This window comes from Cnephaeus nilssonii (genome assembly GCF_951640355.1).
Source record: "Cnephaeus nilssonii genome assembly, chromosome: 18".
Taxonomy (NCBI): domain Eukaryota; kingdom Metazoa; phylum Chordata; class Mammalia; order Chiroptera; family Vespertilionidae; genus Cnephaeus; species Cnephaeus nilssonii.
This window is the reverse complement of record NC_137089.1, coordinates 12,678,578-12,822,756: the sequence shown is the minus strand read 5'-3', so window position 1 is coordinate 12,822,756 and position 144,179 is coordinate 12,678,578. Positions and strand designations below refer to the sequence as shown.

Here is a 144,179-nt window from a genome sequence, read left to right as displayed (position 1 = left end):
CCCCATGCACAAGGTCACTGGTTTGATTCCCAGTCAGGGCACATGCCAGGGTTGTGGGTTTAGTCCCCAGTAGGGGGCTTGCAGGAGGCTGCTGATGTTTCACTCTCTCACCCTCTCCCTCACCCTTCCTTTCTCTCTAAAATCAATAAAAACATATTTTTTAAAAAATATTTCTGGAATCATGTTTTAGGTTGAATGGTAGCCCTCTGAAAGATATGTTCATATCCTAATCCCTGTGAATGATACCTTATCTGGAAAAATAGTCTTTGCAGGTGTAATTAAGTTAAGGATTTGAGATGAAAGGGTCATCCTGGATTATCTGAGTAGGTCCAAAATCCAGTGATAAATTGTTCTTATTAGGGAAGAGCAGAAGGAAATTATATACAGAAGAAGAGAAGACACAAAAGAGGAAGAGGCAATGTGACCATGGAAGCAGAGATTGGAATGATTTGTGCGTGAGCCAAGAAATGCGTACAGTCACCAGAAGCTGAAAGAGGCAAAGAACAGATTCTCCCTTGCAGCCCCAAACCAGGACTATGAGAAAATAAATTTCTCTTGTCTTAAGCCACACACTTTGTGGTAATTTGTTACAGCAGCCACAGGAAACTAATATACACTCAAAAGTTTTTAGTAAGCCAAAGGTCTATGATTACATCTGTTTTATATCCTGCATTGTAACTATCAGAGACTAGCCTGTTCTAAAACTTTTTCATGTCATCATACCCGACATTTTGCACTATGCTTTTTCTAGTATTTCCTTATTGTTGCATTGTTTGCCCTGCTGAACAAAGAAGGCTTGGAATGAACTAGCCAAAATCTATTTTTCATTGAAAAAAAATTGAATTGATAATGGTTTTTCTTTCTGTAGTAGCTTATTTTTTGTAATGGATTGAGTAATGAGTATTATTTGTAATGAGTATTAGTAAAATTACAAAGTACCTTTTTTTTTTTCTACCTCACAATCAAGAATAGGTAAACGTGGCAGGTGTGTGTTTGTAAAGCTGTTTAAGAACCATCTCTTTGGGGAGGCTTTGGAGCATGAGGGAATAATTTATTCTGAACTATTAGTTTCTGTTTGTGGGAGATCATACAATCTTTAGGATAGAGCTCAAGGCAGTATATTTGAGTCTTGGTAAGCATTCATTTTCCAAAAAACTTTCTGGAAACTGATACTTGCCTATGCTAATAATCTGTTGAATCAGTCCCTCTTCCCCTATTACTAAGTAGTTGGGTTGAAGTTATTTATCCCATTTTTAATATTAGAAAGACCACTCAAGGTAGATTTGTCGCTACATAAGCATAAGGCTGAAAACATTAGTTACATTTACTTTAGAGAAATTCATGTACTATAATGATATATTTCAAACTTCCAAATGACTGGCTATTCATAAAAAAGCCATTTCAGAGCCAACTTTTTTTTCATTTCTAACCTTAAGTGTGATAATCCTTTCAACACTTTTATGCAGTAAATGGTTTAGTTACATGAATGCCATACCTTATGCTGGATTCTTCATGTATGTTATTTTATTTAACCCTAATAATAATCCTACAGGCTGTAAACATTATTATTATTCCTCGTGTACAGTTGAAGAAACTATCTTAGTAATTTAACCTAGTGTCACACAGCTAACTAATAAGTGTCAGAGACTGAACTTAAACCCAAATATTGTGACCCTGAAGTCCATGCTTTACTCTCTGAATAAAATATATGCTATCATTACCCATATTTGTATAGTATTTAAAAAACATTTTTCTCTCCAAGCTACTCTAAATTTTTTCCTCCCACTAAGTAGGTAAGATAATTATGTCAGAAAAAGACAACCCCAAAATCTCATGGTGGAACACAATAAAAATCTATTTCTTACACAAAGAACTGTGTGGATGACTCTGGTGTCCAGATTCCTTCCATCTTGTGACTCAGCTGTCCCCTAAGGCCTGCTTAGAGTTAACCACTAGAATTACTACATTTAGCCAGCCAGAGGGAGAAGAGAGAGAACTTGAAGGATATTTAAAGGGATGCTTTGGGGACCAATTTTGGAAGGGCCATACATTAGTATACTCACATTGCATTGGCCAGGACTGGACACATGGCTGTATGTAGCTGCAAGTGGAATGGAAATTAGTTCTTCTATATGCTGGGGAGGAAGATGAAACAGGTGAGTCTATAACAACATCTCTGCCACAATTGTGTTTTCTCTGTTTTACAGATGATACAGAGAGGTTGGTACTGAACTAAAGCCACAAAACCACTTGGTGTAGCAATCCATAGAACCCAGATTTCCTTACATCTGCATATAATATGCTCATGTTTCTGAGGAGACATTCAAATAATTGAAAGACATTTAGATTTTTAGCACCATAAGCGGGGTCTCATTGGGCATCGACTATTTTACCTCTTTGTGTCATTATATTTTAAATATATTTTTATTGATTTCAGAGAGGAAAGGAGAAGGAGAGAGAGATAGAAACATCAATGATGAGAGAGAATATTGATTGGCTGCCTCCTGCATGCCCCCTACCTGGGATCGAGCCTGCAACCTGGGCATGTGCCCTGACTGGGAATCAAACCTTGACCTCCTGGTTCATAGGTAGATGCTCAACCACTGAGCCATACCGGTTGGGCTGTGTCATTATATTTTAAATAAAGATATTATAATTGAATTAGGAAGAATGAAAAACTTAAAAACAGTTTTCAATGGTAATTGCCATTTTAAGTGAAGATGAGATAGCACTCTAATATCTTTATGTACATATTTATAATCAACTGTCCTTTGAAAATATAATATTGATTCACCTTTTTGTATGATTTTGCTTTATTTAACATGTGATGCATTACTCTGGGCCATCTGCAACTTCATGTTTATTCTTACATATGGATCTGAGACATTTGTTTCCAAATGAAAGTTGTTTTTTAACCTTCCCCATAACTTAACTCTCTGGAAAAAGCTGCAACTTCAAATCTTAATATAATAGAAGTATGTTCTGAGCTAATAATTGGTACAGATATGAATATTGTATGAAGGTAAATTAGTGAGAGCAGAAAAGATTTACAGAAACTGATGTTAACTTTTCCTGGCAAATTAAAATCTAATATCTCAGCAGTCGCAGTTAACCTTTTGTTATACTTTAAACTCCTTGGAGAATCTTTTGAAAGCTAGAGATTCTATCCCTAGAGTATATATATATTCACAATTTAGTTACAGTTTTAGAGATTTCATGGATTTCTCTGAAGCTTACCCATATATTAGCTGTTATTTTTAAGCATTGTTATCCTTCTCCAAAAATTTATTAAGGTGCCTATTGTATTTTTACTTTAACAGGCTGTAAAAAAGAGATGTTTAATAAGTCAGTTTTATAAGAGAGTAATGAGTATCTGTCTCCTTAATATTATTTGGTCTGCAAGAATTATGCCCAGGGTCTACATTGCTGCTATAACTGAATATGGCAGCTATATTGTGGACTAGATTTATTAGAGGAAAATATGGCATTTCCAAATTTACGGTGGGTAAGATGAATGACATACTTACTTAAAATAATTTTAAACATTTAAATAACCTTTTTGAGCAATAGCAAGCTTCATTATAATGAGCTTAGTGATTTACTACTGTCCAGAGAAAGTCATATATGGAAATCCAAACAATTTAATGCCTCAAACTTCTGTTAATGAGATGGGTTCAGATTTACAAAAGCTCTATTTACTTTGTGCCAAAGTTAGCTTGTGTGCCAATACATCATCTCTAGTACATCACTTCTAGTTATGGTCTGATCAACGGATGGCTTAAGGCCATTAATTTTGTTGTTTGGTAGTCAACTGCAAAATTAAATTGTACGTAACCATATTTAAATTTGATAGGTGGTTCTTCGCAACTCTCTGTATAGGAGGTGCTATGGATAGATACTTCCTTTTCTCACTGCCCCAGGAACTTTTCTTTAACACTAAGAGCAGAACCAAAAAAGTAAGTCAAGTTTTGGGATTTCCCCCACTGTTTATTTACCAAGCAAAGGCAGCTGCTGCAGTCTCCGCCTGGTTGCAATAGGTTCCAAAGAGAAATCAGCGTCTCACCACCAGCTCCTCCCCACTTCCAAGGGAGACTCCGGTAACATATACCCTTGACCCGATGCAGTGCTATAAGAACAGAATGTCTCCCACTTTTCTGTAGCGCACAGTTCCTTCCAGTTATGAGACTTGAATTTGGAATCTTTTCCTACCTAGGGCCCATTCTTACTTCTCAGGTACCTTCCATTCATAATTGCTGCTTGCTTGCTCCTAGCATCACTAAGATGGGTTCCAGTATGGCTGAAAATGAGTGACTGGAAACCCCATAGGCTGCAAGGATGGTTTCACACGGGCAGGCACATTGCAGAAAGACTGCATCCTGCTATGAAGGGCAAAATCCTCCAATTCTGCCTATCTGACCCTGTCCTCTGAGTCCATGTGTGCCTGGGCAATGGCAGCCTGTAAACAGAACAGTGGAGGGGAGGGGGGGAGAAAATACACAATTTGGCGTCTATTTGTATTTTACTGCTTATTTCTGTTTTAAATGAGAATGTATAGCAAACTTTGTTTAATATTAGTGGTTCTTAACTAGAGTGTACACTTAAATTACTGATGAACATTTTCAAAGCATACAAGCTCTGGACCCCATTTTCACTTTGATTAGGTGGTTCTAGGGCAGAATATTTTTATTGCTTGTGAAGTTCAACTAGGGTTTTTTTAAACTATAAGTAATAGATGCTCATGATTCAGTTTTAAACTATGCAGAAGGCAGAAAGTGGATACTAAAGATTGTTCTTCCTAAGGCAACCATTATTAATGGTTTTGTAACATTTTTTCCAGAAATTGTGTACATATGTAAGCCTGTGTGGGGGTGTTTTTCCACAAATGGCTCATACTATTTTGCAATTGTTATTGTTTACTCAGCATTATATAGAGAGATCTTTCCATATCATTGCAGATAAATTATGATTGGTTCATTTCTTTTTACCAGTTCCCTATTGGATACAAGTTATTTCCAGGTTTCGTAATGGCTTTTTTTGTTGTTGTTGTTGTTTGTTTGTTTGCTTCTATCAACTAGGCTGGAGTGAATTTCTTTGCACAATATGTCTTTGAACACTTGTGTCATATTTTTTGAAGGATAAATTTTACATGTAGGATTGCTGGTCAAGAGTGTTTCCATTTTGAAGTTTAATAGATATTGTCAAATTGGTTTCCCTAAATTGTGCTGATTTGCACCTCTCCCAACAGTATGTGAAATGCTTCTTTCAGTTCACACTGACCAACCTTTACAGCCTTTGTCAATCTAATTAATGCAAAGATGGTATCTAATGTTTGGATTTTCATTTCTCTAGTAGCGATTGTTGTTGAATATTATTCCTACCTTCATAATTTTTGTAATTCTTTTTCTCCAAACTTCCTCTTTGAATCTTTGCTCATTTTGCTATTAGTTTGGACTTATTAATATGTAAAAGCTATTTGCATAATGAGGAAATATGTTTGTTGTTATACATGTTTTCCTAGTATATCGTCTTTCTACTTTACAGTATTTTCTACCATACAGAAATATTACAATTTTAGTATTCAAATTTGTTTTCTTTTGAGGCATATTTGTATATTTGTACATTTTAAAAAGACTTCCTAAGTAGAATAACCATATGCTTCAGTTTGCTCCTGTTATCCTAGTTTAAATTTCAGTAGCACTTTTCATTCACTCTTACAAGGTTCTCGTTTGGATAATAAATTATATGGCTATCACATTTCTAAAAGTGTTGGGGGGATGTTGCGGGAAGTAGGAGGGATTGAGCAAATAAGAGAAAGAACTTATGGCTACGGACCACAGTGTGGTGATTACAGGGGGGCTGGGGTGGGTGGAGGTGGAAAAGGCACCGAGGGATAAATGGTGACAGAAAAATCTACAAGAATAAAAGAGTAAGATGCAAATTGACCATACCTTTGCGACGCCCACCAGCCAATGAGGCGTGAGTACGTAAATTAACCCAGCAAAGATGGCAGGTTAATTTGCATATGCAGGCGCCGAGCAGCCGGGGGGCAGGGCGGGACGCAGGCGTTCCTCACCGCCCCGGCCTCTCCAGGCCTTTGGGTGGCATGGGAAGGCAAAAAGACGGCTCCGGGTTGGAGCAAAGGTGGTGCTGGCAGCCAGGGAAGGAAGGCCCATTCTTGCACGAATCTTCGTGCATCGGGCCTCTAGTAAATAAATAAAAGAAAGGGGAAAAAAGAAAAATACCTCAGGTGATACTGATTAAGTGCCACCAGTTTTATATTTTAAGTGATAAATTCTTAGGACAAGGTCCCCGAGAGATTCCCCCTACAATTCTGTTCTGTGTCATTCTAGGGGGGGATGTATCATAGAACAGAATTGTAGGGGGAGCCGAAACCGGTTTGGCTCAGTGGATAGAGCGTCGGCCTGCGGACTCAAGGGTCCCAGGTTCGATTCTGGTCAAGGGCATGTACCTTGGTTGCGGGCACATTCCCAAGAGGGGGTGTGCAAGAGGCAGCTGATCGATGTTTCTCTCTCATCGATGTTTCTAACTCTCTATCCCTCTCTCTTCCTCTCTGTAAAAAATCAATAAAATATATTTTTTTAAAAAAAAAGAAAAAAAAAAGAATTGTAGGGGGAGTCTATTTTGGGGACCTTGACCAATATAGATATAGATATGGTTATAGATATAGGTAAAACCCTGGAGTACAGAAAGCATTTTGAGATGCAAGAGAAAATAAAAAGACATATAAAGAAGAAAATTTGCAGAATTTTCTTCACAATTAATGGAGAATACTATAATTAATGGGAAAATATAAACTGATGGACTTGAATAAAGTTTTCCTGAGTAAATTTTTTCTAGATTTTGTATTGGGAAATCAATATGACTTTCCCAAGAATATGTGTGGATATCAGAAGTTGCTTTTTTTTTTACCTTTAACTGTGGTATAATGTTCATCCAGAAAAGTGCATTAATCTTGTTTGTACGTCAGTGTTTTATCACAAACTGAACATACGTTGGTAACCACTACACATGTAAAAGTTCCCTTTTTCCCTTCCTGCAAAAGGTGACTCAATCCTGACTTCTGGCATCATAGATTAGTTCTGCTTGCTTTGAACTTTATATAAATAGAGTTATATAACATTTTTTTGTGTGTGAGATTCATTCTTGTTTTATGTATAGCAGTATTTTGTTCATTTTCATTGCTTCTGGTATACTGGAGTGTGAATATATTTTATTGATGGAAATATGGGTTGTGTTCAACACTTTTGCTTATTATAATAACTAATGCCGCTATGAATATTGTTATGCATATCTTGGATGCATGTATGCATTATATCTCTTGTGCTCTCATTTCTAGAAGTATAAAGGGTCAATAAAGTATATATATGTTTAAATTTGGTAGACAGTTCTCCAAAGTACTTGTTCCGTTTTATACTCCCACCAGCATTCCACATCTCTACTAATAATTGGAAATGGCAGTCTGAATTTTAGCCATCCTGCTGGGTATAGTGGTCTCTCAATATGGCTTTAATGTGTATTTCCCTGATCACAAATGATGTTGAGCACTTTTCCATATCCTTTTGTGAAGCGTCTGTGTAGTCCCTTGCCCATTTTTCTGTTGGATTGTCTGCTTTGTCTTATTGATTTGTAAATGTTCTTTCCGTGTTCTGGATACTAGTCCTTCTTAGTTATGTGTGGCAAATGACTTCTCTCACTCCCTTAAAACTGTTTTTTGATTTTATTGTAATCAAATTTAGCAGGCCTTTTTTAATGGTAAGCACTTTCTTATGTTCTATTCAATAAATCTTTATATTGTAATAGTCTCTTCTATTGACTCCTAGGAGCTTTACAATTTTACTGATCACACTTAGAATTATGAACTATCTGGAATTGAATTTTATGTATGGGTGAGATATAGGTTAAGTTTCTTTTCTCAGATGGTAAACAGTAAAACAATACTTGTTGTTTTGTTTTGTTTTTGAAAAAGCTATTCTTAGTGCTCAGCATTGTCATCTTTGACATAATCAAGTGGGCTATACATGTTGGATTTTTTTTTATCGTAACTGTGTTATTTTCATTGGTCTTTGTGTTCATCCTTGTGATATACCACACTGTCTTTTTAATTACTGTAACTTTGTAATCATTATATTTGGCAGTATAAGAGCACTCGCCCTCTAACACACACTTTATTTTTCTTCAAGATTGTGTAAGTTGCACTTAGTCCTTGTATGTACATGTGCATTTTATTGTCCATTTTTAAAAAAATTCCTAAATCAGTGGGGAATTATTGATTTCTGATTGTTAATGGTAAAATAATTTAGTAAGTTCAGTTCAAATCTAAAGACTTTTAAGATTAAAGAATGTCCTTGTTATTTTAGCATTGGTTTTATATTCTCTTGTAGACTACTCAATAAATTGGCCTTACTTAAAAAAAAACAAAACAAAACTAATGGTTAAGAACATACTTGTTTGAAATTTCGTAGTGAATTTGTAAGCTTATTTTAAAAACCTGTAGACTAAGAATATACAATTAAATGATCTTGGTGTTTTGTTTTGTTTTCCAGAACATCTATGATAACAGTCTTCTGTATATCGAACTCTTTCAAGAATTCTCTGAAGGGACCAAGTAGGATTTTCCTACATCATGACTTAATCTGAATGCAAGACCAAGAAATAAGTTTTATCTCTAAATATAATGAAGGGCTGTGTGTAAACACAGACCCTGACTCACTTCTAATGAGCATTTTAGACATGAGTTTACATCGGCAAATGGGTTCAGATCGAGATCTTCAGTCTTCTGCTTCATCCGTGAGCTTGCCTTCAGTCAAAAAGGCACCCAAGAAAAGAAGAATTTCAATAGGCTCTTTGTTTCGGAGGAAAAAGGATAACAAACGTAAATCAAGGGAGCTAAATGGCGGGGTGGATGGAATTGCGAGTATTGAAAGTATACATTCTGAAATGTGTACTGATAAGAACTCCATTTTCTCTACAAATACCTCCTCTGACAATGGATTGACCTCCATCAACAAACAAATTGGAGACTTTATAGAGTGTCCTTTGTGCCTTTTGCGGCATTCTAAAGACAGATTTCCTGAGATAATGACTTGTCATCATAGATCTTGTGTGGATTGCTTACGACAGTATCTAAGGATAGAAATTTCTGAAAGTAGAGTTAACATCAGTTGCCCAGAATGTACTGAACGGTTTAATCCCCATGATATTCGCTTGATATTAAGTGATGATGTGTTGATGGAAAAATATGAAGAATTTATGCTTAGACGGTGGCTCGTTGGAGATCCTGATTGTAGGTGGTGTCCAGCTCCAGACTGTGGGTAAGAAGATTTTGTTAGATTTTTCTTGAATTATTTTTTTTCTTTGTGGATAAAATAAGAATTATGCTGACTTTTATTCAAAAGAAAAATCTTAACATGTCAGGTAATTCATTCAATAGACAAATATATATTAAGTGTATACCATGTGTCAAGCAGTGTTCACTGTTAAAGCAAGACACCAGAATCTACTCATTTTGATACTGTCTCTGCATCACATATTCACTTAACACATTTTTTCAGAAGAAAAGGTTAAGGTGGTAGAGTGCAAGATCTAGTTGTGGGCAAAATTGATTTTCCCCTTCCATTTGGAGAACTTTTATTTTGGAGTAATAGATGAAATGATCAGGGATTTTGTTTGTTTTGGTGGGGGCAGGTCATTTATATAAATTGAAATAACCCTTTTGAAAGGTACTTTAATATGTGTCACAGTGTGATGTGTTCATATTGGTGTGCATAAGTATTTGCTAGTCTCAAGATCAAGAGGTTATACATTCCATTTACCTCAAGTTTTTTAATTACAAATACCATTTTACCAACATTTAAAATAATTTTGCTTATATATTTTATTATGTCAATAGCAGCTTCTATTTATAGAGCATTTACTATGTACAGTTGTCAGAATAGGAAGAAATAGTCATATGTTCCTCAAGAATAATAAAAGCCATAAACACTGGTTATGGTTTAGCATACCATTAGCAAACCAGAGATTATCTATAAGTAAGAATTTGGGAAAACCCAGAATTTCCAAGATTATCTGTGTATAATCTTAGAGACAAGACTGAAATGTAAATTTATCAAATGACAATTTCAGGACTCATTGTCTGAATCATATCCTTTATTAAAAGCTTGTTGAGTAGCAAATTTTCAGATTGCATCTAGCCTATATTTTATAATTATATATGAGAAAAGTAATAATATGTTTTCAGCCTATGCAAATCCCAACTAATTTTCCCAGGTATCAGTAGCACTTAACTATCCACAAGGGATTTCTGTGTAATATAAAGCATTAGAAATATTATTTAATTATTTAACATTTTATGAATTTATTAATTATGTGTGAAGGACTCAGATACTACTCAGTATCAATTTTGAATTATTCTCTCCTTATAAACTGCAGGGAGCTTGTACTATAATATAATTAACAAAATAATATGTTAATGATACTGTCTAAACTGAGCCAAGGTTGGCTATGCTTTCAAGGTTGGCACAAGCAAACTGTGGGATCCATGAAGTAGAAAATTCTCAAGAAAAAGATGGGAAGAAACTAGGGATAATGAGCAATACTAAGTAACTTGAGCAGGACACAGAGGAATAGATTACATATGAGAGTATCACTCTTGATCCCATGGAACTCTGCACCATATTTTCACATTCATTAGAGTAGATTTCAACTTGCATAGTAAATTTTAGATTATAAAAAAAAAACTACTTGCAAATCATTCTAGGAAATACTCGTATAGTGGAATTCAAATAGTGAGGAACATATCTATATATTGTTTTTGATCTGGCTTTCTAACAATCTTTTATGGGACCCTAGGATAAGAAGTACTCAATAGGTTCCTTTAAGTGTTTAATATCTTTAAAAGAAAAAGTCTGAACGTGATGGAACAAATGAAAAGGAGACTTAAACATCAATACCTGTGTCTAGAAGAGGTTAAGACAATAAATCTAAGGGTACAAGCTCTCTGGTCACTGATTAGGTGTATTCTCTTGTGCTGGGTTGATTGATTATATCATAATAGATAGTATCAATACTATCAACTTAGCCGAAACAGGTTTGGCTCAGTGGATAGAGCGTCAGCCTGCAGACTGAAAGGTCCCAGGTTCGATTCTGGTCAAGGGCATGTACCTTGATTGCGGGCACATCCCCAGTAGGGGGTGTGCAGGAGGCAGTTGATCGATGTTTCTCTCTCATCGATGTTTCTAACTCTCTATCCCTCTCTCTTCCTCTCTGTAAAAAATCAATAAAATTATTTTTAAAAAAATACTATCAACCTAGTAGAACATAGTAGATAGGGCTGACACAGATTCTAGTTTATACAAGAACTTTAGGGGAAGCATGCTAAAACCAATTGGGAAAAGTTTCATTATTCAACATGTAGAAGATTGTGAAAATTATCTATTTGAAGGGAAAAAATTAGCTTGTCACCACACGTAATACATTGAGACAAAATCAAAATAGATTACAGAGGTAAGTTACAAATAAAAGGGGAAAATAACAGAAAATATAGATGAATATAGCTCACCTGCTGCCATGTTTATTAAAATTGAACATACATTTACCCTATAACTTAGAAGATCCATTCCTAGTTAAATACCTCAGAGAAACTCTTGTGTGCCAGGAAACATCTAGTTAGTAGACACGGTTAAGAATGTTCAGCCTGGCTGGTGTGGCTCAGTGGTTGAGCATTGACCTATGAACCAGGAGGTCCCTGTTTGATTCCCAGTCAGGGCACATGCCCGGGTTGCTGGCTCGGTACCCAGTAGGGGGTGCGCAGGAGGCAGCTAGTCAATATTCTCTCTCATCATGAATATTTCTCCCTCTCCCCTCCTTTTTGAAATCAATAAATTAAAAAAAAAAAAACAACTACAAGAAGCAAGGAAATGTTAATTTGTCAGTCATCTACTGTGTCTGGGTGTTAAAAGAAAAATCTGGCCATGGCTGAGGAGAAGAATTGGGATTAGAGACACGTAGAGGGAAAACGTAGAACCTGTCTTGGATAAAAATATTTGATTATCTTCTGCCTGGAAGACCTAATTTGTACATTGTCTAGGCAGATAGCAAATAGTTGGCATTTTAGTTTCTGTCATCACTTGTTTCAATGGACTAAGACCACCCTTCTACCAGTACATGTTATCTCTGTCATCTCATGTGAGTGCTTCTGCTTTGCTGGGAAACTTATAAGGAACATTTGTTATACTAGAATATAATTAATGATTTAATGTCATGGGGAAGAAAGTGTTTTAACCACACATTAACCCCATGCTCAATAAAGAATTGTTGAATGAACCAATCTAATATACCACTAACATAAATCATACATCCTAGGAACAGTTAATAAACCATTTTAAATCAATGTCATCAACTATAATCAGTTTTGTGTAGTTCCAAGCTGATTTGCTGACATATAATGTCCGTAAATAATAACTTATTCTGTGGAGGATACTGTTCATAATGGATTTTTAAAAAATGGGGCTATAGGTATAGGAACTAAAGAATATGTATTTTTAGAATTAATATCCATATGGCTCTCATTCCCATTCTACAAGGAAGGTTTTCGCCATAACTTGACCATCTTTTAACATGCTAGTAATGCTTTTATAGGCTGACCTTTTAGAAATTTTATACAGAAAACAGATCCAACTTTTTATTTTCTCTGGAGGAAACAAGTATGTGACTAGAAAAGAGCAGGTTTTGTTTACAGGGAGCCATAATGATTAAACTGTGTTTCAGGGGAAGTTGTAATTTATAACTAGTGATAAATTACATGTGTTAGAATAAATATTCATAAAAGTATTCTAAGAGTTAATAGTTTGAGCTGAGAGTTTGCTTTTATAATTTATTCTTCTTCCTAAACACAGTTAATCTAGATGTATTTTAACACCAAGTAATTCAGTATCTACTAGTGCTACACAAAACATTAATTTGATTATTAATTGATACTAAGGTATTTTGGTGGAATTTAGGGAATCAACAAAAATAACATTCTTCCCCTCATACCTTTGTTAAGAACAAGTTGATATATATAGGAGACATGTTAGCTTTCTCTTATTTAGTGAACTAAAGAATGTGGCTTTAGATACTATAGCCCAAAAGGCTTGCCAGCACTCTACCCCTATATTAGACAGACTTTCTAAATAGTCTGGGCAGTTGCCTTGACAATTGTAGGCCTCCCTTGCAGCATGTAGTGGAAAGCAGATCCTAAAGGGAACCAGGAGATGTGCCTCACTTTGTCTAGACCTTCTCCCAAATATATTAAGTCACTCCTTTTCCACTGAAATAATATTAACTTCTTTTTTAAAAAAATATTTTTATTGATTTTAGAGAGGAAGGGAGAGGGAGAGATAAAAACATCAGTGTTGAGAGAGAATCATTGATCAGCTGTCTCCTGTATGTCCCCTAATGGGGTTCAAGCCCACAACCTGGGCATGTGCCCTGACCAGGAATCGAGCCGTGACATCCTGGTTCATAGGTCGACGCTCAACCATGGAGCCACACTGGCCAAGCAATGTTTAGCTTCTTATTAGAAGTGACTTTTCTCCTTAACTGGATCAAGTAATTTCGGTATTTCTGATTATATTTTCTTTGTTGTTGTTTTTAAGGCTGTTAAAGCTTTGTGTTTTTGAAAAAAGGTTACTTGGACTCCTGGATAATCTTTCTTCATTCTTATTTCTCATTTTTTAAATTAAAATTTTTATTGGGACCATTATATCTCCCTTAAGATTACATTTCATGTTAGGTATAGTTTGTTCTTACTTGTTGCTTCACAAGACAGTTTCTCTAGGCAGGATATACTACTCTAACTGGTATCCCTACTTCCTCCCTATCAATAGTATAAGTTGTGGAATTCTAGTACTGTGAAACTCCCTGTAATTAGATATCGTGGTCAAGAAATAGTGCATACTTATACTGAACATTGGTATGTTAATTCTTTCAGCAAATATTATAGTAAAAAACAAAATAACAAAAAGCACTTTAGTTTTGCTTAGTATGAATTAACTGTTAACCCAGTGAACAGAAAATATTTCTGAAAACACTGCCCTATTTCAGTCCCTTCCTCACTTTCTTCTATCCCTCCACTCTCGCTAAGTAGGAAAATCTAATCATTTCAAGTAGCTAGAGACCTTCAGCTGAAGAATAGGAACAAAGTAAGACTTGATATTGGACCATAGTCTAGCCAGTGTTGCTCAGTGGTTGAGCGTCAAACCATGAACCAGGAGGTCAGGCTTCAATTCCGGGTCAGGGCACATGCTGGGTTTTGGGGTCAATTCCCAATATGGGCATGGCATGCAGGAGGCAGCCAATCAGTAATTCTCATTATTGATTTTTCTGTCCCTCCCTCCCTCTCCTTTCCCCTCTGAAATAAATAAAAATATTTTTAAAAATAATGGATCATAAAAGGAAATGGAGCTATATTCTACACCATGATTTGGATATTGTTTAAGCCAGAATGTTTAGTTAGTTAATTAGTATTATTTCGTTATCTCTGTGACCTTCTGCTGAGCCTGTTCTTTTCCCACATAATAATACTTAATGTACCACAGTAGAGAGACTTCAAAAATTTTTATTTAAAGCAAATATTTTGTACTTAGTTTGTTTTACCATTCACTTGTGTTATAATTTGAGAGCTGTTAACTAACGGAAAAATAAGTTTGGCTCCCCACACAGTGAAACTCATGTTCAAGAGGCCCAACATTCTGTTTTCAAAATATATGAATACTAGGTACATTTAATTCCCTAATATATTATAAAATTGCCTAACCAGTTATTATTGGAATTGAATGAGGTGAACACAGAATACTTACATAGTAAGCACACAATAATTCTTAGCATAAGAAAAACTCTCAAACCAAGCACTTAATAATTGTTAGCATCTGAAAAACTATTAGACAAACTATCCTTTTACAGTCCTCAAAATATACATCCACAGAAATATTTGGTTAGTATTATTAAAGATAATCCTAGATTGAAAGGGATGTGAATGTATAGTTCTGGGATAGGGCATCTTAGCTTTTCCATTAAAATAAAATACAAGGGAGGGGCGGGTAGGGGGTAGAAGGGGTCAATGGGAAAAAGTAACACAAACAAAGGGACATCTGTAATACTTCCAACAATAAAGATAAAGTTTAAAAAGTACAAGTAGCATAAAACAAGATTGAAATACTTTAGCTCTAACATTAGAGTACATATGAAGTGCCATGAACTAATTCTCTCCCTTTCTCCCACCTTTCCCCACCTCTCTTCATATCATTTTTATTTAAAAAATGAATATTCAGATATTAATATTCAATCTAAATGGCATACATTTTTGCCGTACGTAATAATGTAGAAATGATAGTAACTCATATGATCACATGGTCATAAATCAAGCACAAGTTCAGAGGTATTAGGAATGTCTGAAGCAGTCATTTGCTCATTTGTCCTTATGGTCAGGGCCAAAGGTGAAGCTGATTGGGGCTAAATACTGAGGATAAGTAAACTTCAGTGAATCCCTGTTTTATGCTTGGGAAAACTTAGTTGTAGGGAGATTATGTGAGTTACATAAAACTATACAGGAATGAGTGGTGGTACTTGAATTTGGACCAAGTGGCCTAAGCTTTTTCCCCACCTTAATAAATTGTGACTGACTTAAAAAAAAAAAGTTGGTTTTATCATTGTCCCCTGCACACACACAGATTTCCCCATTCTGTCTTTTTCTCTCCTTCCTTCAAGAAAAGGTGGGATAGAGAAGAGGTTTAAAGAGGATATCCTTTCCTTTTCAGTGATAATTATTTTGAAGACTGCCTTTGATTATAACTTGATAGAAAATAGTGTAGTCTTTGAAACAAATGTTTGTATATTTTTATTGATTTCAGAAAAGAAGGGAGAGGGAAAGAAAGATAGAAACATCAAGGATGAGAGGGAATCATTGATCAGCTGCCTCCTGCATGCTCCCTACTGGGGATGGAGCCCGCAACCCGGGCATGTCCCTGACAGGGGATCAAACCAAAACCTCCTGGTTCATAGGTCAATGCTCAACCACTGAAACACCCAGGCTGGGCAAAATTTTTTTTCTTTTTATTGAAACTGCAATGAATAAGCCTTTGGGGAAATCTTAAAGCTCAGGAAAATGAAACATTGCTAAATTACATCATGTTGATTTAAATTGCTCTTCATTCATGTTTGAACATATTTATGATAGTGGTAATTGTAAAAGTGATCTATCAGAAGTGAAGTGAAATTTAAGATGTAAAATTTAAGCTTAAATGGTGAGATAATCAACCAAGGACCTTGTATGCATATATGCATGGCCCAATGGGGTGGTGAGGGCCTGGGGCGGAGGGGGCCGGCAGTGGGCTGGAGCTACTCAATGGGGGGTGAAAGGGAACATATGAAATACTTTCAACAATAAAGAATTATTTTTTTAAAAAAAGGTGAGATAATAAGAGAGTAACAGGTCTGCCTGGCTGGTGTGGTTCAGAGGTTGAGCATGGACCCCATGAATCAGGAGGTGAGGGTTCGATTCCCCAGTAGGGGGTCTCTCTCTCCCTCTCTCTTCCTCTCTCTGAAATCAATAAAAATATATTTAAAAAAATTGTTTTAAAGAGAGCAACAGATCTAAAAATGGAGAAACTTTCTCTTTGCATAATTTTACAGGTTACATAATTTTAATAACTAATAAAAACCTCAGTTACAGTTATTAAATTTTATTGCTAATAACAAGAGGAGCCCTGAAAGTTCCCTTAAATTTGTGGCTTGCAGACCAAAGGGTCACAGGTTCAATTTCGGTCAAGGGCACGTACCCTGGTTGCAGGCTTCTCCCTGGCCCAGGCCCTGGTGGCGGGAAGGGGGGGGGGGGTGGTGAACGGGGACTGCGGGAGGCAACCAATCAACCAATCGATGTGTTTCTCTCACATTGACGTTTCTCTCTGTCTTTCTCTCTCTCATCCACTCTCCCTAAAAATCAATGGAAAAATATCTTCGGGTGAGGATTAACAAAATTAAGTAATTAATTAAAAGATACTCGTCGGTTCATGTGTAGTTGTAAGAAATATTACCAAGAAATCCTGTGTTTCCTTTACACAGTTTCCTTCACATTTTGTGAAGCTGTAAAACAATATCACAACCAGGATATTGGCATTGATAGAACTGCCAAATTTCCCCAGTTTTATTTGTACTTATTTGTTTGTGTGTATGTGTATGTGTATTTAGTTATATACCATTTTACCACCTGTACATTTGTGTATTCACCACCATAGTCAAGATACTGAGCAGTTCCATGACAACAAAGATCCTTCATGTTGCTCTTGGTATTTATAAATGTATCTACTTTCCCTTCCCCATGCATCCCTGGCAACCACTCATCTGTTTTTCATTTCTAAAATTTCATCACTTCAAAATGTTATATAAATAGAATTATACCGTATGTCACTTTTTCAGATTTATTTTTTTCACCCAGCATAATTCTCCAAAGATTCATGTGGGGTGTTAAATGTACAGTAGTTTCTTTTTGTTCTTTATAGTATTCCATGGTATATAAATGCACTATAATTTGTTAAACCATTTACTTGTTGAATAAGAATATCTGAGCTGTTTTCCGTTTGGAGCTATTACAAATAAAGCTGCTGTAAATATTTGTGTACAGGTTTTTGTGTGAATGTAAGTTTTCATTTCTCTAGGAGAAATGCCCAGTAGTGCCCAGAATTTATTTTAAAATGCCAAAAATATTAACTCAGATAATAGGTATTAGGGCTAGTCACAAATCTACTGTTCTCAGTCTTTTATCTGAAGCAAAAAACCCACCAAACTTTCTGATTGAGAAATTGAAGGGTGTATACTTTTGGTACCAAAGACCACTTTTACCATGCTTCTTAGAAGCAAAATATGAGAATTTATGTATAAATACAAGATAATCACCAAATGTATGAATTGGCACAGGTTGTCATTAGCTGACAGGTGTTGCTAGTTCATAGTTGTTATGTTTTTAAATAGCTAGAGCTAGTTTTTTTCTATCATTCTGATTTGAAAAGGAACAACTAATTGTAAAAATCAGAAATGAAGAAAATTAAAACCCTAATACTAGGAAAAACGCTTTAAGATTTTTGGTGTATTTCCTTCTGGTCTTTTCTCTGTGCACACAATAGAATTTAATAAAACTTTTATAAAATTTGTACTGTATATGCAGTTTAGATTATATATACAATTTGACATCTAGTTAAAATTGAAAGTTAGAAGTTAAAATTGAAATTTACAATGCTTTTTAGCCATTTATATGCCATTTGTGAACTGTCTATTTTCCCCCTCTTTTTATATTGATAAGATAATGTTAGGACTTATAACTATTTGCTCATGCATAAATAGAAAACTTCTTCAGGAATAGCATTTAAGTTGGATAATATTTTTACTTAATAACTCTTATATGTCACATTTTAAACTGTTTTTCTTGTTCTTTCAAGATATGCTGTGATAGCATTTGGATGTGCTAGCTGTCCAAAATTAACTTGTGGGCGAGAAGGCTGTGGAACAGAGTTTTGCTACCACTGTAAACAGATTTGGCACCCAAATCAGACCTGTGATGCTGCTCGGCAAGAGAGAGCCCAGAGTTTACGCCTGAGAACCATACGTTCTTCATCCATTAGTTACAGTCAGGAGTCTGGAGCAGCAGGTACGTATGTCTAACTTTTTCAATAAAATATTTGACACATACAGAATACTAGTTATTTTAAGTAAAAAAATACAATATTAAGTTCCTGTTCTCACCCGTTCTTTCATTTTTCAAAAATGTCTTCACGTGTTAACATTTCTGTTCCAGGAGCACTCATTCTTTCCTATGGAAAACAGCGGGATTGAGATTGGAAAGATTTTATTAACAGAACACAAAAAGAAAAAAGGAGGTGTCATAATGATTTATAGTAACTGATAGCAAAACATGGTCCAAAACTGTTGTTTATAAAGGTGTTTTATGCAAAGCTTAGCAAATATTTTTAATAAAATACTAATTTTGAATATGTTACCTTTAGATTGTTTCTAATTATGTAAATATCACAAAGTTACAGTTTAAAACCAGTATCATATTTTGTGAAATACATTTTTTATTTAAAGATGTCTCATTCAATTTCAGGACCAAGGATTCAAAATCATACCTTAAGTGGGGAGGACATTAGGAACTTGGGCCTTTGGCTAGCAGTTTAGAAATTACCCAAGGATCGATCTATATATGAGCAATGTATGCATCTCATAAATCTCAATATTTATAAGCAATTTTCTAGACATCTTAATGTTTTTTGAATAAAATTTCAAAAAATTATTTTACACATAATTTTCAGTGCTTATTGGAATTTCAATCATTATTAGAAAAATTCTCATTTTTTCCTCAATAGGAAAAAACTTGGAAAATATAGAAATTTATCAAGAAAATAATTTATATTCCTACCAGCAGTGTATTGAGATAGTTATGTACTTTATGCTACAAAAAAAGTCCTTTTCAACATTTAAAGTTGAATTTAAAATTAAACATTTAAATTAAATAAACTTTAAATTCAACATTTAATACTTTATATAATGTACATGGATTTTCATGCTTTTTTGCTGATTGTTTGTATTTCCTTTCCTCAAGATTTGGTGTGGAACTCAAACATTAGTAATAATTTGTAGTTATGGGTCCAAAAATATTTCAGAGAGGACCTGAATATACCTAAACTGTCCCCTGAGAGTCAGCTGTAGCCATTGAGTGGTCCACTTGGAAATGCTATCCCTCTTCTCTTATGAGTATTTATTGGTTACAGGACACACAGTTGCAGAGTATGAGAATAGACTTTAGAATCAGACTGTCTGGATTCGAATCCCAGCTTCTCCACTTAGTCTCTGTGTGGCCCTGAACAAGTCACTTATCTCATCTGCAAAATGAAGATATTAATAATACTTATGTCTATAAGTTTGAAACATGTCCTGGCTCATAGTAAATGCTTTGGCTATATGAGGTAGGGAAAGTTAGATAAACCACAGTCTCCTGCTAGAGATTTGCATATGTCTAGAGAGAGAAGAAAAAACTAAGAGATGACTTTTGTTATTAATTTTAAAATCAACTTTGTCATTCAGTCATCCAGATAAATGGTCTTTCTCACGGTAGTCACCAGGGGAGGTTTTATGTTCATTTCAGCAGTGTTTCCCTGGAATGCCTTATTGATCATAACCTTTGATCCTGATACATTCACTTAAATGATCCCCTTATTGTTAATGAGTTTTTTGGGTATGACCAAAAATTCCTTTGGAAGTAAGACTAACAACTAGGATACCATATCAAGTGAATCACTGGTTTGGAGTGGATTCAAAGTAAGATGTAACTATATGATCATGAGAGTGATTTTTTAAAATATATGTAAAGTAGCTTTGAAAGTAATTATGAAAGAAAAACTTTTCCAAATGATTTGAACCAAATAGTAGCATTGTTGGAATATAGTCTCTCAACGTGATCATTTAAAAAAACAACAACAACGAAAAACCTGACCTGGTTGTTGTTGCCAAGTGGTTAAAGCATAGAAAATATAGTATAGCTTAATGCTTATCCCTTAAGAAGTTGGAACCATATACTTGAATTTAGTGCCTAGCAGATGTGTGTTTAATTATGTGTAGTTAGAAAATATAGCTGGCTACTAGTAACAGTAGAATAATTACTGTTTGCTATTTAAATAGATGCTAAAGTTTAAAATCTATCTTACCTTATAATAGAGAAACATGCAAATAGACCGCACCTCCGCTATGCCCACGATTGGGCCGGCAGGAGGCTGGGGGCGGGACTCCGGGTGGCATATCCACCGTTGAGAAGTTCAAGATGGCGGTGCCAAGTGGCCGGGCCCATGCCACCGCTCCGGGGGGTGCCTGGGGCGATCGGCCACCTAGGGGGGCGTGTCCGGGCCCCTCCCGCCCCTCCCGGGGTTCCCGGGGTTGATCGTCCACCTGGGAGGGCGTGGTCCTGCCCCTCCCGCCCCTCCCGGGGGTCCGGGGGTCGATCGGCCACCTGGGGGGGCGTGGCCCGGCCCCTCCCGCCCCTCCCGGGGGTCCCAGGGGCCGAGGCTTTCTGGGCCTTGGGCACCAGCAGGGAGCCTGCACCGATCGCAGGAAACCACTGGGGGTCGGCTCCTGTGATCGGTAGCAGGGACGCTGGGTGCGGCGAGCCCAAGGCCAGGAAAACCTGGGGCGGAGGCTTTCCCGGCCTTGGGCACCAGCGGGGAGCCTGCACGGATCGCAGGAAACCACTGGGGGTCGGCTCCTGCGATCCTTAGCAAGGATGTTGGGTGCCGCCGAGCCCAAGGCCACCGCCCGGGGCCAAGCCCCGACCCTGAAAAAGGCAGAAGGTGGTGGCCACAGCCAAGGCCTGGGTCCCTGGTGCCGGCAGAAAACTGGTGCAGGCAGCCAGGTGAATGAAGGTCTATTGCACGAATCTTCGTGCAAACGGGCTACTAGTATATATATAAAAGGCTAAGCGACCACCGCATCTGAAACAACCGAACAGACAACCGAACACACTGTGTGAGGCGACCAGGTCGGCAGGGGTTTAGTGAGTGGCGACCAAACAACTGAGCAGCAGGCTGCATGGGGCTACCAGGCCCGCAGGAGGGGTAGTTGGGGGTGACCAGACTGGCAGGGGGGGCAGTGAGGGGTGACCAGGCCAGCAGAGGAGAGCAGTGAGGGGCAACCAGGTTGGTGGGGGGGGGGGCAGTTGGGGGCGATCACGCTGGCAGGGGGTACAGTAAGGGGCAACCAGGCCGGTGGGGCGGCACTAAAGGCGAACAGGGGCCGGGGGGGGGCGCAGTTGGGGGCAACTATGCCTGGAGGGGCAGCAATTGGGGGTGACCAGGCCAGCGGGGGGGGGGCGGGCAGTTAGGTGCGATCAGGCAGGCAGGTAGGTAAGCAGTTAGGAGCCAGGGAGCCAGTGGTCCTGGATTGGAGAGGGTGCAGGCTGGGCTGAGGAGACCCCCCCCCCTGCATGAATTTCGTGCACCGGGCCTCTAGTAGTTATATAATTTGAGATAACTCTTACTCTGTGTCAGTATCTCTAAAGTTATGGACCCACTTGATTTTAACTTGGCACCTTTGTGCAGCATAACCATGTTACTATCCATGAAGCATACAACAACAGCATTTAAATAAATGAATAAAAAGGGCAAAGATGATAAATGAAAAGCAGTCATGAGCATAACCAACAAATGGTTGCTATAATTCTGAAACTGTTTCCATTGTTTAAATGTTTATAAGTATGTAACTCTTCCTTAACCTCTTACCTCCTTCCTTTTATTCCGAGTACTGATTCTTTGCAAGGCCCATGTCTGTGAACTAAAATACAAGAAAAAGGCTTGCTTTTCTAAAGATGTTTGTATTATTTGTACAGTACTTATAGTTGATGTTACTTAGAAGAGAGAAGTAAACTCATAGTACTTTATTTTATATATATAAATCTACTTCAGATTAATTATCAAATTGTCTCTTTCTATTAGTACTCACCCACTAATAGGAATAGTATGAAGTGGAGATGGTTAGAGAAGTTGTAGGTGTGACGTGTCACCCAGAGGAGACTACGCTGTGGGGCAGGAGGAAGATAAACTTGATGTAGTTCACAGTTTATCTGGGGCTGTCCTTGGTTTTCCTCTCTGTATCATTTTGCTATTCTTTGTTCTTATTGTACTGCTGCTGTGTTTCAAAACGTTTACAGTTTGAAAATTAATGTAAAATATGTTCCTTTTCTCAGAACGGAAGAAAAAATGCTTTATATACTAAAAATAGTGGGCTGAAGCTATAGCTAACAAACTGTACATGATATTATTTTTTTTTTGGCAGTGCTACAATTGATTATCCAATAGAAATTGTTTTTTTAGACCAATTTTACATACTAAGCATGTCTATTTATTTTCCCAATAGCTGATGATATAAAGCCATGTCCACGATGTGCTGCTTATATAATAAAGATGAATGATGGGAGCTGTAATCACATGACATGTGCTGTCTGTGGTTGTGAGTTTTGTTGGTTGTGTATGAAAGAAATCTCAGATTTACATTATCTAAGGTAAGTATATTGAAGGAGCTATTTCTATCTAAATGTCATTTTACATTATAAGACAAAAGGACTTTTTAAAGTGTTATTCTAAGCATTTTTATACAGGATTTATGGGGTCTTGTTTATTCTAGTTACATAAATTTAAAAGAAACCATATTATTGTGTTATTCATTTGGGATTAATAACTAGTCAAAAATGGAAAACATTTTTTTCCTTTTTTTAAAACTAGAAAACTAGTATTTAATACTCCATGTAATTATGCTAGGTCATAAATCTTTCCATTTAATTTTCTCATATATAAATTTCCTCATTTAGGCTACAGTGTGAGTTTATGATATAATCAGATAACTATATATCTAAAACAGGGATAAAATAAGCATTTTTTTAATATTAATATACTCTTCAAAAACTAATCTAAAGTTTTGAGGCTAATGGAAGTCTAGAGATATTTAAACTAAATCCCATTTATCAGTATCTTTTAAATATAATTTATGGTGATACTTACCATGATATTTTGGCTTTTAATGAACTCAGTTTAAAGAAAAGGAAAATCTTATTTCTAAGTATGAGAAAGTCTTCTTTTATAGTTATTACGTTACTGTATTGTAATTTGTTGTGATGTTTTGCAGCTGTTACTTAGCATTATAATTTTTTCCATTAGTCCATCAGGATGTACTTTTTGGGGGAAGAAACCCTGGAGCCGAAAGAAGAAAATACTGTGGCAGCTGGGAACACTCGTTGGTGCTCCTGTAGGAATTGCTTTAATAGCTGGCATTGCTATCCCTGCAATGATTATTGGTATTCCTGTATACGTGGGCCGCAAGGTAAAATGCATAAGTCCTTGTTAGTTCATTATCTTTTCTAAATCTTTAGTTTTAGGGTTGATGATTTTTGCTTTGTTTTTTTTATTTTGTTTGTTTATTTGTTTACTTGTTAATTCTCAGCCTGAGGATATTTTTCCCATTGATTTTTAGAGAGAGTGGAAGGGAGGGGCAGAGACAGAGAGAGAGAAACATGATGTGAGAGAGAGACATCAATTGGTTGCCTCCCACACATGCCCAAACCAGGCCTGGGGTCAAGCCTGCAACAGAGGTACAAGCCCTTGACTGGAATTGAAACCGGGACCGGACCCTTCAGTCCGTGGGCTGATGTTCTATCCACTGAGCCAAACTGACTAGGACTGTTTTTGTTTTATTTTGTTTTGAAAGACTAAGGTCATTTTTAGTATCTTCATTATAGAACAATTACTATTTTTTTAATAAGGCAGTAAATTTTTAGTGTTTGGCAAGCTCATATGGATGCTTAAAAGTAGAATTGTTTTAATGTTATCTGAATTGGAAAACTTTAGTGCATTTTCATTGTAAATGAACTTTAAGTATAAAGTACTAACAAATACACACCTGCCCATTTTTCTCATGGGTATATCCTTATATAGTCAAGTCTATAAAAAGTTAATGGCTAAATAATATATGTCCTCAGGCAAAGAATAATTAGCCAGTTTTTTAATTATTTTCAACTTCAGTTCAAAGCTTTTTCTACCCCTTAGTTTGCTGCTATCCTCCTGTATAATAAAAGGCTAATATGCAAATAGACTGAACAGCGTAACGACCAATCGCTCTGATGCTCACTGACCACCAGGGGGCAGACATTCAACATGGGAGCTGTCCCCTGGTGGTCATTGCTCTCCCACAGGGGGAGCGCAGCTCAGCCAAAAGCTGGGTTCACAGCTGGCAAGCCCAGCGGTGGTGGCAGGAGCCTCTCCTGCCTCCGCTGCAGCACTAAGGATGTCGACTGACAACTTAGGCCCGCTCCCCTAAGCTGGCAGTCAGATATCCCCCAAGGGCTGCCAGGCTGAGGAACGCCACCCCCACCCCCACCAGTGCACAAATTTTGTGCACCGGGCCTCTAGTTAATAAATACACTTGTTATAGATTGTTAACAATTTTGTGAAAGTCCAAACACCAATACTTACCATTTGCCTATGAGTGGTAAGCAAATAATTTTTTGAAAGGTTAAAGGGATAATTTATGAAGTGACAAAGAAGTTTGCTGCTATCTAAATTAATAGAATCTCAGAATTGAGAAGTAACTTTAGAAATTATCTAACGCTAAGCAGAACAAAGTATAGGATTTTTTTAAAGGAGGATGGGAGTCCTACTGTGTGGTGGGTGTTTTATGTATTTCAACTCATTTTAACCTCACAGCAATTTATGTGTTAGAATATTGAGGTTTATGTAATTTATCTTAATTACACAGAAAGAAGCAGAGCTGGGATTTAAACCCAGATGCACAAATTCTGTAGGTAAGATCCCTGGTAAATTTCAGGCTAGCCATTTGGGTACTTCATTGATGGGAAACCACCAGCTCCTGACCTGAGGCTGCCCATTCTGTGGCCAGGTGGCTGTAATTGTTGGAAAATTCTTATGTTGAGTCTGGATTATTTTGTTTAATTATAGTTCTGACTGTCAGGACCAAACTCAAGGCAAGGCTGAGCCTCTTTCATAAAACAGCCAAATTTTTTAATATTCAACATATATTACTGTAATAACCAGAAAAATAACAATACATGCTATATTTAAATTAGCTTTGGTTCATAAGAGAAACATATTTATGAGCCAAATGTCTATTTTAGAAGATTGATGTAACTAAACTTAAATTGTCCCAAACATAATAGCTGATTGTCATAACTTTTTATGTATTATCCAAAGCAAGGCTTTGCTGAAAACAAAACTGTTTATTTGATACTTTGAAGCAGAAGGGAAAGAGAGACTCTTATACTGCACACATATACAAATAATTTATAGAGGAGAGATTATTTACCTCACTGTCACAAGTCTCCTTTTTTCAAACATGTACTCAAAGGGTTGCAAGGTGATGAATTAGTTTTCTACTGAAACAATGTTCTGTGGGGTTCAGGGACACAAACCAGCCCAGGAAGACCTATTAAGTTGATAAAGTACCTAAAAGCTGAGCCTTTATTTATAATAACAAATAGAAAATGTGGGACAAAATAGCAAATAAAAAAATAAAAGTTGAACCAGAACTAACGGGATGATACAATAACTGTAATTGAACATTGGTGCTTGAGGATGCAAACTTTTCTGAAAGACTCCTTTCCCCTGGCAGCCTGCCTTTCAGAGTCTACTCCATCAGTGTTTAGCTTTGGCTTTTCCCTGCTTCAGTGCTAAGTTTATTCCAGGAGTAGGAGTGAGGAGCAGCAGGAATTGGTTGCAGAATTGAAGAAGAATGAAAGGTACCTTGGGAAGGTCCGTAGTCTCTGTCTACATGGACCGTTTAGGACAATGTAGAGGCCCATTCCCTGGGGACATACAGTCAGTGCTGGGAAACAGGATTTGGTGGGGAAATATAAATATTCTTTGTCAATGCATGCTTTGCCCACTTTCCCACCCCAACTTTATCACTGTTTAATATAAATATGATACTCCTTGTACTTTTAGAGCCTTCCAAATAACCACATAGTAAGAATAGGTTTCTTAAAGCTTCATCTGAAATATTGTTTATAAGTCAGATATTTTATTTGAAAGACTACCTGTACACTTTTGAGGCTGTTTGAATCTGTCTTGAAACAAGGAAAAATTTACTTATTAGCTTTAGTCCTTGCAAACCATGAGAATAAAGATACTGAGCTATTTCCCAAAGTACATATTATATCTCACAAGCCACTTTCATAGTGATATTAAATTCTGTCTGGTAACACCTTTACAGTACAAAGAAGCTAAGTAGATCCAACACCTGTCTTCTGACGGTATAGTTTATTCTCTCTTTTTCTCTCTCTGTCCCCTTACTCTGAGCTATAAATGAAAACCTAGGATCCTGAGTCTTTGGTAATATTTTTCTTCATAAAAAGGGATCTGAGGAAAAAGTTGATTCTATTTAGTGATGTTTGCTTATTAGTACTGCTTTTAAAGGTCAGTTTTTAAAAAGGTTGTGGAAACCACTCTTATGAGCCAATTATTATTGTTTAGGGATGCTTATTTGGAAGGAAACCTGTGGAATGCTAAATTTCGTAAAAGTAATCCTATTAGTCAAATATCCAACTCATAGCTATGTTAGAAATAATACTTTTAATTCCTTCTTTGCTAAAAACATGATTATACTGTTTTTGTGTAAAATTACAAAGACTACTTGTAAACACAAAGTATAAAATCTATTAAATCACTCTATTATGTAAGCAAATTAGTAAGGAGCAAATTATGTAAGAATATGGTCTAAGAACAATAATGTTTACCTTGAATCTTAACCATGAAATTATAAGAAATATCACCTTAAACTTCTAGCAAATGTGGGTCTATTTCATTTAAATAAGTATGTAATATATTTTCTCTTTAATCTCCCACCCCTGTGTTTATTTTTAATTCAAGATTCACAATCGATATGAAGGCAAGGACATTTCCAAGCACAAACGGAATTTGGCTATAGCAGGTGGTGTAACATTGTCTGTAATCGTATCTCCAGTTGTAGCTGCAGTAACAGTAGGTAAGAAAATGCTTAAAAATACTAATGACCTCAGAATTTATAAAATTAAAGTTTTGTAGAAGGATGTTAAAAAATAAAACATTATATTATTGAATTTAAAAGAAGTTATTTTAAGATCATTTAAGCTGAACCTACTGAAAGCTTCTCATTTAGTAATTATGTTGGTTAAGGTATTATAGACTCAAGAGCCCAGCCTTGGGATAGTTGGTAACTACTAGTGGCAGATACCCTCTCCTCCCTCCCCCCAATACAGTTGAGAACTCTGGCACTTGAAAAGATTTATGTCACCTGAAAGGCTAGAACCTTTGAATTTGCTTGTGTCCTCAAACAGCTAGGTAAATCCACTTTTGGATTTACCTCCTATACACTGTCTCTCGAAAAGACTTTCTGCAACTCAGGTTTCTGTGATTTAGTTTTTGGTTTATAATAACTAATATAATTTCTCTTTAGGTATTGGTGTTCCTATTATGTTAGCTTATGTCTACGGCGTTGTTCCAATTTCTCTCTGTCGAAGTGGAGGCTGTGGAGTCTCAGCAGGCAATGGAAAAGGAGTCAGAATTGAATTTGATGATGAAAATGATATCAATGTTGGTGGAAATAACACAGCTGTAGGTAAGTCCTTTAAGGAAAGGAAGGGAAATTAATGTACTTACTAATAGTTTACGTAGGGGGAGGCTGTAGACAACATGCACGTCAGAATCTCCATTACCCTCCTTTCACTGGGCCCAGTAGTATTCATCTAGAAGTACATCGGGAAATGAACTGCCAAGGAGAGGTGAACGGATGAAAGAAGGTGCAATAGTTTCTAGTGGAAACATAATGTAATAGAAATTCTAGAATTTTAATATTAAGTTTGCCTGAAACATTGCAAATCAGTAAGAAAAAGGATATGAAGAGTAATACAGTTCATAAAAGAAGAAATACAGATGGCAAATCAGTATCAACCCAGTGTTATTCAAAGAAAAATGAGTTAGAACAGTAACTGGAGAATGAAAAGGCCTCATGCACTGCCAGTAGAAGTGTAAGTTAATAAACCTTAAAGCATGTACATGTTTTATAGTCCAGCAATTGTTATAGAAATTTGTCAGGCAAATATACAAAGATAACGTTCACTTTCTTACCTCCCATTCCCTCTTGAACTACTCACTCCAATCAGATTTTAGTCCCTATCACTCTAGAATTTGATTTCTACCACTCTAACAGAGCAGACCTCTGTGTTACCAAGTATATTGGTCAATTCTTGGTTTTCATCTTAATATAAGAGTACACCTGGCTTGGTAGACTGTGCCTTCATTTCTAAACCATTTTCTTTATCTCATCATATCTCCTGGCCACATCTTCCCAGTCTTCTTTGCTGGTTCAGTTTTCTCTCCCAACTTCTAGATTTTGGAGTTTCTCAGTTCTCAGACTTGTTTATCTACACTCACTCCCTAGGTATTCTCATCTATTAAATAATTTATAGACTCCTGCTCTTAAATTTGTATCTAGGCTAGAACTCTCCTCTGAACTTCACACTTGTACATCTCTTTTCTTTAATCTATACTTGAATGTCTAATGAGAATTTTAAGCTTAAATGATCTGTAACCAAACTTTTCTAAAATCTGTTGTTCTTTCCATTATCCTCCCCTCATTAAGTAGCTTCTCCATTCTTGCTGTTGCTTGGGCTAAAAACCTTCACTTATGATGACTCCCCCTCTTCCCTTCTTACGCTGCATCTGATCCATCAGTAAATTCTGCTACTTTCTTCAATATTTAGCCATAATCTAACCACTCTTACCCTCCCCACTGCTATTCTATTAATCTAAGCTACTACTATCCTATTTCCTGGACTATCGTAATAGCCTCTTAACTGATCTATCAGCTTCTCAGTTTCCACTTCCTATTCCACTATGCAGTCATAATGATACTTCTAAAACATAACTCAGCCCTGGTTGGTTTGGCTCAGTGGATAGAGCGGTGGCCCGCAGACTGAAGGGTCCCAGGTTGGTTCCAGTGAAGGGCACACGCCCAGGTTGTGGGCTTGATTCCCAGTAAGGGGCGTGCAGGAGGAAGCCTATCAATGATTCTCTCTCATCATTGATGTTTCTATCTCTCTCTTCCTTCCTCTCTGAAATCAATAACAACAACATAATAAATAAATAAATAAATAAATAAATAAATAAATAAATAAATAAATAAAATATAACTTAGATCATGTCTTTCCTATCCTGAATACAGTTATAGTAACTATACTGGGAGGAAAAAATCCGAAGTCCTTATAACCCCACGTGATCTGTCCCAGGTTGTATCTCAACTCATTTCTTATCATTCTCCTGTTTTATACCACCGTTCCTGATGTTTTTGAGGGTGCCCAGAACACTTCCACTTCTAGGCTTTTACACTTGAAGTTCCTATTGCCTGCTTTACTCTTCCCAAAGGTCATTTTGTGGCTCACTCCTTCACTTTCTTTGAGTCTCTACAAGTGTTACTTTATCAGAGAGGCCTTCTCTGATCACACTATGTAAAGTAGCCCACAAGTATGCACACACACTCCTCATCACTCTCGCTGCCTTTTTCTCACTCCCTTTTACTCTGCTTTATTTTTTCTCATAGCATTTATTATTATATAACTTTATTTATTGCTTTCCCCAACTAGAATATAAGATTCTTAAGGGCAGAGTGTTTGTCTCTTTGATCCACTATGTCCCTCGTGCTTAGAACAGTGCTGGGTAAGTGTAATAGGAACCCAGATTGGAGCAAATAAACAAATCCATCAATACAAAGCATGTGAAAGGTATTGTAAGATTGAAATATAGTGGAATCAGATTTTGTAGTACTTTGTAGACAATTGGAACCATGGAATATATCTAGATATCAACTTTGGCTCATTCTTACTGACCTAGCGAATAATAAACTCATTATATGACACCCTTATTAAAAACTGTCACATAATTTTCCTCCAAAGTTAGCTTAATTTTTCAACACTCGGGTTTTTTATAGAATTCCTAAATCTTCTGGATTAAAAAAGTCCTGGCCAGTCTGGCTCAGCAGTTAGAGCATCAGTCCATGAACCAAAGAGTCTCGGGTTTGATTCCTGGTCAGTGGCGCATACCTGGGATGCAGGTCTGACCCCCAGGGCAGGACTGGGAGGCAACCAATTAAAATGTCTCTCACTTCAATGTTTCTCTTCCTCTCTTTCACTCTCTCTCTCTCTCCCTCCCTTCCACTCTCTCTAAAAGGCAATGGAAAAATATCCTTGGGTGAGAATTTTTTTAAAAAGTGACTAAAACTGAGGGCCAGTTGTTAATCCAGCTGTATTCTCTCAGATATTTCCCTTTACTCTTAACCCATAGTTATGTGTCCCTACCTCAGACATTTTTTTCTATTCCTGTGTATATTTTATAATTTATATGATAAAATGCCCTATCTAAAATCATGGAGGAATTTAAGAAGAGGGATGTTAATAATTATGCTTACTTAATTTCTTTGAAATATTTGCATTTAGACACAACTTCAGTAGCAGAAGCAAGACACAACCCGAGTATAGGGGAGGGAAGTGTTGGGGGTCTGACTGGCAGCTTGAGTGCAAGTGGCAGCCACATGGATCGCATCGGAGCCATTCGCGACAATCTGAGTGAAACGGCCAGCACCATGGCGCTGGCTGGAGCCAGCATAACGGGGAGTCTGTCCGGAAGCGCCATGGTCAACTGCTTCAACAGGTAAGAAAATGTGCTTTGTTTTGTTACGTGTTTGCCTTCTGTTAAATCAGATTATTAATTTGATGAGGAGAATTTTGAACATGATTACATATTTCCCTACTGTGTCAGGGTCGAAAAAAATGCTAAGAAATGAAATTATTGGTAAACAGTGAATAAGGAGATTTTTACTTGTTTGGATTTTCTGTAAGAATATACCTATGATGTAAAAATTAAGACATCATTTTGCCATGTTTTTTGCTGCCTTTGTCAGTAGTTACGTTTGAATGCTGGAGCTGCTTCACTGAGCACAGTAAAGGCAGTGCGTGGCGTGGACCTTGTCTCTGGAGGGGACAGCTGGATCTTAGGAAATGAGACCTGGGCTTGGCTGAGTGCTGAGGGAGTGGGGAGTCAGGATACTTGGGAATGCTTGACTGAGACTGGGGGTGTCCGCTTGGGTCCTTTTATTTAACACTTATTTAATTCTCACCAAGTCTTTTACCAACAGCCATAGAAATAAATAGGAGAAATTAAAGCATTTTTATCTTCCCTTGTTTCCTCTTTATTTGCTATTCTTTACCTATATTTATTAGCTTCTTTTAAAAGGCAGACAGTACATGAATTAAAAGATAAATTGGTCATACTTATTTTATTTTTAGGTAGTTTGCTTTTAAACACAAACTCTTAAGTTATAGTGACCTATATTATGTCTTTTTTAAAGACTTGGGTGTTAAATTTATAGAGCCATTTTTAACATATAGATGCCCAGGACTTTTTGATTCACTGATCTTTCATGAAGAATGGTTTTTAATGTATTTGTGTTTTGCACTGAACATGCCAAGCAAAGTGCCACATCCTGAGTGAAAATAACATAGCTTATTTAACTTGAACCCCTTTATGTCTTTGTGCTATTCTGTTGCTACCTTACTTGGCAGACAACTAATTTTTCTCATTTCATTTGGACTGCTGGTACTATTCAGTGCACTGCAGTAGAATTTGAATAATCAAGTAAAAAGAAACTTTAAAAATAATGTGTATAGTAGCTTCTAAAATAGCTTATTATTACTAGGGCTCTTAACTGAATTACTTAAAGAAACATGTTATGCCCCAGCTGGTTTGTCTCAGTGGATGAAGTGTCATCCCACAGACTGAAAGGTCCCAGGTCAAGGGCATGTACCTCAGTTGCAGGCTCAATCCCCAGCCCTGGTCAGGCCCATGGGGGAGGCAACCAATGATGTCTCTCTATCACATCAATGTTTATCTCTCTGTCTCTCCTCCTCCCTTCCACTTTCTCTAACAATCAACAAAAAAATATCCTCAGGTGAGGATTAACAAACAAACAAAAAAAGATACATATTATAGCCCCGCTGGAGTGGCTCAGTGATTGAGTATCTACCCATGAACCAAGAGGAGGTCACTGGTTTGATTCCTGGTCAGGGCACATGCCTGGGTTGCAGGCTTGATCCCCAGTAGGGGGGGGCATGCAGGAGGCAGCCAATTGATGATGTTTCTCTCTCATCAATTTTTCTATCTATCCCTCTCCCTTCCTCTCTAAAAAAAATCAATAAAAACACATATTTTTAAAAGATACATGTTATAATAATGCTGATACTCTATGTATTTTCTGTTTTTATCTGGTATTTCCCTCCTAAGGTTGGAAGTACAAGCAGATGTACAGAAAGAACGGTGCAGTCTAAGTGGAGAATCGGGCACGGTCAGCTTGGGGACCGTTAGTGATAATGCCAGCACCAAAGCAATGGCGGGATCCATTCTGAATTCCTACATCCCGTTGGACAAGTAAGGAAAGAATTGTTATAAAGTCACAAGTATTTTAAAAATTAATTTTAAAAGAATTATCCCTGTCATTAGGCAAAATTATCATGAATAATGGTTATTAACTGTTAGGTTCTCTGGGGAAAGAAAATAGTGAGATGTCCAGAATAGGCCAATCCGTAGAGACAGAAAGTAGATCAGTGGTTGCCAGTGTTGGGAGAGGGAAGTATGGGTACTAACTGCTTAATGGATGTAAGGTTTTTGAGGGGAGGATGAAAATGTTCAGAAGTTAGGGCAGCGGTTATTGATGACAACTCTGAATATACTAAAAACCACTGAATTGTACACTTTAAACGGGTACATTTATGTAGCTGCTTCTGTTTTGCTTTTCTTTCAATTGAAACAGTATTATAGTCCTTTAATTTCACACAGGGCTTTTTTTTTTAGTAGAATGTATCTTGCATTAATTTATTCTGGCAGCTTTTATATATAGCCTTTGAATTTTTCACATAGACACTCATCCCCCTTTGATGTCATCTGAATAAAAATTAAAAGGAAGTTAAAAATTTATATTTGTTACTCTTATTTTTCAGAGAAGGTAACAGTATGGAGGTGCAAGTAGATATTGAATCAAAGCCATCCAAATTCAGGCACAACAGTGGAAGCAGCAGTGTGGAGGATGGCAGTGCCACCCGAAGTCATCCTGGTGGTTCATCCAATGGCTTGCCTGAAGGTAAATCCAGTGCCACCAAGTGGTCCAAAGAAGCAACAACAGGAAAGAAATCAAAAAGCGGTAAATTGAGGAAAAAGAGCAACATGAAGATAAATGAGACCAGAGAAGACATGGATGCACAGTTGTTGGAACAACAAAGCACGAACTCAAGTGAGTTTGAGGCTCCATCCCTCAGTGACAGTATGCCATCTGTAGCAGACTCCCACTCTAGTCATTTTTCTGAATTTAGTTGTTCTGACCTAGAAAGCATGAAAACTTCTTGTAGCCATGGTTCCAATGATTATCATGCCCGTTTTGCTACTGTTAACATTCTTCCTGAGGTAGAAAACGACCGTCTGGAAAATTCCCCACATCAGTGTAGTATTTCTGTGCTTTCCCAAACTGCTTCCTGTTCAGAAGTTCCACAGTTGAATCATATTGCTGGAGAACATGGTAACAATGGAATAAAACCCAATGTTGATTTATATTTTGGTGATGCACTAAAAGAAACAAATAACAACCACTCACATCAGACAATGGAATTAAAAGTTGCGATTCAGACTGAAATTTAGGCCTATAGATGCTGCAGAATAATTACCACTGAGCAACCTTGTTTGGAGCTGGTTGAACTACACGTGACTACTTTAAGTTTCAAGTTACCAGCAAAGGCCAGGTTACATAGTCATAATGCAGATACATTTTCTGTATTCAGCAAAGCATTGTGTTTCATGTGGATCTTAATTACCAAACTATGAAATGAAGGCTTTAATAGTGCTTTATTGTAAGGACAACGATCCTTTCAGAGAAGTATGTTTTGTGCATTTGCCACAAAATACTGCTTGAAGTACATACTTGTGTACTTATAAATTTGGCTTAATTTATAATCAATATAAAATACTAATGCAGTTCTATAGCATTCTTGTGAAGAAAACTTGAGGCTTAGGGTTAAGTGGTTAATGACATTTTCTTGAAACCACTAAGAGATACTGTTAAAAGAACCTTGCAGATTACTCTCAGTATATGATACTCTTTGTAACATTTCTATTCATAACTGGGCATAAATTTTTTTTCATATGCAATGTGAATATGTAAAGCTTAATGCAGCCCATTTGCTACCATTTGGATACTTAGACACTTTGACCAAGATTGTGGCAATTTTTTGCACAACTTTGAAATAGAAATACCTGGTATTCTATATATCTTGTATATTGTTGATGCCATCATAGAAATATAAAGGTAGGTAATTAAGTATAGTGACAGCACCAAATAAGATATATAAAACTGCAAAACAAAATTCCATTAGTTTATAAGTATTACAAATAAGTCACCTTTCACTAAGTGGAAGTTTGCACCCCATTGATTCTTGGTGCCTTTGGTATAGACTAGACTTTAATAGTCTAGTTATTTGAGGATTTTTCTGTATTATTTTCCATAATGTCCTCTCTAGCCGCCTTGGATTGTGTAGAAAAATACAGGCTAGATAATATTATTATGATTAATAACAATGCTGAAAAAGTATTAGCCTACCAAAGACACACTCAGGCTTTAGTGAATAACTTCACATAACCTCAGTTTTTAACACATGCGAATCTTCTCCATTCACAAAATCAAAGTACGGTGCAGAGTTTGTACCAAGTACTAAGGAGGGGTCCACGAACGGCTGGCTTTATTTTCTTTTGCTTTTGTTTATGGAAGATGTTCAGCTGACATAAACAGAAGTTGGCCAAAATACTGCCTGTACTGTTAAATTTCTGTATAATTCACTTAAATAAAACAGGTTAACCTCACGGATAGCAGTTAAAATGTTTCATCTTACATGTTTCTTTTAAGTATTACCATTATGGTGCTACTGAGCATTTTCTTTTGTTAAAAAGAAAAATGCCATGGGCTGCAGTCTTCTGACGTCACTTTTTCTCACAGGTCCATTCATTACTATGCTTATAACACTAGTGCCAGTTATTTTATTTGATAATGCTTATTATGGTGTTTGTATATTTGTTTGCATTCCAGTTTTGTTCAATAGTGAGTGTGTATACTGCATACATGAAATAAATGTAAATACTAATGTATTACTGCCTATGGTTTCTGCATAAGTGTTTTTATAAGAACGGGAATATTCATTTGCCATGTGATCATTATTCATAAATATTGAAAGCCATTGATATAATTCTGCATTCTGGTCTCAGCCCAAAGGGAAGCATTTACTGAACTTATCAGCAAATAGTTGTTAGAAACCTTTCTTCATGTCTAATACCTGCCTTTCCTTCAGAAAGGAGTTGCTTAATTCATCAAAATAATTTCATTTTTAAAAGGAAATTGGTTGGAAAGCAAATAGATTAGGTCTATTATTAAGTTATGAAGAGATAAGTACTATAATCCTTAACAGAAAAGTAAAAAGATCTTATAAGACTATTTTAAGAGATTCTGCCCTAACTGGTTTGGCTCAGTGGATATAGCATCGGCCTATGGACTGAAGGGTCCCAGGTTTGATTCTGGTCAAGGGCATGTGTCTTGGTTGCGGGCACATCCCCAGTATGTGCAGGAGGCAGCTGATCGATGTTTCTCTCTCATCGATGTTTCTAACTCTCTATCCCTCTCCCTTCCTCTCTGTAAAAAAAAATCAATAAAATATATATATAAAAAAAATAGAGATTCTACTCTAGCAACATTATATTATGAAATGAGAGCCAGTTAAATACAAGCTAATAATTGTAATCACTTTCTATTCTCGTAGCCTCTATAAAATGCACAGATGGTTTTTCTGTTTTCCTGTTTCAGAATTAATACTTCATGAAAATAATCTGTATGAATATGTTGACTGCCTTCTTGACATTTCTGTAAAAAACTAAAGATTAAATGGAAAGCTAAATGATTTTAGGAGGAATACAGCAAAGTGCCAGTGCAATTCAGTTCACCCATCCCTCTTCTGATTGTACCCCCAACCAGTACCACCTCAGTCTCAGTTTTAAAATGGACTAGAACTTTCAATTGGCCTCAGTAGTTCCTTCATCTCCCAGGGGTTCTTCAAACATGGATTAATTTAGGACTAAGTCAGATTCCCATGGAGTTCAACTCCAGGCTAGCCTAGAACAAGAGGACACTTAGGGTTCAAGACAGGTCTTAATTCACCAAATCTGGTAAAACCCTTTCTACTTTGCTTTCTTACGGCCTGTGGGGAAAATCACAAGATAGTGAGGAAGAAGAATGCAAAGATTATAATAGTAGAACCTGCTGTTCATTATGGAAAAACATCAGTTTAACTTGATTGTCTTAAAAGTATAAATGCTCCTTCAGAGCACTGACTTAGTTAGCTTTTTATGTTAAATTTACACAACCCATTGTTTTTATTTTCTTGGCTAATTGTGTTAATTAGTAAATATGTAAGACTTTCCATACCATATTGTCTAGCTAAATATAAACTTTGGTCACCAAAAGATAAAATATATGTTGAAAACCATCATGTCATGCTTTAATTCCTACATGACATGGGAGCAAAATGCCTAAATTCCTGCTCCTAAGATCATGTTGCTTTCTATTCAGAATCATCAAGATTCTCAGATCTACATTTTTTATTTCTTTTAAATTTATCTTTATTGTTGAAAGCATTACAGATGTCCCTTTTTTCTCCAGTGACCCCCTCTATCACCCCCTGCCCCCAGGCCTGCACGGCACTGTTGTCTGGGTCCCTGGGTTATGCATATATGCATGTTAGTTCTTTGGTTTTATATGGTTCCTTTTAATGGGTCTGTTGTTTCATTAATTTTCATTATTGAAGCGTGAAATATCATTGTTAAAAACCGGTATTTACATACTGGTTGGTTTTGAGTGTCTAAAATAGTATTCTAAACTTGGGGAGAGTTAGAGTGGGGAATAAAATGACTAGAGGTATTGGGTTTTATACAGGGAAAACCAGAAGGATTTCTTAGATGACATTTATGCAAAGATCTTAAGGAAGTGAGGGAGGAACTATGGAGACATATCTAATGAGTGAATATTCCAAAAAGGTATCTTCTTCCAGGTGAGTTAATGGACAATTTAGACATCAATCTTGGAATTTGTTGCATAGTTAGTAAGGTAAGTCTGCCACCTTGTTTTCCAGGAGAGTGTCTTGATTGTTCTTGGTACTTTACATTTCTATACACATTTTAGAATAAACTTGTTGAGTTCTATCAGTTGTAATTGGGATTGCATTGAATCGATAATTATCCCTTAGAGGTCTTTCATGTCTTTTGTTAAATTTTATTCCCAGGTATTTGATATTTTTTAGATGTCATTTTATGTTTGTTACTAATAGTATATAGAAATACTGATTTTACTTATTCATTTATTTATTTGTTTGTTTGTTTTTAGAGTATGTTTATTAAAGCTGGGGACAGTGAAACAAGGAAGGGCTGAGGACAGAAGAAGCAACAGGAGAGAGCCTAGGCGGGGATGCTGTGGCTCCCTAGAAATGATATAGGAAAGTGAGCCACATGGGGCTGTGTGGACTCACTGAGAAGTTCAAGTCACAGCGACAGAAGTGAGCCTAGGAGAGGCTGTTTAGCTTCACCTGAAAGTCAGAAAAAGGGCCTTGGGGACAGGTTCAGGTGGTAAGCCTGGGAAAGCTGTAGCTGCCCATTGCTCCCCGGAGTGCAAGTCTCATGGGGACCCTTAGATTTAGGAGATGCATGCCCGGGAGGGGAGAAAGGCCTGGGCATGCTGGGGTGGAGGTGGAGGGAGCTCTGATTTTTACTCTTAGTCCTAATGGTTTATCTCTGGATTCTTTAAGATTTCTATATATATAATCATCTGTGAATAATTTATTTTTACTTAACAAAACTTTTACCGTGCTTTGAAGTGTCAAACACTTTTTATGTACCTTTAAATATTAACTTATTTATTCTTCAGAACAGCCCTGAGAGGTGGCACTCATCTCCATTTTATAGTTGGGAAAACTGAGGCACAGAGATGTTAAGAACTTTGCCCAGATCTGCATAGCTGGCAAGTAGCAGAGCCAGGATTCAAACTGGTTTATTTCTTCTTCAATCGGTACATCGTATACAAATTTCTTTTTCTGGTCTATTTATATTGGCTAGGACTTCAAGTATATAGTGCTGAATAGCAGTGGTTATGGGCAAATTGCTGACTTGTTAATAATCTCAAAGGGAAGTCTCTGAATGTTTCAACCATTAATTATGGTATTTGCTGCAGATATATTTGTAGATACACTTTAATTAGTTTTATCAAATTTATTAAATTCTCTTAGTTTGCCAACAGTTTTTACCTTGGGAAATGTTGAATTTTATTGGCTATTTGGAGGGGGACATCTATTATATAATTGTGATTTATTCTTTTAATGTATTAATATGGTGAATTTGATTTTTTCAAATGTTAAGCTAACCTCCTGGGATAACGTTTAATATCAGTGTGTGTAAGACTGGAGCTATGACTTCCTCGAATGTGTAGAAGTTGTGTAGGTGGTCTGGGTCTCCTGAATTGTTTTTCAGTACCACAGAGAGCTAGACTTTCAGGGTTAGTGTTCATATGTATAAAACAAGCAGTAAGGAATGGCAAGCTTTTCCCTGTGTAAGATCACTAATCCTAGAATGTGTCAATTTTGTGGTGACAACATAGTCCTGTTTTGTTGTTTTTTTTCTTTCCAGCCTTTTGTCTAATAGTATTGGACCACCTATTTCTGCTATTTTTGTCCTGCACAAAGGAGGTAAAATTTAGATATTGCACAACTTACGTGCACCAGGTGTCTCCAAATTCTGAATTCAGGATACTGGGGGGAAAAGAAATGTTTTTAGAAATATTTTTATTGATTGCAGAGAGGGAGACAGAAACATCAGTGGTGAGAGAATCACCCATCAGTTGCCTCCTGCACGTCCCACACGAAGGATCGAGCCCGCAACCTGGGCATGTGCCCTGACCAGGAATCAAACCGGTAACCTCTTGGTACATGGGATGACACTCAACCACTGAGCCACACCAGCCAAGGCAGGAACCTTTTTTTTTTTTTTTTTTTTTTTTGGCCTTATTGTACTGTGGGTTCAACCTCCAGTACAGTGTTAAATAGGAATGGTAAGAGTAGACATCCTTACCTTGTTTCCATCGAAGCTTGGAAGTATTTAGTCTTTCATTCATCCTAGGCCAGTGATGGGCAACCTTTTGAGCTTGGGGTGTCAAACTTCGCCAAAAAACTGAGCATAACTCGGGTAGTGTGTCACTTTGAGGAAAAAACTAACTCCAAGACTCTAGACGCAAATATTTCATCCTCAGGAGCAGCAAATGTTTCATCCTCGGCATGCAGCCGCATGTCATCAGAAATGGCTACGCGTGTCAGTGCTGACACGCGTGTCATAGGTTCGCCATCACTGTCCTAGGCCTTTATTCCTTCTGGTAAATTCTTGACAGGCTTAAAGAGATGGCCTTTTTGAGCTGACTGGAGGATTCCGGAGTTTGCCTCTAAGATATTGTCTGCCTTGGGTGGTTTGCTTTTCCCTCAACTTTTAAAATTGAGATTTAGTTCATGTATCATAATATTCACCCTTTTTAACCCTTTGCACTCGCTTGCTTTTTTCTCGATTCCTTTATTCTACTCAGGATTTAATTTTTTAAATACCCCAGATGTTACAAAGCGCGGCAGTAAAATAAAAAACTGGAGTTTCTTTTCATACAAACTTACTTATTTGGATGTTTTATATTTCAAATTATTGATACATTCAAAGAGTAATTTTAATCTCGACATCCGAGTGCAAAATGTTAAAGTAGAAAATGTAGTAGTTTTTAGTATACAACCATCACTACTATCTAATTTCAGAACACTATTATCACCCCTAAAATAAACCCTGTGCCCTGGCCAGTGTGGCTCAGTTGGTTGGAGTGTCGTCCTGTACACCAAAAGGTGGTGGGTTTGATTCCTGGACAGGGCACATACCCAGGTTGCGGGTTCGATACCCGGTCGGGGCATGTGTGGGAGGCGACCATTTGATGTTTCTCACATCGATGTTTCTCTCTCTTCTTGTCTCTCTCTAAAAATCAATAAAATGAACCCTGTACCCATTAGCAGTCAGTTCCCATTCCCCTGTTCTTCAGCCCCTGGCAGCCACTAATCTACTTAGTCTGCATAGATTTGTCTATTCTGGACAATTCATATAAATGGAATCATAATATGTGGCCTTTGTGTCTGGCTTTTTTCTCTTAACAATGATTTCAAGGTTCCTCTAGGGAGTAGCATAAATCAATACTTAATTCCTTTTTATGGCTGAATAATATTCTGTTATCTGGAGGTACTACATTTTGTTCATTCATTTGTTGATGGACATTTCAGTTGTTTCTACATTTTTTGGCTATTATAAATGATGCTTCTATGAACATTTATGCACAAGTTTTGTGTACATATGTGTGCATATATTTTCCGTTTTCTTGTGTATAATGCTAGGAGCAGAATTGTTGGGTCACACGGTAACACTAACTTTTAGAAGAACTGCCAAACTGTTTTCCAAAGCAGCTGCACCATTTTACATTCCTATCAGTAATATATGTGGCTTGTAATTTCTCTACATCCTTGCCAACATTTGTTGTTATATCTATACTAGTGAAATATTTTCCCTTGTTTTAACACAAATCTGAATTAGAATTTAAAATTGTGTTTGTTAAAATAATCCTCCCAACCACGCCTTAATTATAGCAAATGTTTGGCAAAATTTTACAGTTGGGAAATTGGCATAAAAAAAGGTCAAGGGGTAGTTAGATGAAATTTTCAGCTATTTTTGGATTTGACTTGGGTCACTATTAAAACCCTAAGGAAAAGTAGAAACCCCAGTCTATTTGGTTTGCAAATGTCTTGTCTGGTCTCTGCCTGCTCCCCAGCAAGGCATCTGCAGTGGCCCATTTGGAGCCTAAGCGTTCAGTGCAGGGTGATACTGAATTCTGCAGGAGAGTAGTTCAGTCCTACTGAGCTCTGGCTTCTCATCCGCCCGTCTATTTTAAAACCCGGCTTAGAGTTGACCTCTTCCTGAAACTGTTCTTGATTAACTCTTGGACCTTTTAATGACTTTGACACTTGAACATTTCATTGATACTTTTTTCTAGAGTATCTTGAACTTGGATTTATTTTCCATTTTTTTTTCCAAATTAATCATATAAACTCATTAAAAGGAGGAGCTATCCTTTTTATTTATGCCCCACAATACTTTATTCTAGAGGCCATAAGTAGTTTTCATTTACAACGCTTATGGAAGTCAGATATTAATTATTGCCCCCTCCTCAGCTTCTAGGACAGTGGGTTGCATATTCCAACTTGCCTAAGAATCACAATAGATGCTTTAAAAGTTAGATCCCCTACCCCTTAGGCTCTATAAGATTTCCAAGTGATTCTGATGCAAATATTCTAAGAACTACTCGAGAAATATTTACAATGTCGCTGTAAACTTAGTCATAGGAACTTCTCTAATCTGAATTTTGGATACCAGAGCACATTTTAGGGCAGTGACCTCTGGACTCATACATACAGCACTTACTGAGCACCCACCAGCCTATGCCAGCCTCTGAATGTGCCACTCTTAGTGTTGGCTCACCCCCAAAACGGTGACAGGTTGGAAAAGACACGTGCCATTACAAAGAGATTCTCGGTGCAGCTCAACTTGTGGAGTAAGCTCTTGGGTGTTTTAACGTGACTAATGTCCAAGAGATGGCACCAGTCTTGCAGGGCCAGCCACTTCCCTGGCTATACTTCTTCTATTGGAGGGGTCTTAATGTGTGTTTCTTATCCAGTAAGTAAACATGAAAGTGCCCATAGTATTTCCAAAGAGCTTTTTAGTCTTTTCTCTAACAACATAGATGAGATCATTAGACTTAAGGGAAGAAAGCAATTACACACATGAAAGATAAGATGATTGAGCACCACCTGGCATTTTACACAAACTACGTAGCGTTACAGCCCTGAATTGGTATATCCCGCCTCATTTTTCAGATGAGGAACCTAGTCTTCGAGGTTAAATGGATTTGGGGTTTAATTCCAGGTTTTTCTGATGCCATAGTCTATGCTCGAAAGCAGTTTGCTAGAGAAAAAAAGAGGAGGCAGTTATGGGACTCTTCCTGTATTCTATCTCCTGCTTGTTTGTCATTGATCTTTCTACCATCTCCTTTAATTTTTGGCTAAAGGCATCAAAACCTTCAAATTTGACAAAATTCATTGTACTCCATAGGCAGAGATTTCTGTTAACAGACGTCCCTTATCTCAGGGGTGGGGAACGTCCAGAGGGCCGTATGAGGCCTGTGAAATCATTTGGTCTGGCCCTGCCAAGGCATTAGGGGGGAGTTAATTAAATGTCTGACCAAATATAGCAGGCTAATTTTTAAGTTGATAATTGTGTATGACACAAGAATTATGTTATAAACATCCAAATGGCTTTAGGCAGAAAAAAGGTTCCCCACCCCTGCCTTATGTAGAGAATGGAGGCAGGATTATAGACCTCCATCCACATCAGTCTTCTGGGTGGTCCTTTTGGCCTGAGTGGTGCCAGCTGGCTAATAAAGAATGGGTGATAAGTCAAAAGGAAGGGAAACTGATTGGAGAGGTTACTTCTGTTAGGGTCAGGCGGCTGAGGATGACCAGGATAGTGATCATGGGGTCATGTGGTAACAACTGCAGAGCCTGGACATGAACTGATGGTCCATAGTTAGATGTGGAACCCTAGATTCAGGTTCTGTTTTTTGATTTTTTCAAAAATATATTTTTATTGATTTCAGAGAGAAAGAGAGAGGAACATCAATGTAAGAATCATTGATGGGCTGCCTCCTGCATACCCCCTACTGGGGATCGAGCCCGAAACCTGGGTATGTGCCCTGACTGGGAATTGAACCGTGACCTCCTGGTTCATAGGTCGACGCTCAACCACTGAGCCACACTGGCCGGGCATAGATTCAGGTTGTATTTATAAGGAGTGTTCATATGGTCCATGAACCAGAAATGACAGTCTCTTATATACAGTTTAGAAGTAATTTCATGTGTTATTTGAAGCAAACATGTCAGCCTAGATGATACTTCTTAAATCATTTAAAAATATGTAAACTTGCCCTGGCCGGTGTGTTCAGTGGTTTGAGCACCAGCCCATGCACCGAAGGGTCATGGGTTCAATTCCCCATCAAGGGCATGTACCTGGGTTGCAGGTTCAGTTCCAGTCCCAGTTGGGGTGCATGCAGGAGGCAACCAATCCATGTGTCTCTATCATATTGACGTTTGTCTCTACTCCTCTCTCCCTCCCTCCCTTCCACTCTCTGAAAATCAATGGAAAAAATATCCTCAGGATTAACAGAAAAATAACAATGTGTAAACTTACGCCCAGTGATTGCGACTTGGGTGTTATATACCTCTGAGTACTGTCACTTACAGTTAAGAGCCTTTGGGTTTTCCCCCTTTTTCTGTTTTAGTATTATGTCTTACACTCTTGTCTAGAAACTTTGCTTATACGGTACTGAAGAATTTGCTGGGAAATCACCCGCATTCTGTATAGCATTACTTTCTTTGAGACTTCTTTTACAGCAACCCATTAAATCCAAGTGCTAACGTTCTGCTGAAATAAAAGTAATTAGCTTCTCACTCATCAAAGATGATTTATTGAATCTCGTGCCAGGCACGTTGCTGAGCAATATGGAGGACAGAACTAAGCCAGCCAGTCTCTCACAGATAAGTCAACCCAGCCCACCAAAACAATGGTTAGAGCTCATAGAGCCACACACATGGCTCTGTGAGAAAGCTCACAGGTCACTTCACTCAGCCAGGGCCGGTGAGGAAAAGCATCTGGGGGTGACACTGGCATTGGGTTTTAGAGGAGGGCCAAGAATGGAATTAGCCCTGTGTTTTGGGAGGAGGGAGGAGAGAAGAACATTGGGAGCAGGGAAAAATCTGTGAGAAGCAGTCAGTGCTGGGTAACGTTGCATATAACATGGTAGAAGTATCAGAGATCTTATCTAATAAAATGGTAATATGAAAATTAACCGTCACTCCATCACAAAAGCTGGCGATGCCCAGTCCTTTCAGCCCCACCAGAGTCCCCCAGTCCCGGGGGGGCGGGCGCTGAGAGCAGGCAGCATGAGTGGCCTGGCGAATGCTTGCTTCGTCGCCACGACGACGAGGCAAGCATTCCGCGCCCAGCCGCGGATGGGCCTCTGGGCAGTGGGCGCGGAGCAGCCAGGCCCCGCAGAGAGCTACTGGCGCACGGATTCGTGGGCAGGGCTTAGTTTTAATTAATACATGTAGCTCCTTTGGGAGGCATTACCCGTCTTAACCAATACCTGGTTTTCTTCCCCTCCCAGCAAACGCCAAGACTACTCTTCAGCCTCTGTGTGATCGGTCAGCGCCCTGTGGCAGGAGAGTAGAGGCAGAAGTGCTGTGTGACTTTTGGGGGTGACATTTTCTTGATTTGTCGTGTCCCTTGTGTTTTTGTGCTGCTGTTATCACATTGAGGTAGCAGTGACTGTTGGGATTCCTATCCGAAGGTTTCCTCAGTTTTTTAACGGGAAGACTTGTTCCACTCTCATCACTCCCTCTTGTGGCAGAATCCTTAATCTCTTACATCTTTTCTTATAACTCACCATGCTGACTACCGGAAACTTGGTTTGTTTTCCAGAAAGTGGTGCTATAGCTGTAGTTTTCGGTGTCTCCCTGGCCTGCACACCCTGGTCCGTTTTTCTGAGAACACTGATCACTGGATCTGCTTTTGCTACTGCACGCAGGGGCACGTACAAGGCTCCGGCCACAGAGTGGGAGCGGGTGCAGGTTCAGCACTTGGGGCGCTGGGGGTACCCACGCACCCGGTGGGGAGATCGAGTGGGATACTCCAGGGGCTTGTGGACAGATTTCCTGATGAAGTCCTGAAGAGGTCAGCAGGAACCGTGTTCCTTGAATGCGCACTGGTGGTCTCATCTGCTTCCTTTACTTTCTTTTTCCTCCCCTCAGTAATGAAGGGCGGCCTCAGTGCGCTGGGTGCTGCTGGAGAGGTGGATTTCTCTAGCTGCGACCCACACAACTGGGACAGACAGGCATCCCCTCACTGCTCTCCACCTCCTCTCGGGACAGGTTGCCACCAGCGGGCGGACAGCTCAGTCCCGTGCAGCTCGGTGCTGGTTATGTGACTGTCAACAAGACACGTGTCTCCTTGTTATGTCCCTGTTCTAAAGTAACTAACACACTCCATCACTTACTTTTACAAAAATTTAATAGTATTACAAAGGAGAAAACTGTTTTGCTTGTTGGCTTGAAGACTAGAACTAAATATTATTACAGATTTTCATTTATGAACAAAAAAGTTGAAAAGAAAAATGGCATGTTTTGAAAGATACCATTTACCCACAAGATATTTAAAATATTCTGTCATTAGCCCGGCTGGTGTGGCTCAGTGGTTGAACGTAGGCCTATGAACCAGGTGATCACAGTTCGATTCCTGGTCAGGCCACATGCTGGGTTGTGGGCTGGATCCGCATTGGGGATGGGGGGGACGGGGGGGGGGCATGCAGGAGGCAGTCGATCAATGATTCTCATTATTGATGTTTCTATCTTTCTCTCCCTCTCCCTTCCTCTCTGAAATCAATAAAACAATTTAAAAATATTCTATAATTATAAAAAAATTAGATAAAACAAAGTGATATTCTTCTTTTATCTTAACTTCTAAAGAATAAGAAAATGCTCCAGAAAAAGAGAACTGACTGAAGATTACAGGAATGTGTTTGATGGTATACTGATAGAAACTGGAATGTTTTATTTTAAGAAATACCTTTACCCTCAGTTAACAAAAGAGCTTCAAGAAGTCTTCACTTTTCTTTTGACATTAAGGGAATAAACATGGTCCTGCTTAAAAGAGGAGCAAGAAGACATTTAAATATTTGGGGAAATACGGGGTTGACAATGCAAACAGAAACGAAGGCTTAGTTTGCTCTTATATATTTGTTGTTTTGTTACTGCTTACCTATGCAATTTATAAGGGAAAGGAGCTTTTTAAAGTCTAGTAAAAAGTGGTAGAAATTTTTGGCAATTTTTATTCTTAATTATTAGGCAATGCTTCCATATTAGAAAAAATAAGTTCCTCTTATAGCTTTAAATTGATAATCACAATTTATTTAATAATCATTTCATATTATGGATTTAAGTATTGCATTTTATCTTAACAGACTATAATATACAAGTAGTATAAATGTATTAGCAGGAAATAAAGGTGAACTAATAATCAGTTAATGATTTTCACTTTTAAAAATGCATTTTAAAGAAATATATTTCTGTCAAACCTAAGTGGATGCCTTCATAGCCCAAACAAATGTAATTTAACTCAATTTTTTAACAAGTTATTAAAGGAAATGTATGATATAAATTAAAATGCATCTGAATAAGTTCCAAATATACTTATTATTAAATATAAAGATGTTAGCTCTGGTACATAAGAAAATATTTACAACTGATAAAAAGCAGATTGTAGAATATACATGTTCTATGTATAAAAATAAGTAAAATATTTTGTAGTCCAGACCCAGGGATCTTTTCTAAGCAAGGTTTTATCCATGCAACTGTATTACAATACCGTCTCACTAGTATTATTGGAACACAGGCATGCATGGAAGAGATCTAACAATAATCTTGATTTAAAGCTCATACTGCCTTTTCAGGGCCTGTACGTCTTCTAAAGTAAAATGTTTGTTTGGTGTGCCTGAGAGGTCATCAAAAAGCTGTTCAATTTGCTCCTTTTGGCCCTTGCTAATTAGGGCCAACATCATCTGAAAGAAGGAGAAAAATTTTATTAGCATAAAACATTAACATGTCAAAGTTATAGAAAGCCTGTAAAAATCAGTCTCTTCAATGAGGCACTCTGCCACTTACCTTAAACCTTTCTGCTTTACTCAGATAGAAAAGATGCTGATATACCAGTGAGGGATCTTTATCAACAAGTCCATTTTTCAGAGACTGAATGAGGAGGAGGAATAGATCCCCTTCGAGTTTGTTACTCAGCAACGCTGGCAGATCTTTCGGCTCAGTGATGGCTAACAGACGTGCACAGGCTTCTTCATCTTTCCTAGCACTGACCGCGTTCATCAGCTGCCCAAATTCATAGGCATTGTTGGGCTTGGTGATGGGCAGTTCCTCATGGTATTCCGGTGGCCCCTGGCTGGTGTCCCCCTCAGAGGCAGGGCAGCCCGTGCAGACCTCCTCGGGGGTCCTTCCAAGCTCTTCATGGCCTTCATTCACCTTCACAAGGAAAAAAAGTTACACCCTGACACAAATAGCCGCCACTGCGCACATCCCACGTTACATTTATTAAAATGGGAAGGAACCGAAAAACTCAAGAACACTGTATTTAGTCAAGTTCTTAAGTGAAAATGTGTAGTCTGTAATAAATCATAAAATCTACTTTTTGAGGAAGAGAAGTTTTAAAGTATTAGTATTCATTCATAAAAGCATTTTTTAAAATTTAAAATATTTTTAACATTGAAAAAAATTTTTATAAGAATATTTTATTGATTTTTAGAGAGAAAGAAAGGGAGAAGGAGAAAGAAACATCAATGTGAGAGACAGCAAAACATCGATCAGTTGCCTCTTGCACACCCCCTACGGGGATCAAGCCTGAAACCCAGGCATGTGCTGGAATCGAACCGGTAACCTCCTGGTGCATGGGATGATGCCCAAACAACTGAGCCACACTAGCCAGGGCTCTTTTTATAATTTTCCATGAATAAAGCTGCTATATAAAAGAAGACCTATAACTACTTTATCTCTTTTTCCTAACTTTTACTTATTTATTTGTATTTAATAGAGAAGTAATCTTATTTTTCAATTCTCTTAAAAGAGTTTTCTTCCATCCTTAGAGGAAAAACACCTCCGAGCCTCTCACATTTTAGCTCCTTACTCTTAGTGGAAATGTAATATATTAGTATTCATGAATACACAGGAATTCATGATTGATATTCTTCACTGAAGGCAAAGCAGAAAGCTATATAGCATAAGACACCGAGTTAATCTGAAATCAAAGGTAATCCAAAAATCTCTGATGAGGCCAGTCTTAGAGTGCTAACAGGTCTGAATCAAACTGAAAAATCTCTATGGCATGTGGCTTGCCAGGACCATTGAAACAAAATCAGTCCTGTCAGCATTTTCTGGGTCTACCCTGAAGCAAAGCTCAGTGGCCATAGGCTCCCAGCGCAATCTGGAGTGGAAGCAATACAAAACATAGGCCAGACAGGGAGGGAGTGGGAATAGGGCAAAGAACGGAAGAACCTAATGCAGACTCCCAATACCGGCCATGGACCAAACCAGGAAAAGACATAGGCTAATTACCACGGCAAAGGAAAAGTCTGTCTTTACAACTGGATTAAATTTCTTCATTGAGCATCAGAATAAAAAACACAAAATTTTTAAAAAATTGGTAGAACTCATAGGAATATGACCTTAGAATCCAATGTAAGATCCCCCAAAAGTACTTTCAAAGATAATCAAATACAAATACCTCTTGAATCTCAATTTTCCTTCTCTCCTTTTCTTTGCTGAGTGATGCTGCCTGGTCCTTCACATTGAGGAATCTGGTCACCTCTTCCAGTTCCATCTTGGCCTCAGCAATACTTGAGTCTAGCCGGAGAACTTTATTGAGATCATTTAAACTACTCTGATAATCCTGAAAGTAGAAGGGCACAGATCAGCCCGGGGGCGGGAGAAGGATGCTAGGGAGTGCACAGTGGCGCAATGGGCTCCTGTTAGCACCACGATTAGAAAGCTGGGCCTGCAGGGTAACACTTGGGCTAAATTATTGTAACCCATAACACAGCGAGCATCTATAATAATAAAAGCGTAATATGCTAATTATACTGGACAGCCAAATGACCTTCTGGACAAAGCCGGGGCTGTGAGGGCCTAAGCAAGCAGCCGTGACTGTGAGGGCTGAGCCCCTTGCACGAATTTTGTGCATCGAGCCTCTAGTCCTATATAATAAAAGCCTAATATGCAAATTGTCCCCTCGACCGGGTGTTCGACTGGGAGTTCAACTGGGGGTGGGGGGGAGTGGGGCCCGGCGGCCAACCTCCCACGACCCCTCCCCTCAGTTGGCCCAGCCCCACCCATGCAGGAATTTGTGCACTGGGCCTCTAGTCCTCTATAAAAGACCACACAGAATCCGGAGTTAGAAGACTTTAGATTAAACTATCACCATGACCTTCAGTTCCTAACACACGGTGGGCACATGTTGTTGGCTAAATAAGTGAAATAATGAACATCCTCATATTAGCACCTACTCGCAGTGAAACCTGAACAAGATACTACTTAACCTTCCTGAGCTTCAGTTTTTCTTATAAAGTATGAATAACAGGAGCTTTTCTATTCCAGTTTTCACAAGGCTCTACCAAGTAATAAATGAATTAAAAGAATATATGAGTTTAAACCTATAAAGGGCTATAAAGGGCTAAACAAATGTTAGCTGCTACCAGATTATCTTGTTCCATAAAACCCTTCAAAGTTTTATACTGTTCAAATAGGCTAGAGTTGACATTTATTCTCCCATAAAGAGCCAGACAATACATTGGAGAGTTCGAGGGGAAAGAAAAAAAAATCTAAGCTTACAAAACACAGCATGGAATCTGGTAGTAGAGACATATACCACAAAATGAGTCCACTGTGACAGGCCACATTCAAGAACTACAGACTAGACCCATAGTTTTTTATTGGTTGGTGCTTTCTAAATTTTTTAAATATATTTTTATTGATTTCAGAGAGGAAGGGAGAGGGAGAGAGAAACATCAATGATGACAGAGAATCACTGATTGGCTGCCTCCTGCATTTAAGTGTGTGTGTGTGTGTGTGTGTGTGTGTTAATCCTCAGCCGAGGATAAGTGTATTGATTTTAGAGAGGGAGGAAGAGAGGGAGGGAGGGAGGGAGGGAGGGAGAGAGAGAGAGAGAGAGAGAGAGAGAGAGAAGCATCAATGTGAGAGAGAAACATTGACTGGTTGCATCACATATGTGCCCTGACTGCACCCTGACCGGGGATCCAACTCACAAACTGGGTATGTGCCCTAACCAGGAATCAAACCTGCGACCTTCTGGTGTACAAAATGACGCTCCAACCAACTGAGCCACGCTGGCCAGGGAAACCCATGTTTTGATTAAACCAAAATTAATTCTGTGAGGAGGTGAAGAATCCCAATGATGTGCAACCTGAGTATTTATGACATACCCATCACAGCACACACTGGAGGCTAAGGCACAGGACAGATAAGCAGTGCTATGTGACCCTCCTGAGGGACTAGCTGTAATGCCACATCCCTCCCCCCTTAGCCCAGCAACACACCAGAACAAGAGTAATGGAGAGATGAGTTCAAAGGCATAACCTTAAATCTTCTCTAGTTTATCAAAAAGATAAGGTAAATTATTTACAAATTGTAGCACATTATGTACTATTAGTAACAAATCTACGTACCACTGTGTCACAACAAGACAGTTGGAACATGCTACCAACAAACCCAATGCCATTGTGTTTCCATTGTGTTTCTGGAATGTGGCCTGTCCATCCTAAGTGTTCTAGTCAGGGACCATCCTGAAAGGCAGGGGAGTGGGGCAGCAGGGCAAGCCGGGGGAGTAATATAGCCAGTTCTTACCATTCTCATCCTTTTGCGAGTATTATTATTTACTCTCACAATAGCCCTGTGAGTACTAACTTTTACTGTCCCCGTGTTACAGATAGGGAAACTGAGGCACAGTAAGATCATCGTGGGATGATCAAGGCAAGGGCCCGAGGTGAATGGTACAGCTGTAGGGCTGTACCGAGGTGAATGGTACAGCTGTAGGGCTGTACCGAGGTGAATGGTACAGCTGTAGGGCTCAAGGAAGAGAAGCCTGAAAAGAGAGATCTGAGAGCTACAAAATGAAAGGCCACCACCACAAGTGTCAATACGAGCTTTTCCATCCATTCCAGAAAAGTCGGTGCCTAAAGAGCAGTCTGTCTGGTTGGAGGGGACCTAAGAAGACAGGAAATACGCCTTGATAATGTCACAACAGAGGCAGGCAAGTGTGACAAGAGGGCAGGACAGCAGGGCGGCAGCATCAGGCAGGGAGGCAGTGGAAGACGAGGGGGCCAGTCTGCCGGCTCCACAGAGTGGTCAGGCAAGGCTTATTCGCCTGAGAGATGGCCACGGCCACGGCCCTGTGCCAGGAAGTGGGAACAGCGTGGGAAAAAGAACAGCTGTGGTCTGGCCCTTGTGGAAACATACGTCTTAAGAAGAGAAACAAAAAAGAAAAAACAAGCAAGCCCAGCCCATGTGGCTTAGTGGTTGAGTGTCAACCTATGAACCAGGAGGTCAAACCAGTGGGGCGGGGCACATGCCCAGGTTGTGGACTCAGTCCCCAATAGGGGTTGTGCAGGAGGCAGCCAATCGATGATTCTCTCATCATTGACATTTCTCTCTCTCTCCCTTTCCCTGAAATCAATTAAAAAAAAAAAACATATTAAAAAAAAAAAACACAAGTAAAAGGAATAAATAAAATGTTATTAACGCAATTAAGAACACCAAAGGTTGAGATGGATACTAGGGAGGGGGAGGGGTCTCCCTGTGACCCAGCTGTCAGAGAACACAGGGCCTGATGGGAAAGCAGCCTGCGGGGTAGAGGGAAGGTTATACAAAGAGGGGAGTGGGGCTCTGGCAGGAAGAGGACAGTAAAAGCTGCTGCTGATCTCATTGGGCCTTAAAAAAAATGAAGTACAATCACATGTGTTTATGGTAACATTTACCATTAATAGATATGCTTAAACTAATATCAATAAAAATTAGATATTCCAGAAATTGTATTATGATGTAGACAGATTATCCCAACAATAGACATTTTTTGATGTCTTGGTAACTGTGGCATCGCCAACTGGCTGTAAATTCCACAAGGCAGGCCCCAGGCCTCACTCACCTCCTCGGCCCCAAAGCCTCGCTCAGAAGCGGCACTCAATAAAAGGAACAGATTGTAAGTCAACAGCAAAATGTTCAGTTACCTTTCCTCATGAAGAACAACTGTACATTAAGGAAAGGTCTGTGTTTTTCAAAACTGGCACACAGAGAAATCAAAGCCCGGTGGGAGAGAGACAGGAGAGCCAGGCGCAGAGTGTCCCCTGAGAGCTCGGGGGCACCTGTCACGGCGGCCCCTGTGCCACTTCCTCGTCCCAGCCCCTGAGGAAGCGGGTCCAGGTGTGAGCGACACATTTAGAAGCTGCCGCAGCCTGTGCAGAGCTTGAAACAAATTCCCTTGGCACGAAGCTCTGACGACAGGGCATGCACATCAAGCCATAAGGAGTCAAACCAGAAAAACAAGCTGCCGGCCTCCTAATTTAGTGGAATAGGATTACTCAAACCTGGGACTGTCTTTCTACATCCATAATGCAATTTCTGGAATTTGCTCCAGGAAGTATGAAATTCTGGTCTTTCATTAGGTACATCTTCTTGACTTCAGTCAGTCGGGTAAACAAGTTCCGAGTCAGGCAGCCAGAATGAGGTCAAGCTGCTGAGGAGTTTGCACATATGTAAACTCGTGCATCACGCAGATCTACCCTCATGCACCCAAACCCACTGAGCTCAATAAAAGTTGAGTTAATTTTGAAGAGGCCACTTTAATTCAGGGTGCCACACACCGCCTAGAAAACCTTCAGTGAGGCTTACAAATGAGTGCTGCTAACAAAATAAAAGGGGGTAGGGTGTCGGGGTCACGCAGGCAAGTGTGGAGCTCCCAGCTGGTGACTGCATCACGTGCTGGAGGGTGGCGCATCCAGCTCCATTCAGACAGAGGCCCCTGCGCTCAGGACCCTCCTGGATCCCACGCTGTGCACCACCTCTTTATGTGGCTACAACTGTGTGTGTGTGTGTGTGTGTGTGTGTGTGTGTGTGTGTGTATATATATATATATATATATATATGTATATATATATATATATATATATATATATATACTAGAGGCCCAGTGCACAAAATTCGTGCATGGAGGTGGGGGGGGGGGGTCTCCTCAGCCTGCCTGCGCCCACTCACAGTCCAGGACCCTTTGGGGGATGTCTGACTACCAGCTTAGGCCCGCTCTCCGCTCCCGCCACTGCCACTTCGCTTGCCAGCCATGAGCCCTGCTTCTGTCTCCTGGTGGTCAGTGTGCATCAAAGCAACTGGTTGTTCTGGTCATTCCATCATAAGGGTCACTTAGGCTCTTATTATATAGATATTGATTGATTGATTTCAGAGAGGAAGGGAGAGGGAGAGAGAGATTGAAACATCAACGATGAGACAGAATCATTGATTGGCTGCCTCCTGCACACACACACCCCCACTGGGGGTGGAGCTCACAACCTGGGCATGGCCCAACTAATCTATAGCAGCAGCAATTAGATAAATGGGATGGGGTGGGAGGGGGGAAGATTAAGGACAATGGGCAAAAGGAATTTTCTGGAGAGATGAAAATGTTCTTTCTACCTTAACTGAGGCAGTGGCTACATGGGAACATATATTATTCAGATCAATAGCCAAATTAAGAAAACAGTCCCATTTATAGTTGCATCAAAAAGAATAAAATACCTAGGAATGAATTTAATGAAGGAGATGAAAGCCCTGTATTCCGAAAACTCTAAGATACTGATAGAAAGATACTCTGGACTCAAGGATTAAAGACTTGAATGTAAGACTTGGGACCATAACACTAGAATAAAACATAGCCAGTAAGCTTCTTGACTTTGGTGTTGGTGATGATTTTTTGGATTTGACACCAGAACCAAAGGCAATAAAGGCAAACATAAACAAGTGGAGCTACATGAAACTCAAAAGCTTCTGCTCAGCAAAGAAAACCATTAATAAAAAGACAACCTACTGAGTGGAAGAAAATATTTGCAAATCATATATCTGATAAGGGATTAACATCCAAAATAGATTAAAAAAAAACAAAAACTCATACAACTCAATAGCAAAATAACCAACGGAGCCCTTGTGCCCTGTTGATGGAATGTGAACTGGCGCAGTACGAAGTTTCCTCAAAATCAAAAATACTACTTGTGGGTTTCTATCCGAAGGAAACGAAGTCACTAATTCTAAAAGCTATCCCACCGCCATGGTCACTGCAGCGTTATTTACGATAGCCAACAACCGGAAACAACCTAAGCCCACCGATGGAAGAACGGATAAAGGAAATGTGGTGTGTATACACACTGGGATATTATTCAGCCATAAAAAAAGAAGGCAATCCTGACACTTGCAACAACATGGACCTTGAGGGCATTATGCCAAGTCATACAGAGAAAGACAATTACCACATGACCTCACTGCTATGTGGAACAAACAAACAAACACACACACACACCTGAACTAATACAGAGAACAGATTGGTGGCTGCCAGAGGTGAGGTGAGGGGTGGAGAATAAGCACTATGGGTGAAGGTGGTCAAAAGGTACAAACTTCAAATTATAAAATAAATGATTCACGAGGGTGTAATGTAGAGTAAGGTGACTGTAGTTAATAACAATGTAGTATATATCTGATAGTGCTAAGAGAATAGATCTTAAAAGTCCTTATCACAAGAAAAAGATTTGTAACAATGTGTGGTGAAGGACAGTACAGTGATCATTTTGCTATATATACTTATCATTATGTTGTACACATGAAACTACTATATGTCAATTAAAAAAAAAATGCTGAGAAAGAAATCCAAGATCTGCACATTTACAATGTGTGAATTTCACTGGATTAGACCTTAATCAAATTAACTATTAAAAATGCCATTTCATGCCCTAAACCAGTTTGGCTCAGTGGATAGAGTGTCGGCCTGCGTACTGAAGGGTCCCAGGTTCGATTCTGGTCAAGGGCATGTACCTTGGTTGCGGGCACATCCCCAGTGGGGGGTGTGCAGGAGGCAGCTGATCGATGTTTCTCTCCCATCAATGTTTCTAACTCTCTATCCCTCTCCCTTCCTCTCTGTAAAAATTCAATAAAATACATATTTTTTTTAAAAGCCATTTCATCCCTAGCTGGTTTAGCTCAGTGGATAGAGTGTCAGCCTGCAGACTGAAAAGTCCTGGGTTCGATTCGGTCAGGGGCACATATCTCAGTTGCAGGCTCCTCTCTGGTCCGGGCCCTGGTCAAGGTTCGTGCAGGAGGCAACCAATCGATGTGTTTCTCTCACATCGATATTTCTCTCCATCTTTCCCTCTCTCTTTCACTCTCTCTAAAAATCAATGAAAAAATATCCTCAGGTGAGGATTAAAAATAAATAAATAATAAATAAATAAAATAAAAAGATGACCAGCAGAAAGCATAATAGGCCAGGGTTAGTATTTTTAAAAATGCCATTTCAGAAAACGTCATTTTGTTCTGTATGGTCTGATTTTCCCTTGTGATGTTATCTTAGACAAACATGAACATTCATTCAAGTTTTCCATGCAGAAGAACCAGCATAAACAAAAGCAGCCCTGGCGGGGTAACTCAGCCGGTTAGAGCATCATCCCAGTACACCAAGGCTGCAGGTTCAATCCCTCATCGGGACACATGCAGGAAGCAACCAATGGAAGCATAAATGAGTGGAAAAGCACAGTCGGTGTTTCTCTCTCTTTCTCAAATCAACAACAACAAAATTATTTAAAGACCAAGACAAAAATAATCCCCAAAGCATAATTATAAAATACTTTCTTTGAAAGTGTGATTCTCTTAAAGAATGCCACTCGATAGTCCCATACTAACCACCAGTCAGTTAAGACCCAAATCACCATGAGCTTCCCAATTTCTGATACGTCTCTACCATCTTCCCTTCTGATGCCTTCCTCCCACCCCAGACAACTCCAATCCTTTGCTGGAGAAATCCAATGGCATTGCTGGTGGCCTGGAGGAAGTCAGTAAAAAACACACACTCCTGTCCTTTAAGGAGACTTTTCATAACTAACAACACTCCTTAGAAAATCAGGAAATAAATAATAATGTTTGAGCTGGAAGGAGCCTTAGAAATTATCTAGCTCCTCATTATAAGCAGCAGAAAGCTGAGGCCTATTCCAAGGTTTCAGGACTGGTTAGTATAGAACTAGGATTAAATCCCAGGATAATCTCACTCCCATTCCTAGATCCCGAGACTGATGTTCATGAAAACGACCCGATTTGTTCAGAGCTGAACTTTATATATTGAAGTGAAGAGGTCCTCACCTTGAGTCCTTTATGAGCAAGAGCTCGCCTATAGCACGCTTTCACGTTCCCGTTATCTATCCGAAGCGCCTGATCACAGTCCTGCTTTGCCTCTTCAAACTGGCACAGCTTCAAGTAACAGAGAGCTCTGGTGTTAACAATGGAACCCCGTATTATGAAAGGGAAAGACAATATACCTATACATTTGACTGCTAAGGAAAATCAGAAAATAGCTCATCGACTATGTATCTATATACCACAGCTGTTTCTCAATTAAAACCTAACACTTAAGTACAATCATGGAATGTCCTTGCAACACATGGAATTATGGCACTGGGAATACAACTGCAAATAAAACACAGCCCCAGCCCTCAAGGAAGAGACCATTAAAACAAGCAAACATGCCCGGTGGGTTGAGCATCCCACGCACCAGGAGGTTGCCGGTTTGATTCCTGGCCAGGGCACATGCCTGGGTTGCAGGCTCCATCCCTGGTAGGGGGCGTGCAGGAGGCAGCCCATTAGTGATTCTCTCTCATTGATGTTTCTCTTTTTCCCTCTCCCTTCCTCTCCCTCTCTCTCTCTCTCTCTCTCTCTCTCTCTCTCTCTCTCTCTCTCTCAAATCAATAAAAACATATTTTTAAAAAAGCGAACACAATAAAATCTGTAAAGAGTGCTTTGGGAGGACACAGCTGAGAATCTCATCAGAGCTTGTGGGGCTGAGGAGAGGGCAAGAGCAGCCAGAAAAGACTCCCCAGGAGAAGAGACATTTAAATGGAAGCCCAGAGTATGAAGTGACAATTATCCAAAGCAAAGGCCCTGGGGTGAGAGTTGAGATGTAGGGAGAGGAGAGTGGAGGCCAAGGGCCAGCATGTGCATTTTTATTTATTTACTTTTTAGAGAGAAGAGGGAGAGGGAGAGAGAGAAAAACATTGATGTGAAAGAGAAACATCGATTGATTGCCTCCCATATGCAAACAGACCAGGGATCAAACCCGACACCTGGATATGTGCCCTGACCAGGATTTGAACCGGTGACCCTTTGGTGCATGGGCTGACACTCAACTAACGGAGCCACTCCGCATAGGGCAGTATCTGGAACATATCCCATGTCCCTAATGGGATAGGAAAAGTGCCAGATGGCCGTAGTGTAGGGATGAGACGGGAGAGCGGGCAGGCCCGACCCCAAGGGGCCTTGTAAATGGTGCCAGGGAAGCTGAGCTTTCTCCCGAACGTAATGGGTTTTTACATCGGGGCTGACATGTTCACCGTGTTTAGAAAGATCCCTCTAGCTGCCCCCTGGAGGACGAGAAAGGAGGGAACAAGACTGCAGGCACACCGGGAAGGTGCTGCAGACAAAAGGCAGAAACGCTGGGTCCAAAAGGGAGGCATTAGTCAGGGGGGATAACCCATCAGGAGCGCAGAAGGGAAGGGAGCGCTCAGGTCCGAAACTCAGGGACAGAGTTAGAGGCCGTAACTGGAAGGTGGTTAAATGGACTGCGGAGAGAATGAAATGGCCAGAGAGCACAGAGGACGGAAAAGGGATCTACACCTTCAGAACCCCAAGAATGCCAGAGGTAGGCGAGGAGAGGCAGGCAACTGAGCCGTCTGCACTGTCGCCAGAGGGAGAGGGCGGTCCTGGGAAACTGAGCAGCCACTGACTCCGAGGCCGAGCAGAAGGGTAGAAAAATTCCTGGTGGAGTTAGTGACAAATTTTTGGCAAAAAGATTACCAAGAGAGGAAAAGATACAAAAACAAAGCAGGGAGAAGTTCAGTTAAAAGAATTAATCTGAAATAGCTAGAAAACTCACGCTAAGAGTCCCCGTTCTTCACCCCAGATTCCACCTACTCCCTAAAATTCCCCAGATCACCATAGTCTAGGTCAGTGGTCGGCAAACTCATTAGTCAACAGAGCCAAATATCAACAGTACAACGATTGAAATTCTTTTGAGAGCCAAATTTTTTAAACTTAAACTTCTTCTAACGCCAATTCTTCAAAATAGACTGGCCCAGGCCGTGGTATTTTGTGGAAGAGCCACACTCAAGGGGCCAAAGAGCTGCATGTGGCTCGCGAGCCGCGGTTTGCCGACCACGGTCCTAGTCCCACCATGAAGGACAACACTCAGGCCTGTAGCTGCAGCGAGGCCGCAGCCAGGAAGGGTCAGAGCACCCGTCCCAGCCGGAACGCCAGCCGGTGCATAACTCAGGCCACATCAGACCTCCCAGCCCACCACTCCTCATGTCTGCAATCTCTCCAGGACTCCTATGCCCGCCCCCGCCCCCACACACACACCTCTTAGACAAGTTGCTATATAAATGATCAGAACCATGGAGAAAACCTTTGACAATTAGTCTGTCTATATTTTTAAATAAAACATATTAACATAAGAAATATATAAAGTTACAAAGAACTTGCCTGTTTGTATAAATGGCACATTCCTTATTGTTAATCTGTAAGCATTCACTGTATTTACTAAGTGCATCTTTATAGTTTTTGTCCTTTACATATTGATTTCCTTCTTCTTTAAGGGTTTGAAACATTTTTTCATCTATGGAACCCAAAAAATAAAAACAGAGGAAATGTTTATAGAAGCACCTCTACAAAATCTTCGGTGCAGCTGTAAGGAAACTGATTGCAGATCAACTTGCCCCCCTTACCATGCGGAGCTAGAGTCTAAATGGAACACAACTGTATACAAATTAGAAAGATAAATTGGCTTTAAGTAGAAGTGATTATACAATTATGACACTTTTTTCAAATTGGAAAACATGTAAAATACAAGCACTTCTGTCATCTTTATCCACATTGGCATGCCTTTTCTGAGAGACAGGAATACCTAGTGTTGCCCTTTTCTGACTTCCCTGTGAGGCTCTCCTGTGGCTTCACCTATCCTCAGCCCTTCCCTGTCTCACTGAGCCCAGCTTTAACCAATGTGCTTTCCAAAATAAAAACAAAAACCTAGTGTTTCATTACATAACTATTTCGTGGAAAATGGACAAACAAACCAACCCACTAAAGCATGAAGTAGACATTTTGTCCAGTACCCTAAATTCTTTGGGAAATATCACACCTCCTCCACCCTTTACTCCTGTGGCTTAAAGCAACCCCTACCCTAGCCCTATCTCTTGGGGTAATCTTTGGGTTTGGGTTTTTTTTTTTAGCAACACATTATATTCCCTTGGCCAAAACAATCTAATTGGTCAGGGTTGGGCCTATGAGAGTCAATGAGCTGCAATATGATTGTTGTGGCAGCATCTGATAAGATAATTCTTGTTCTTTCCTGTGGAATGAGGGTGAGAGGAGGAGCTATGTTGCCATCCTATGAGACAAAGGAAGAGTCTATCTGAGAATGGGGCCTAGAGAGAGAGCTGAAGGAGAATGAGTCCTAAACCCAGCCTTCCCTGCAGCTACCCACCCACCTGTGGACTTCTCCACCATAGGAGCCAAAAAGAACCTGTTTTGGGGGTTTTTTGCTTCAAGCTATTAAGAGTTGGGTTTTGGCCCTGACTGGTTTGGCTCAGTGGATAGAGCGTCAGCCTGCGGACTGAAGGGTCCCAGGTTCGATTCCGGTCAAGGGCATGTACCTTGGTTGCGGGCACATCCCCAATAGGGGGTGTGCAGGAGGCAGCTGATCAATGTTTCTCTCTCATCGATGTTTCTAACTCTCTATCCCTCTCCCTTCCTCTCTGTAAAAAAATCAATAAAATCTTTTTTTTTTTTTAAAGAGTTGGGTTTTGTTATCTGCGATCAGCGTCCCAAATATTATCATTAGCTATTGTCTTGCAGTGATCACGGCTGCCTGCCTGCGTGGGATCCATTCCTCCCCGCTCTGAGGGTCCCTCGCAGCTACCACCTTCTCCTGTTCAGCCCATGTGTTCAGGAGAAACTGACCCTGGGCCTCAGCCAACCAGCGCATGGCATTTCTTCATCATAGAGACCAGCTCAGGAATGAGCACATGAGCCATTAGAATAAGCAGCAACAGTGCCCGGCTGGTGTGGCTCAGTGGCTGAACCAAGAGGTTGCTGGTTCAATTCCTGGTCAGGTCACATGCCCAGGTTGTGGGGTCTATCCCCAGTAGGGGGCGTGCAGGAGGCAGCCTATTGATGATGTTTCTATCCCATGGTTGTTTCTATCTCTCTATCCCTCTCACTTCCTCTCTCTCTAAAGATCAATAAAAAAAAATTTTTTTTAAAGTAGCAACAGAATTCGAGCCAACAGAACAACAGGATAAAAAAGCTACGACTTTGGGGCAACGTATTTCCTCATTCTTAAATTAATGCCACCAAAAACAATGGTGTTTCTCCCCCTTTGGACACTGATAGGTACAGACATGAAGCCTAAAAGTGCTGTGGCTCCCGTTTCCGGCCGGAGCCTGAACCGTGATGAGCTGTGCGTGATTCTAGAGCCGACCTGGGCCCTTTTAGTCACTTGAGCCAAAACCATTCCTTATGATTTTCTGTTACTTACAACCAAAGTTTTCTAACACAAAGTGTTAAAATTTTAAGTTTTAAATCTATGTAGTAACTTTACCTTATGAATAACTTTATATAAATAAATAAAAATCCTTAACCTAAAATCTAAAATATACCTTTAAATTCCGTGATCTAAAAATCTTGATAGGTGCACTGAATTTATAGCATCAACTTGAATGTAAATGATAATCTTATTTGTCCCTCTGTATAAACGGCATAACGTATTAAGTTCTCGTTTTCTTATTTCAAATAACAGAATATTTCGAATGTTTCAAGTTTCAAAGGGGTCAAATGACACTCCCATGAATGCTGGTATATATAAGCTCTAAAACAAAATAACACAGTATTTTTTCCCCCTCAATTTGCTAAAAACCTTTCCTCCAGCTTTTCTTCCAAGGTTTGTAAGCCCTTGGTATCCTTTCTCCCTAATAATCAGTACATCAGGAACAGAACGAGCCGAGTATACGTGTCCTTATGATTTGCTATGGCGTATCCACAGAATGGTTAGTGTATGTCCTTTGTAAATTACAGCCACCCTTCATTGAGCAAATGCGTTGAGCCAGGCCCCGTTAATAATGGACTCCAGGAAAGGAGAGGTCTCTGCGATTCCCTGGGACTGCTGAGTCACCTAAAAGCCTTGGCAGACGGTCCCTGCATCTTCTTCCAAGGCCATGAGAGATGAAGGTCTAACACTAGCCACTGGGACATCACGGCTTTGGAACCTCAGGGTTTCTGCAAGATGAAGCTCCTCCAGGGAACACAGAGTTCCTCAGCGGGCAGGAGAAATGAGACCTCAACTAGCTTTGAAGCAGAAAGCAAGGGTGCGGTCCCATGTATTAAGCACTGCACAAAGCAACGAGGTAGCTACTGCGGCAATGCAGACACGTTCACAACTAGGACGTAAGGCAGAAGGAAGTATCTGCTGGATCTTTATGTAGTCGAGTGTTTTTTATTTCAAACACATCGATCTTAATGGTGTCACAGAGAACTGCATGCTACTTAACTCTTTTCCTTCTTTCTGTTAATATAATGCTAACTGGATCTTTATTGAGGCTACTGCAATCTGACAGTCAGCATGTGCTAATTATTTTATATGCATATCTCCATTTATTCCTAAGAGCAACTCCATGAGGTAATTGCTCATGGTAATCCCTATCATATACACGAGGACACTGGAGGTGTGAAGCAAGTTCTTAAAGACTCTGTAGTTAGAAAGAGGGTAAACAGGGCTTAATCCCAGGCCCGGCGCCTAAATTTATGCTCTTATTCTACTGCTCTACTGTGAAATGTACAGGGCTCAAAATAACCCTTGAAAGAAAGGAGTACAGACTTCCCCTACCTGTGCTGCCCGGTTGGTGAGGGCTGCAGGAATCTCCCACTTGGTCTGGGGGCGTCTCTGCTGTAGGCCGCCAAGCTCGCAACTGCGCAGAAGTGGGCACAGAAGGTATGGGTGACAGCTTCTCCCGCCAGCGTGGTCCATCCAGATCCATTAAAATTCTTGTTATTCTAAAAAGGACATGAGTTTTCTTTATTGATCATGCAATTTGCTTTTCATATTACCAAAGGTCATATCAAGAGTTAAGATTTACACCCTGGCCAGTGTTGCTCAGTAGTTGGGGTATCGGCCCATGCACCAGAGAATCATGGGTTCGATTCCCGGTCAAGAGCACAAACCTGTGTTGTGGGTTCCCTCCCCGCCCCAGGTTAGGGTGTGAGTGGGAGGCAACCAGTCAATGTGCCTCTCTCAAATCTGTGTTTCTCTCTCCTCTCCTCCCTCCCTCCCTTCCACTCTTTCTGAAAAGCAATGGAAAAAAAATTTCCTAGGGTGAGGATTAACAAAAACAAAACAAACAAAGTAGTAAGATTTACAAATGCTCTGCATTTGTGTACTTCCCTGTCCATATAAACTCTTCAAAAGGACTTTTAAAAGTTGCCAAAAACTATGTAACTTTATTTTACTTTTTTTTTTTTCAATCCTCATCCGAGGATATTTTCCATTGATTTTCAGAAAAAGTGGAAGAGAGAGGGAAAGACAGAGAGAAATATTGATGTGAGAGAAACAAATCAATTGGTTGCCTCCTGCATGAGCCCTGACCAAGGCCCGGGCCGGGGAGGAGCCTGCAACCAAGTTATGCACCTTTGACCGGAATTGAACCCGGGACCCTTCAGTCCGCAAGCCGATGCTCTATACACTAAGCCAAACCAGGCTAAGGCCCCAACATTATGTTAACTTTAGGTTCTTTTTTATCAAAAAATAAAAATTAAGACATCTGTCATTTGTTTAAAAATATACATGCAATAACATTTTAATTTTTTAAAAGGTGAAATGTAAAAACAAAATTGAGGAGGCCTAGAAGAAATGTCCCACATAACAAGTAATATGACTACTAAATTGATAATGTGTTATTCCTGAGAATACTCAGAAGCACTAGGGAATTTCTATGTCCAAACTGTAAAGACAGGGGTACAAGACTGGGCTGCCCTGGCGGGATCCTCAGAGGGTCATTCCAAGATCAGGGGTTCAGTCCCTAGTCAGGGCACATACTAGAACCAACCAATGGCCCGGCTGGTGTGGGTATCAGCCTATGAACCAAGAGAAGCCTGGTCCAGTTCCCATTCAGGGCACACACCTGGGTGGTGAACCCAGGAGGGGATGTGCAGGAGGCAGCAGCTGATCCATGTCTCTCTCTCACCGATGTTTCTATCTCTCTATCCCTGTCCCTTCCTCTCTCTCAAACCAATCAATAATAAATAAATAAATAAATAAATAAATAAAGCTGGGCTAAAACTGTCATGTGGAATATTGCTTTTTCTTAAAATATTTACCTGCAATTAAAATACTCTTACCTTATCTTGTTTTCATTTCTAAAATAACTTGCTTTTTTTTTGTTTTTATATGCATAAATAATAAAGAATAGGATACTGAAGTCTATGAGGGTCCTTGTATTAATGACATTTACTAACAGCCATCATGAAATTCCGATTAACATCCCCAATTATCACTCTCATCATTTTTAACATACAAAATATCGTACTTTTATTTAAAAGCAAAATAGTATTACGTCTTTGGAATGAATCTGGTTTTAAAAGGGTGCTCCTCAAGGCTGAAGGTTGCATTCAAGTTCGTTAACTCGGTAGTACTTTTTGTGTGAAGAATTTTGTATTTATAGAGACAAATAGCGTACACACAATTTCCCAGTTTTTTAAACTGAAACTTCAATAGTGTTCTTTGGCTGTGATAACCAAATATATATGTTGGTGTAAAAAATAAATTTGAAAAAGAATGTATAACCACCCACAACTGCAAAAGAAAAAGAAGCTTTAGAAAATAAGAATTTTCAAGCAAAACTTGTATTACCAGCAGGGAGGAAGGAAGAAGCGGCGGAAAAGAGATGATGTGTTGCCAGGGAGTAAATAAGTATATATGCAGGGAATTTTACATATAAGATTCCTGGAGAGGAAGAGAGGAATGTGATTAATGGGAGACAGAAACAAAATAAGCACAAATGCTTCAGTAACTAAAAAAACTGCTGTTGCTTAGATGGAAAAGCAAGCATAAATATGGGGTTCATGAAAAAGAATGGTGAAAATTTTAAACGGGATATTTTACAGAAAAGCATACATGGCAATACCAGACAAAGCCTCCTCATTTTATATAATGATATACCAGCAAGAACCATTCAATTACAAAAATAAATGAGTCTGAAAAGTTAATTTGTAGCCCTAGCTGGTTTGGCTCGGTGGATAGAACGTAGGCCTGCGGACTGAAAAGTCCCAGGTTCGATTCCAGTCAAGGGCACCTGCCCAGGTTGTGGGCTCAATCCCCGGTTGGAGCCATGCAGGAGGCAGCCAATCAATGATTCTCTCTCATCACTGATATTTCTAACTCTCTCTCCCTCTCCCATCCTCGCTGAAATCAATAAAAATATATTTTTAAAAAAGTTAATTTGTATAAAAGGCCCTTCTTGTGCACATATAAAAAGTATAATGCAATCCTCAAAACATTAAACAGAATTACCATATCACCCAGCAATTCGCCTCGTAGGTATACAACAAAAGGAGCGAAAAACAGGTACGCAAACAAAAACTTGTACTTGAATATTCATAGGAGCACTTTTCACAATAGCGAAAAGGTGCAAACAACCCAAATGTCCACTGGTGGATGAATGGATAAACAGATGTAACATATCTATGCAATGGAATATTATTCAGCCATCAAAAGGAAGTACCGATACATGCTACACCATGGATGAACCTTAAAAACATTTCCCAATGAAAGAAGCCAACACCAAGGGTTCATATCCTATGATTCCATTTACATGAACTACCCATGGAGCCAGGAAGGAAATTAGTGTTTGTCAGGGATGTGAGAAGGGAGAATGAGGAATGAGAATGAGAATGAGGAGTTTCCTTTTGGGGTGATGAACTGCTTTAAACTAGATAGAGCTAGCACAACATGGTGAATATACTAGAAAAGTCACTAAATTACATACTTTAAAATAGTCACTAACTTACATACTTTAAAGTAGTTAATTTTATGTTATGTGACTTATACTTCAATTGTTTTAAAAAAACATAACGCAGCCCTAGCCGGCTTGGCTCAGTGGATAGAGCGTCAGCCTTCGGACTGAAGGGACCCAGGTTCGATTCCAGCCGAGGGCACATGTCTGGGTTGCGGGCCTGATCGCCAGTAGGGGGTGTGCAGGAGGCAGCCCATCAATGATTCTCTCTCATCATTGATGTTTCTCTCTCTCTCTCTCTCTTTCTCCCTTCCTCTCTGAAATCAATAAAAAATATATTTTAAAAAAACCATAATGCAGAAGGCTCAGAAATGTGAGTAATCAGTCTCTCAGACATAGATGTCCCTTCAGACCATTCAGCCTATGGCTGTGCACTGCAATCCCTAAAACACCTCTCCAGCAGGCGCCCCCTCTGTCAGATACGTCAGGTGCCTTCCGGCTTTGTTTCACAGGAACTGCCGACTCTGGGCGAAGCTCCTACTTTCCCTGACTGTTTTGGAGACTCGCAGGGAGAGCCCCACGCAGCCCCGGAGTGAACTACGCCCTCTCTGCTGGAGAATGCATTCCCTCAACACCTTTTCCCCGAGGATATCTACTGGGCAAGGTCCTGAAACCACAAAGATGGATAAAACACAAGTCCTGACCGCAAGAACTCCTAGTAGGGTGAGAGAAAACATATTTTACGAGAAGGGAGGGACGGAGCATTTGCACACAATATGGAAGCTGCGGGATAAGAGGCACAGTGTCCTAAGTGCATACATGGTGTGGGAAAGAGATGAGTAGATCAGGGAAAGCCTTTTCCTCCAGGAAGCAAGTCCTCTCCTAAAGGAGGAGATGGAATTAACCAGAAATACAAAGGGCAAAAGGGTGTCAGGAACGTATGAGGAGGCAGCACTGACATGCAGTGAGGCGGCTCTGCAGCAGGGCACCCGGCTTGGAGAGCTCCCAGGGGACACTCCTGACTGCACAAGCTCGGGAGGAAGGAGGCTGTGAACGCCCCAGGCCTGATCCAGGTCCAGTCTAGATCCACTAACCCATATACATCCCTCTCCTCCAGGCAGACAGGCTTCAGTCAGGGTCCATGTGACCAGAGCACAAGCTCTGGAATACAGATCTTTCCAACAGTTTTCTCCAAAGCACAGTAGGACCATGTGGGGAGGTAAGGCATGATTTAAAAAATGAATTAATCCAAACAAGCCATTCTCATTTTCCACAATTTTGCTCAAGGCCTCCTCATACATCAATGTGAGAGAGACACATCGACTGTTGCCTCCCACACGCACCCTGACTAAGGCCAGGGATCCAGCCTGCAAGTACATGCCCTTGACCAGAATTGATCTACGGACCCTTCAGTCCATAGGCAAACGCTCTATCCACCGAGCCAAACCGGTTAGCGCTTGATGGCATTTTTATACACCAGTGATGACCTCTCAGAAAGAGACACTAAAAAAAAAAAAAAAAAAAAAAAAAAAAAAAAAATCCCATTTATCATTGTAACAAAAAAAAGTCAGATCAGATGCCTAGGAATAAACTTAACCAAGGAGGTAAAAGACCTGTATTCAGAAAACCATAGGACACTGAAAAAAGAAATAAAGAAAGATACAAACAAGTGGAAGCATATACTGAGTTCATGTATTAGACGTAATTCCACACTACCCAAAGCAATCTATAGATTCAACACAATCCCTATTGTAATCAAAACAGTCTGGCACAACAGATCCATGGAACAGAACAAAGAGCACAGAAATCAACCAGAGCCATTACGGTCAATTAACATTTGACAATGGAGGCAAGAGCACACAATGGAGTAAAGACAGTCCCTTCAGTAAGTGGTGTTGGGAAAACTGGACAGGCACACGCCAAAAGGAAGAAACTAGACCACCCAGTTACACAAGAACAAACTCAAAATGGATGAGAGACTTAAGTGTAAGTCACGAAGCCGTAAGAATAATATTAGAAAACACAGGCAGTAAAATCTGACATCTCACGTAGCAGAATTTTCACCCGTCTCCCAGGGCAGGAGACACAAAGAAAAAAAAACAAACAAATGGGACTACATCAAACTAAAAAGCTTTTGCACAGCAAAAGAAACCATCATCAAAATGAAAAGGGAGCCCACTGTATGGGAGAACGTATTTGCCAATGATACATCTAATAAAGGTTTAATTTCCAAAATATACAGAGAACTCAACAAAAGGAAGATAAACAACCCAATAAAAAAAACTGGCAAAGGACCTGAGTAGATACTTCTCCAAAGAGGACATACAGATGGCCAAGAGATATATGAAAAAATGCTCACTCATCAGAAAACAATGCAAATTAATATCACCTCACACCTGCCAGAATGGTTACCATTAAGAAATCAACAAACAAGTGCTGGTGAGGATGTGGAGAAAAGGGAACCCTTGTGCACTGCTGGTGGGAATGCAGACTGGTACAGCCACTATGGAAAACAGGATGGAGTTTCCTCAAAAAATTAAAAATAGAACTGCCTTTTGACCTAGCAATTCCACTTATAGGAATTATATCCCAAGAAATCAGAAACACCCATCAGAAAGAATATATGCACTCCTGTGTTCATAGAAGTGTTATTTACAATAGCTAAGATCTGGAAACAGCCCAAGTGCCCCTCAGTATGTAAGTGGATAAAAAAGCTGTGGTACAGGCCAGGCCAGTGTGCTCAATGGTTAGAGTATTGGCTCACAAACCAAGGGGTTATAGGTTCGATTCCAGGTACCTGGGTTGCAGGTTCGGTTCCTGCCCTGATCGGGGCAAGTGCAGGAGGCAACCAATCAATGTGTCTCTCTCACAGCAATGTCTCTCTCTCTCTTCCCCTTCTTCCTCCCTCCCTTCCACTCTGTGAAAATCAATGGAAAAAATATCCTCGGCTGAGGATTAACAAAACAAAAAAAAAAGCTGTGGTACATTTACACAATGAAATACTATGCAGCTATAAAAAGAGTTTTTACCCTTTGGACAACATGGATGGACCTAGAGATTATGCTAAGCAAAATAAGCCAGACAACATCACATTATCTCATTTATAAGTCAGATAACATCAATTATTTCATTTATATGTGGAATCTAATGAACAAAATGCACTGACAAAATAGATTCAGAGGCGTGGATGCATGGAACAGACTGACAGATCTCAGAGGGAAGGTGGGGGTCGGGGACAAGAAGAGATTAACCAAAGAACTTATATGCACAGCCCAGGGACACAGACAATAGGGGTGCGGCCTGGGGTGTGGCAGGGGCTGAGTGGAGGGTGGGAAAGGAGTGGGGGAAATGGGGGGACATCTGTAATACAGTTCTGTTAACAATAAAAACAAAATACAATGTTCACTGAATAGTAATAAATGGACCAGGAAGCAAATATAAAGGTATTAGAGGCCCTGGCTGGTGTGGATCAGCTGGTTGGAGCATCATCCCATACACCAAAACGTGGTGGGTTCAATTCCCAGTCGGGGCACATACCCAGGTTTCAGGTTCAATCCCCAGGTCGGTCAAGGTGCATGTGGGAGGCAACCTATCAATGTTTCTCTCTCACATCGGTCGTTTCTCTTTCTCTCGCTCTCTCTTCCTCTCTCTAAAATTAATTTTTAAAATTGCTTAGAAAAATTGTTTATAAAGGTATTCAGAATGTATTATGGGATATTTAGAAATGTATTATGGGATACTTAGAAATGTATTATGGGATACTTAGAAATTAAGTTGGAAAGAGAATCATTTGGTTTGGATGGAGGGAAAAGCAGCAATCATTCATGTAAAGTCAGTCACTGAGAACACGCACACGCTTTGACACCATTCCTGAAGGAGGGAAAGGGGAAAAACCTCATTCCATTATAAAACATCTAACCCTCAGATCCCGTTACCTGTTAATACTGTCATTTGCTATCTGGATCCCGCAGTCTATTTGCAACACTGTTTTGTAATCCACATAAGCTTTCTGATACTTCTCTAAAGTCTCATAGGCCATTGCTCGTCGAAGAAGAGGTTTCACTGAGAATGGATGAAGTTCCAGAGCCCTAAAGGACACAAAAATATTACATGTCATTTGTTCTGAAAGTTACTCTTTAACTTAGACTAACTGAATGTACACCGCAGTACCGGACTAAATACATACCTACCTGGCATTTCATCTTCAGGACCTGGCAACGTACCAGAAAGGCAAACCCGGAGTAGCAGAGCAATCAAATCTGTGGTCACTTCCTTTCTTTGAAACCAGGACCAAAGCCCTTTGGCATTCATTTGCTCTTCCCCCACTGAAACTGAGCTCCCCGGCAGCACGCAGTGAGCCTCACCCGCCTCTACACCTCCTTCTACGTCCTCTCCTGCCCTCACCCCACTGTACCCCCACCCCTACCACCCCCTCCCCCTCCCCTACACCCTAATAGAGCCCATCATGGCACCAGACACAGAGTAGGCTTTCAACAGATTGTTATTGAAGGATTAAAAGGGAACTTTTTATTTGCACCTATGTATTTAATAAGGCACCTTAGCACAGAACCACAAAAACTTGCATTGCTGTTTGAAACTTAGCTCTCTAAAACTTAATACAGTTTTTTTATTATTCACCTGCTTCTAAAGGGCCTCAAAAAACAGACCAGAGGTAATCAAGGAGGCATACAATTACTTATTTTTTTAATGTAGTTTTATTAATTTCAGAGAGGAAGGGAAAAGGAGAGAGTTAGAAACATCAGTGATGAGAGAGAATCACTGACCGGCTATCTACTGCACATTCCCCATTGGGGATCAAGCCTGAAACCCAGGCATGTGCCCCGACCCAGAACTGAATCTTGACCTTCTGGTTCATAGGTCGATGCTCAACCACCAAGCCGCACAGCCAAGCATACAATGACTTCTTTAAGCCAGGAATTTTAATCTTGGATTTGTCTATGAAGTATTTTCACTATCACTAGAGATGTATTTCAAGGTTATGTTCCTTGGTTTTGTTTGAAGTAACTGTTTAAAGCTATTTCCCTACTTAACGTAGTTCATTATATTCTGAAATAGAGCATACAATCAAGATTGTATTGCCCGTGTGGTGTGACTGAGTGAGTATGGACCAATAAACCAGGAGGTCACAGTTCAATTCCTGGTCAGGGCACATGCCCTGATTTCGGGCTTGATCCCCAGTAGGGGGTGTGCAGGAGGCAGCCAATCAATGATTCTCCCATCCAAGTACTAACCAGGCCCAACCCTGCTTAGCTTCCGAGATCAGACGAGATCGGGCGCATTCAGGGTGGTATGGCCGTAGACCAATGATTCTCTCTCATCATGGATGTGTCTTTCTATCCCTCTCCCTTCCTCTCTGATATAAATAAAAATATATTTTAGAAAAAACAACAACAACAAAAATGAGTTTGAGAATCAATGCTTTGGAGTAAAGTCACCCATGCCCCTTATGCTGGAGGTCAGTACTGACCAACAGAGCTGGATTCCTAGGCCCAGAAGGCAATGCCTATCTAAGGACACCTTACCTAGCACCACCCACCGCCTTCCCCAGCAGGCCGGCTGTCTCTTCAGACAAACCTCCATTCTAGCCTCCCTGGGCACCATGGCTGGAGTCCCATCTTTCACCTCCTCTTGGGTCTACAATGAAACACAAGTTTTAACAAGAAAATGCCTGCCACCTTAAACAATCTCACTTAAGGACAACGTGAGTCCACTGTTTTTACAGTAGCCTTGTCTGTACAGGTACGGGGTTTTTAAATAAAGAGTCCTAAATTTCACTCACTGTAGGGAATACCTAAGACAAGTCTGAAGGGTAATGTATTAGCAATAGACACCTAAGTGGAAAGGGTTGAAGGGAAACTAAGTTTTTGACACCCAAAAACCTGTGCCTTTTGAGCTCAGCCAGAGTGGCTCAGTTGACTGAGCATTGTCCTGTGAAAGGTTGCCAGTTTGATTCCTGGTCAGGGCGCATACGTGGGTTGCAGGTTCGATTGTTCAGGGCACATACTGAAGGCAACAGATCCATGTTTGTCTGTCTGTCTCCACCTTTCTTCCTCTCTCTAAGCATGTCCTGGGCGGGGCGGCGGGCGGGGGGGGGGGGGGGGAGCGAGGGGGAGAGCCTGGCCCGTGTCGCTCAGTGGTTGAGCGTCTATCCATGAACCAGGAGGTCATGGTTTGATTCCTGGTCAGGGTACATGGCCAGGTTTCAGCTTAAACCCCAGTGGGGGGCATGCAGGAGGCAGCCGAATTGATGATCTCTCTCATCACTGATGTTTCTCTCTCTCTCCCTCTCTAAAATCAATAAAACCATATTTTTTAAAAAAAGAATAAATTGTGCCTTTTGGGATACTGATTTTTAAACTGGCTATTAAAAAACAAAAGAATTAGAAATGAACTTTTGATCTTTCCCTCCTTTCCTGCCCAAGAGATTCAGATAGAAAAACCTGCTCCTGGAAAGAAATCTTGCCCATATTCACCTTGGCCTAATTTGAATTAAGTATGGTGGGCAGAAAGGCCTCAAGCAGGGGCCTGTTTACTAGAACCCCCTCTCCCCCCATCTCATTGTTTCTGGGTTGTCTAGCCAATCTTTACCTGCCATGTGTGTTCCCCTCCTTTCTTTGTCAAAAATAACATATATACCAAATTTTACCTCACTGTCTCTTTGGAGTTTTCATGCTTATGTGAATTCCCCGTGCACATGTATTAAAATTTGATTTTCTCCTGTTATTATCCCTCTGTTACTTTGATTATGAGCCCAGCTAGAACTGAGAAGGTGGAAGGAAAGTATTATTATTATTTTAGCCCTCTCACAGGTTCTTGGCTGCAAATCGCAGTGCGCCTGATGTTCTGCAAATTCACGTGGTCTTGTTGGTTAGTTATGGGCAGTGGTAAATGTTTAACATCCGGCTCTCCTGCAGGAAAAAAGCCCAGGTTTATGGCATTTGCCAGTTTTCATGGTATTAGGACTGCGCCATGGCAGACTTCGAGCTACCCACATGACTTTGACCAATTCACAAATTCCTGAAAATGTAACAATTAGCTAATGTGAACTAGCACAATAGTGGATGAGGTCTAAAGTCAGGGCAGACTGAATATAAATATTTTTTAATATATTTTATTGATTTTTTACAGAGAGGAAGGGAGAGGGAGAGAGAGTTAGAAACATCGATGAGAGAGAAACATCAATCAGCTGCCTCCTGCACATCCCCTACTGGGGATGTGCCCGCAACCAAGGTACATGCCCTTGACTGGAATCGAACCTGGGATCCTTCAGTCCGCAGGCTGACGCTCTATCCACTGAGCCAAACCGGTTAGGGCGGAATATAAATATTATTTATTTAAAATTTGAATGTCAAATTGGCAAAAAAAATCTGAGTACCAAGACCTTTAAAAAAAAAAAATCCTCACCTGAGGACATGCTTAGAGAGAGGAAGGGAGAGAGAGAAAGAGAGAAATATTGATTATTGCCTTCCTTATATGCCATGACCAGGGATGGAACCCACAACCTGGGCATATGCCCAACTGGAAACTGACCCTGGGACTTCTTGGATCAATGGTCAACCACTGAGCCACACCAGCAAAGACGGTCTTTTTAAACTGTGGACATAGCCCTGGCCAGCTGGCCCAGTTGGTTGGAACATTGTCCTATACATCAAAAGGTTTAGGGTTCGATTCCCAATCAGGACACATAACTACGTTACAGGTTCGATCAATGTTTTTCTCTCACACCAATGTTTCTTTCTCTCCCTTCCTCTCTCTCTCAAATCAATAAACATATCCTCACGTGAGGATAAAAAAAAAAAAAGGTAGACACAGATACTAACAAGTTTTTACCCATGGCATTAAACTGATACTACCAATGAAAAAATTGAATCGTTCACCTTATAATCAGGGTATCCACATAAGTTACTGTCCAAACTGGGGCTTCTGAGAGTGAAAGGGGATGATATCAATAATTATACCAGACGAAAGGAGTAATCCAGGAATGTTAAGGTCAAAACCAGGACATATGACTTCGGATTTTCTAGATTCACTAATAATAGCTTCCTTCCAAAAGGCTCCTGAGGAAGGCTTAGTACTTAACGGTAAAAGAAAACAATACTTTTTATTCATGAAAATGGGTTTCCTCTATTTCAGCGTGTAACTGGCAGGGCACCGTGGTGACTACTGTGCTTGTGGGGTGCAACGCTGTGTAAGACATGGCTCCTGACTTCACCGAGCTTGCAACCCAATGCCGTGGATGACCCAAGTCCCCACGGGTGAGAGAGTGACAGTGCAAGCGTGGCAGGACGGGAAGACCACCAGGGAGGCTGAAGGCGACCAGGCAGGCAGAGAGGAGGGGGCAGCTGAGCAGGAACTTCAGAAGCCAAGGTGTGCAGGGCCCACTGAAGACAGTGGACCGAATGGGAGCAGAACGCTTGTTGGGGAAGCAGGATGGCGACAGAGTAGTTTGGAACTGTCTGGAAGAGCGTGCTGAGCTAGTGAACACCTGTTTGAAACAGTTTGAACGAGACAGTTTGGGGGAAAGCTCTGATGCCACAGGGGACTGCGGGAGGCAGAGCGGGCAGCGAGGAGTTCTCTCCGCCGTCTAGGCCCAGCGTAAAAAGAGCATGGAGGGTGGCAGCAGTGGAGATTTAAAGAGTGTGCACCAGGGGTCCTCAAACTTTTTAAACGGGGGGCCAGTTCACTGTCCCTCAGACCGCTGGAGGGCCCGGCTATAGTTTAAAAAAAACCACTATGAACAAATTCCTATGCACACTGCACATATCTTATTTTGAAGTAAAAAACAGAAAACGGCAAAAACACCCGCCTGTGGCCCGCGGGCCGTAGTTTGAGGACGCCTGGTGCACCATCTTCGATGACTGTCTTCCTGGGTGCGAAAGAGAGTTTATGGTTTTTACGTAATGAATCCATTAACATACCTGACAACTTCTTAAGAAATGACTGTCATGCAGAAAACTCAGAGGGACAGTAAAACACTGCACCCACCGCCCCGGAATGACAACCCCGCCGGACAAACCCGGCGACGGCCGTTTACCTGTTACAATCCTCAATGCAGCCGCCGCAGTTCCCTTCCTTGAGGTAGCACGCCGCTCGGTTCGAATAGAGGACACTTAGATCGGCTGCACTTCCACTTCCTAAAAACCACACGTAAGCAAACACAGTTGGAATCCATGAGTAACATCCACTCCCCCAGAACTGCACGACGACAGAGGTCCCCGGCGGCACTGCAGTGCCGAGGACTGCTGATCGTGCAGAGCCCCGGGGAGCGGCGCGCCCGCAGCGGCCCGGGGGGCCGGGGACAGCGCGCGCGGGGACAGCCCTGGCCCGGACGCAGACTGCGCATTCCGGGGTGCGGACTGCTCCCCGGGGTCCGGCCACGCACCGCCCTGGGCCGCCGGGAAGGAATGCAGAAACGCCCGCGCCTGTCCCTCGGGAGGTGCCCGCGCCTCTCGCCTCCAGGGCCCGTGACGCTCAGCCCGGGGGGGGGGGGGGGGTCCGGGGAGCCCGCGGGCGGGGCGCCGCTCACCTACCTGCGGGCTCCAGCTGCGCGATCGCCGCCGAGTACTTGAGCGCCGCCTCGGCGAACTGTCCCGTTTGGAACAGCTCGTTGCCCTGGCTCTTGAGGCCCGAGGGGCCGGCCGGGGCGGCGGGGGCGGGCGGCGGGGCGCCGGGGGCCGGGGACGCGTCGGCCGCCGCAGGGTCCCGGGCGCCTTTCCCGCCGCCCGGGTGCCCGTTGGCGCGGCCGGCGGGGGCCGGGGCCGGCGGGCGGCCCCGCTTGTCCGCGCCGGGCCCTGGCGTGCGGCCCCGCCGCGGCGCGCCCTTGTCCAGCCGCTTGCCCGCCTCGCCTTTGCCCGTCATCTTCCTCTGGATGTTGCCCATGGCGCGCGCGGCGGCCGCGGGCTCGGCGGCCTCTGTGGGAAGTGGATGCGGGAAGTGAGTGTTTGCATCATCAGGACGAACTACCGCGGCCGCGGGGGTGCCGGGCGCAGAGGCGCGGCGCCGGGCCGCGGGGCGGGCGGGCGGGGCGGGGAAGCCGGGCGCCGCCCTCTCCCGGGCGGAGCCCCGCGGCCCCCGCACCTCCAGGCCGGTCCGCCCGCCCGCCCGCCCGCGGGTTCACCGCCCGCCCGCGCCCGCGCCCCCGGCGCTGTCCGGGCTGTGGACGGAAGCCAACCCGTATTTAACTCTTTAAACACGGAAAGGCTTCTGACTTGCAAACCCGCATTTCGGAATCATTCCCTTCATCAAAGCCCACGGGCAAAAAGGTAGGACTTACAAAAGAGGCACTTTTCTTCCAGGTACAATTTTCGAGCGAATGAAGTTCCTAAAACTTGAATACAGTAATTGCACCCCCGGCTAGGGTACCCTTTCCTTAGGTTAAAGGACTAGGAGATAAAGATCACTGGACAGAAAAATAAAGTCCCAGGGATTTGTAAGTCACTTTAAAGCGAACTTAGCAAAGAAATCACATAAAGTAAGCACCTTGTTTTTAAAGTGAGTCTTTAAAAGACGGTAAGTTTTTGGCCCTGGCGGGTTAGAGGTTGTGGATTCCATCCCGTCAGGGCACATACAAAAGTTGCAACCAATGAATGCATGAATAGCTGGAACAAATTCATGTCCTCTCTCTCTCTTCCCCTCTCTAAAATTAATAATTTGTTTTAAAAAAGAGTTTTCCATTACAATGATTTAAAAAAAAAAAAAGATCATATATAGTGCTAAATCCCAGATTGGACCCAGTCACGTTATAGAAGAGTAAGAAGCTAGGAAAATTCCAAAATAGGGAAACTGAGACAGATAGTTAAACAGCAGTCTGCAGCAACCTAGTAAACCCTATTTTCCCTAAACCAAGGACACTTAAGAGTAAATGGTTTGCGCCAGGCAGGCGTGGCTCAGCGGTTGAGCGTCAACCCGTGAACCAGGAGGTCAAGGTCCCATTCCCAGTCAGGGCACGGGTCTGCGTTGCCGGCTCCATCCCCAGTGTGGGGCGTGCAGGAGGCAGCTGATCGGTGATTATCTCTTATCATTGATGTTTCTATCTCTCCCCCTCCCTCTCCGAAAGCAGTAAAAATATTTAAAAATAAAATAAAATAAAATCTCTGAAAATGAAGATGCCAGTGCACTCTCCCCAGGGAGCATGCCCCTGCCATTCCCTCCCCCATCCGCTCCCCCCCACCGCCTCCCGCATGTATGCACGTATCCCCTAACCTCTACGGGACCCCATGAGACTAGCAACCAGGGGAGCAATGGGCATGGGCGGCAGCAGCTCTTCTGGGGCTAACGCCCTGAACCTGTCTCCACGGCCCCCCTTTCCTCTGACTTCCCTGTGAGCTACGGCAGCCCAGCCTGGGCTCTCCTCTTGCTGCTCCTATGCCCTTCCTTGTTTCACGCTCCTAAGTATATTTTTGCTGAGGTCAATACGTTCTTGCTTGCTTTTCTACACTTTGTCTCTTGATTGAAATCTTTCCCTCAAGCAGACAAGAACCGAGGTCTCTCCCTCTCCCCGGTAACAGTAGGATGAACAAAATCAAGGCTCCAATCTTGAGCTGGTATCTGCTGCTTAAGTCCCTGCCCAGAACAGAAACGGATGGGAGCACAGGTCAGAGTCAGCAGTAACAAGGGACAACTTAATATTATTGCCCATCCTGGTATGCTGTCCTCCCATGTCTGACCAATACTATTACTCAGTAGCTGCAGTTTATTTAGAACTTTATATGGGCCAAGACCTTCACAGACATTATCATTAATTTTCAGACCAAGTAGTATCATCCCCGCTTTACAAACAAGAGACACAAGAAAGTAGCTTAAGGCATTTGCTCAAGCACAGAGAGCGAAAAATCCCAGCATAACTGGGATTCAAATGAACTGAACTGCATGCACTGCCGTACCTCTTTCCTTAAGATGGAATGTCCCTGGACAACTTGGCCAGCCTCTGTAAGGGTAGACAGAGGCCAGAACATGAAAGTCCTGTGAGTCCTGTTAGGTACTGCACTACCTGTAGGACATTCCAGAGGACTTGTTCAGGAGGTGACTCCAAATGTGGACCAGAGGAGTGGCCTTGTCTAGACACCGACTTGGGAGTTGCTGGCATATAAAGAATCACTGAAGTCTGAATGTGGACTGAGTCATTCAGATCAATTCTTAAAAGATGGCCACAGGAAAAATCTACAATGGAGATAGAGAGATGCCTAAAAATGAGGGGGAAAAACCAGGAGGACATACCAAGAAGAATGAGTATTTCAGGGAGAAAGGAGTCAGCAATAAATATCAAAGGAAGAGTAATGGCTAACAGTGTCATTTGCACAAAGACTGAAGAGAACCAGCAGAACTAAAGACCACCAGGATTTCAGTAGCCTTAGAGGGCAGTTCGGGTAGTTGGTAGATGCAAAAATCCTCAACAAAATCTAAGCAAAACAAATCCAGTAGCATACTAAAAGGATTATATGCCATGATCAGTGGTATTTATCTCAGGAATAGAAGAGTAGTTCAACAGTAGAAATTAAGTGGAAAGATATTTCTTTTTTAAAAACATCTTTTGTTGTTGTTGTTGCTCTTAATCCTCACTCAAGGATATTTTCCATTGATATTTTTTAGAGTGAAAGGGAGGGAGACAGAGAGAAACAGTGTTGTGAGAGAGACATATCGATTGGAACGGGCCCGGGGATTGAGCCTACAATTGAGGTACAAGCCCTTAACCACAACTGAACCCAAGACCCTTCAATCCACGGGCCAACGCTCTATTCACAGAGCCAAACCGGCTAGGGTGGAAAGGTATTTCTTTTCTTTTTAAAAAAAATATATTTTTATTGATCTCAGAGAGGAAGGAAGAGGGAGAGATAGATAGAAACATCAATGATGAGAGAGAATCATTGATCGGCTGCCTCCTGCATGCCCCCTACTGGGGATCGAGCCCGCAACCGGGGCATGTGCCCTTGATGGAAATCAAACCCGGGACGCTTCAGTCCACAGGCTGACACTCTAGCCACAGACACAAACCAGCTAGGGCTGGAAATATATTTCTTGATCATAGATAGGGAGATTTCATGTTGTTAAGATATCAAAAATACCCAAAGTGAAATACAGATTCAACATAATCCCTATCAAAATTCCATAACTTTTTTGCAGAAATAGAAAACCTGATCTTCAAATTAATAAAAATTCCAAAGTAGCCAAAATAATCTTGAAAAAGAAGAACAAAATCGAAGGACTCATACTTCTTTTTTAAAAAAATATGTTTTTATTGATTTTTAGAGAGAGGAAGGGAGAAGGATAGAGAGATAGAAACATCGACGAGAGGGAGGAACATCACCGATTGGCTGCCTCCTACTGGGAATCAAGCCTGCAAGCCAGACGTGTGCCCTGACAGGGAATAGAACCAGTGACTTCTTGGTTCCTGGGTTGATGCTCAACCACTGAGGCCCACCAGCCAGGCAGGACTCATATTTCTGATTTCAAAACTTACTAAAAGCTACAGTAATCAAAACAAAGCGGTACTGCCCTGGCCAGTATTTCTCCGTGGTTAGAGCATCAGCCCGAGCACAGAAGGGGTGCAGATTCCGTCCCTGGCCAGTGAGGAAGGCAGTCAATCAATGTGTCTCTTTCACATCAATGTGTTATTTTTTCTCTCTCTCCTCCCCCCCTCCATTCTTCCCTGCCACTCTCTATAAAAATCACTGGAAAAAATATCATTGGGTGAGGATTAACAACAAAAACAATCCAGAGTGGTACTAGCATAACGATAGACATATAGACCAATGGAATAGAACTGAGGGTCCAGTAATAAACCCATACATCTATGGCCAATTGATTTTTGACAAAAGTGTCAAGAATAGTCTCTAAAAAGTGATATTGGGAAAACTGAATTTCTACATGTTAAAAAAAAAAAAAAAAGCTAAGGTGGACTCCTCCCTACCACAATTAATCAAAATAAATCAATGTCCAAAATATGAGCTAAATCATAAAACTCTTAGAAAAAAAACCATAAGGATAAATCTACATGACCTTGGATTTAACAATGGATTTTATATATGATCCAAAAGGCTCAAGCACAAAAGAAAAATATATTGGACTTAATCAAAATGTAAAACTTTTGTGCAGCAAAGGATGTAATCAAGAAAGTAAAGACCACACACTGGATGGAAGAAATGATATGCAAATTATTATCTGATAAGGTCTACTATCTAAATATGTAAACACTTAAAATCTATCCTATATAATAAAAGGCTAATATGCAAATTGCCCCCTTGACCTGGAGTTTGACCAAGGGGTGGGGTCAGCCGGCCAACATCCTGCATCCTGTTCCCCCGTGGGCCCAGCCTGATCAGCCCTTATCAGGGCAGATCCCACCCATGCACGAATCCATGCACTGGGCCTCTAGTATATATATAAAAGCCTAAGCGACCATTATGAGCGAACGAGCGGAATGACCAGTCGACCAGTTGCTATGACGCATACTGACCAGGAGGGGTCAGACAACACAGGAGCTGCCCCCTGGTGGTCAGTGTGCTTCCACAGCCAACTTCCCACAGCCAGCCAACCTTCCCTGGTCCCTCCCCTGTCCCTCTGGCTCCGTCCGGCAGCCGGCAGGCCCCCGGCCCCAGTTGGCAGCTGGCAGGCCCTGACCAGCCCAGCCCCAATCAGGACTGGGCAAGACGGCCCCGATAGGCCCTGATCGCCAGCCAGGCCTAGGGATCCCACCCATGCACGGATTTCGTGCACTGGGCCTCTAGTGCAACAATAAAAAGGCAAGTAAAATGGCAAAAGGACTTGAATAAACATTTCTCCAAAAAGATATACAAATGGCTTATGAACACATGCAAAGATGGTTAACACAATAAGTTATTAGAGAAATGTAAATTGAAACCATGAGGAATTACCACCTCACACGCACTAGGATGGCTATAATAAAAAAGGCAAACAATCACATGTATTTGCAAGAATGTAGAGAAATTGGAATCCTCAGACATGGCCACTGGGAATATAAAATGCTATAGCCACTTTGGAAAAACAGTCTGGCAGTTCCTCAAGAAGTTAAACATAGAGTTACAATATCACTCAAGCATTTTACTCCTATCCCCAAGAAAATCAAAAACATGTTCACACATATAAACCTGAATATTCATAGCAGCATTATTAATAGCCAAAAAGCGGAAGCAACCCAAGTGTCCACCACCTGATGAATGGATAAAGAAAATGTGGTATTATCTATGGTGGGCAGTTGGACACGAGTAAGGCAAGGACCATGGGCCAGGTACAGAAGGCCACCAGAATGGAAAACCTCAGGTGTCTAGCAACAGACAATCAATGGTAGGGGGGGACCTCGCCCCCATGGTGACTTTTCCTCCCCTAGCATACCAATGGTCACTGGTTTGGAACCCCTGACCTTTCCCCCCTGGAGATAACATCTAGGCCTCAGTTGTATTTCAGCTCCAGGCCCAGATAAGCAACAAAACCAGCCTCAGGATCAGCTGCTTTGAATAAAGACCCCCTGCCCTGGTGCCACAATCAATCAGTGGAGACCACAACCCTGAAAACTGATGAATATTCTACTCAAACCTTCCCCTGGGGCCTCCCCTAAAGTCTCCACCCTAAAACCCTTAGGATGGAGGACCCAGTGCGCTCTCCCTCCAGAGAGCATGCAGGTGCCTTTCCCTTTTCTTTCCTCCTCCCTGCCCCAGGCTCCACGGGCCCTCCCTTTGCCTCCACACCTTGCCTTCCTAAGCCCATCTCTTCTAGGGATTACTTTCTCTCTCTACCTCTGTGACTTAACAAACCAATGTGCTCTTACAGTTTGGGTCTTGGCTCTGAATTCTTTTCTAGCCAGAACCCAAGTACCGAGGTTGCTGAATTCAGGTTGGTCTGACCCCCTGGTCAGACACCTGCTGCTGTTCCCGCCACCGCCGCCTACCACATAATGACTAGCAATTCTTTCTTGGAATGTGGTGGAATGGGGAACCACCTGCAAAGATTCCAGCTCGATAATCTCCTCTGGACTTTAACATTATTTTCCTAATAGTGACTTGAATTTCTCCCGTCTTGTCCAAGGCTCCAGGACCTCTTTACAAGCCATCTAACAATAAAACTTGGTAGAAGCATAAAATAGTTCCAATAGTTTTATTTCATTTTAAAAGGATGTCTTTAAAATGGCTTCCAACCTTTTATTCCACCTAATCTTTTTAAAAAATATATATTTCTATTGATTTCAGAGAAGAAGAGAGAGGGAGAGAGAGATAGAAACATCAGTGAGAATCATTGATCAGCTGCCTCCTGCATGCCCCCTACTGGAGATTGAGCCCAAAACCTGAGCATATGCCTTGTCCAGAATCCAACCCGGGGACCTTTCTGTCCTCAGGCTGACCATCTAGCCACTGAGCCAAACTGGCTAGGACTATTCCACCTAATCTTGATTTGCTTTCCTGATAAAAAGGAACTAACTGGTCTTAAAATTTATATTCTCCTTATCAAGAAACTTTTGTTTTCTGAATCTTACATATTTTTAAATATTCCGTTTTCTACAAAATAATTTGGGGCCATGAATGACAAAATCAGAAATGATTCCTGGTCAGGGCACATGCCCAGGTTTCAGGTTTGATCCCCAGTAGGGGATGTGCAGGAGACAGCCAATTGATGATTCTCTCTCATTATTGATGTTTCTATCTCTCCCTCTTCCTTACCCTCTCTTTTAAAAATTAATGAAAAAATATATATTTTAAAAAAAGATGATAGCTTGGCCAGTGTTGCTCAGTGATTGAACAATGACCTAAGAACCAGGAGATCATGGCTCAATTCCCAGTCAGGGCACATGCCCGGGTTGTGGGCTTGATCCCCAGTAGAGGGCAGCCTATTAAGGATTCTTTCTCATCATTGATGTTTCTATCTCTCTCTCCCTCTCCCTTCCTCTTTGAAATCAATAAATAAATTAAAAAAAGATAATCAGGAATTAAATTGAGCATTAGAAAACAGTGTCAGGTTAAGACAAAAAATGAGTTTGGGAGATTGTATTAAGAAAAAGATGAGCCCTAGTCGGTTTGGATCAGTGGAGAGCATAGGCCTGCAGACTGAAGGATCCCAGGTTTGATTCCAGTCAAGGGCACATGCCTGGGTTGTGGGCTTGATCCCCAGTAGGGGGCATGCAGAAGGCAACCAATCAATGATTCTCTCTCATCGTTGATGTTTCTATCTCTCTCTCCCTCACTGTTCCTCTATGAAATCAATTTTTTAAAAATATATATTTTAAAAATAAAGAAAGAAAAGAAAAAGAAAAAGGAGTTATATTAAGAAAAAGATTAAGGAAAAACCTGCTTGTGGATTCACAAAGTAAAGCTATAAAAAGTTTGATAGACTAATTCATCATATAAGTAGTATTTTACATAACCAAAAGAGAAAAAATGTTTTACTCTTATCTCTACTGTCATCTTCATGTTTTCTTTCACTGTCCTTTCCATTTTCATCTTCTGAGTTTTCTACTTCCTGAATAACCATCCTTTTCCCCTTGGTTTGAGTCTTAGATGTGGGCGCAGAATTTTTCAGCTCTCTTTCAACCTCTGACAGGGTTTTCTGCAACATAATCACCATATTAAAAAAAAAAAAAAGATGTTTTCCTTTAATAAAAAATAAAACTATTCTTTCAGGCAAGAATATGAAGCTATTAAAAAGTGGACAACGATAACTAACATAAGGCTTTTTATAGTGGTCTGTTGTGTGTTTTTTTCAAACAACTTTGCTGCTTTGTCTGATTATAATCATACATGGTTGTTGTAAAAAACTTAAAGCATTAACAAGTATAAAAAAGACAGAAAAAATTATCTGCCACTTAGGTAACACTGGGTATTCTGATGATCATCTTCCTAGATATGTTCATATGCACGTATATTAAACATACTGTTAAAAAAAGGAACTACTATGGGGAGAAGATGTGTTCCTGAACTGGGCCTTACATCGAATTCACTGAAATGCTGGCTTGACAAATGCAGCTGATGCACTAGGGACGTTAGCTGCCATTCAGAGACAGATGCCCAGCAGGCGTATGAGGAAAACTGGAACATCTTGTTGGAATATAGTGTTCCTTGAGTTTCTCATTTCTGACTATATTGTGAGCAGAGAAATGAAACGATGTTAGGCTATCTTTTTAAGGATGTAGGCCTTGGAAAATAGAATATCTCTCCGTGAACTGCCTTGGGAAAGAGAATCTCTCTCTCCAGAGGAAAGAGCCGGTTTGTTTGCTCTCTGGGAAAACAAAGATAATGTCTCCCTCTTACGTGAGTTGGGCAGATTTGCTTCTATTCCCTGAAACTTGGGGGATGCCTCCGCTGTGACACAAATGCACTGAGTGTGCAGCATCTCTCGGGGCCTTTCTGTGCTGCCCCCATGAGACTTGGGAGCCAGGGGAACTGACATGAACTTGAAGCTCTTCAGCTTGCTATGCCGCAACCAAGTCCTTTGTGTCCGACCTAGGAATCTTGTATATTCCTCTAGGCCAGTGGTCGGCAAACTCATTAGTCCACAGAGCCAAATATCAACAGTACAACGATTGAAATTTCTTTTGAGAGCCAAATTTTTTAAACTTAAACTTCTTCTAACGCCACTTCTTCAAAATAGACTCGCCCAGGCCATGGTATTTTGTGGAAGAGCCACACTCAAGGGGCCAAAGAGCCGCATGTGGCTCGCGAGCCGCACTTTGCCGAACACGGCTAGGCCACCTTGTTAATTTGCAAGTAGAGTAAAATCTCAGACCCTTCACAGTTCTCAACACTTAATCTACTCTTCAAGGCCTTACCACCCGCGCCCCCCCACACACACACACACCTGCCCAGTGCATGTCTGAGTCAGTCTGTGTCAGTGACGCATGCTTTCCATGCAAGTTACAGAGAGAAACACTCTCTTATGGCCATCAAGCTCTTGCCTAAGCCCAGGAAATGTACACACCGCTCTGCATAATAAACTGGAATTAGCTCAAAGAAAACCACTGCCTACAGCACTGCAGGAAAGAAAAAAACTGAGTATTTGTCCTTCAGAATTAGGTTTACAGTTTTGAACAATGTAAGAGCTTGCTTTCTTCCACTTCAAGTTGATGTTAAGCCCTTGGGATAACCTAAGTCTGGGATATACCTACTTTTTAAAACTATAACCTAATCCTCAGCATTAGGTGTCCAGCAAGATTGATGTCACTGTCACATAAACACAGAAACAGCCAACTACAGAATTCTGTGAGGAATCACTTCCTGTACTTACTTTGGCCAACTCGTTATCAGGTTCAACATCCAGCACTTGACGCAAATCTTCCATCGCGTCCTGGAGCTTGTTTTGATGTTTATATGTAGTGGCACGGCGCAGAAGAGCTGAAATTTTACTAAAATAAGTTGTTTGTTTTAACATATGGCATTATGGTTAGCAGTTTTGTGAGTGGAAGAACGTAAGTAGCACAGACGGTTTAGGATGCAATTGTGCAAAGCTTAACGACACCCGTTTTCATGTTGTCGCACATACAGAAAATGGTACTGAGGTAAACAAGAGGCTCATCAGGCACCTGTCCCCTCCAACAACCTGGCCCTCTGGCAGCCCCAGGCCCTGCCAGCTCCTCCAGGGCCTGAGAGACTCCACTCTGTGCGACAAAGTGGAGGCTTCTCATTAAACAATGTTTGCCTCCTTATAATCATCACGAGCATTATTTCACCACTCTCTGAAAACTTTGAACATCATTTATTCAAACTTAGTATATTACTGACCAGCATCTGACTCAGAATTATGGGATCATTAGTGAAGTCTTTATAGCAAGTTCTAAAATAACTAGAAGGAGGTATTTCACATGGATAACTGAGAGAATCATGATGATTAAGTCAGCTAGGTTCAGAAATCAAGTACTTTGGTAATTTGCATCAGCTTTTTAAATATGTTTGAATGCATAAGAATTATTAAATCCTGAAAATAAATGCCTTTCTAGTCCCATCAGTATCCATTATATACTGAGAGAATTTGTGTAATAAGTCATTATTTTGAAAAGAATTAGGCTTAGTAATTCTGAAAAGTGAGAAATTTATATCTGATATATTTTAATGTGTTATTTTAAAGCATAATTTTGACCAATTTGATGTTAGTTTTAAAATGAACTATGGAGCCTGGCTGGAGTGGCTCAGTTAGTTGAGCATTGTCCTGTGCACTGAAAGGTTGTCAGTTCGATTCCCGGTCAGGGCACATATAAGAAACAACCAATGAATACATAAATAAGTGGAACAACAAAATCGGTGCCTCTCTTTCTCTATCTTACCCTATTTCTCTCTAAAAATCCTATATAATAAAAGGGTAATATGCAAATCGACTGAATGGCAGAACAAACGGTCACTATGATGTGCACTGACCACCAGGGGGCAGATGCTCAATGCAGGAGCTGCCCCCTGGTGGTCAGTGCGCTCTCACAGGGCTCACAGCTGGTGAGCGCAGCGGCGTGGTGGGAGCCTCTCCCACCTCTGTGGCAGTCGGACATCCCCTGAGGGCTCCCGGACTGCAAGAGGGCCCAGGCCGGGCTGAGGGACCACCTCTCCCCAGTGCACGAATCTCGTGCACCAGGCCTCTAATAAAGAAATAAACAAACAAACAAACAAACAGGAAGGGAGGGAGGGAGGGAGGGAGGACGAACTATGGAAATATAAAGATAAATCATTTTGCCCCTGGCTGGTGTGGCTAAGTGGATTGAGCATTGTCCCATGCACCAAGAGGTTGCTGGTTTGAATTCTGATCAGGGCACATCCTGGGTTCGTGGGCTCCATCCCCAGTAGGGGGTGTGCAGGAGGCAGCCAATCAATGATTCTCTCTCATTATTGATGTTTCTACCTCTCTCTCCCTTTCCCTTTCTCTCTGAAATAAATTTAAAAAATTTAAAAAGAGAGAAAAATGGGTGGTAATGATGACTGCACAACAATACCATTGAACTGTACACTTAAAAATGATTAAAATGGCAAATGTTATATGTATTTTACAAAATAAAAAAATAGAAAGAAAAAAAACCCATAGTTAAATGCAAGCTTGAGATAGTTCTTTAAAAAACATATATTTTATTGAATCTTCTGAAATTATCGGCCACTTCAATGCAAATAATCAGGGACTTAAATTCCAAGTTAAGCCCTAACCGGTTTGGCTCAGTGGATAGAGCGTCAGCCTGCGGACTCAAGGGTCCCAGGTTCGATTCCGGTCAAGGGCATGTACCCTCGTTGCGGGCACATCCCCAGTAGGGGGTGTGCAAGAGGCAGCTGATCGATGTTTCTCTCTCATCGATGTTTCTAACTCTCTATCCCTCTCCCTTCCTCTCTGTAAAAAAAATCAATAAAATATATTAATAAATAAATATTTTTTAAAAATCCAAGTTAAACTTGAAATTAAAAGTAACTTTATGAAGGCAATGATTCCATATAGAAATTTGAGTTTATTTGACATGTGTTTAGTGTAAACATGAGTGCCTACAAAGAGTCTTTAAAGGATCCTGCTGTAAATTTAAAAGCATCCTTTATGAACATGTTTTACCTTTTACGTTTCCAGGCTCTAACTCCAAGACCTTTTCACAATCCTGAAAAGCACTGTTCCAGTTCTGTAGTTTGAGTTCTGCTTGAGCTCGATTATTATAGGCTGCTACTGTGGGAAGCACGGATATGCTCCTATGAAGAAGAAACACTCATTGGCAACAAGCAGACCAGTGGTAAATACGAGAAGACAGAGAAACTCAGCTTAAGTTAAAGCAGAGTCGTAGACACAGAGAATGGACTGACTGGTGGTTGCCAGAGAGGAAGGTGTTGGGGGACTGAGGGAAAAGGTTAGGACAGTTATAAAATAGTCAGGGGGACGTAAAGCACAGCATAAGGAATATAGGCAATGACATTGTAGGGTGTCAGGTGGGTACTGGAAATATTGGGGGGAACACTTTGGAATGTATATGATTGTCTAACCACTATGCTTTATACCTGAAACCAATACAAAATAATACTGAACCAGAAGTGAATTTATGATAAACCACAATATCTTGAGCCTGACATAGGCCATTTAGCTTATTTATATCCTTTCAATAATTAAATTTAAATGCTGCCATTTTTTTAAAAATAGCAAGTTTAAACCACACAAAAATCTGCTCACCTTGTATAATATTTCACAGCCTCTTCATAATCTCCCGACTTGAAAGCTTCATTTCCTTTCTCCTTTTCACGAGTAGCAAGAAAATCCTTTTCCTTCTCAGTCAGACCTAGAAACAAATGGCACCTGCTTTAAGTAAGAATATAATTTAATAGAATATTTACAAAATTTTAAATCCAGGAATGCTTATTTTAATAGAAACCGAAAACTGTAAATAATTAAAAGAAATGATTTCCTAAATTTAGTAATGTTTCTTTTCTTTTTTCTAATCATTCACAATTTTTGAGGGTTTACATATTTTATGACTGGTTTTGTTTCTCTTTAAAGGTACACCTATGGACTTCAAATGAAAACAAACTGCTCCATCATTTTGTTTTGAAGCAAAAAGAAAATAAATTTGAGGGATTTGAAGGAAAAAGAGGATTTTTTTTAAAAAAATGGAAAACAAATTAATTACAGTAAAAAAATGGTTTGTATTTTTAAGTCTTACTAAAATTTAAGAAGTATAACTGTTATTCATATAAAATTAAATAAAGGATAGATTTGGATTTGTTAAAAGTGGTCAACTTTAGGAGAAAATGCATAATCTTGTCATGAAAACCTGTAGCATGGAAAGAGAAAGCCTTTGCCCAACTGGTTTGACTCAGTGGATAAAGTATTGGCCCATGGACTGAAGGGTCATGGGTTCGATTCCTGGTCAAGGGCATGTATCTGGGTTGCAGGCTTGATCCCAGTGTGGGAGGCAACCACTTAAAAAAAGAGAGAGAGAGAATGTCCTCTAGTTTGACAGCTTTTATTATAATTTTAAAAACTTAAAGACTACTAAATTGTTCTTATATTTCCCCAATTACCTGCCGTGTCTAATCTTGTCTCAATTTTAGACAAATGTGACTTGTTGTTTATTAGAGTTTTTTCTTTGCAATCTTCATCAATTTTTGAACATTCCTTTTCCACATCAAATCTTAAGAAAGAATAAAAACAAAAAAGTACAATACAACACAATACAATAATGATATTCTTGTATTTGTATCACCATGCCTTTAAACACATATTCCAAAAATGCATAATAGTTTATATTACAAGTTTTCTGTATTCTTTCTTATTAACCATGTAATTTAGTGAGAACTTAAACATTAATCAGATCTAAACTATTTAGATTTTGTAATTAAAATTGTGACACATTTCTCACAATTTAAATTTTATTTTTAACTCTTAATTTAATTTTATTTTTTTACAATATGCAAAGTAAATCAGTCTCTAGCGGTCTCCACTTTCAGTCCTCGGATATCAGGGTCCTCGCCTGTGAGTTTTCCGTTGATTGTTCAGTAAGTTTTTCTGTATTTCAGTTGTAATTCCAGTTTGTTCCTGGGAGCATGTCTGTGCAGCATCCATGTACTCTGCCACCATTTTTAATCTCTTGATTTAAAATTTTTGTTCTTTTTTATTTTGAATAGGTATAAGGATTATATTATTTATTTGTGGTTGCTCTTATAGAAAAAGGATGCAGAAGATTTTTATTCAATGAAAAACAAGATCAAGAGTGCTTAGACTATATACTCTGAGTACTCTACTGAAGTACCTTGCTATTCTTAATGATCAGGTTTATAATAATTAAGAACTTATTATAGTATTTTGTGGTAGAGAAGTTTTCAGTGATAAATTTTACATAGAAAATGTAAAACATACTTATCCCATTCTGCATAATCCCTTGGAATTTTCTTTTTAGCTGATCTACTTTTAGAATATTTTCCCTAAAAGAATAAAAAACATACTTTATGAGACATACTTAATATAAGATTAGCAGGTTTTATTATAAATGCAATGTGAAGAATAGGATTAATAAGAAAACTGAATGAATAAGAAAAATACATACCCTTTAAGCTATAACAAATCCAGTATTAAAATTATTAAGAAAATAATATATATTACCCTTCAAAAGGGTTTTAAATTTGTAGTTAATTCGCCTAGCAGGTGTGGCTCAGTGGCTGAGCGTCAACCTATAGACCAGGAGGTCACTGTTGGACTCCAGGTTAGGACACATGCCTGGTTGCAGGCTTCATCCCCAGTAAGGGGCATGCAGGAGGCAGCTGATCAATGATTCTCATCATTGATACTTCTCTCTCTCTCTCTCCCTCTCCCTTCCTCTCTGAAGTCAATAAAAAAATATTTTTAAAAAATTTGTAGTTAATTCTCAGAGCAATCTACAGGACTTTAAGCACATACATAAAAATTTTTAAAATCACGTGTGAAATATGATTATTCGTTATTTTCTTATAATAAAAAAGTAATAAACTATCAGTCATTCTTTTAGAACCTAGGCATTGGAGAACATTTTGATATATTACTCAAAGCTGGTTTGTTTGCAATAACAGACACCCAACTTGGACTAATTGTATTTAAAAAGAATAAATTATTGGTTTATGTAACCAAACTGATGAAAGGCAGGGCAGGGATATTGCTGGATGAAAGAGTCATATGGTCTCTCTCCAATTCTCCCTCCCCCGCCCCTACCCCCTTCCTCATCTCTGCTTCTCTCTGCCTACTGATTTTGTTTTCCCTGCTGGCTACTTGCTTTCTCCATGTAGTAGGAAACATGGCCACAAGCAGCCTGGGGTTATAACCTCACAGGCCTCCCAATCAGAAAGGAAAGGGACTCTTCTCTGCATCTTTAGAGAAATCCAGGGAAGGATTCTGATTGCCTAGCTTGGGTCATGCGCCCAACCCTGACCAAGCACTAGCTTGGTGCTAGTAAGTGGCCCAGCCTCGGTCACATGCCCAGTGGAAGCACCAGAGGGAGTGGGAGAGAAGCAAACAGTAGCCATTATGCTCACAAATCGTTTCTTAAATTATTTCTTAGAGGTTAGTCATAATCTGAAGCCATTTTGAGCAGTTTTGTAACATTGTGCATTCGTCACATGGAGTTAAGCAGATCTTCCAAATATTCATACATTTCATCATACAATAAAAAACCATCTGTTAATATCTTCATGGAGCTCATCAGAAAAGTCTGAGTATGGGAAATTTTTTTTGTCACAAGCAGGTATTCAAGAGCCACGTAAGAATATGAAAGACTCTAGATTGTACTTGAAAGCTCAGGTATTATCACCGGCAAAAAGCACTGTCAGTTAAAGTGACAGGCCCGCTTTGTTCATTTTCAACGCAATGTCTGCCAAAAAACCAAGTCTGAATAATCATAAATTTTTGGAGAAAAATTTATTCCAGAAAAAAAGTGGCAACTGAAGCTGCCAATTCAATCACACAAGTGCTTTTCTTGAGATAACAATCATATTTCACTTCACAGTGAAATGCTTTCTGCATACTTCCCATTTTAACATACAGAATATTAAAAACATGTGTCCTTCCTCTCTCCCTGCCTTCCACTCTCTAAAAGTCAATGAAAAAATATCGTTGGGTGAGGATTAACGAATAAGTAAGTAAGTAAGTAAATGAATGAATGAATGAATGAATGAATGTGTCCTTGACCATCCGGAGTGGTTGAGCTATGAACTGGAAGGTCATGGTTCAATTTCTGGTCAGGGCACTTGACCAGTCGTGAGCTCGATCCCCAGTGTGAGGTATGCGGGGGGCAGTCAATCCATGATCCTCTCTCATCATTGATGTTTCTATCTCTCTCTCCCTCAACCTTCCTCCTAAAATAAAGTTTAAAAAAAAAAAAAAAAACTGGTCAGAGTAGAAGAGACTGAACAGCAAAAGAAAAATGAAGAAAGGCATTAATCTAAGATGCAAGCCTTCAAAAGAAAAGGCTGTTTTCATTTTGATTCATCAGTTGATGAACAAAGGTCTACTCATGAAGGTAATAGCACAGGACCAGCTGAAAAAATCCCTGCTCTCCTAGGACACATCACCGTTTGGCTGCACTGATCAAACTGAGATAGCTCTCCTCACACACACAACCTTCTTCCCCACCCACCACGCCCCACACCAAAAGGCCTACTTTGGCAACATGAAGACAGCTGCCTGAACCACGAACTGGAGGCAAATTTTCTTCCTTTGCTGGATATGTTTCAGTTTCATGAAAATATATTTTACTTTCTTCTTTTTTAATTTCTGTTACCCAATTCTGAGAAAAAAAGGAAGGTAAATATACAATTTTAAGTAATTAACCAAGTATTAGAAAAGACTATACATCCTCAAAATTTCCTATGGGTCGGTCAATTTTTTAGGTGACAGTTTGATCATGCCATTCTCTCTACCTGGAATGCCCTTCCTACTCTTTTTTTTATTTGGGGAAAATACACATATCATAAAATTTATCCTATTAATCATTTTTAAGTGTACGGTTCAGTATTATTAAGTAAATTCATATTGTTGTTGGCTTTCCTCCTTTTCATTATCTTGCAAGATCCTATTTACCATCTCTCCCAGTAAGCTTTCTCTGAGCTTCCGGGTTGGGCTAAAAATGTTCCTCCTCCATGTATTAGCCTAATGGTTTAAAATAATCTATTAGTGTTCATCCCTCTCACCACACTGTAAATTCCTTGAGGGCAGAGCCTATGTCTTAATCTCATTTTTGTGATTCAAGAAGGTAGCACAGTGTCTAGCATATAACAGGCTCACAATAATGTTCATTAAACTAAATTGTCGCCCGGCAGGCATGGCTCAGTGGTTGAGCATTGACCCAGGAACCTGGAGGTCACGGATTGATTCTGGTCAGGGCACAAGCCCAGGTTGCAGGCTTGATCCCCAGTGGAGTCATGCAGGAGGCAGCCGATCAATGATCTTCTCTCATCATTGATGTTTCTATCTCTCTCCCCCTTCCTCTCTGAAATAAATAAAATATATTAAAAGAAAAAAAAATAAACTAAATTGTTACTGATACCAGGAAAAAACTGAGTAGAATATTTCTTTATTATTTGTGAAATTCTATTATTTCTTATTCATCAAATATATAGTGAGGATGTAATATTTGTTAGACATTCTTAAAATAGGCACTGGGATATAGAAATAAACTCTATTACCTGTCCTATTTGTATAGAAGGCAGGAAGGATGTATGGGGGGCAAAGAGGAGAAGAATAAAAACACAGTAAGGGAAAAAAGGGAAGAAGGAGAGAGGAGGAATTGCAGAAGAGAGAAAGGAGTGAGAGAGAATGGGGAATGCAGGAGAAGTAGCAAGGAAAATATGAAAGAAAGTGGGATGAGAAGGAGACTAACTAAAAAAGTGACCTGAAAGAATACACAGTTGGGTAAAAGCAGGCTCTGCAACTAAAACCAAGAGGTTTTGCCCTGGCCGGTGTGGCTCCGTTGGTTGGGTGTCAGCCTATGCACCGAAAGGTTGCAGGTTTGAGGCATGCAAGAGGCAGCCAATCGATGTTATACTCTCACATCAATGTTTCTCTCTCTCTCCCTATCCTTCCTCTTTCTCTAAAAATCAATTAACTATTAAAAAAAAAAAGAGGTTTTATCCCCCAAAATAAAGTCAAAGAACTCTAAACATAAACCACTATTTTAGCTATATTAATAACCAGATTTTCAAAGTCAAGTCAATAAAATGGTAAAATGAGAAAGCTGATGAAAGTTTTTAAAAACATAGCATTCTGAACGCAGCCAGTATGGCTCAGTGGTTGAGGGCTGACCTATGAACCAGGAGGTACGGGTTCGATTCCCAGTCAAGGCACATGCCCAGGTTGCGGGCTTGATTCCCAGAGGGGGGCACGCAGGAGTCAACCAAGCCATGATTCTCTCTCATCATCGATGTTTCTATTTCTCTCTCTCCTCCTCCCTTCCTCTATGAAATCAATAAAAATATATATATTTTTAAAAGCCTTTGGCTGACAAAAAAGAAACCTAGAATTTTGGATAAGTGAAGTAGACATCTATACAACATGACAATGTCACAAAAACTGGGGCTGATCTCTACCTTTATATCGCCATCAATTTTCTCCCATTCTCTCGCTGAAAAACTGGATTCTGTGGCTACAGGTTTGTCTTTCCTCAAAGCTCTACTTTGAGGAGCCAATCCTTGAAGGCGCTTTTCACAAAACTCTGTAAGTTCAGGATAATATCCTTCCTCTCCAGACCTTAAAAAAAAATGGGACAGAATTTTAGAGATCTCTTTGTTTAGAGATCAGCTAGACCAGTGGTTTGCAGGCTGGGTTCCACGGAGCCCAGGAGTTCTGCGGAGATCTCAGGGCTGTGGCCCTGCCCCTCCCCCGCAGGAGGTGGCAGGTGGGGCTGCTGCTTCCCACGCACCTTCCTCAACCAGCGCAACCTCCGTTATCATCTGTTCCTCCGTGCAGGGATGCAGGGATGCAACGGAAGAAAAAAAGGAGCTCCAGGGACGCAGATTTCCATCACCCGCTTTGCAAGTTGAATGAATAACATTTCTTCTCCTCTTTAACACAAATACGTTCCTTTTGTACACAAGGTAATTATAAACTTAAAAACTGAAATTCAATATTAGAGGCAGGCAGAAAGTGAGACTCTGGACTTCCTTTCCAAGGAGGAGCTCCTAGCTTAGTTCCCCCCCCCCCCCCAAAGGGATGGGAAGAAAATGGCAGAGGAACAGTTTAGAACAACAGGACTCAAATACAACCAAGAACCAGAATTCCTCTCTTAGTTAAATGGAGACATCTGTTCTAGTTTGTCTTTTATTATTATTATTATTAAAAAGAAAATCAATTTTTACCCTTCTCTTGTAAATCTGTATACTTTTAAATTTTTAGAAAAATAGAAATATATCCCATTTTCAAATAAAATTTAAAAAAACACATAATTCCAAGTCAATGCAATGTAATTTAATGAAGCTATTCATAGAATTTCTTAGAACCAACATTATTACTATGGCTTTCAAACTCTTTCATCCCGTAAACTTCTCATTTTGTTCATCGGTCCTTGGTCAAATAGACATGAAAATGTTCTTATACTGCTGAGAAAAACAAAAGGGAAAGCAATGACATGATTCACATTTCCATTTCAGAAATGATGAGGTTGTTACATCAACTCTGGCTGGGGACAGGCAGGGGTGCCTGGGGAGGACAGGACACCAAAGGTAACGAGAGAGAAAAAGCCAAGGACACGGTGGTAAGATGAGGGGTCCGGGGGAGAACAGAGAGCCACCGCAGAGAAATACCACGGATGCCACGCTCCACAAGTGCTCCTGCCACATCAGGCTACTCTCCAAGGGAAAACCCCTCAAGAAACCCGAAATACGTGGCACAGGACAGTGTTTCTCAAAGTGGGTTCCCTTGACCACCTGCATGTCAATTAGCCAGGCACTTGTTAAAAACACAGATTCCAAACCAAAAAAAAAAAAAAAAAAATACACACAGATTCCTGGGCCCCACCCCAGATTTCCGGAAGCAGAATTTCTGGGAACAGGACCCTCAAATTTGCATTTTTAACAACCACATGTATATTAAAGTTTAAGAATCACCACCATGGGGTTCTTAACCAGAGAAGGCCCCAATTCCCTGCCTCCTGTTCCTGCCTCCAGGCTGGCTTCCCCATCATCCTCCAAGTGACCAGCTCACAGAGTCACCAGATGGCATTAAGCGGGAGAGTGCCAAATTACCTTATCAGCGTAGGGCGGTGAGCTACCTGACATCCTACTGGCTACTCTCACGGTTACTTTTTCCTAGACAATGTGAAGGAAGCAAGAAAAATGCCTTCTTCAAAACTAATTAGCCTACGTTGCATGCTGGGAGTAGACCCAGCCAGACCTCTTCAAACTAACAACAGGATCAAAGCCACTATTTTGGAACCTAATATGGGAAAATACAACAAACAATATCGAAACTTGAACATGTCTTCCAACGTTTCTAATGCAGCTTCAGCTTTTAGAAGGCAAGAACAATATAATTAAAGTTGACAAATTGAAACTTGAAATGATTTTTAAATGCTTACCTAAGCACACAAAGAATTTTTTCCAAATGTTTAACGTCTGAACATTTTTCAATGTACTTGAAATCCAAATGTTCAACGGGAATTTTGAATGTTTTTGTTGTTCCAAAGCCCAACAATGATGGACAATCTTTGGCAGTCATGGCTGAAATATAGTACAGGAAAACAGTTATGAATCTAATATATATATAATACGCAATTTGGATAGCAGTAACCATCTAGGTACTTCTTTAATAATTACGTTTTATTTCTAGAGAAAAGGAGGAAGGCTACTGATTTTAAACTCTCTCTCTCTGATAATGACAGCTAACATTCATAGAGCTAAATTACTATGTACCATATATGGATTATCTCACATCATCTTCACTTATGCAATGCTGAAATTCAATGACTAAGCAGGTTATAAAAAAGGTAAAAAATACTTTCCTCTACCCAGGAGGTCAGGGTTCGATTCCTGGTTGGGGTTCATGCCCAGGTTGGAAGCTTGATCCCCAATGGGGGGTGTGCAGGAGGCAGTTGATCAATTATTCTCTTTCATCATTGATGTTTCGCTCTATCCCTCTCCCTTCCTCTCTGAAAGCAATACTATTTTTTTTTTATTGACTTTTTACAGAGAGGAAGGGAGAGGGATAGAGAGCTAGAAACATCGATGAGAGAGAAACATCGACCAGCTGCCTCCTGCACACCCCCTACCGGGGATGTGCCCGCAACCAAGGTACATGCCCTTGACCGGAATCGAACCTGGGACCCTTCAGTCCGCAGGCCGACGCTCTATCCACTGAGCCAAACCGGTTTCGGCCAATACTATTTTTTAATCATTGCCCTAAAGTATATTGGGTGATAAATCTATAATAATAAAAGCATAATATGCTAATTAGACCAGATGTCCTTCCGGAAGAAGCCGGGGCTGCGAGGGAAGCCTGGGTCCCGGGTGCCAGAGAGAAGCCGGTGCTGGCAGCCGGGGGAAGGAAGACCTACTGTTGCACGAATTTTGTGCATCGAGCCTCTAGTTTAAAAATAAGTAGCAGCAGTGGACCTAATTCATTTGAAGTATTTCCTTCAGCAGGCCTGCCCTCTGGGAGTCTAGTCATATAGCGGACCTCTGCAGAAGAAGAAAATGCTCTGTCAGCTTCACCTCCATCTTCCTGCTGGCTTTAACTTGGGTATAGAATACAGATAACAGTTCATCAGCATTTGGATGAGATACGGCTGAGAAATGAGATAATGGCTTTTACACCATACCAGAAGGGTCCAGTATGATGAATGTCTCCCATCATAATGTAACTTTAAGGGTGCAACATAAAGAATTTTTAAATCATTGATGTTGCCCAGAATAGATGTCTTAGGATAATTTGCCAAAGAGCTGGAGGATCTTTAATGGGAGAGGTTTAAACATCTAATAGGATTAAAATAGATTACCTTAAATTGAAGATACCTTGCAACCCCTGAGATTTTATTATTTGAATACAATATAGTGGGAAACATGTGAAATGATAGACATCTCTTACCTAATCAGATAAATTTCATTCTGAACACTTCTGATGAGTCTTTTTGAAAACTACCATTGTTGGTAGGATACACATTCTTAAGATCACAAAATATTAACTCTCAAGTTCTAAAATATAACTTATACAAGACTTTATTTGCTCTCTTAAAAAAATAGTGTTTTTTTTAACTTATTTCAGAGAAGGTAGAGGGAATGATAGAAACATCGATGATCGGAAAAAAAAAAACAACAAAAAAAAACATCGATGATCGGCTGGCTCTTGCACGCCCCCTACTGGGGACCGCGCCCGCAACCCTGAGGAGGAATCGTGCCCTGACCTGGTTCATAGGTTCGCGTTGAGCCACTGAACCACACCGGCGGGCTTATTTGCTCTCTTTAAAACTCTTCCACATCTGTTTGAATTTTTGTTTCAGATTAGGAAAACCTTCATTTTTTTCTCCATCATCCTGATCCACACCCACTTCCTGTATTTCCTACTCAGCTTATCGTATTACCTCCAGTGGAAACTGCGATGCTCTAGTAACACGAAAACCTGTTTTCTTCCCCCTTCAGCACCTTTGGAGCCTCCACAGGGCCGAGCGCCCTCTGCTGCCCGAGGCCGAGAGGAAATGACAACCTCCAGCCATAGCAACGGTTTCTATGTACAACGCAGCTCGAGAGGGCGGAGGGGCTGGCCGCGATCCGCGAGCTCTCACAGCCAACTGGCAACGGTCAGGGGGCGCTTTAGGACCCTACGAACTTGTTCCCCACTCCCAGGCTTTGGTCACCAGGAACCCCCGCGCTGCGACCCCGCCCCAACATCCGCGGAAAGGAAAGGCCCCCGGGTTTGTTTCCCCCGACGAGGAAGGATGTTCAAGCCACAGGCGCCCCTCACTCTAGCCCACAGTGCATCGGCCCCTCCGCGTCCGCCCTTCACCCCGGCGCAGAGGGGGGACTGCGATGGGGACACGTAATTGACTCCTGGAGGGCAGGTACTCACCTGGTTCTCAGAACCCCGCGCTGACCAGCTGCGCTGCGGTTTGCAGGGAGGGGCGTGTCGCAACGCCCGAGAGTCAAGTGCAAAGGGCTGATCGCCAGGGGCGGGGATTAGGCCCTCTGCCGGGTGATTGGCTAGTCCCCGACCTGCCATCCCGCTGATTGGCGTTACAGAAGCCAGCTTCACCCAGGAAAGAGGACCATTAGGAGGGTGGGAGTGGGAGTTAGTTCCCTTTCCTCTCCTTTTCAATTAGTTTCAGATCGAGTTAAAATATTGCTCCTTTGGATGGTTGTACTACCTGCAAGGTAAATTGGTATCTACTCCTACTAAATTACAGAGACATAATTAAACGTTCAGGATATTTACACGGCAACCTAGATTTACTTCCCCCCCTTTATACAGAAGAGTAAATGAAGACAAGATTCCCTCTTTCTTTTCATGCATTTATCATTTTCTGGGTGCTGGTTATGAGTCAGACACTGTACTAGGCGCTATATACAAAAGTGAAGAAGATATACTACAATTCAGATAAAACAGTAAGGCTCATTTGTGGGGAATTCTTTTTATTTCGGTCTAGTTTAAATAGATAATATAAAGCACGCGCGTAGCACATAATAGTTCAATAAATATTTTTCTTTCCCCTTTGACTTAAATTAGACCTAAGGTCTATTAGTGAGCACTGATAGTGGTAAAAGTTCTAATGTTCAAAATATGACTATATATAATTATTTCCATTGCTGACGCTAGGAATTAAATTTGCATGTAATCCTTAGGTTGTTTACTAAATTATGTCTTGGGGAAAAGGCAACGGAGGTCACATGCCCCAGAGCACGTGAAGCCACTTCACACCTTATTCTAGCTAGCAACCGTCATTAAAAATTATGTCCTAAGTCTAAAACACTCAGCCTTCATATTTTACTTCCAGCATAGGAAGGAATCCTTTAAATATTCGGGGAAAGAGCTGTAATTATGTTTTCACTCATAATTTTTTTTCTGGTTATAATTATGTACATATATATTTATACTGAATGAACAAGCAGGATAAAAAGCAACCCGAAGGAAAAAGACTCCAGAGGCAAATGAAAATTACCAGTATAGTCTTCACTGAGAGAAGACATTGCATCCAAGAAACAAGAAGATATATAATTCAAGAAAATGTCCCCAAATTGAAGAGCTTGGGTTTCCAGATTGAAAGTACCCAAGTGAGCAAAAACAGTGGAAGAAAACCATACAAATGCACATACTGTAAAATGGCAAAAATTCTTAAGAGAGAAAATGGGTCACATACAAAGGATTGAGAACAAGCATGGTTTTGGACTTCTCAACAATGCGGGAAGCTAGAAGACAATAAAACAACCCTTCAAAATTCTGATGCTGGTGAAGAACACCAGGCAAGTTCATTTCAGGCAGAGAGAAGCCTGGGGGAAAGGACAGGCCAGAAAGAGAAAAAGCCTCTTCCCTGTTTAAGGCACTGCAAACATCTTAGAACCAAAAGAGTGAGAGGTGAGCTGAAGTGGTGACAGAGGTGAGAGTCGTATTATCAAGGACTAAGCACAGTATTCCAAATCATTTTTTATTTTAGCAAAACGGGGAACCACTGAGGATTTCCAGCAGGACGCTGTCATGAAGTTTGTATTCTTGAAAGAGCAATTTGAAGAGCATGGAGGACGGCAAAATGATTAGCTGGGAGACGAATCCTAAGGCAAATAACAATCATGTGTGGAAGACGGTAATATACAGTAATGGTAATAATAATTAACATGGGCTATTATTAGGCTGAGTTTTTATGGATTCTTTTAACTTGCAACAAACCTTTGAGGTAGGTGCTATAATTTCATGCCTATCATACAAACAAGGCAATGAACCCTGGTAAGATCATACTGCCAGCTAACAAGGGATATTTATTATTCCTTAGGACCGGTCATTTCTGATTTCACATATTTTTTAATTTTTCATTAAATCTCTGAAAATAGCTTCAGAGTATCAAAGTACTGTACTGACCAACATTAACTGTTCCACTTTGACAATAAAGCTGAAGTTAAAAGAAATAAGTTAACTGGCCAGTCTCTGAGTAGCAGGACTGGATGTGAACCAAGTTCCATGCCTCTCTCACAGACATGCATGTCTAAGTACGCAGCTTAGTAGGGAACAAGGTACGTGTGAACTTCAAGCCCAGACTTTTATATTTACAGAGCACTATTCAAAAGAAATTTTTAAAGCAATTTTATATTTATTGTATCATTTTTTTCTTAAAACTGTCCAGATAGGCAAGAGGTAAAATTACTTCCATTTTATAGATGAAGACACAGAGAGGGAAGTAACGGACTGAAATGGTGAGTTCCAGTGGTAATACTTTCTCCATTAAACATCTGTCTAGTTAACCAAATAACAATATTCAATTAAATTACTGATAGGAAAGGGACCTATGATGGAATCAGAGCCGTTAAGAGCAACATTATCCAGTGAGTTGGGGTTGTTCATAAAGAGATATCTTATTTGTTGGGACTCTCTTGTCTAAAAAAGACAAGGTCAAGAAGGAATATAGCAGAATCACCAAATTATGAAAGCCATGGCGAAAGGAAAACCCGGATCAAGGAAGAACTCTTTAAAAATATGAGCATGGTAGTACCTTGTATGGTACATAATACATTTTACAGAACTTGGAATATTTCAGACCTTCAAAATGAATATTAGGGAAACCAATATGTTCCATATGATGATAATCTTGGAACACATGGAGTATCAAACTATCGATATTCCTAAAATCAAGACAAAAGTTTTAAACATTTATCCAGTAATTCCGTGTAAACCAACCCCTATTTTTTTTTTTTTTATCTTGAAAGCAGTTTTTTTTTTTTTACTTTAATGAATGATTACACCTGGAACTGCACCTGCCTTAATAGTCTTCATCTGTATATGGGGTTGATTTTCCCTTACAGAAAGCAACCATTAGCTTCTTTTCCCTTGCCCAAGATTTAAAAACTAGTCAAGCATCACATAGAAACACAGAAAGGCCTACTTCAAGTAACAAATGAAAAATGTAACTCCAAATGATGTATGCACACTGAGAGTAAGTGTACTGTTACACTCCACACAAAATGATGCTGGAGACTTTACTACCAATTGGTAATATAAAACAGTGGTTTCCAAGGAACGAACTTAATCAGACCTAGAGAGCCCTAGGAAGCTTTATTTTTAACAAGGGCCCCAATGACTCTAAGTTTTGATTAAAAGTGTGGTTTGGCGAAACACCTTTAACCTTTTTCATGTCAGATGACATATACAACAAAATTAAATTACACACACACACACACACACACACACACAATTAAATTACAAATCATGGAACTGAACAAAAAACAATCTTTATAATAGACACCTAAATACAATATCGTTTTTAAAATGAAATCATGTGTATATAGCTGTATGCATAAAGATAAGTACACTCATCAAAAACTATACAACAATAACAGCAAATCCAAATGCAAACGAAGATATTCTTCTGAATTCCGTTTCATCGAGCATCAAAAACCACCACTGTATAAAAATGAGTTAAGGACAAAAAAAAAGTATTTAAGTTATATAAAAGACTTTAATACTTCCAAGTCACTTTCTCTTTACAGTGTGCTAGTTTGTAATTTAATCTAAAAGCCCAAAAGTATAGACGCCATCATTATGACAATTTTTTAGCTGTCTTTCCATGATACAAAAGACCAACGCACCAAAAAACACTAAAGCAGTCCAGCCCATGTGGCTCCGTGGTTGAGCGTTGAGCCACCCATGAACCAAGAGGTCATCAGTTCAATTCCGGGTCAGGGCACATGCCCGAGTTTCAGGCTTGATCTCCAGTGGTGGTCGTGCAGGAGGCAGCCAATCAATGATTCTCTCTCTTCGATGTTTCTATCTATCTCCTCCCTTCCTCTCTCTAAAATCAATAAAAACATATTTTTTACTACATAACAATTTCCTTTCAGTCTTTCAATTAATTTGGAAGGCACACTTTTTCCATTTGGTAGCATACATAATATTTGTATTTCTCCTATAATTTAGTTTATCCATAAACTCAAGCTCACATGAGTATTTAGTTAAATACAGAATCCCTGAAAATTAGACTTATGAGAACCAAAATCAACTAGTATTAAGATTATATAGTATGTGACTATACACTGGCATACTGATCCATGAAAATGCTGACTGTATCTTTTTGGGGGTAAGTAATCCAAAAGTTATTACCATTTTTACCAGAAATTAGTCTTTGAGTATCAACACAAGCATAATTCTTAATTTCCTCCTACCTCTTATTTAGAAAGCATAGTTAAAAGGATACATCTTTTAGTCCTTTTCTTGTACATTATTCTGTATCCACATTCTCTGCATCTGATTGGATCCCTGGATTTTATTTCATTTTCTGCGTGACATTCTACAAAAGAAAACACATTAATTCAGTATCTAAAAGGTAAAAATTACAGACAAGCAAATCTTAACAATATATTTTTCACCCAAATCACTAAAATATACTCAATCTCAAGGTTATGTTGTTGTTACCAATTTTTTTTTTTTAAATCCTCACCTGGGGTATTTTTCCACTGATTTTTAGAGGCTGGAAGGGAGGGAGAAAGCAGAAAGGGGGGGTGGGGGTTGGGGGGGGAGGGGGAGAGGAAGGGAGGGGGGGGGGTTGGGGGGAGAGAGGAGAGAGAGAGAGAGAGAGAGATGCTCCGGGAATCCAATCCAAGACCCTTTGATGTCCAGGCCAACGCTCTAACCATTGGACAACCAGCCAAGGCTTATTACCAATATATTAAGGGGGAAAGAAGATTTTGGGCAAGCACTTTTTCTAGGAGAGAAAATGAAATCTCAAGAGGATTTTTATGGTGGCTAAAGTTTCTGCTTTATAATTTTAAAATGAGTGACTCATTTAAGCCAAAGAGAAAATAATAATTTTTAAAAAGTGAAGTAATATAGTCTTACTTTAGGTGAGTGCTACTCTTACCTCCACAGATATAGATCATTGGCTGCTGCTTTGGGGGTTGGACGTCCTTCTGGGTGTCCATTGTTAATCCCTGAAATCAGATGTAATACTGAGTATCACAAACCCAACCAGTCCCCATTATTCTCAGAGAAGGCTAAAAAGGTCCCAGTTCCTAATCTGTACATTTTCAAATACTATGCATAGGCCTAAAGGACGAAATAAAACAACAACAAAAAAACACCCCACAACGTATTGTGCACTTATCCACAAACTGGACACAATAAATAAATACGTCACATATGCTATTTCACTTATACATGTTACTTTATTATAAACTTTACAACAATCCTACGAAGTATTACTCGTATTTTACACATGAAGAAGCCCAGGCTTAGAGCAGTTAATATGCACAGGCTTAGAAGGAGGCAGACGAATTCAGAACTGACTGGCAAAGCTCGCATTCTCATTTAGCACAAGTGAAAGTTCCACTTCTCCAAACTTTAGCAAAGGATAGCCAAAAAAATGATCTCTCTCAACTGGGCACCATGCGACCCAAAGATAAGGGAAGACTAATAACTCCCAACAGCTAAGCCGCTAAACCAAGGAAACCAGGCAAAGGACTCACAGCATCGACTCGATCCCCAGCCTCTCCCAACCCTAACCCCACACCGGGCCTTTAAGCCTCGAGTGTCTTTCCCGTTTGGGCCCAAATACCCACCCCAAATCCCAACCAGGCAACCCCCCTACTCACTGAGCACCGACACACTGCCCTCGCTGCGATGATTCCAAACAGACTGCAGCACCTTGTCGTCCGCACCCCACTTCCGGCGCCAGCTTGTGACGCAACCAAGTCCCCGCCCCTTTCCCTCTTCAGTCCCCGCCCCTTCCCCTCTTCAGTCCGTGGGCGGGGCCGAGGGACCGGGATTGAGCGCTGGCGGAACAGCCGAGGTTTTTGCAGGTTGGACTGTGGGCAAGAGATTCCTGTTTCGTCCTCAGCTATTTTCATTTTCCAGGAAAGCAAAGCATTGTAACAGTCCCCTAAGTGTAGTGAGGTTTGTTTTTCTGATGAAAGAAGTCGGTAGAAAGTCACTTCTCCAGGTGGGCAGAGGGGGGTGGGAGAGAAACCGAAAAGGATGTTCTGCCCTGGCTGGTTTGGCTCAGTGGATAGAGCGTAGGCCTGCGGACTGAAGGGTCCGGGGTTCGATTCTGGTCCAGGGCATATGTCGGGATTGTGGGTTCGATCCTCAGTAGGGGGCATGCAGGAGGCAGCCCATCAGTGATTCTCGCTCGCCCTCTCTAAAATCAATACAAATATACTTTAAAAAATTAAACACAATAACTAGATAACATGGTCTTTTAGAAGGTCAGAAATTACTCAGACAAAATTCAGAGAATTACAAAGGCGGGGCAGAGAAGGGCATATGGCTGTAATAGAGATGCTGTAATAGAGATTTGTTTGAAGAGCTACGCTCTCTTAAAGAATGTGTAATTCATTAATCCTTAAGTCCTACAGGTATCTCAACAACCTCATATTGAATTCATCTTAATTTCTTGAAAACCTCTACTCTTCAGTCACTCCATGTCCCCTGTGCAGTGGTTCTGCCAATGTAATATGTGAGTCCAGGTTCTTCTCCACCCCCTCTATCTTCCAGAGCAATGCAGTAGCTCACCTCCCTTCCTTCTGTCCTCCATTCTGCCACCGGAGTCTTTCAAAATGCTCTGCAGAGGATAACCTTCAGACACTGAAGTTAATATGCATGGAAAACTTGCCATGACTTGGCTTCTTACCCTTCTCAAGATTTTTTTCGCCTTTGCCTCAAACAAATCTTTGTCTCCAGTTATAACAAATGCAATTTCTCTAATGTACCCGCCCAACTGTTTCCATTTTCCTGATCTTGCACATTTTTTTGTTTTTTTAAGTCCTCACTGGAGGATATGGTGTGTGTGTGTGTGTGTGTGTGTGTGTGTGTGTGTGTGTTAGAGAAAATAAGAGAGAGAGACAGAGACAGAAACAGAAATAGAGACATGTGAGAGAGAAACATAGATCACCTGTCCCTGACCAGGAATCCAAAGCCTTTTCCTGCGCGTAGGATGACACTCCAACTGAACCACCCCACCAGAGCCTGCACGTTTTGTTTTGTGTTTGAAATTCCCTGTTAACTGCTCTTTGTTGTTGTTGTTAACCCTAACCCGAGGATATTTTTGCATTGATTTTGAGAGAGTGTGGAAGGGAAGAGGTGGGGGGGGGGGGATAGAGAGATGAGAGAGAGAGAGAGAGAGAGAGAGAGAGAGAGAGAGAGAGAGAGAGAAACATCAATGTGAGAGACACATCAGTTGCCACCGGTGGACCCCAACCGTGGACAAGACCTGCAACTTAGGTATGTGCCCTGATGGGAATTGAACCCATGATGTTCTGGTGCACAGGACAATGCTCCAACCAACTGAGCCACACCGGCCAGGGCTTACATGCCTTTTAAATTGTCACTTGTCCTTCAAAATCCACCTGACTTTATGAAGTTAGCTCTGCCCCCCACCCCTCTTACTTTGTGCCACCACTGTTTCTCTATTATAGCACTTATACCAGTGAGCCCCTTAGGGACAGTAACTGTGCCTTACTCATCTTTAGATTTCCAGCACCCAGACCAGTAATTAGCACATCGTTGGAGCTTAATAACTGTTAGTGAACTTGATTTTATGTCATTTTGGATGACTAAGGGGCAACGGATGGAGAAATGTCCAGTCAGAGTAGAGTGGTGGCAGCTGCGACTGGCTTAAAAGTAATGACTGAAGCCGTGAAGGAGAACTGTGTTGGCACAGAATGGTACAAGCAAGGAAAAGGCTGAGGTAGGACACCCATTTTAGGGAATAGGCAGAGAAAAAGAAGCCAGAAAAAGGAGACTAGGGAGATGGATGAAGCCTGGTTTATAATAGGTGCCCAGGAAATAAGATAAAACATCCCCTTTTAGATGCCTAAAAACCAAGCACAATCCTGTCTAGAAATACATACTGTAACCAAGTTAGACCTTTTAGACCATAGACTGCACATATCTGTACTTCTCACCTAAATGAGGCCATTCTGTTTGTCACCTGCTATTCAGACTTATCTCTGGAAACATTTCCAAGTAAGTATTCCCTTACAATGTTTTTAATGGCATCCACTGTAGTATCCTCTCTCTATAAAGCTCCCCCAACGTGAGAATGTGGAGAGGAAGAGCCCATCAGATTGGGAACCTCTTGTGATGCTTTGGGTGGGGATGGAAGGGTAGGCAGGAGAGGACGAGATCCTCTGGGCGAAGGCTGGGGCGGGGCAGATGGAGCGCGGGGCGGAGCAAAGACTGGGGCGGGGCCTGAGGAGCGCAGGGAGGCCTGTGGGGGCGGGGCCTGCGGGGCGCGGGAGGGGCGCGGCGGAGGAAGGGGCGGGCGGAGCAAAGACTGGGGCCGGGCCTATGGGGCGGAGCAAAGACTGGGGCCAGGCCTGCGGGGCGGAGCAAAGACTGGGGCCGGGCCTATGGGGCGGAGCAAAGACTGGGGCCAGGCCTGCGGGGCGGAGCAAAGACTGGGGCGGGGCCTGAGGAGCGCAGGGAGGCCTGTGGGGGCGGGGCCTGCGGGGCGCGGGAGGGGCGTGGCGGAGGAAGGGGCGGGCGGAGCAAAGACTGGGGCCGGGCCTATGGGGCGGAGCAAAGACTGGGGCGGGGCCTGCGGGGCGGAGCAAAGACTGGGGCGGGGCGTAGGAAGGGGCGGGGCGGCCGTGGGGGTGTAACGGTCACTCGGGGCGGGCGGTTCAAACCGGAGGAGGGAAACTCAGCGGCCCCACGCGAACCTGGCGTGGGCGTTGCCGTAGCGGATCTCCCGGGGGGCGAGGCCGCGGCTCCTCCCGGGCTCCTCCCGGGCTCACCAGGCAGAGCCGCTTCTCTCCCCTCCCGCCCTTCGGCTCGGCGCCCGGCCCCGTGGGTGCGGCGGCCCCTTGGTCTCCAGGGGGTGAGAGTGGGGTCCCAGGTGTGTGGGGCCCAGAGGGCCTCTGGGCGTCCCTCAGCCCCGCGCCCCACTTTGTTTTCCAGGTGCTGGGAGCAGAGAGCGCCTCGAAACCGTCCCTTCACTCGCTGGGCTCCAGGTGACACCGCTCGACCCCGGCCTGCCAGCGGCTCTCCCGGCCGGAGCCGCCCCGCGGGGGGAGGTCGGGGTGGGGGGAGCGGCGGAGAGACCGTTACCCGGCCGCGCGCGCCCAGGGCACCTCGGGGAGGCCGGTGGGCGCCCCGCTTCCACGGGAGCCCCAGAAACCTGAATTTGGGGCTTTTCCTCAGTTCTCACACTAGCTGGAGAAAACCAGGGTATTGAAATGCCTGTTGTCCGGAAAAGCTGAAGGGAATTTAATGTGATTTCGGCCTTTCCAAGAGTGAGAATCCCTGCCCCGTGTCCTTTCCAGACTCTCCTGCACGTTTCAATCGGTTCCTCACGCTAAACTCTTCTCTTTAAGCGATGTTCCTTTGACATGAATTTTAAAGGCAAAGGGAGAGATTTTCTTGTTTGGAAACCTACGTAACTTTGGCATCTAAGAGCTCAAGATTTACTGGTGGTAAGATGTCCCACTTGATCAGATGAAGGAGGTTTGGTTTTGATATAGTTAAATACGTATTTCATTATCCTATTTGACAAGTGCTTTTTTTTTCTTCTTCTTCTTCTTTCTAAGAGCACAATAGAGAGAATCGTTCTCAACCCTTTATGAGGAGCCTGGTGTTAAAAACTGAATATTAAGGAGGCTTGTTTGATTCATCAGTGAACTGTTGAGTCAGTAAAATTAAGTAAGTCAATGGGAATTCCGTGATTTGGCATGAATTTTATTTTTTAACTATAGTTTTATTGATTTCAGAGAGGAAAGGAGAGGGAGAGAGCGAGGGAAACATCAGTGATGAGAGAGTCATTGATGGGCTGCCTCCTGCACGGCCCCTCCTGGGGATCAGCCCAACCCCGGCCTGTGCGCTGACGGGAATGGAACCCGGACCCTTTGGTTCGCAGGCCAAGGCTCTGCCCTCTGAGCCAGACCAGCGGGGGCTGGCATGAATAACTTTAAATAATTTAAAAGTTAGTTTTGAAGAACCAAGTTTTCTTTCAGACCAATGTCAGGATAGTAGAAAGATGGCCATGTTGACAACAAAGATAGCACGTTTGAAGCAACATTTAAAATATATATATATTATTGATTTTTTTACAGAGAGGAAGGGAGAGGGATAGAGAGAAACATCGATGAGAGAGAAACATCGATCAGCTGCCTCCTGCACACCCCCTACTGGGAATGTGCCCGAAACCAAGGTACATGCCCTTGACCGGAATCGAACCTGGGACCCTTGAGTCCACAGGCCAATGCTATCCATGAGCCAAACCAATTAGGGCAGAGACAGCTTCAAATGTGTGTGAACAGGAAAAAATTAGGAAGTTTTTGGGTGTTTTTTTTTTTGTATGTTTATAACAAGTAGCCTATAGGGTTTTTTTATGGACTAATTATTTTTATAAATCTTTATTGTTAAAAGTAGTACATATGTCCCCCTTCTCCCACACCCACTTATCCCTTCTAGCCAGCCCCCTCTCCACCACCACTTCATTTCTAACAATTTGCCTCTCAGTTTCCCAAAGTCTAGCACCATGAGACACCTAGTGGTGAAGTAGTAGAATAGTTGCATTTGTTTTAACTTTTTGAAAGGATTCCTTGACTTAATTTTGTCAAATGACATGAACGAAACTGTTGCTAGAATGATTCTTAGAGAGGGGGAAACATTCGTGGTTGGGGGTGAAATGTTAAAACATATTCTATTTTATTAATACATTGAAAACAATTTGTTTTAAAATATAAAAATTCTAGAAAGCAAAAGTTGATAGTCTTGGCTGGTAAGCATGTGCAAAAGATAGCAGTGATTCTCAGAATCTAAGGGGATCGAGATCATAAAGAAACATGTGAAATTTGCCAGAAAAGAATATAGGCTGAAAAAGACTAAGATACTTTGCCAAGTAATAATGATGTAATGATCATTATAAAGAAACCATTTGATTTTGTGGTTAGAATAGCAATTAAAAAAAAAAAAAACAGCACCGCCTCATGCATTCAAATATTTAACTGATATAACTTAGGCATAAATAAATTACTTTCCCATTATAGTTAAAATATATCTTCTCAGGATTTTTTAATAGAGAAAAATTATATTTGGTCTGGAGAAAACTTTGAAAGATTAACAGTTATCTTAGTATCTTTTGATATCTTTCTTCCTTTGAGTTAAGATTTAATTTGAGTTTCTAAAAAGAAGGAATGTGATGATACTGTTGGAAAAATTAAGGAGTAAAGTATTTGCTAGTGTCATTCCTTATAAATATATAATTACTGAGTCACATTTCTTTAAGTAATTGAAATTTTTATTTGGAATTTCAAGAACATTATAAAGAGTAGATTTACCACAAATAGTGGTATTTTAGTGCTGTTATACTTTAGTGCTGTTAAAATCATAAGGTAATAAAATCATGTAAAATTATACTGCCAGATTTTTTTTTCTCCTCAAGTATAGTTCAAGAAAATACCTGTGCATGGTGCTTAGCCTATGCATAGTCAAGTAAAAAATAACTTTTTATTGTCATAAAATTTCTGTTATTATCTGTACTCATCACAAATAGTGTATTTTGGTGTAAGTTGTCAGGCTGTGCATTTCAAAGGAAGAATAACATTTGTTTTCATGTTTTAGAAACAGGTTCTGAAGATGTCAGAAAGGCATTCAGGTCAGGTTGGAACTGGAGTGGGAAATGAGATGGACTCTCCCGTCAAAATCAAGTACTCCAGCTTCAGAGATTTTTGTTCCACATTTTCATTTCAAGATACTGACTACAGTGAGTTGTTAAAACCTTGCAGCTTTGATAAAGATAAAGAATTTTGGGTAAAGAAGCACGAAGACCCAACATTAAACTATGAAATTTTTGAAACAAGTCTGAGCTTAACAAATCCTTTAGAAACCCCTACTAAAAAAAAGAGAATTGTCTTCTTTAGGAAGAAATCGGCCATACCCCCAGACTTTTGTGAAACTCCTAGAATCAATAGAAAACGTTATTTACGGTGGCCCAGAAGGCTGGATGATTCTTTCTCTCCTCTAAAGGGAAATTTTGAATCACAAGATAGTTCTATAGAAAGTTGTTTAAGCGAGGTTCTCAACTTTGAAACAGATATTCCAAGCAGTGCTTCAGGTTCTCCAAAGCAAAATAATTTTAGTGCTTTAGTTACTAGTACTTTGAAAACAGAAGAAGCGACTTCAAGCCCTCAAAAATTGAGACTTAATTTTTCTCAACAGAAGACTTCCACAGTTGATGACTCCAAAGATGACTGTAGCCTGTTTGAAGTTGAATGTATATCACCAATTCAGGGCAATAATTTTAAAGACTCTATCACCCATGACTTTAGTGATAGTAGTCCATGTGTTAATGATGAGAATACATTTCCTGAACTTCTGGGATCCTCTGGTAGTGGAACAACTTGTGAAACAGATGAGGACATATTTGTGACCCCAATAAATAGCCCTGTAGCAAACATTAAATTTAAGGCAAGTCAAAGGCTTTTTCCTCAAGTGAGAAGCAATATTTCAACACCTGAAGACAGTGGTTTTTACTCACTTTTCTTTGATAAATCAGATTCCCTCTCTGACCAGGAGAGTTCTTTTCAAGAACTACTTCAGAAACATAAGGGAACTCTTAAAGTGGAGGACACCATAAGAAGGTCAAGGCGCCTTGGAAGGTTGAGAAGACTGTCCACCCTTCGGGAACAAGGCTCACAGTCTGAGACAGAAGAGGAAAGCCAGATCACCCACTTTGAATCTGAAACAACACCAGCTTCTTCAGACATCTCAGAGAGTCAGCCTAGCAGTGACAGTCAGAGTGAGGAACTGATTTTAGGCTTTAATAATTTATCAAACACCCCAGCCTTGCAGTTAGTGCATGAGCTCTTTATGAAAAACAAAAAATTCCAGCAAAGTGGTACACGCGAATTCTTAGAAGACAGGGATGAGGCAAAAATAGCTGTACTGCAGTGCGTACTTGCAGGACTGATTGGCAAGAAAATGGGTATAGAAAAACTAGACATCTTAACAGAATTAAAATATAGAAATCTAAAGCATATTCTTGCAGTTGTTTTAGATTCCTTGTCTGCAGAAAGCCTATGCAGGTAAGAAATATTTTTTTTTCTGAAATGAAAGACTTTTAACACGTTAAGAAATTTTAAAATATGTTTATATTAATTTTTTGAAAGAGAAAGAGAGGGATAGAGAGAAACACCAATGATTGATTGCTGCCTCCTACATGCCCTGTATTGAGGATCGAACCCCTAATCCGGGTATGTACCCTGACCAGGAATTTATGGTTTTTGGATCGATGTTCAACCACTGAGACACACCAACTGGGCAACATTTAAAAATATGTATATCTTTATTGATTTCAGAGAGCCAGGGAGAGGGAGAGAGAGGTAGAAACATCAATGATGAGAGAAAATCATTTATCAGTTCCCTCCTGCAAGCCCCACACTGGAGATCGAGCCTGCAACTTGGTCATACCCAGGAATCAAACCCGTGACCTTTTAGTCCATGGGATGATGTTCAATCCACTGAGCACCACCAGCCAGGCTAAAAGCCTGCTTTAGAAGCAATAATATAGTCTTTGGGATAAAGTTCATGTCCCTGACATTTGGAAGGAGAGTTTATAGAAGTTGTACTTTAGATTTTCAAAATGGCATGCTTTATTCCATGTAAGTTATTTAATGATTTATTTAATAGTTCACATCCTGTTGTCAGATTTAAAATTGTAGTAAAGTATAATACTTGGTCAGAAATAATATAAAGCATTATGGTGACTAAGAAATTACAATATACAAAGGATAGCATTTAGTTATTTAAGTTCTAGAGACCAAGGGAATATAGATTATTTCATTTTAATTGCCAACAGCAATGGAAATTAATTAATTTGGGGAATTTTAAGGGATTAGAAACTGAAGAATTTGTGATCCCAGACATTTCAGAGTATTGACTACTGCTATATAACTAAAGAGAAACTAAGACATTTAGGAGTATTGAGGGTGGGGACTAGGGTTACAAAGACTAAAGTGAGACCCTGTTCATACTGGCAATTTTGAAGAGTCCCAGGACTATCAGAAGACAAGACCCTTGTGAATGCCATAACTAGGAAGGCAGGAAGTCATGTGAAACAGGATTTCTGCAAGGTAATGGTTGGGGGAGAACATGCAGGAGAGTTAGTGAACCTCTTTTTTTGATAGGGATATGTCAGTTTGGTTCATGGAGTCCTTACTGTTTTTATGGCTACACAATTTCCATTAGAGCCCTGCTTCACCTTCCTCACATAAATTACTTGTAGGCTATTGCAGAAAATTGTAGAATTTCATAGCTGGAAGTCTGACATATTTAGTCCAATCCTGTATTTTGAAAACGAGAAAACTGAGCTCCAGAGAAGTGACCAGCCAATAATTCAAGGAGATAAGGATAGATCCAGATCTACAATTGAGTCCTCTGAATTTCTAATCTAGAATTTCCACAAGCTTATTAAGGTGTAAAGCCTTTCCAAATAGATTTGATCATGAATGTACTTGGTTTAACCCAAGTAGGGTAATAAACAGATTAGTACACATATATGTGCACATCTTTTAAAAATGTTTAAATGAGATAATTTGTTTAAAAGTGAAGTGATGGCTGAGATATAGGAATTTTATTTTTATATGCTGGAGTATTTGTATACTGACTAGTTAAAATGAAAACTTAAGGTGATGCTTTTGGGTATTCACTTCTGGGAGTAGTTGATAATCATCTATATATATAAAAGCCCAGTGACCAGAATAATTAGTCACTATGACGCACACTGACCACCAGGGGGGCAGCCGTGGTCAGTGTGCTCCCACAGAGAACACTGCTCAGCCAGAAGCCTGGCTTAAGGCTGGTGAGCGCAGTGGCGGTAGCGAGAGCCTCTCCCGCCTCTGCGGCAGTGCTAAGGAGCTTCGAGCCAAGCAGTAAGGAGTAAGCAGGTGGGCGGTAAGGAGCGAGCAGGCGGGCAGTTAGGAGTGAGGGGTCCCAGATTTTGAGAGGGCACAGGCCGGGCTGAGGGAACCCCTCAACCCCCGCACGGATTTCATGCATCGGGCCTCTAGTATTTTCAATAATTACCTTTCCTGCCCAGCCCTTAAAATTTATAGTATTTGTATTGTAGAATGCATGTATAATAGCAGTGTTCATTCTTGGTCATTGGAGATTATAGTTAGTTGAAATAGCTGTGGTAAATACCCAGTATATAGTTCATTTCTTCCCAATTAATGGGTGACTTTCTGCGTGTTCCCTTTCATCAGTCTGCTATAAGAGGCATGTACCAGTTTAGGGAGAGGCAATGGCAACTGAAACAACCATGGTAGCTGGAAGAATAGTAGTGTTGACAGCTCAAATATTAACTTATGTGACTTTGTTTTTCAACTGTCTTTTAGTAATTAGTTTAAAGTAATAAAAAGACAAGATTAACAAGGATTAATTTTGAAGGATTACTTTTCTTTAATAGTATAGTCAAAGTTATTGATTAACAAGCAATCACTGAATATAATTTTTCCTTTAGTTGCTTCATTCTCTTAAACTGTGATTTATAAGATAGAAACTTTGCACTGCTGCCCATAATAGTATTTATTATTTGACATTTAGTACTTCCAATGAAGGATTGATTGTTCTGTTTGTTTAATGAAAATGACAGATTTGTTAAATACATTTATAAAAGAAATTGATTAAAGTAAAAAATCTCTTATTCTATAAATGATAATCATTTGCTGCAAGTCATGTTTTCAATCTTAGTATCACATTTGAAATGAAATCCTCTTAATCAGTCTCCCATGGACTCATATTGGCTTTACATTAAACTGTGTTTTTCCCTTAACCATTTATAAGATAATTTATCAACGTAATGCTGACATATATTTAATAAGATTTCTTTCATATGGTGAAACCATAAGAAACTGATATAGATTAAATCATATTTTAATGTAAACTTTATGTTTAAAATTTACTGTCCAAAATCTTTAAAAACAGTTTTTCTTATTAATTGCCATATACAGAAAATGTTAATCTTGTGGTATATATACAATATAAGGACTGATCTTTTTGTCATAGTGTTTGGAGCGTAAGCAGAAATTGGCGTGAAATTATTGTTCAAAATAAAAAAGCAAATCAGAGGAGGAGATTTTATCTCACACAACTGAAAACAGATGCTAAGGTAATGTATATAATACTTTTCTAAAATGGATTCTAAAATATAAACATCTATTAATTCCATATTGCTGGGCAACCAAATTTGATTTTCCTGTCTTTTACCCTTTTCCATTTAGCAAACATTCACTCTCACCTCTTTTCTTTTCCCAAACTCTATTTCCTTCTGGACTATAAGTGGAGTAGACTACCTAGCATCAAGAACATCTTGTTGGGTTTTGTTGTTGTTTAGTGTATGTGCTGTTAGCAGTATTTGAATACTAGTGATATACTGGATCCTATTCATAATTAGATATTCCTACAGCATTTTTTCAGTCTTTTTAGTGGATGATATGTGCCAGTTGCTTAGAATACAATGGCGAACATTCCTGACATGGTCCCTGCTCTCTTGGAGCTCATGTCTTGTGAATGATATAGGTAGGGGTGACCAGAATTAGTTCTATTGGAACATTTAAAAGGAATATTTGATACTTAGGGATCAAGAGAAGGCTTTTCAGAAAAAGTGTATCTCAGCTGAGACAGAATAGTGTTCCAGCAGAAGGAATCCAATCTAATAAAAGAGTAATATGCAAATTGACCATCACTCCAACACATCATATCTAATAAAATCTTAATATGCAAATTGACCATCACTCCAACACACAAGATGGCTGCCCCCAAGTGGTCAAAGATGGCTGCCCCCATGTGGACACAAGATGGCCACCACAAGATGGCCAGCAGGGGAGGGGAGTTGGGAGGGACCAGGCCTGCAAGGGAGGGCAGTTGGGGGCAATCAAGCCTGCAGGGGAGGGCAGTTAGGGGTGACCAGGTCAGCAGAGGAGGGAAGTTGGGGGCAACCGGGCCTGCAGGGAAGGGCAGTTGGGGGGGACCAGGCCTGCAGGGGAAGGTAGTTGGGGGGGACCAGGCCTGCAGGGGAGGGCAGTTAGGGGCAATCAGGCTGGCAGGGGAGCAGTTAGGCATCAATCAGGCTGGCAGGGGAGTGGTTAGGGGTGATCAGGCTGGCAGGCAGAAGCAGTTAGGGGCAATCAGGAAGGCAGACAGGCGAGCAGTTGGGAGCCAGCAGTCCTGAATTGTGAGAGGGATGTCCTCTGGGATCTGGCCTAAACAGGCAATTGGACATCCCTTGAGGGGTCCCAGATTGGAGAGGGTGCAGGCTGGGCTGAGGGACACACCCCCCCCCCCCCCCCCCCCGCCGTGCATGAATTTCATGCACTGGGCCTCTAGTAATATATATGAAGGCCTAGAGGTGAGTGAGCATGGCAGATTATGACTGGTAAAGCACCATAAACTTGTACCCCTTTTGAAGATTTGAGATCCAGCTTTGAGGGTACAAGAAAAGTCCTCCTTGCTGTAATAGGCATCTGATGATTCTGGCAACCATCCTTCTTGTATGTTCAAACTTTTAGATATTTCTTAGGCATCAATACCAAAAGAGAGTGAGAGTTCACCCTTTTATTCTTGCCCTAGTCGAAAGTATTTAATAGCATATTAAAGGAAATTTCCAATTTGATAAAATACAATAATTGAAATGAAGCATAACGTAAGACAAATAAGAGCACCCAGATACAAATGGGTGAGTTTCTCATTACAATGAAATATTAGGGACTGCTCTGACTTTTTATTTTACTTTGGAGAAAAGTTTTACCATCTTGCTTGTAATGAGTTGCCTTACAACTTATTCATAGCTCCTGGAAACTTACGGTTACAGCTGTTGGCTTGGGGAGCTTATAATAGTGAAGATATTTATTGTCTTCCTAATGTATCTTTTTAGAGTGCTGCCCTATATGCTAATGACAGACTTAAAACACACCTTTTTAAAGCTAGAACCTACTAATATTAAACTTTAAGCCCCATGTACTCCTTACATATTATAAGGTTGAAACTTGTGATTGTGTATGGCAACCTTTTAGGTAATTCTAAATAAAATATTATTTTCATAGCCTAGCCACCATTTTTTTAAAACTTGATTTCTTAAAGGACTATACTTTTTCCCCCTTACTTGAACTTTTTCTTTATTTTGGTTTGATTTAACAATTTTTTAAAAATATATTGTTATTGATTTCAGAGAGGAAGGGAGAGGGAGAGAGAGATAGGAACATCAATGATGAGAGAGAACCATCCATTGGCTGCCTCCTGCATGCCCCCTACTGGGGATCGAGCCCACAACCAGGGCATGTGCCCTTGACTGGAATCGAACCCGGGACCCTTCAATCTGCAGGCTGACACTTTATCCACTGAGCCAAACCAGCTAGGGCTAAAAGTTTTTCTCAAAGTAAAACTAATACATAGTTAGAGTTAAATTGGACAATGAGACTTAAAACACATCCTCCTGCCCTCTGCATTCCTACTCTTCTTAACCCATCGGGATAATCACTTTCAATTCTTCAGTTGTTCCTTCTGACATTTCTAAATAGAATGCCTTAACTGCTATTTTTTTTCTACAGGATTGTCTGTTCTCTAGCCTCTCATCACTACTAGCACTATCTACCCACCTCTCTGAATGCTTTTCTCACATTCTTCTATCTTAATGAGTATAACTACACCACTTGGGAGTGAATCAGAATTATGCACTCACATTATGAAGACTGTTGAGATGATTATGACTTTTTGACAGTTGTAATATGCAGATTTTTTTATATAACTTTTTTTTTACCCCCAGAGTTAATAATTTCCCAGTTTCTTTCTTTTTTGCTTAGTGTTTCTCTATACAGGTCCCTGATTTCATCTCCTATTATCCACCAGAACTGGAAATCTCCTCTCTGCAAGTCCAAACATATCAGGTATTCTACCTGTTCCTTCTTTTCCTCAGGGACATCCTTCCTGGTGTCCTGTGCCCTCTTATTCTAATGCGGACTGGATGCTTTCTACCGAACTATTCTAATGTATCATTAACCAAAACAAACATATGAAACAAAGTTGTTAGACAGTTTTTCTCACACTTGTATAGCATCACTGAAAGCTCCTTATGTGTGCAAATTAGAAGGCACAGACCAGCTACGGGCAATAGGATCTCAATATTATGTTTGCTTTGCAGCAGTGAGAATGAACATTACAATTGGAATACTACACCTTTTCCATTGCATTTCTAAATTTCCTGTATTCTGCACTGTTTTTTGTTTTTTTTTATAATCATGGAAATGAACAAACATAAGGTGACTCCATTCTCACATTTAAATGTTTTCTGGTAACATGTTGATGACTATGTTTCAGAAAATTTAGATGTTCACAGACATGTGCCTTTGTTAACTGCTTTGCTTTGTACTGTTCAGAGATAATTGCACACACAAATAATTGCTCCAGAACAGGGATGGAACTGTTTAATTCACTTGGCACCTTAGGTCTTCCATAATATTTGTTAAATGAATGAATGTTACTTCTGTGGCTGAAATTTGCTTCAACAACATATCTCTATTCTCTTGGTGCATGCATAATCACTGTGTTTACCAACTTCATAAAAATTCATTGAAATTTTTGTGTGCTATTGTGTCATGTGCTTGTGGCCTAGGCTACAAATCATTTATAGAAATATAATATAGAGATGTATTGAGTCCTTGAAAAAGTTCAACTGAATTCTAATTCCTGAAAATCAATTCATCCATTACACTTACATATATGTTGTTAAACTGTTAATCATGTAATTGATCATGACCAACTAACCTCAGGTTAATAAATTTCCTAAATTTATTCTGCCGTAATTTCTCATGTTTTAGGTTTCCCCATTGCTAGAAGCCAATAGTGGCTAAAGAAGACTATCAAGGGAGAGGAAACACAATTATAGTTGAACACATGTGGAAATTTACCTGCAGTTCACTTTATTTTGATGATTGGTTAAGAACGCCAATAGAAGGTTGTAAGGATTACTCATTGAGAATATTTCTTGGCTAAATATTTGAGTGCTGTAGAAATCCAATTCAGATAAGAGTGATTGCTTCTTATCCTTTTAAAATATCAAAGCTGTTTAAAATTTAATGGTAAAAAAGAATCAAGTATTTATAAGTATTGCAAACAACAGCCAAACAAATTGAGTCTCATAGTCTAATCCCATTACTCTTTTGATATGTGGCAAAGGTAAGAACCTTCAAAGAATTTCATGATATCCCGTAGCAAACTTTTAAAAGGATTCATTGCCTTCTTAGATCCTGGCTTAAAACAAGTTGGCAAACTCCAGTCTCAGGGCCAAATCCTCACTATCACCTGTATTTTTTTTGTTGCTGTTGTTAATCCTCATATGAGGGCATTTTTCTCATTGCCTTTCAGAGAGTGGAAGTGAGGGAGGGAGGGAGGAGAGGAGAGGAGAAACATCAATCGATTGCCTCTGGACTGGTTGCTCCTGCATGCACCCTAACCACAACACAGGTACATGGCGTTGACTGTAAATCGAACCTGCAACCCTTTGGTGCACTGGCTGGCTGATGCTTCAACCACAGAGCCACATCGGCCAGGGCCCATCGCCTCTATTTTTATATTTAAAAAATATGTTTTTATTTATTTCAGAGAGGAAGAGAGAGGGAGAAAGGGATAGAAAACATCAATGATGAGAGAGAATCATTGATCGGCTGCCTCCTGCACACCTCTGGGCATATGACCTGAACAGGAATTGAACCATGACCTCCTGGTTCATAGGTTCAACACTCAACCACTGAATCACTGGCTGAGCCATCACCTGTATTTTTAAATTGTTTTATCAGACCTTAGCACTGCTCTCTCATTTACCTATCTCTACAGCTGCTTTTGCTAAAATGGCAGTTGAGTAGCTGTGACTATCTGACCTGAGAAGTGTAAAATATACACTATCTGACTTTTTTTAGGAAAAGTCTTCCAACCCATGCCTTAAACAGAAAAATAATCATGCAAACTAAAAGCTAACATTTATTTTCAATTTTTAAAAATTGATTTCAGAGAGGAAAGGAGAGAGAGAGAGAGAGAGAAAGAGAGAGAGAGAGAGAGAGAGAGAGAGAAACATCAATGATGAGAGAAAATCATTGATTGGCTGCCTCTTGCCTGCAACCTGGGCATGTTCCCTGACCTGAACTATGACCTCTTGGTTCATAGGTCGACACTTAACTGCTAAGCCACACCTGTCGGGCTATTTTTCAATTTTTAAACATGATTTAGGGAGAAAATTCTAGTTGTGTAAAACCATGTCCAGTGGTTTAGGGAAAATATTCTAGTGGTGTAAAACCACGTCCAAACATTTAAATACATGTGCATCAGAAAGCTGTCCTAGAACTTTTGATATTACAGTATTGACTCCTCTTGTCTTTTACCACAGCAGGCTGTGTTAAATGTTCAGGATGCTGCCACTCGGTTTCAGCTTTCAAATCGATCAGCTTTAAGTTCTGTACAAGCTCAGGCTAGGACACCAAGTTCTGAGAAAGAACAGGTTTCAACATTTTCTCCTTGGGGAGAAGTTTTGACACCTGTAGCAAGCTCTTCAATTAATGACTCACATAGTAAACAGGAAGAATATGTTAGGGTAAGTATTATCTTAATAGAAATAAATATTTACAGAGTTTGAAATAAAGTGATTGTCTATATGAAACTAGAAGATTTAGTATATATGCTTTTACTGCAGGTTGCCAAAACACTTTTTATTGATGAAGCATTAAAACCTTGCCCGAGGTGCCAATCCCCTGCTAAGTACCAGCCATATAAGAAAAGGGGACTGTGTAGCCGCACAGCCTGCGGTTTTGACTTTTGTGTGTTATGTTTGTGTGCTTACCATGGGTCTGCAGAATGTAGTAGACGATCAGCAAAGCCAAGAAACAGAAAAGATCCTCTTCCAGGAAGTGCCCAGAGTAAGCGGAATTTAAAACGCCTCTAAAGAGACTTTACATATAAAAGAAGCATTCCCCCAAGCAAAATTTAGTCTGACTTAAAATTATGGATATTTTGAAAGCATGCAAAATTTCCCATTAATGACAGATGTTGATTTATTTCCTATTTTGTTTATATTATAATCCATGTCATTGTATGTTTTCTTTAAGGTAGTGACTTTAGAAACAATTTTATTTTACTATGTCACTTTTACCCATTTTAATAACTTAGTGCTTTTAAATAAAGAATTTTCATTGTTATCATTTATAGTTAACTGTTTCATGTAATATTTAAAGATTGTGCATTTCATCACTATGTTGAAATGATCTTCAATCACTTTTTTAAAATAGTTTTCCAAATAATATTAAAATTTTTGAACTTGAGATAGATGGTCTTATAGATTTGGAAAATGAGTATTTGACTGAAATGAAATATAAATAAAATGTTTCAGAAGTTCTATTGAATTTATAATTTCAAGCTTTCTCTTAATTTGGTGAGTGTTATATTTGGGCATACTTCTGGTTAAATAAAATGTATTTAATATTAGAGAGAACCAAGATGGCGGCATAAGTAAATGCCTGTATTCACTGCCTCCCACAACCACATCAAAAGTACAACTAAAATACAGAACAACATCACTCAGAACCACCTAAAAGCTGACTAAATGGAAGTCCTGCAAATAGAGAAGTCGAGAAGAAAGTACACTGAGATGGGTAAGAGGGACGGAGGGGCAAAGACGGGCTGGACGGGCACCCAGGTGTGGTGTTTTTTTAATCAGGTGGGAGATAGTCTCTGCAGAGGCTGCCCGTAAGGAGCAAGGGGTCCCAGCCCTACACCAGACCCCCATCCCAGGCTCCCAGAGCTGAGAAGAGAGTCCCCGTATTTATGGGCTATAAAAATCAGTGGGGATTGGGACTTAGTGACAGGGAGGCTGCTGGAAACCCAGGTGCTCCTTTTATTTTTTTATTTTAAAATATGTTTTTATTGATTTCAGAGAGGAAGGGGGAGTAGAGAGAGATAGAAACATCAATGATGAGAGAGAAACATTGATTGGCCATATCTTGCACACCCCTTACTGGGATTGAGCCTGCAACCTGGGCATGTGCCCCTGACCAGAATCGAACCAGGGACCCTTCAGTCCACAGGCTGACACTCTATCCACTGAACCAAACCAGCTAGGGCCCAGGTGCTCCTTTTAAAGGGCTGGCCCATGAACTTATAAGGTTCCTCTTCCTCTGAGTAGTGCATTGTATATTTCTACCACAACTTCTTTATCCAATTCTCTATTGAAGGACACTTTGGTTGTCTAGATTATAGATTTAAAAACTTCTTTTTATTGATTTCGGAGAGGAAGGGAGAGGGAGAGAGAGATAGAAACATCAATGATGAGAGTGAATCGTTGATCAGTTGCTTCCTTCACAACCCCAATCAGGAATCAAACCTGCAACCAGGCATGTGCCCTGACCCGGAATTGAACCATGACCTTCTGGTTCATAGGTAGATGCTCAACCACTGAGTAACACCTGCTGTGCTGTTATACATTATTTTAATAAGACCATTTTAAAGTGTGAATTAGATATGGATATATTTGGAAAAATCTGCCCTAAATTTTAACCCGGTAAAATTTTTGATTAACTGCTAAATATTAACTTTTGTCTATAACTTTTCTAATTTTTAGGAGCTAAACATAAGTATGAATAAATTATTAGTTGTATTCAATATGATACACAGTCCATAAATTTTACATCTCATTTCTCACAGTGACTCTATAAAGCAGTTATTATCCTCCTTTTACATATCAAAAAAACAAGAATCAGGTTAAATCTAATATCACACAGTCAGTATTCTAGCAGAGGTAGTTTGCTACTTGTTCATGACAAAAGTCTTTGCATAGCCCCTGTTAAATTTGGTATGCATATAATTACCATGTCTTACATGGGAGATTGTTTTGCCATTAAAAAAAAATCTAGGTATGCCAGGGAAAAAGTTCTAACTTAGAATAATTCTGCCTAAAAAGAGTAGTTCCTTAGCTCATGATTGACTTAAACACCTTCATCGTTGAAACACTAAATGAATTGTATGAATATACTATTATCTGAGACTTCAGTTCAAGAGAAAGGCCACTGTTCCATGCCCAAGGTCTTTGTAATCTAAACAAATAAGGCATGAAAACAAGAATAAATTTTACTACATTTCAGTAATCACTACATTCTTACAGGTTTTAATTACCGAGTGAGAGAAAATAAGAAAAAGCTCACCAAACATTTATTGATGGTCTGTGTTCCCAAGAAGTTCCAAAACAAGAGGGATGATTAAATTTGGCACCTTATTTTTGTACTAGAGGCCAGGTGCACGAAATTCGTGCACGGGGAGTGGAGGGTGGTGTCCCTCTGCCCAGCCTGCACCCTATCCAATCTGGGACATCCCTCTCACAATCCAGGACTGCTGGCTCCCAACCGCTCGCTTGCCTGCCTGCCCGATTGCCCCTAACTGCTTCTGCCTACCAGCCTGATCACCCCCAAACCACTCCCGTGTCAGCCTGATTGACGCCTAACTGCTCCCCTGCCAGCCCAATTGCCCCTAAGTTAAGGTGACCAGATTTTAACATTGGTAAAGCGGGACACCATTGACCGGGGGGAGAGGGGGGGAGGGAAGGAGGGGTCTTGATTAAAAATTTGGTCTGTATGGAGCAACAAAAATTTTCATAGAACGCAAAAATAGTATTGTAATATATTTTTTTAAAATTTCAACATAAGTACAATTTACAAATATAATAAATAAACAATTATGTATAGTATTATTTTATTCTTTGGCATATTTCTCATTTGAGTGAATTTTTTTTAGTAGATTGCTGTCGTTGTTTAAAAGGTCATGACTTTGCCGTAACGTAAGTCGTGTCACTTTCAAGGCCGGCGCTAGACTTTTTGCCGCCACTATAAAATATAAATAATATGAGTACTGTCTACTAAATTCAAGAAAATTTATGTATTTATGAAATAAATAAATAAATTACTTACCTAAATTATCTGAATAGCTGATTTGTAATGACATCACTTGCTTAACTAGCTTACTAGCACGCAGTATGATGTGTATCGTCTGAGAGACAGTTACAAAATGTTTTGGTCATCGCCAATCCCAAAAAATGCCATTGTTCATAAAGTCCAAACAATGGTGGTCGAATTCTAACAACTGATCAACAATGCGAACTTTGATAAGCAGTTCTCGATAATCAGTTCTCAACAATTATTTGTTATTATTAAAGTTTAACATTATAAAATTAACAAAAATAATATAAAACTCATATCCTGGCTAAATAGCCACATGGCCGCCGAAAACTGTATATTCCCTTCCCGTTCTCCTGCCGTTCCCTAGCTTGTCGTGCATTCTTTCCAAAAATCGGGACTTTTTTAAAACACCTCGGGACGCGGGACAAATTGTTAAAAATCGGGACTGTTCCACCAAAAGCGGGACTTCTGGTCACCTTATCCTAAGTGCCCTCTCGTGCTGGCCCGGTAACCCCTAACTGCCCTCCCTTGCCAGCCTGGTCATCCCTAACTGCCCTTCCCTGCCAGCCTGGTTGCCCCCAACTGTCCTCCCCTGCAGGCTTGGGTCCCCCCAAGGGCCCTCCCCTGAAGGCCTGGTTGCCCCCAACTGCCCTCCCCTGCAGTTCTGGTCCCCTCAACTGCCCTCCCCTGCAGGCCTGGGTTCCCCCCCAACTGTTCTCTCCTGCATGCCTGGTCGCCCCCAACTACCTTCCCCTGCAGGCCTGTCCCTCCTAACTGCCCTCCCCTGCTGGCCTGATTGCCCACAACTGCTCTCCCTTGCTGGCCATCTTGTGGCGGCCATCTTGGACCACATGGGGGCAGCCATCTTGTGTGTTGGAGTGACAGTCAATTTGCATATTACTCTTTTATTAGATAGGATTTTGTTTCACTTCTTAATAGAACCTAAGAAAAAGAGTAATAATTCTGGGGGAAAACAATGAATGCTTTACCTTCTACTAACATAAGAACCTCTCTTATCTTCCCTTCTATGGTCTGTCTCTTTGACAGCCTTTTTAGCTGATGGGCAGGAATATTCTATTTGACTTCTAATTGTTTCCAGGATTGGGCAGGTATTTTCTATTTCTGATCCCATCATTTGGTAAAAATGGTAAGAAATTTGTGGTAAGTAATATAAAGGGAAACAACACTTTAAGAGTCATCTAATCATTTTATACTAGCATTTCTATGGGTGCAAATAAGGATGTTTAAATTTACCCCAGATATTTAAATCCTTAATAAAGTCTTATTATTATTTCTTAGCTGTTGAGAAAACATTTTTGATACTTAGCACTGAATAAAGCTAAATTTTTCCATTACTTTTGCTAATTTATGACAAAAGGCAAAATTGTCAGAAACTTATGACACAATTTACTGAACATTTTCAACATTTAATTTCTTGTTTGAATTGTTATATATAAAGCTTTATTTAAAATTGTGTCTCTCAAAAACAGTGTAACATAGAAAATGCTTTACATTTAAAAGACTGGAATACTCATTGTTTCTGTGTGGAGGAGGGTAAATAACTCAAAGTTCACACTAAATATTCCACAAGAGGGCACCAAAGACTTATTCATGGTGATTTTGGCTGTCCTTCAAAAAAGGAAATTTAGCTTTTGTGTATTTGACATTGATGTGCTGTGACATTGCCAGATAGGGAAATGTTCCTTGACTTAATTTTTAAAGTATATATATAGAATAAATTTTTGGTAATAATCATTACTCAGAGTTGCTAATTAAAATATTTTAGCTGGCTTGCAAGAGTTCCGTTTTCTGGGATGACTTAACAGAATACCTTGCTGGCAGCTGGGTCTGTGCCTTAGCCACCTGTGTTTCCTTGCCCAGTGGCTCTGCCCTCCTGGATCCCTTACCAGGGACTGTGGAGCCAGAGGAATAGAAGGTTAGGAATGGTGGTGGCATACTACCAGTTAGTTCCCTCAGCATTTTCATTTCTGCAGAAGGTGGTGCTTGGTTCAAGTGTTGTCCTGGGGTAGCTGGGAGCAGACTAACTGGAACCTATGTGATTGGTTTGGAAAGCATATGTGACTTTCGGTGATTGGTCCAGAGTTAGAAGTGGGGACAAAAATAGGTAGTTACTGATCAAGTTCTGACCATTCTGGGCCTATTGCTGCAGAGGCTGTAGTTTGGTTTCCAAGTCTGATTGCTACAGAGGTTATGATCAAAGTTCTATTGTCATATGTGGTCTGACCATTGTCCATTTGTATTCAGACTTTTAGCCATATAAAATATCCCATTGCCATCAAAAATTAAAATCTATAATGATAAGATGCATTTCAGCCTTTGGTGCTGCTATTCTTGTTTATACTCAGAAAGGTTTAGAACTAGGCTTCAGTTGTACCCTACCACACCAAGCCCAAGGAAGGACTGGTACTTTTAAATGATTAAACAGGGAGGATGCCTGAAATTTTGCTCTTGATTGTCAAGAAGACACACACACACACACACATACACACACACACACACACACACACATGCCAGTCTCTCCAGCAGTATTTGGGAGAATCATTAAATTCCTACACCCTCTTGGCCTAAGCAGGCTACAAAGAGTAGCCCTAATGCAAGTTAATCCTTGCAATTCAGGTCAGCCTTTGTGACATTTGCTTTTGGGCTCATATTTGTATCCTGATCATTTTTCTTTGTCCACAGAAGCTTAACATGATGATATCACTCTTACTTGTTCCATGGTTATGTTGGCTTCTCATATCACAGTTTTAGCTGTTTTGCAGGGAGACTGAGATGCTTTTCCAAGTTCCCCAAGCTGAATTGCAGGTGTATTGCAAAGTCAATGTTAAGTAAGGCCACCTCAAACACATCCTTCAAATTTGCTAACAATATGTCCGGAATTAAAAGGGAATAAACAAAAAGTTAATTCCATTCATTTATTTATTATAAAGATATTTATTCTTTATATTAATCCTCATCCACGGATATTTTTTCTATTGACTTTTAGAGAGAGTGGAAGGGAGGGGGAGAGACAGACAGAAACACTGATGTGAGAGAGACACATTGATTGGTTGCCTCCCACACGTGCCCTGGGGATCAAGCCTGCAATCGAGTTACATGCTCTTGACTGAAATTGAATACAGGACCCTTCAATCTGTAGGCCAATGCTCTATCCACTGAGCCAAACCAGCCAGGGCAAGTTATTTCCATTTGTGTAGATATATTTTCCATTATAAACTCTTGGTTTTGAACTGCATTGGTTTTCAACAATGATATAGATTAGTTGCAAAAAATTGCCTTTTTGAAAAAACTAGCTAATTTGGGGGCCAGAGACAGAATAAAATTAGTTTAAAAAGTAAAACCACAGGGAAATGCAAATCAAAACCACAAAGAGATAACCACTTCACACCCAGTAGGATGGCTATAATAAAAAAGTCAGATGATAACACATGTCAGGGAGAAAGTACTGAAATCAGAACCTTCATCCACTGCTGGTAGTAATATAAAATGGTTTGGCCAACTTGGAAAACAGTCTGGAAGTTCCTTAAAAAGTCAAACAGATTTGCTAAACTATTTAAATTACCTTTTGACCTAGTTATTCCACCTCTAGGTATATATCCAAGAAAAATGAAAACATATGCCCACATAAAAATTTGTACATAAATGTTCTTAGCAGCATGATTCATAATAACCAAAAAGTAGGAACAACCCAAATGATTATTAACTCATGAATGGACAAATTATGGTATATCCATGCAATGGAATATTATTCAGCAATAAGAAAGTAAGAAGTACTGATTCATGCCACAACATGGATGAAGCTTAAAAACATTAAGTGAAAGAAATGAGTCACAAAAGACCAACATATGGTATGATTCCATTTATATGAAATATCCAGAATAGTTAAATATAGAGATACAGAGGTAGATTAGTGGTTGCTGGGGAGGGGAGAATAGGAGACGATAGCTAAAGAAGTTTCTTTGAGGTGATAAAAATGGTCTAAAATAGATTATGGTGATAGTTTCACTCCTCAATATACAGTCAAAACTCAGTTCTCAAATGTCTCCCATCTTGAACAATTCAGTTCTTGACCAAGTTGTCACAGAAAAAAATGTCTTCGTTGTTGAATAAAACTTCAGTTCTCAACCCAACAACCCTTTCAAGCTGTTACCTCAGCATGACAAAAAGCATCTCTCAGGCGACAAAGGAGAGAATGCTCAAGCATGAGTTAGTTTATTGCTACACCGAGTATTGTTAACATCTCAGGAAATTGTGCTGTGAATATTTCTTTTTGCTGGTGAAATGGACAGTTAATACAATTTTAAAACTTAAAGAGGCCATCAAGAGTGCTGTTGTTGGTAAAGGTGTGAAAGTATTCATGAAACAATGATCACAGGCAGAGGGGTAGGAAATTTGTGGTTCATTTGAATTAACAAAAAGCATTAGACGGTAATAGAATTTCAGAGGCAATGATATGTGAAAAAGTTAATATGCTGTATATTGACCTACTGAAAGATACCCCCGAAACGAGTGCTGGAAGTGATTTGTTTAAGGCTAGTAGGGGGTGGTTCAATAAATTTAAGAAAAGAAGTGTTTATAGATTGGATAGTACATTAGACATGCACTGTATATAAGAAAGGTTAAAATAGGGAGATGTTACCAACTGGGGTTACTGGCTGGGATCTTGGTTCTTCTCGTTGGCACAGAAAAGAATTTAAGGCCAATGAAAACAAAAGTAAAGTGGGATTTGTTGAAAATACACTCCAAGCAAGGAGCAGACCAGTCAAGAGAGACAATGGCCCTGAACTTCCTGGGTTATTTGGTTTAAAAGAGGAATTTTCTGGTTGGAGACTTTCATTTGCATCCAAGAATGACTGACAGAAAAAGGGTTATATAACTACCAGAGGCCCTGTGTATGAAATTCGTGCACGGTGCGGTCCCTAGGCCTGGCCGGGAATCGAAGTGTGAGCTTCTGGTGTGGAAGGGCAGGTCCCAGCTGACCTCTGGGCCCTGAGAAGCACCTGGGTCCCAGGGCCCCCATGTACCCCCCCTCCGCCTGAGTCATGATGCCAGAGTCCTCACACGGAGATATGGTGAGCACCACCGGACATTGTGGGCCGGGGTGCAGCGTGGGCCTCTGGGCTGCCCAGCGGCTCTGCACAGAAGTCGGAAGTTGGACAGGCAGTGCGCTCTCCCGGCGGGCCTCGCAGACTGGCTCCTGCACAAGCCCACGGGGAGCCTGACTGATTGCTGTGGTCCTGGTGGCTGCGGCCCAGCTCACCCATGGTTCTGCTCTTGTTGGGGCCCATCGGGGCGGCAGTGCCTCTACTGCCACCCACTACCAGTGTCGCATTGCCAAGGCCCGCAATGTTCTGTGCCGCCCCCTGGTGGTCAGCGCACGTCATAGTGAGCGGTTGAACTCCTGGTCGAACAATTTGCATATTAGGCTTTTATTAGGTAGGATATTTCTTCTGTGCATGCCCTTACCCATAATGCATACAGAAAATCCCACGGGGGTGGGTGGGTTGGGAGGATCAAAATCGCAATTCAAAAAATTTTAAACGTTTTTATTGATTTCAGAGAGAGGACAGGAGAGAAACACCAATGACGAGAGACATCAATCATTGATTGGCTGCCTCCTGCATGCCCCCTACTGGATATCCAGCTCAAAATCACAGCATATGCCCTGACCCGGAATAGAACCAACAACCTCTTGGTTGCTGCTCAACTGCTGAACCACACCAGCTGGGCTTTTGTGTGATTTTCTTAAATCACATGAGATTATTTTTATAGAGAAAGGCTGCATAGCATGGTTGTTAAAGAGCAAAGGCTTTGGCCCTGGCCAGTGTGGCTCGGTTGGTTGGATGTTGTCCCGTGCATCAAAGGTTGCCAGTTTGGTTCCTGGTCAGGGTACATGCCCAGGTTTCAGGCTCCATCCCCCTTGGGGTAGTGTGGAAGGCAGCCAATCTATGTTTCGCTCTCACATCAATGTTTCTCTTTCCCTCTCTCACTCACACTCTCCCTTCCTCTCTCTCAAAAAAAACCCTTTTTTTAAAGAGCAAAGGCTTTGGATCTGACAGATCTGGATCAACTTCTGGCTTCAACACTTTCAAGCTGTTTGTCTTTGAACAAAGTATCTCACCTTTCTAAATCTCAGTTTCCTAAATTGTTGAGAATAATAATAGCAATCTTTTAGGGTTTTTGTTGGAGGCCCATAGTAAGTGTGCAATTTATCTAAAATGGATACATTTCTGTGAACAGGGCACACTGCAGAATGATTACAATGGAGAGAATGTGTTTCAACAAATATGTACTGAGTGGTAGGCACTCAGTAATGAGTTCTGGGGAGTGGGGCATAATATAAAACGTATTTCCTTCAGTCCCTGGGAGTTTATTGACTGGTGGGTGCACTGAGGGTAGAGGGTGCACCTCCTTGTACAGATTATTTTAATAGTAATATGGCTTTAAGAGTATACAGGAGCAAGAGGAGAAGCCAATGAAAATGACTCATGGGAAGGTATATCAGGGAAGATGACACCCACGCTGAGTATTGAAGGAAGATACAATTTGGCCTGATAAAGACCAGAAGGGCTTTCCTGGCAGCAGAATCAGCACAAGCAAATGCCCGAAATGCCCCTTGATATGTCACCTCTCAAATTCATATCTCCCAAATTCCAGGCTCCCCTATGAATTGCAAACTCAACATCTTCACTCGGATGGCCAATAGCCTTATTAAAATCTCCCCACAAGGTGGCCCACTTAGCTTTTCCCATCTCTGACGATGGCGACTCCAGCCTTCTGGCTGCTCATGCCCAAATCCTTGGAGTTATTCTCAACAACTTAACGTTGGTACATTCCCATATCCAACTTGTCTGGAAATTCTCTTGGCTCTACCTTTAAAAAAAAAAGCAGAATCTGAGTTACTGCTATGGGTATCAGCCATCAGCTCTTGCCTACGTCTACTTGTGGTCACTCACATTCTCTATACAGCACCCAGAGTGATCCTTTTCAAATAAAAGTAAAATCACTTACGGGTACAAATAAAAGTAAAATTACTTACGGGTACTTCTCCATTCAAAAATCCTATGGTTCGAATTTCACTCGGGGCCCACAAAGCCCTTCATGACATGTTTCTTCCACCTCCCTTTACCTTTCTGTTCTTTTCTTCTTCTCTCCCTTCACTTCATTTGGCCTTCTGATTTTGTTTGGCCAAGGTAGTGGTTTATTTGTCTTTGTCTGTGTAACTGAAAAGGCAGGTGTTACGGTTCCTTGCAGTACAAGCCCCCCATTGTCTTACTCCTTGCCTAAGCATTCACATACCTGCAGGCTCCTGGCTGGCATTAGAGACCCCCCCACCCCACTCTCACTGTAGGAGGCAAGTATGGAGTCACTGAAGGTTTTAAGGAAGTCAGATTTGCATTTAGATAGATTATTTTGCTTTCAGCATGGAGGATGGATTTAAGGGGAACTCTACTGAGAGAAAAGACTATAAGAGAAACAACTTACCGAGTTTTTACAACAGTCCAAATGGGTGCCTGTGCTAAGGCTGTGGTTGTTAGTGGGGGAGGAGAGAATCTTACAGATCCCCAAAATACCTTAAGGTAGAATTGTTATCGACGGGGTCTACGCTTGGAGCAGGCCCCACTGGTAGTGTGTGGGTTCTTGACTTTGTGTAGGACAGATTTCACTACACCAGTCCAGGGGATTTTGAGAGTGTGCTTATTAAAGCTGGGGGCAATAAAACAAAGGGCTTCGGGTAGAAGAAACAATAGGAAAAAGCCAGAGAAACAGGGGCCTTGGAGACAGGTTCCGGGGATAAGTCCGCGATAAGCTGCTGCTGCCCTATGTTCCCCTGGTTGCAAGTTTCGTGGGGTCCCTGACAGTTTAGGAGAAAAACAGCAGTGATACTAGGCGTGGGCATACTCTAGCGAGAGAGAGTGCGCTGAGGGTAGAGTACGTTTATTCAAGCTGGGGACAGTGAAACGAAGGCAAGGCTTAGGATAGAAGCAGCAACAGGAGAGAGTCTAGGTGGGACTGCTTTGGCTCTCTGAGAAAATAAAGTTACAGTGACCGAAGTGAGCTCACTGCTACGTTAGAGGAAAAGGGGCCCTAGAGACAGGTTCAGGGGGCAAGCCCAGGACCAGCTGCTGTTGCCCACTGCTCCCCTGGATGCAAGCCTCATAGGGACCTTAGAAAAAGAGCAGAGAGACAAGACGTGGGCGTGTGGCCCATAGCTTCCTTGTCTTGAGGCTTTTTTTCTCTCTCTCTCTGGTCAGTGGGGATCCTAGGGCAAGTCTCAGAAGAGGGTCCCAACAGAATACTCATTAGCTTTGCAGGTGTGTCCTTCAATATGTTGATTTCGTCAAAATGTGTGTATAGAGGGGTTAGGGTTACTTTCTGGTTGGTTTTATTATCAAAGAACGTTATTGAAGAGGGCCCAGGACTGAAGCCGGTCCGCCCAGGCAAGGTCTGGAATGTGTAAACCATTTGCTGCTCCCAAGTGTCCTCAGTTGGGAAAGATAAAACCTTGTGATTGGCTGACTGTAAATTGTTTGGCTTGTTTAACTATTTTGTCTCAATTTGCCTTATTCCACCTGTCAAGGAACTTCCCTCGCTTCTTACTAACCTCCCACAGAATTAGGACCCAGTACTTGGCTGAGTAGGTGGTTCTTGCTTTGAGCCACTTGGTACTCCACACTGAACTTGGAGTTTTCGTAGGAAGGTGAAATTTGAAGATGAGGAGCAGGAAAATGTAGATTTCCTTTTGGACATTTGGATTTGGGAGCATGCAAGGAAAAGCCAGCATGGTGTACAGCAAGCAGTTGGCTTTAGGGTTCTTGGGCTCAAAGGGAGAGAGGGCTGGGCTGGAAATTTGAGTTGACCATGACTTAAATGTTCCTTTTTTTTTTTTTTCTAATGACAAGTTGTTTCAAATTTCACTTTTCCCTTAAACCCAACCTCAGTTTTTCCGGGACATACACTCCAAGCATCCTAAATTTACTGTCCCCTCTACAACGGCCTCCTCGGGTAATTTTTAAAGCTTCGAGATCTTGAGAATGCAGCAGCCCAAACCAACTGGAGCAAAAATCCGGGAAAGGTCTGGCTTCACACTTGCTTCCGAGAGCACATGAATAATATTCGCTGGTTATCCGTACAACTGGCAACGAACTGGAGAGATGCGTGTCCAACGTCCTCTTCCATCATCAAGAAGACTCCTGAGCCCACCGTTCCCGGCCCCCTCCTCTTCTCAGGGCCGCTGTCCGGTCCCCAGTCCCGCACCCTCCCGCCAGCGGCCCTTTTCTCCCTGTGGGTCATCCCATTGCCTGGACGGCGCGGCCGGCCTCTGGTTTGGGGAGAACCGGCCGGTAACCACGCGCGTCTCCAGGGCCCTGGGGGTGGGGGTGGGGGGTTGGGGGGACCCGCGCCCGGTGGGTTCGGGTTCGGGTTCGGGTTCGGGGCGCGCGTGGTCCCCGTCTCTAGCCTGGCCACCGTCCCGGCCTCAGGCGCCGCGCCCCGGCCCCGGGCCGCCCGCTGCTCCGCGCCCGCATTGTCTAAGCTCCATGGCAACCCGGGCGGGCGGGGCGGGGCCGCACCGGCGGGCCGTGTGTCCGCGTCGGCCGCGCTCCCGGGCTGAGCGGCGCTGGGGCGCTGGGCCCGACGACGCCGCTGGCGCCTTGACGGCCCGGCGGGCGCCCGGAGCGCGAGGGCGGCGGCATGCCCGAGAAGCGGCTCACCGCTGGTAGGTGGCGGCCCGCGGGCGGACGGGGCGGACGGGGCGGACGGCGCCCCCACCCGCCGCTCCCGCCGGTGTTCCTGTCCCCGCCCGCGTCCCCCTCCCAAACACCGGAAAACGCCCCCCCCGGCCCCCCATTTCCCCAGAGCGTGTGGTTAGGGTGTCCACCACCTCCTCCCCCCACCCCCACGCGTCCCCCGCGGACTCTGCCTCCCTCGAGGGCACCACGTTCTGTTCATCGGCTTCCTTCTCCGCTGCGGAGCGGGAGTCACCCCAGGAGCCCGTGACCCCGCGGCCCCAGAGGCCTCCCCCCGCCTTTCCCCTCCAGCTCCGGCGTCAGGTTCAGTCCCGTGCAGACCGCGCACGAGGGCTCGCCTGGCCCTGAGCGCCCCCCGTGTCAGGTGGTTTCACTTGCTTTAAAAGGAAATCCGATGTGAGTGCGATAATGTACTATTTTATCTCGTTTCAGAGCCACCAACTCTGACAGAAGCAGACTTTGTAAGTACGATTTGGAGGCCTGCTGTTTTTCCGCTGGCTTTTATTTTATTTTAAAATAGCAAATCATACATGTAGAAAGAAAGCTGTGTATTTTCTTTCCTTCTTTTTTTTTTTTTTTTTTTTTTTTTGCCAAATGAGTGTAATAGAAGCTTTGGCTTAGTGACAATGGTGCTGACCGAGTACCAGACCTTTTTCCAGGTACATTTTAAAGAAGGGGCTAATTGATCTTTGCAGTGGATGCTATTCACTGTTCAAGTTTTTTTTTTTTTTACATAAATGGCCTCATTTAATGTCTCTAAACGCTTTAATGAAATTCTATGAGAGGTAAGTTTCATATCCATGGTTTTATCGTGATGTGGCTATGCAGTTCCTGGTCGTCGTAAACATCATTTGATGGTGTTGATTGAACATAAGTGGTCAACGTATAGTTATGATTCCTTTAAAAATGTACTAAATGTTTTCACGTCAGACTTCCGGAGAGCTGAGTAACAATGAGTACTTGGCCAAGTACATTATGTATATTGTCATGTAGGCAAGTACTATACTGAGGATGGGTTTTCTTGTCTTTCTTCCTGTGGATTTAATGAACGTGCCCAAGGTTACGCAGCTATCGTCTGAATTGGATTTCAAGAGCTATAGCGACTTCTCTGTATTATGTGCTTATGTCCTCCGGCACTTATTTCTCTTGTTGGCCAATTATCTTATCTGCTTTTGGCTTTTTATTCAGCAAACACGAGCACCTTCTAAATTCACAGTGTAGTGATCGATGCTGAGGATGCGTCTTGAGAAGTTCACAGTCTGGCAGGGGCTCAGAGGAGAGGCTCAGGGCTGTGCCTGCTCGCACCTTCCGCGTTCGTCCTTCCAGGCCTTTGGTCCACCACTCAGAGAGAGACCAAGGGCGAGAGGCACATAGAGGATGTCAGCAACGCCTCCATCTTCTCCTTGCCATGGTGTAACTGTGTAAGCGGCAGATTTCTTTAAGCTGCCTCCTGAACTATTCCTCATTCCAGCCAGCGGTCAGCATGTCTGGGGCCAGCTAACCTTTCCCATGCAACTCCAGCATTCGTGCTCCGAGGAGCCCTCGGCGACATCACACTTAACCTTGGAGCAGTCCTCTGATCTTTTCAGGGCTTTGTAACTGTTGAAGCCTTTATCAGTCACTCCTCCTCTTGGTTCCTTTGATGCCACCGTCTCCCAGTTCTTCCGTCTCTCATTTTATGTCCCCCCTTCTGGCTCTTTTTTTTCCTCTGCTGGTGAAAGTGTTGACCTTCCTCAGGATTCTGTTCTCCAGGCTTTCTTGGGGGGAGCTCCTCTTCTGCTAGCTTCAGCCTCCCTTATTTCCCAGGGCTTCCACCCTTCACGCCTCTGGCCCAAACATCTCTTCTGTCAGGACTCTGTATCCATGGGGTAATGGGGAGCTTCATCAGTTGGATGTCCCTGCACCACCTCAACAGTCTAAACGGAACTTACCTCTCCCTGAGAGAATGATCAAAAACCAAGAAAATACAAAGTCACCTAAGCCGGAGCCTTGCTTTCCTTTCCTTCACCTCGCTCCTGCACGTTCCTTTCATAGCCAGATCTTCTTCTCCATCCTCACAGCTACTGTCTTATTTCAGGCCCTCCCGGACTTTGGCAATACTGGGCCTGGACTTTGGCAATACTCCTAGCTGATATCACTGCCTCCAAAATTCCTTCTGCCAACTCCAGTTTTTCTTTGCCTAAAGCAGTGGTCGGCAAACCGCGGCGCGCGAGCCACATGCGGCTCTTTGGCCCCTTGAGTGTGGCTCTTCCACAAAAATACCACGGCCTGGGCGAGTCTGTTTTGAAGAAGTGGCGTTAGAAGAAGTTTAAGTTTAAAAAATTTGACTCTCAAAAGAAATTTCCATCGTTGTACTGTTGATATTGGCTCTGTTGACTGAGTTTGCCGACCACTGGCCTAAAGCATAAAGTGCAATCCTCTGTGCGTCAGCTATGCCGGATGAGATTGCTTTGCTGTCTAACTTTAGATTTTCCTTCTCACGTCACTCTTTTTTTAAAAAAAATATATTTTATTGATTTTTTTACAGAGAGGAAAGGCGAGAGATAGAGAGCCAGAAACATCGATGAGAGAGAGACATCAATTCAGCTGCCTCCTGCCCGCGCCCTACTGGGGATCGAGCCTGCAACCTGGGCATGTGCCCTTGACCGGAATCGAACCTGGGACCCTTCAGTCCACAGGCCGACGCTCTATCCACTGAGCCAAACCGGCCAGGGCCTCACGTCACTCTTACCCTGGCTACCAGATGGCTACCAACTCTTTAAAAAATGACCATGTTACTCGACTACTCACATCTCTTCTTAATCCTACTATTTATTGAATGCTGACTAGATGCTAGTATTTGACCTCAAAGCAGCTCTGTTGGGTGGTGGTTTTCACCCACGTGTCCCAGATGAGGAAGTCACTGAGCTCGACGTGGCCTGCGGCCACACATCTAGTGACCGGCAGAGCCAGAGTGACAAAAGCCTCCCTTGCGTATTCAAGGTTTTCTGGACGGCTTCAGCCTTCTTTTAACCTCACCTCCCAATACTTTCTGTATGATAAAGACAGTGTTCACACTGTGTTTGGTTTATAAAGTACTTCCACATGCTTCTGCCCCAGCCAAACTGCCCAGCTAGCCTCCTTGCCTTTGCTGTCAAGTTTCGTCTCAGTTGCCCTACCCCATCTATTTCACAATCTTGCACATTCTTCACCACCCAGCTCATCTCCTCCATGAAACCTTTCCAACCTAAACTCGTCCAGACTGCTTTTGAACTCTGGGCATCTTTCAGTTGAGACCAGTTTGCAACTTAAATCCTCAAATTCATAATGTCACCAAGTATTATCTGTCGATTAAATAATTCATATGTCTTGCATATATATATTTCCCTCTGTTTTTCAGAAGTTTAAAAATATTTTTCTCATTAATAGTCTTAGAAAAAAAGTACGTGGCAAAGATCTCTTGTTCCCCCAAATCCATTCTACCCTTTTCCATATAATATACTAGACATAAAGTCTACATTGTCTAGCTTCCCTTGCAGCTCAATGTGGTCATGGAAGAATGCATGGCCAATCCAAAATCATGAAGATTTGTCCTTATGTTTTCTTCTAAGTATTTTATAGTTTTAGCTCTTACATGGATCTTTGATCCATTTTGAGTTAATTTTTGTAGATAGTATAAGGTAAGGAACTGACTTCATTCTTTTGCATGAGGATAGCCAGTTTTTCCTAGTATCATTTGTTGAAAAGAGTGTTCTTTCCCACTAAATCAGCTTGGCACTCTTGTTGAAAATCATTTGATTGTGTATGAGAAGATTTATTTCTGCATTCTCTGTTCTATTCCAATGGTCTGTATCAGTGGTCGGCAAACTCATTAGTCAACAGAGCCAAGTATCAACTGCACAACGATTGAAATTTCTTTTGAGAGCTGAAAACCGACTTCTGCGCGTGGGCCACGAAGTTTCAATCGCACTGTACGTGCGCGCCCGCACGTGGTATTTTGTGGAAGAGCCACACTCAAGGGGCCAAAGAGCTGCATGTGGCTCGCGAGCCGCAGTTTGCCGACCACTGGTCTATATGTTGGTCTTTATGCCATGACCACACTGTTTTGCTTACTGTAGTAAGTTTTGAGATCAGATTATGTGAGTCCTCCAACTTTATCCTTTTTCAAGATTGTTTTGGCTATTCAAGGTCCCTTGAGATTCCATAAGAAATTTAGGTGTTTTTTTTTTCCTATTCCTGCAAAAAATAAAATATAATTGAAATTTTGATGGAGGTTGCATTTATATCTATAGATTGATTGCTTTGGGTGGTATTGTCATTTTAACAATCCATGAACATGGTATGTCTTTCTATTTATTTATGTCTACTCTAATTTCTTTCAGCAATGATACATAGTTTTCAGTATACATGTCTTTGCCTCCTTGGTTAAATAATTCTTTTTGATTCTATTGCAAATGGAATTATTTCCTTAATTTCACTTTGGGGGTACATAACTTTTTTTTAGTAAGTGATTACAAACTGTTGTTTATTATTATTGATGTTTTATTATTTTTTTATTTCTAAATGAACACAATTCCAAATGAAATGTAAATTTCTCTTTGTCTTATAGTTAACTGTGTGTCTGTGGCTCTTCTATCCCTAGTGACACTGTAAATTTCCAGACAAAAAAGGCTAGGACCTATTGGGTAATCCCTGGAAAGGCACTGCTGTTTGCTTTTATGTCCTGCTGCAGTTGAAGGAAACTACACCATACATGAGACAAGGACTTCCATTGTTATTGTTAATATTTTAAATCTATACAAGGTTGCTACTGTGACTTCTACAGTTATCTTCTTAGAGCCATACATAAATACATTACTTTTTAATATCAGATTTTATGTTTGAAGTGACTTTATACAATTCCTAATCAAGATATTTTAATTGTGATCCTTATAAAATCCTTGAATAGTCTCTATTGATGAGACACTGTATCACCTAATAGGTATTAACATTTTTTGGACTATTTCTTTTTACTACCATTCAAATTTCTAAGAGTTAAAATTTAACAGTTCTTTCTTTTTTCATGACAAATATGTTAAAATTTCTAAAGATAAACAAATAGAATTAGAAGTCAATAAAAATTTTTATATAAAAATATTTCAAAATAATGATCAAACTCTTATTGCAATATATACATACATTTTTTTGAGCAATGACCTTGTGACTAGCTTGGATACTACTCCAAGGATCCATCAGTTGCCAGCAGACAGAAATATGCGGTATATGTGAATGCAATGATTTGGGGCCATCACCTTAGCCTTCCAGGATCTCCCATCCTCCTTTCCTCCAAGCTGTCAGCACCTTCGGCTGTGGTCTGTCTTCTTGGACACCTCTGATGGAAACTCCTCCAGCAGTTTCATGGGGCAGTGGTATGTTCTGTAGCTAGCCAATAAATCCATATCCAGGGGCTTGAGCAACTCCCTGGCTATGTTCAGTGTCTGACAGCAGAGCAGTGGGATGAGGCTCATAAATCACCATCTCTAGGGGAGGGAATTGGATCTGAGGAGTCCCAAACAGGGTTGCCCAGAGATCACCATCCTGGGAGCTCCAGTCATCTGTGCTGTGCCGGTTGCCTTGAGGACTGAAAAGGTCCACTTTTACTTGACCCATTGGAGTCCAGCGTCCGCATACCGCTAGGTGTCATTGTACACCTGGTGGGAAGCTCTGGTCTAGTGATTGGTTTGTTTAGGAAAGAGAAACATTTTAGTATATTTTAGGAAGAAGTAAAAATAGGTGTAATTTTGGAAATACGGTCTGTCCTATCCCCTGATTGGTGATAGCATTCCCAGTCTAAAATGTGACCGTTTAGGATTCTACCTTGGAAATCAGATAAATGGCTTTGGTTTAGCATGGAAGGAAGTTGGAAGCTTGGATTGTTTTTCTATTTTTGCCGTTAGCTAACTGTGACCACCTTTACTCGTTTTGCTTTCATGGATTTTGAAATTCTTTAAAATGCATTTCAAATGCCGTTTTTCCCATTTGCTGATTCCTCCTACTAGACAATACCTTTTCCTCCTTTGGGAGAAAATGGTGTATAGTGTACCTTTCTTGTGGCATTTGTTATATTCTTTCTTGGACTATTGTTTTTTGTCTGTATTTACTTTATGTCCTCTTTCCTGTTTATACATTTTTTTAATGTATATTTTTCTTTTTTTACAGTTGTAAAGTAATTGTAGTTTATCTGGTTTGAAGGTGCAGAAAAATAACTTTTGAAGGAAAAAAATGACCTACCATAATTAGCAAACTCATATAAGCTATTTTGCTTAACCTTCTTTCAGGAAGAACTTTGAGAAGTTTGGACTAAAAACGGAAAAGGCACACCTGTAATACATGAAAAGACAGGTTGCAATTTTGTGTATTTGATTCTGAAGAAATGTTTCCACCTTCCATCGCATCATTGAGCAGAGAATCTGGGTTGCAAATTTTGCAGTCAGGTTCATGGAATGGTGTAATGGAGGAATTGATTGTAACTCAGTTTTCTTCCTGATTGCATCATTAACCATCACTGGTTGTTTGAAACACTAGAGGCCCGATGCACAAAATTTGTGCAGGGGTAGGCCTTCCCAACCCCAGCTGCCTCCCAGCCCCAGCTGCCAGGGCCCTCACAGCCCCAGGGCCCCATCCTCTGCCACCTGCCCGCCCCCACCTTGGCCTGGCGCTGCCCGCATCCACCGTCACCCCCCCCCCCCCCCAGTTCCCTGGTTCCACAGAGCCCCCCACCCCCATGGATCGCCCCACCGAGGGTGACCTGGGCCTCCCTCTTTGGGGCGATCATGGAACCTCCTTCCCCCCCATCAATCGCCCCCCAGCTGGTGGCCTGGGCCTCCCTCTGCGGGGCGATTGTGGGGCAATGGTGGGCCCCCCGACCAATCGCATCGCACCTGCCTGGGCTGGCCTGGTACCATTGGTGTCATAGCGTGATTATCCAGATGGTTTCTGCTGTTTGGCTATTCAGTCGATTTGCATATTACACTTCTATTATTATAGATATTAAACCTGAATATGGAGACTTAGTTCATTTTAATACGACCACGTGACTGAATTGTGGAAACTTACTGAGAGTAACTGAGCTACTTCTTCAGATCAAGGCATTTAATTTTTTTTAAATTAAAAGTTTCGAGAACAAAGGCTTTATCAGATCCTCATTGCTTCACAAGAGCCTTTGTTACTAACGCGACACAATCCCGGGGCACACTGAATTAGTAGAACTGCAATGGGAAACTGTGCTCATTTGTTTAGCGACGTGCAGGCCTGCCCATCGAAGAGAGACAGGAGGACTGAGCAGATGGTAGACTACACTTCCTTCCATTCACCTGCCCTGTCACCAGCAGAAGCACTGAGGTTGAATACTGGTGGAAAGTGAGATGCAATTTCAGAAAAGAAATACAGGTTTTGATGTATTTGAATGATACTTTGAAATTTCCATGGTTGTGAGTGCAAACCTGAGGATGTGACTGAAGGAAACCGAGCCACACTGCAGGAAATGCTCCCGCAGTGTGGCTTGGTTTCCCGGGGTCCTGTGGGAACTGGAAGCAAACTGCTCCCCGAGGGGTTAGTTAGGGCAGTGCCAAGTAGTACTTGAGGGGCAGACGGGTACCACCGGAGATTTACCAATTCCTGTCGAGATGAGTTCAGAAATTGAGAGGAAACAGAAATTTTATGGTAATTTGACAGAGTATGTTGGTATCTATTGAATTTAATTTTTTAAAATGGTCCTGTATTATGTATATATTTTATTTCATTTTCTAGTAATTCATTCTTAACTGTATTTTACAAAAGTTATGTGAAATAGATTAGGGGAAAAAACAAAACAAAACAGGTACTTCATCACAGATAGTTTGCAAAGCGTTGAGCTGGAGTCTCTTAGAAGTGTGAGTCATCTGGAAGTGACTATATGAAGCTGAGGATCATCTAGAAATTGCTGGCCATGTGGCTGGCCACATTCTAGGCAGTAATAAGGTGTATCTGACTCTATGAAATGCACATTCTGTTTTACAGCTAAAAATTAAAAATGTCTATTTTAGAAAAAACTAACAAGGGGCTGCACTCGGCTACCGTTGCAATGAAAACTGCTCTTCCATCTGCAGGTGTGTGATCATGAGCCTGTAGTGTAGACTTTGGCCACCCTTATGGTGGCACAGTGCTTTCTACCTGAGAGATCAAAACATTTTTATTGAATTCAATTGATTTCTCCTGAGAGTTAGCAGAAACTACATAGTTCACGAAATAACGTCCAGAAGATTAAAGTAATTTGGAAAGGTAAAATTTGAAAGGTTATTCACCTTATAGCTGCCACCATTTGTTTAGCGACCTTAGGCCTGCACGTCGCTAAACAAATGTTATCCTCCTTGTTCTGCTTTATTAGATCTTTGCCAAACACAACGTTGAGAATACATTACTAAGGTGCCGTTATGGCGGTGGTAGATTTATGAGATCCTAAATTTGTTGTTGTTATTTTCATTAGTTCAGATTTTAATAAGTTCCTTGGTATAAATCCTGTAAGTGATTATAACTCCATCTCAATCCTACAATTACCTAAAGAAATTACCCTGGAAGTCTATTTTTTAAAATGTTTTTATTGATTTCAGTGAGGAAGGGAGAGGGAGAGGGAGAGAGAGATAGAAACATCAATGATGAGAGAGAACCATTGATCGGCTGCCTCCTGCACGCCCCCTACTGGGGATCGAGCCTGCAACCCAGGCATGTGCCCTTGACTGGAATGGAACCCAGGACCCTTCAGTCTGCAGGCCGATGCTCTATCCACTGAGCCAAACCAGCTAGAGCTGGAAATCTATTTTTTAAAGTAGGTCTTAATATACTATTGTTTCTTCCTTCTACTTTTACGCTGTACTTCAAAATATTTTGGAAAAAAAGGTCAGTATAAAAAGAAAATAATCAGCCATATGGAAATAATAGCATTGTCATATTATCAACTTTCATGTTAGATTTGTGAAATTGAAATATAATTATGAATAACAAAATAAACACATGTACTATACAACAGAGTATGCCAGGTTGTGCTTTTGACACAATGGAAACAATTACTAATAAAATAAGGTGTTTTATTTGGAAGAGAGAATTTGCTCTTGGCAGTGGCTTTCCAATTTTGCCAACTTTAAAAGTGACTACGTTGGGGGATGAAATAGTTATGGAAAAAATGTATACAATCTTTACTCTTTGAACACATACATTGTCAAAGTTTCTTCACGCAAAAGTGAAGCAGGCCCCCAGATCACTGAAGTATCTCTTTCTCAGAGGGAAGCAGTAGAATATTTTCTGCACGTCGCTTATCACTTTCATTAGGCAGTTTCATGTTCACCCCAAATCATTGGTTCTGTCTTTATTGCTCTGCCCTTATTTTTTATTAAATACTAGTATATAATTGAATAAGTCTGTGGGAAATTTACCATGTGTAGTATTTTGTATTTGTTGATGTTTCATTTAAGTGTGCTATATTTTCACATGTTCTGTTTCACATGTTCTGTACATTGGCGAGTACATTTTAAGGGGCTGCTCCACTTTATTTTCCAGTTTCTCCCTTCAGAGGTTGTAGCACTTTGGTCAGCTTGCAGTGAGGACTCAGTGTTGACTGACTGATGATCTACATATAATCTATTGATAGCAGAATTAGAGAATAATATTGGCATGTTTTAAAACATCTTAGTATAAGCATAACATTGTATTTTTATGTTGTTGTTTTTTTGCAGGAAGATTCTTTGGCAACAGATGATTTCCTTGTGGACTACTTTAATGAATTCCTAAGCCTTCCAGTGAGTGTATTATTATGTTCTATTGAATATATTATCAAAGCAAAATATTGTAATCACTGGGTTATCTTGTAAGACAAATTTATCAGGGATAATATTTTTTAAAAAGTATAGCCCTGGTTGGTGTGGCTCAGTTGGTTGGAGCATTGTCCCGTGGTCCTGGGCACAGAAAGGTTGCGGGTTCCATCCCCGACAGGGTGTTGTGGGTTTGATCCCTGGTCAGGGCACAGGGGAAGCAACCGATTGATGTCTCTTTCTCCCCCTCTCTCTCTCTTTTTCTGTCTTTCCTTTCCTCGCTCTAAAATCAATAAACATGTCCTTGGGTAAGGATTTAAAATATATATATTTTAATTAAAACATTTACGTAGGTTTGTATCTTTTTATGGAGTTAATAATTTGGGTTTGAATCATATTTAGGAATTATTTGTATTGAAGAAAGCTAGAGTTTTTCTAATCATCAAAAGAGTTCTATACTAAATCTGATACATTTATACTTGGCACCATTTTAGGTTTCGAACAGAGGAGTTAAGGATAGAATATCAAAAAAATGTAAGAAGCCCAGCCAGTGTTGCTCAGTGGTTGAGCATCGACCCATGAACTGGGAGGTCACGGTTCTAATCCCGGTCAGGGCACATGTCTGGGTTTCAGACTCCATCCCCAGTCTGAGGCATGCAGGAGGCAGCCAATCAATGATGTTTCTATATATATATCTCTCCCCCTTCCTCTCTGAAATCAATATACATATGAATTCTGTGAAAAGAGTAGTGGGGAAGGGTAACGGACTCAGCCAGGAGGGGTTAAGGGCTCCACTGTGTATCAGGTCTTGTGATCTTACCTCTCAAGAAGGCCACACTTTTAAGAATTATTTTCAAGACAACAATTATATCTCAATAAAGCTGTTTAAAACTAAAACGAAAATCCCTCTATTGGGTCTGATTTCAGTTTCTCAAGATTTGCATTTCATTGTCTCAAGATTTATGATTATCTTGACTCTCACTTGCTTCAGAAAATAAATTTCCCTGCCTGCCTTCCTTTTTATTTTTTTTAATTTAAAAAAATATATATTTTATTGATTTTTTACAGAGAGTAAGGGAAAGGGATAGTCAGAAACATTGATGAGTGAGAAACATCGATCAGCTGCCTCCTGCACACTGCCTACTGGGTATGTGCCCACAACCAGGGTACATGCGCTTGACTGGAATTGAACCTGGGACCCTTGAGTCCGCAGGCCGACGCTCTATCCACTGAGCAAACCAGCCAGGGCTGCCTGCCTTCCTTTTAAAAAAAAGTCTATCTTTAAAAATGTC

The 144,179-nt window shown here is 40.8% G+C and overlaps 5 protein-coding genes across 7 annotated transcripts in view; 3 read left to right on the top strand and 2 right to left on the bottom strand.

Annotated features, from left to right (window-relative positions):
- RNF19A (ring finger protein 19A, RBR E3 ubiquitin protein ligase) overlaps window positions 1-35,807 on the top strand; it is a 42,584-nt gene extending 6,777 nt beyond the window's left edge. The window contains exons 2-10 of the mRNA XM_079796384.1: window positions 8,565-9,332; window positions 18,489-18,697; window positions 22,948-23,092; window positions 23,745-23,907; window positions 27,465-27,579; window positions 28,030-28,191; window positions 31,064-31,277; window positions 32,907-33,050; window positions 33,620-35,807. Of these exons, the coding sequence (XP_079652510.1) occupies window positions 8,659-9,332; window positions 18,489-18,697; window positions 22,948-23,092; window positions 23,745-23,907; window positions 27,465-27,579; window positions 28,030-28,191; window positions 31,064-31,277; window positions 32,907-33,050; window positions 33,620-34,310 (2,517 nt within the window). The 5' untranslated portion in view covers window positions 8,565-8,658 and the 3' untranslated portion in view covers window positions 34,311-35,807. The remainder of the gene's footprint in view (window positions 1-8,564; window positions 9,333-18,488; window positions 18,698-22,947; window positions 23,093-23,744; window positions 23,908-27,464; window positions 27,580-28,029; window positions 28,192-31,063; window positions 31,278-32,906; window positions 33,051-33,619) is intronic.
- A 10,362-nt stretch (window positions 35,808-46,169) lies between these two features.
- SPAG1 (sperm associated antigen 1) lies at window positions 46,170-95,925 on the bottom strand (the record flags this gene model as incomplete). The annotated part of the gene is made up of 18 exons (XM_079796388.1): window positions 46,170-47,487; window positions 47,591-47,956; window positions 49,212-49,376; window positions 56,885-57,011; window positions 59,276-59,408; window positions 62,673-62,839; window positions 69,729-69,881; window positions 74,849-74,948; window positions 75,345-75,725; window positions 83,205-83,364; window positions 85,039-85,145; window positions 87,322-87,452; window positions 87,925-88,030; window positions 88,773-88,882; window positions 89,608-89,672; window positions 91,877-92,002; window positions 93,801-93,960; window positions 95,786-95,925. The coding sequence occupies 18 exons, from the start codon at window positions 95,923-95,925 to the stop codon at window positions 47,356-47,358; spliced, it is 2,829 nt and encodes a 942-aa protein (XP_079652514.1). The 3' UTR covers window positions 46,170-47,355.
- A 5,685-nt stretch (window positions 95,926-101,610) lies between these two features.
- Window positions 101,611-104,057, bottom strand: POLR2K (RNA polymerase II, I and III subunit K). Its single transcript, XM_079796683.1, has 4 exons — window positions 103,986-104,057; window positions 103,256-103,325; window positions 102,593-102,685; window positions 101,611-101,802 (listed from the first exon to the last, which is right to left on the bottom strand). Exons 2-4 carry the CDS (start codon window positions 103,314-103,316, stop codon window positions 101,780-101,782), a joined length of 177 nt encoding a protein of 58 aa, XP_079652809.1. The 5' UTR covers window positions 103,317-103,325; window positions 103,986-104,057; the 3' UTR covers window positions 101,611-101,779.
- A 3,882-nt stretch (window positions 104,058-107,939) lies between these two features.
- Window positions 107,940-120,470, top strand: FBXO43 (F-box protein 43). Of its 3 annotated transcripts, none has more exons than XM_079796018.1 (6): window positions 107,940-108,033; window positions 109,957-111,419; window positions 114,400-114,502; window positions 117,192-117,275; window positions 119,771-119,971; window positions 120,071-120,470. In XM_079796018.1, the coding sequence occupies exons 2-6, from the start codon at window positions 109,972-109,974 to the stop codon at window positions 120,317-120,319; spliced, it is 2,085 nt and encodes a 694-aa protein (XP_079652144.1). In that variant the 5' UTR covers window positions 107,940-108,033; window positions 109,957-109,971; the 3' UTR covers window positions 120,320-120,470. The 3 variants fall into 3 exon arrangements, with proteins under 3 accessions (XP_079652144.1, XP_079652145.1, XP_079652143.1); XM_079796019.1 differs by having other exon boundaries at window positions 117,207-117,275; window positions 119,768-119,971; window positions 120,071-120,469; XM_079796017.1 differs by having other exon boundaries at window positions 119,768-119,971; window positions 120,071-120,469.
- A 12,502-nt stretch (window positions 120,471-132,972) lies between these two features.
- RGS22 (regulator of G protein signaling 22) overlaps window positions 132,973-144,179 on the top strand; it is a 102,630-nt gene continuing 91,423 nt past the window's right edge. The window contains exons 1-3 of the mRNA XM_079795911.1: window positions 132,973-133,056; window positions 133,520-133,548; window positions 142,813-142,875. Coding sequence (XP_079652037.1) covers window positions 133,032-133,056; window positions 133,520-133,548; window positions 142,813-142,875 — 117 coding nt within the window. The 5' untranslated portion in view covers window positions 132,973-133,031. The remainder of the gene's footprint in view (window positions 133,057-133,519; window positions 133,549-142,812; window positions 142,876-144,179) is intronic.

Coding starts and splice junctions, on each gene's coding strand:
- POLR2K (XM_079796683.1), bottom strand. CDS start 103,316: ATGGACACCCAGAAGGACGTCCAACCCCCAAAGCAGCAGCCAATGATC. Junction 102,686..103,255: donor AATGATCTATATCTGTGGAG/GTAAGAGTAGCA, acceptor TTTCTTTTGTAG/AATGTCACGCAGAAAATGAA. Junction 101,803..102,592: donor CAAGAAAAGGACTAAAAGAT/GTATCCTTTTAA, acceptor ATTTTTATACAG/TGGTGGTTTTTGATGCTCGA.
- FBXO43 (XM_079796017.1), top strand. CDS start 109,972: ATGTCAGAAAGGCATTCAGGTCAGGTTGGAACTGGAGTGGGAAATGAG. Junction 111,420..114,399: donor TCTGCAGAAAGCCTATGCAG/GTAAGAAATATT, acceptor TTTTTGTCATAG/TGTTTGGAGCGTAAGCAGAA. Junction 119,972..120,070: donor AACAGGAAGAATATGTTAGG/GTAAGTATTATC, acceptor CTTTTACTGCAG/GTTGCCAAAACACTTTTTAT.